Source organism: Mobula birostris, chromosome 5 (assembly GCF_030028105.1).
Source record: "Mobula birostris isolate sMobBir1 chromosome 5, sMobBir1.hap1, whole genome shotgun sequence".
In the NCBI taxonomy this organism is placed as follows: domain Eukaryota; kingdom Metazoa; phylum Chordata; class Chondrichthyes; order Myliobatiformes; family Myliobatidae; genus Mobula; species Mobula birostris.
Genome location: NC_092374.1, coordinates 40,679,144 through 40,805,928, shown reverse-complemented (window position 1 = coordinate 40,805,928; position 126,785 = coordinate 40,679,144). Strand labels below are relative to the sequence as shown.

The following is a 126,785-nucleotide window of genomic DNA, read 5'->3' as shown; positions in this document are numbered from 1 at the left end:
TTGGTAAGAAAACAAAAAAAAAATCCAGTGAGTGGCAGTTCTGTGGGCAAAAGTGCCTTGTTAGTGAGACAGTTCAGAGGAGAATGGCCAGACTGGTTCAAGCTTATAGAAAGGCAACAATAATTCAAATAACCACACATGACAATAGTGGTGTGCAGAAGAGCATCTCAGAATGCACAATATGTCAAACCTTGAGGTGGACGGGCAACAGCAGCAGAAGACCACTCCAAGTTCCACTCCTGTATATCACATGCATCATCTGATTACTTCATTGTCCTTTGGAGCTCAATACTACCCTTATAATTTGGAACCTGCAGCTAACCCTTGCAACTCATGTAGCCAGAATGTTCTTGCTTTTTGTAGATCATGATATTGAGGGAATGGAATGCTGAAAGAGTCTTCATCTCTCTGATGGGATGTTAAATCAAGGCCTATTTAAAAGATGTACAAGATTGAATGGTTCTACCTAAAATAGAGCAGAGCGTACTCTTATCCGAACATTTCTTCTCAACCCATCAAACACTACCGTAATAGTCAGTGGACGATTCGTCATTTATTGTTTGCAGGTTAAATGTTGGTTTATGATGACAATGACTATACTTTCAAGAATATATTCTGGTGTTTGTAAAACATTTTGAGGTTTATTAAGAAAATGAATGCAAGTCTGTTGATTTCCAATGAAGGAAGATGTTCAGTCTTCTGTCTGCAGAAATTAATTCATTCCTGAAGATCTGATTATATTAAGTGATGAAGCAAGTGGGAAGGTCCAAGTAGCCTACTCCTATTCCCTTTTCCCCCCATATGTCTCTACAACCTGCTGCAAATGTTTACATGCTTGCAGGGAGCCTTGGGGTAACTGCCCAAGGTAATTGTGGATTATTTCCCTGAAGTTTCTTTGATTTCCTTGAGAGACACCTTCCTAAATTAATCCAGGATTTTTACATTTAATGAAGAGCAATAGAAAGAATCTATCAGTTAACAAAAGCAAAATAGTACATTAATCTGATGAGATCTATGACTACCTGTGATGACACAAACCCCCACAAGGCAGTTAAATGCAGGCGAGCAAAGATTTAACTAAATGGCAGGGCAAACTCAATTATTATCTCCCTATTCTTATATTCCTAATCTATCATGATCCCAAATACATCACTGATTCCAAAACAAAAGTTAACAGAGGCTGCCTTAGAAAGTATTTCTGTTGATCATTTGCATTTTCCCTGCCACTGTTGAACTTGTATTTACATTTGGAAATCTCAGTTTGCAACTTTAATCATAAAATTAAGATTATAATTTCAATAAGGCCACCATATGTGCCTTCACTAATTATCATTGAAATATTGAAGATGTTTACAAGAACATCAGCAAGGCAGGGCCCCAGAGGATTGATGAATTGCTGATTCTGCTCCTTTATTTAAGAACTGCTGTAGAGTCAAACAGGTAATGATAAGCCAGTAAGCCTTATTCATGAAAGCTAGGAATAGAATCTACAGCATCTGGAAAAACAAAGAATTGTGTGGCTTTGCACAGGTTAAGTCACATCTTACAAACTCAACACATCTTACAACACAAGAAGGCATATGGCTTGCTTGCCTTCATCCACCAGGTCGTTGAGTATGAAAGTCGGGAGGTGTGTAAAATTATAAGCCTTAAATGGTACCTTTTTCCTGACAGTGGAAACGTCACATACTAACAGGCATAGATTTAAGGCAAGGGGAGGGGGGGGAGTGATTTTTTTTAAAGACAAAGTTGTAGGTGCCTGCAACAGGTTGTCAGGGGAGGTGGTCAAAGAATATAAAATAGCAATGTTTAAAAGGCATTAGGCAGGGAATGGAGGGAGACAGACCATGTGCAGCCAAATGGAACTAAATTTCAGAACTTGAGTTCAAAATCTGTATACAGTTATATCATGTATTAATTGCAACTGGATGAAGGCAGATTTCCATACCAGCATCACAATATTTCAGTGGTTCAATAGTTCCATTTAATATCAGAGAAATGTATGCAATATACATCCTGAAATTCTGGTTCTCCACAGACAGCCACGAAAACAGGAGAGTGCCCCAAAGAATGAGTGACAGTTAAAATGTTAGAACCCCAAAGCCCCCCCACTCCCCCTCCCATGCACAAGCAGCAGCAAAACAATGACCCTTCCCCACCCCCACCCACTTCTGCAAAAGAGCACCCCTAGTTAAATGGTATTTGAGAGATTAATAGCACACTGTGAGATTTATTTCCAAAATGCAAAACTTTGGAGGTTTTTTTTTTAATGAGCTACATCATGCCGATTACTAGCAGTGATTCTGGAGTCAATCAGAAGTAAGTGTGCATCTCAGCTTGATTCCTGATGCCCAGACCTAGACATTGCAATGCTGAAGTTGAGCATGAGCTGAAGGACCCAGGCAACCACTGGACTCCAGCACCAAGGATGGATGCAGCCCCCTGGACCCCTGGACCAAGGACGGATCTGCCACTGGACCCCTGGACCAAGGACTGATGCTCCCCTCTGGACCCCAGGAATGTGGCTAGAGGCTGCCACTGGACACCAGGACTGAGGACACATGCTGTCCTTGGATCTGCACTGAACTCAAACATCTTTAGCTAAGGGGCTGGATGCAACCAGAGGGTCAGATCACAGATGATCTGGATAAATGCATTTCTTTCTCTAGCAATTTCCACTCTTTTCAGAAAATATTGACCCCTAACGTCATCCCTGAGGACTACATCTGCAGGAAGAGCACCGGACTGACAAGGTCAAGCAACTGGATGAAGCTGAATGCACTCAGGACCATCCAGGAGGCTGAAATCTTCACAGATGAGTCTTTCACTGAGGTGGTCATACCCAGAGTGCAGTATAAGTAAGGGGAGTAAACAGTCAGTGCAGAGTTCCCCTCTGGCCATTCCCCTCAGCAACAAGTATACCTCCTTGGACAGTGCAAGGTGAGGGGTGGGGAGTGAATGACCTGTCAGGGCACAACAGCAGCAGCCACGCCAGTGGCAGTGTGGCCAGCTCTGAGGATTAGGAGCCGAAGATTAGAGAAGGATAAAGTCAGACAGAGTGGTAGTGATAGGAGATTTGATAGTTAGGAGGATGGACAGGAGATTCTATGGCTGTTAAAGAGAAGCTATGATGGTGTTTTGCCTCCCAGGTGCTAGGGTCCAGATGTCAGAGTGGCTGCAGAAGATTTTCAAGATGGAGGGTCGTGGGCACCAATAACATAGGTAAGAAAGGAGAAAGAGGTCCTAGGCAGTGACTATACGGAGTTAGGAAACAGGTCGAAAAACAGGATCTTCAGGGTAGTGACCTCTGGATTCCCCTAGTGCCACATGCTCAGGAATAGGATGATGGTACAGATGAATGGGCTGGTGGGGAGGGTCTAAACCAAGTTGACAGGAAGATGGGAACTGGAATGATAGGGCTGAGGTTTGAGCAGTTATTATACAAGTCAATGCAGTGTCTAGTGAGATTGTGAGGATGGGCAGGCAAATGACGGGGCAAAATTGCAGTCAGTGGGATAAGGTGAAGTGTAACATGGGACAAAATGAGAACAGGTGATGAGTACAGGACTGCAGGTGTTATATTTTAATGCACATATTATACAGAATAAGGCAGGTAATCTAGTAACACAGTAAGAGATTGGCAGGTATGATGTTGTGGGCATCACTGAGATATAGCTGAAAGGTTATACTTGGGAGCTTAACATCCAAGGATACACATTGTATCAAACAGACAGGTAGGCAGGAAGAGGGGGTGGCTCTGTTGGTAAAAAATTATGTCAAATCCTTAGAAAGAGGTAACACAGTATTGCAAGATGTAGAATCCTTTTGGGTGGAGTTAACCAACTGCAAGGGTAAAAAGACCCTGATAGGAGTTATAAACTGGCGTCTGCACAGTAGCCAAGATGTGGGATATAAATTTCAATGTGAAATAGAAAAGGCATGTAAAAAGCACAATGTTATAATAGTCATGGGGGATTTAAATTTGCAGATGGATTCAGAAAATCAGGTGAATGCCAGAAGAGGCAATTTGTAGAATGCTTATGAGATGGGTTTTTAGAGCAGCTTGAAGTAGAGTGCACTGGGGAAAGATAATTCTGGATTGAGTGTTGTGTAATGAACCAGATTTGATTCAGGTCAAGGAACCTTTGCGACTAGTGATCATAATATGATAGAATTCATCCTGCAGTTTGAGTGGGAGAAGATAAAGTCAGATGTATCAATATTAGAGTGGAGTAAAGTAAAGTGGAGACATGGGAGAGGAGCTGACCAAAGTTGATTGGAAAGGGATGTCGGCAGATGAGCAATGGCACGTATTTCTGAGGACAATTCGGAAGGTACATAGAAACATCCCAAAGATGAAGTATACTGAAGGGAGGATCAGGTAACTATGGGTCACAAGAGAAATCAAAAGGGAGGGCATATAATAGAGCAAAAATTAGTTGAAAGTTAAAAGGATTGGGAAGCTTTTTAAAACCAAAAAAGGCAACTAAAAAAGGAGGAAAGGAAATGTGAAGGTAAGCTAGCCAATGGTATAAAAGAAGATACTAAAAGTTTTTCACATTTATATAGAGTAAAAGAGAGGCAAGAATGGATATTGGACTACTGGAAAATGATGCTGGAGATTTAGTAATGGGAGGACAAAGAAATGGCAAATGAACTTATTACGCATTTTGCATCAATCTTCATAGTATGCCAGAAAGTTTGAGAGTGTCAGGGGGCAGAAGTGAGTGTACTTGCTATTACTAAGGAGAGATGCTTAGGAAGTTAAAACATCTGAAGGTAGGTAAATCACCTGGACCGAATGGACTACACCCGATGGTTCTGAACAAAGTAGCTAAAGAGATCGTAGAGGAATTAGTAATGATCTTCCAAGAATCACTAGATTCTGGAATGGTTCTGGAGGACTGAAAAACTGCAAATGTCACTCCGCCCTTTAAGAAGGGAGGGAGGCGGAAGCAAGGAAATTATAGGCTAGTTTGCCTGACTTCAATAGTTAGGAAGGATGTTGAAGTCCATTATTGAGGATGTTATCAGGGTACTTGGAGACCTTTTGATAAAATAGGCTAAAGTCTACATAGATCCTTAAGGGGAAATATTGCCTGACAAATCTGTTGAAATTCTTTGAGGAAATAACAAGCAGGATAGATAAAGGAGAGTCAGTGAATATTGTATACTTTGACTTGCAGAATGCCTTTGACAAGGTGCCACACATGAGGCTGCTTAACAAGATAAGAGCCTATAGTATTACAGGAAAGATACTAGCAGGGATAGAGGATTGGCTGATTGGCAGGAGGCAGAGTCGTTTGGCTGATGGTGACTAGTGGTTTTCTGAAGGGATTGGGATTGGGACTGCTTCTTTTCATGTTATATGTCAATGATTTGGAAGATGAAATTTGTGGCCAGGTTTGCAGACAACACAAAAATAGTTGGTGGGCAGGTAGTATTGAGGAAGCAGTTAGTCTGCAGAAGGTCTTGGACAGATTAGGAGAATGGGCAAAGAAGTGGCAGATGGAATATAGTGTAGCAAAGTGTCTGGTCATGCATTTTGGTAGAAGGAATAAAAGCATAGACTATTTTCTATTCAGGAAGAAATTTCAAAAATCTGAGGTATAAAGGGACTTGGGAGTCCTTGTGCAGGATTCTCTAAAGGTCAAATTGTAGTCTGAGTTAGTGGTAAGGAAGGCAAATGCAATGTTACTGTTCATTTTGAGAGGATTAAAATACATATGAGCAAGGATGTGATGCTAAGGTTTTATGAGGCATTGTTCAGACTGCACCTGCAGTATTGTGAGCCCCTTACCTAAGAAAAAATGTGCTGGCATTGGAGAGGGTCAAAAGGATGTTCACGAGAATGATTCCATAATTGAAAGAGTTAGCATATGAGGAGCTTTTGATGGCTCTGGGCCTGTACTCACTGCAGTTTAGAAGAATGAGGAGGATCTCATTGAAACTTACCAAATATTGAAAGAGTGGATGTGGAGAAGTGAGCTTAGGAACAGAGGGCACAGTCTCAGAATAGTGGGATGTCCATTTAAACAGAGATGAGAAGGAATTTCTTTCACTGAGGATGGTCAATCTGTGGAACTCATTGCAAAGGACTGCAGTGGAGGTCAAGACATCGAGCATATTTAAAGCAGGTTGATAGGTTCTTGGTTAGTCAGGGCATCAAATGTTATGGGAAGAAGGTAGGAGAATGGGAATGAGAGGGATAATATCAGCCATGATGGAATGGCAGAGCAGATTTGATGGGCCAGATGGCTAAATTCTGCTTATATGTCTTATGGTCTTATGGCACTTATTAAAAGTTCCATTGTTGTGAGAACATTTGCTGATGATACTCTCCGTGTGTTTCGCAAACTCAATATGGGAGAAGCTGGATTTGAGCTTGTTATTCAACTTCTGGAGAAGAGATCAGCAATAATGTAAAGATATCTTGTACATTATTCCATACTCATGTCCTCCTTTTCCAGTTTCAGCTATTTTGTGCAAACATAATCACTCAGGGAAACAAATGTACACTTTGTATTTTTCACTTCTTCTTCCTTTCCTTTGTTTGAAGAAATACAGGAACTCATCTGTAATCTACAGAGAAAAATGGAATTCAAAGTGTTCAGAATGGCCAGACTCCTTGCTTTTGTGCATGCAGCTAAGAGGAAATAGTGAGGAGCACTGATACAGAGCCTCGTGGGATTGAACCTAGCCAATCCCAATTAACAAAGAGACACATCTCCCTCCTCAAATGCTCCAATCGTCCTTTATCTGATTGCAAACTTTACTCTGTCTATTACTTGCTAATGAATCTACTGCTGCTACTTTCCCTTATATTGGTGGTCCTTTTATGTAGGTATGTATGTAGTTATCTATCATTCGATTGATCATTTGATTAAATGACTGACTGATCGATAGAGATACAGTGTGGAATAGGCACTTCCAACCCTTCAAGCCATGCCACCCAGCAATCCCCTGATTTACCTAATCTCAGGACAATTTACCTACTGTTCAATTAACCTGCTAACGGGTACGCCTTTGTGGTACTGTGGGAGGAAACCAAAGCACTTGGAGGAAACCCACGCGGTCATGGCGAGAACATTCAAACACCTTACAAGAAACAACAGGAATTGAACTGCTATAGAAATGAATTTATCAGCATCATTTATGAATAAATATTCCTCTAAAATATTGTAAGGCTTGAAATATAGGGAAGACCCCAAAAATAAAAGATTAATGCTGATGTTGAATATGGTCCTTTATTATTTCTGCTGAAAGGCACACACAGAACATTAGATGTTTTGCTTTTCAAATGAAAACGATTTCTAACAGAGTCTGTAACCCTCAAAGTTTGCACTATTACTTTTTCTACAGATTCCACCTGAAGTACTGGATATTTCCAGCTTTTTCTATTTTTGTATTTACTGTATTTCAGATTCTTATCAAACATCTGTGCTTTTTGAAATCATATTTTTGTATTCAAATCTCTTCCCTTTATTTCAGAATTTAAAAGAGATTTCAATTAGAATAGCAACACACATCAAAGTTGCTGGTGAACGCAGCAGGCCAGGCAGCATCTCTAGGAACAGGTGCAGTCGACGTTTCAGGCCGAGACCCTTCGTCAGGACTAACTGAAGGAAGAGATGCTGCCTGGCCTGCTGCATTCACCAGCAACTTTGATGTGTGTTGCTTGAATTTGCAGCATCTGCAGAATTCCTGTTGTTTGCATTTTTCAATTAGAATAATTTGATTTATACATTTGGCACAACTGAGAAGCAATCGTATTTAATGAGCAGTTGTATTTAATAGGCATTTGCTGATTATTACATGCCTACTCTCTTTAGGGTCTCTTTATGGTCCCACTGTTACTTTCCCACACAAGCTCTCCATTATAGAGTTGTTGTAGATCAAGGGTGGCAGGTCTCTGTATTGCAAAATCTGTGCCAAACCGCAATAGAAATTAATTTATCAGCAGCATTTATGAATAAAATGTCCATGATGGCTAGAGTCAAGCTACGAACAATCACTGTGTGTAGAAATCAATTAAAGCTAATTATCTCTTTCTATCTCAGTGACGTTGGCCCTGACAATTACTGAAAAAGAAGTTCCTAGTCAGAAAGGAATTCTGGTTTGGGATCCATGTTCAGGTGTGTTATATTTGAATTGAATCCAAAGCATTTACCCAGTGTATGTGCTGTGTTTTTTAATAATAATATTCCTGCTGCTGTAGTTTGAGATTGTGAGGAAGATTGGGGAAACATGGTTTAACGAGTCAGTTGGTGATTGTGGAGTTGCGGATGGAGTGCAGGGGGAGAGAGTTGGGAAATCAGTGCCATACTGATGGAGGTGTCAAATGGTAAGGGATAAAATCTGATCACGAGTGCCCTATTAGAAGCAGTGGCAAGGATAGTTGAGGGTCTTTGTCCGTGTGTAGTTTGAGGCAAGTGATCGCACTGAGTTGGGGGTAAGTAGTCGTGATCCTGGAAAGATCACAGTATTTGAAGATGTACAGTATTATTAAATAATTGATTTATTGTCCAATGATGACAGCTTTCGAAACCTGTGTGGGAGTATTTTTAAAACGGAAAAGCCATCACACGGGGGCAGCTTCACTCTCTTGATCTCTGAAGTCTGAGTCCAGTGGTACGAGTAGTCATGACAGCCGGAGTCTGCCTTGGTTACAGTGGATGACTATGACTTTCCCTGTCCGTCGTCATGCCCTTCACTTTGACGAGGCTTTCCTGGCCATTGATCTTATCTGCTCTGTGTGCCAAAGCTGATTTTGAATGACAGAACAGTCATGTCCCTTTCTCACTGGGGTATGAGGCCCACCGGCTACCTGCATCTGCTTTAGCCTACCAGTGTCGGGACCGGGGTGTGGCTGCTGCTGCATGCAGACAGCTGCTCAGGTGAAAGCTGAGTGTCCGGTGGGGACCAAAGGTGAGAGAGCTGCTCCAGAATGGATATGACAAGCTCTTCATCAGAGCTGCTACCCCTCCCTGGACTCCCCATGCGCCCCAGTTTAAATAAATAATTAAGTTCCAACAACAACCCCCACCACCACCCTTGCTTTATATGCAGTCTTGAGAAAGGATATTTTTGAATTGCTTCTCCTCTTCAGACAGCCCCTTGAGATTAAATATAATTCAGTTTTGAGGGGTGTAAGATGCATATGCAAATTATTTTTAAACACATGATAAACCTTAGCTACCAAACGACTTGACAGAAAGTGGTCCTGGTCCAAATGCAAAGTGTCAATGACAACTGGAGGCAAAGCTCTACTGGGCATGGATGTGGACAAGCATGCACACAGACACACAAGCTTTTGTTGAGAGCCTCTTCCTCAGTCCTCTTCTTCACTTAAACCCCCTTGCACAACCCAGAGACTTCAGCAGGAGATGGTGCATTTCTCTGTGCGGCAACCAGAACAGTACAATAATACAGCTAAGAGGGAGACCATTTGACCCATGAGTGTATAGTATGCTCCCTCTCAAAAAAGGTTATCAGTTTGCTTTGCTTTCCTGTACTTCCTCTGTGGTCTTGCACTTGCAAATACTACCTTTGCCATTTTACCTTTTAATCTGATAATTATATAAAGGGAAGAATCTCTGCAAATTCCAGTGCCTTTCAATGATCTTTAAGATTTTAAATGGCAGATCTTGGGCCAGTTTTTACCTGTTCCCTTAGAGCGGGATTCCAGTGAGTATAGGCCATGAGCAATCAAATGCTTCTCATATGTTAACCCTTTCATTCCTGGATTATTCTTTTGAAACTCCACTGGACTCTCTCCAATGCCAGCTCATCCTTTAGATAAGAGGCCCTAAACTGATTACAATACTGTAAGTACTGTCAGACAAATGTCTTATAAAGCTTCAGCATTATATCCATTAAGTGCATTAATAGCATTTAATGTGCTCTTATGTTCCCTTATGTGTTGGCGCATGGCCAAGTGGTTAAGGCGTCGGTCTAGTGATCTGAAGGTCATTAGTTCGAGCCTCAGCTGAGGCAGCGTGTTGTGTCCTTGAGCAAGGCACTTAACCACACATTGCTCTGCGACGACACCAGTGCCAAGCTGTATCGGCCCTAGTGGTCTTCCCTTGGACAACATCGGTGGCGTGGAGAGGGGAGACTTGCAGCATGGGCAACTGCCAGTCTTCCATACAACCTTGCCCAGGCCTGCGCCCTGGAAACCTTCCAAGGCTCAAATCCATGGTCTCATGAGACTAACGGATGCCTATTATTATTATGTTCCTTTAATATTTTGAAATCTTCAACCAGAGCTCTAAGTTTCTAAGTTTAAGAAATACCACTCTCGAACCTCTGATCACTCCCTGTAATTTATCCTTGAAGTACAGGTAAAAGATATCCATTCGGCATTCTCCTCAAAAGAACCTTTGTGACATCTAGTATCCAGAGCTGTAGAATATAGCTAGTTTTCAAAAGAATAGAAATTATTATACAACTATACACATCAGCTAGAAAATACTACGTATCTTCTAGCTGGTGTTGGGTGCAGCTGTAGAATAATATAATTAAAACTACCTTTATTTCTGTTTCATGCTAGATAATCTATTTCCCAGCTAGGCCAATATTAGCCTACAATTATAAAGCAGGGTTTGAAATATTCTTGATTAATCAGGACGTGAAAGTTATGGGGAGAAGGCAGGGAAGAGTGGGGTTGAGAGGGATAATAAATCAGCCACGATGGAACGGTGGAGCAGACTTAATGTGCTGAGTGGCATAATTCAGCCCCCATGTCTTATGGTCTTGTAGGAGCTGGTATTGGAAACTTCACTGGGAGCACAAAGTAAATTATCCATCCCACATGGGCCTCATCAGCCACCCCAGAGCCCATAAAACTTGAGTAAAAGTAATCCAGAAGGACTACCCAATGAGAAAAGCATTATGGTTCCCCATAACTTTCTTTGGATTACTCAACAAAATATAAATTGTTCAGATTTTATAAAACCAGTGCTTAATTACTGTTTCAGCACTTTAGTTGTAACAAGTGAGCACTATTGAAAAGTGGAGTTCCTCATTTAATAGTACTAGTGATGCAGCTGCACTTGTTGAGTCTGTTGGCAGTTGTATTGCACAATCTATATTAAACCCAGATTTCCTCCCACTACTTCTAACCCTCAGCTGAGTGATTGACTCTCTTTCCCCAAAAAGGGTGACAAGAAAGATTTTATTTTCTCTCTGCCAATTTAAGACTGATCAAGTTAAGAGTAAATGGAAATCAAACATACTGCAGATGCTGGGAAATAAATCAGAAAATGCTGGAAATGCTCAGAAGGTGAGGCAGAGAAACAGCGCTTCTGTTTCAGGTTGAAGACTCTGTTGGAACTGAAAAGGAGAAAGCAAGTTAGTATCAATCTGCAGGAAGGGTGTTGGGTGGAAAGATGTGGGGGAGGGACATTGAATAAGACAATGCAAATCTGGTTCGGGCTCGGGTTGCCCTGGAGATAAGCTGTAGAAAAGATCATCTGGTCCATTGGTTAATATGGTAGTTGAGAAGGAAGAGTATGTCCTATTTTCACAAAAACATTGAAATGTAGGCAGAGAATGAGAATGAAGAGCTGTGAAATGCAAAGCTATGGGAACTGCCCAGTTGGTCACAAATACAATATATGGCCTGGCTATTCTAAGCCAAACAGTCAAATTTCAAAGTTAAAAGTAAAATCATTACAGTATGTATATGTTACTATATACTACCTTGAGGTTCATTTTCTTGCAGGCATTTAAAGGAAAAAATACAATAGAATTTTACAAGAAAAAGCAACTATACATAAACAGACAAAGATTAACAAACAACCAATGTGCAAAGGAAGACAAATTATCCAGATAAAAATCATGCTGAGAACATGAGTTGTAAAGAGTCCCTGAAAGTAAGTCTGCAGGTTGTAGAATCAGTTCAGAGTTGAGGTGAGTAAAGTTATCCATGTCAGTTCAAGAGCCTGATGGTTGAGTGGGTAATAACTGTTCCTGAACCTGGTAAGGTGGGATCTAAGGCTTCAGTATCTCCTGCCCAATAGCTGTAATGAGAAGAGGGCATGACCTGGATGGTGAGGGATTGATGCTGCTTTCATATAGCGGCAATCCATGTAAATTACTCAGTGATGGGGAGGGTCTTGCCTGTGATGGGCTGGGCGGTACTCAGCACTTTCTATCACCTGTTCCATTCCTGGACATCGGTGTTTCTATACCAGGTGGTGATGCAAACAGTTACTCTCCACTGTACGTGTAGAGAAGTTTGTCAACGTTTTTGGTGACATGCTGAATCTATGCAAACTTCTAAAAAAGTAGAGGTGCTGTCATGCCTTCTTTGTGATGACACTTAAGTGCTGGTCCCAGGGCAGACCCTCTGATATGTTAACACCAAGGAATCTAAAGATAGTGACCTTCTCCACCTTCTTTCCCCTAATGAAGACTGGCTCATGGTTCTCCAGCTTCTTCCTCCTGCTCTTGATAATCAGCTCTCTGGCTTTGCTGACATTGAGTGAGAGATTGTTGTTGTGACACCACTCAAATATGTTTTCATTCTCCCTGCCATTTGCTGATATGTCACCTCCTTTGATTCAGCCAATAAACAGTGATGCCATCAACAAGCATAAGTATGGCATTGGAGCTGTGCTTAGCCACACATTCATGAGTATTAAGTGAGTAGTACACTAACTAGGCAACAAAAGAAACAAAATAAATATAGTGAGTCACCTGAAAAGTTGACAAATTTAATAATGATTCTAGAAGTTGCAATGTACCTAGAAGGTACAGCTCCTTAAGCTTACATTGGAACTCATTGCATTCCTCCAGGAGGCAATAGACATATATGTCAGAGTAGGAATTAAAGTGGTAGACAACAAACAAGAAGCTCGGGGTCAACCAAGTGGACTGATTCAGGTGCTCTGCAAGGCCATCACGCAACCTGATTTTTCTTTTCTAATGTAGAGGAAACCACACTATGAACATCAGATGGAGTGAATTGGATTAGAAAAACTGCAAGAGAACTCCCTGAATGAAGAGAGAGAGATAAGCATTCATTAGAGTTTAGAAGAAACTTACAAAACAGGAGAGGAGGAATCAGATGCAGAAAGCATTTTCCCTGTGGTTATGGAGTCCAAGACTAAGGATCATAGTCCTAAATAGGACTTTTATAACTGAGAGAAGGAGAAGTTTATTTTCCAGAGCATGGTGTTAGTGGAATTGTCTATCACACATAGTAGTTGAAGACAACTTACTAAATGTACCCAAGAAAGAGTAAGCTGTTGTTTTATGAAGGCCAGAGGAATCAAAGGATATAATTCCAGCATCAGCAGATTCTCTTGTTTGTGATGTAAGGAGAACACTGGAAAATAGTCAGTGACAATAAGTGGTGGAGCTGGTTGAAAGGCTCAAAAGGCCTATTCCTGCTTCTCTTTTTGATGTTTCTGTTTTTGGAATATTGTGGCCAGGATATCTGCAATATCTTCCCTTACTTTCTTCTGTAGTATACTGAGCATGATATCTGTACCAGGTGATTTATGCCTCCTCCTTATCAATTTTAGCCCTTCGAGAATCCTAATGAACTTCCAGCAGAATTTCCTTCTTTGGTAAATACTGATGAAAAATCCTTGTTCAGATCTTCTGCCTTCAGGAGTGGGTATCGGTCTCATCCTCGCCTTTAGGAGTGGGTATTCCAGATGGTCCCATCCTCTCACAGCCTTTATCCATTACCCTGTTCACATGTTCATGCAATGTTTCAATGTTTCCTGTTATATTTGCTGAGTTTTTATTTCTCATGCACTATGTTTTTTTTTATACTTTTATTTCCTTTTTTTGCTTTGAAGTAACAATGGATGATTGATAGGCTCATAATGAAAATGCCTATACGAGGGGTAATTGATAAGTTCATGGCCTAAGGTAGAATGAGTCAATTTTAAAAAACCTAGCACATTTATTTTTCCTACATTTACACACTTAGTCCAGCGGTCATGGAGCATACGGATCGCTTCTTTGTAGAAGTCGGCGTCTTGGACCTCCAGAAGTGGTCCACAGCAGGGGTGATTGATAAGTTCATGGCTTAAGGTGGAAGGAGATGAGTTATTAACTTCAACCTTTCTGCATTTTCACTCAAAGAGTTGACCTGCACTTTTATGTAATGAGAGTGGTATAACTCATCTCTTTCTACCTTAGGCCAGGAACTTATCAATCACCCCTGCTATGGACCTCCTGGAGGTCCAAGAGGCTCTCATTACATGCACGTGCAGGTCAACTCTTTGAGTGGTAATGTAGAAAGTTTGAAGTTAATAATTCATCTCCTTTTATTTTAGGCCACAAACTTATCAATCACCCCTGCTGTGGACCACTTCTATAAAGAAGGGATCCGTATGCTCCACGACCGCTGGACTAAGTGTGTACATGTAGGAGGGGTCTATGTTGAAAAATAAATGTGCTAGATTTTCTAAAACTGACTCCTTCTACCTTAGGCCACAAACTTATCAATCACCCCTCGTAGCATTATTAGAAGAATCCTTTGAATAACAGGCCCTGAAAGTCTTTAATGTAAGAACTAGTGCAGTATTTGATTTATCAGTTAGCTCTGGAATTACTGGTAACTTGTAGACATAGACAGAACCAAAGAAAGGCACTAAGTCAAAACCCAGCTATAGAGCCTTGGAATGCAGCTATGAATGGGCTAATGAGTTAAACTAATTCTTCAATAGGTTTGTCAATTGCCCTCCTGTTCACACCCCTCAGCACACCAGTCCAGGTGCAGAGACACCCAATGCTCCCTCAGCACCAGAGCCTCCCCTCCAGTTCAACATGTGGATGAACAACACAGGCTACCACTATGTATAACCCCTCCTTGCCCTGCACCTATCATTCACACCTCCACATACCAACTGCTATCATCCCAATCTTCACCTCCCACAGCCCCTATCTCCAGTCATCGTTGTCTCATCTTCACTACTGAGCAGGTGAGAAGGGTTCTGGGAAAACTCAGACACGCCAAAGCATTGGTTGTGAATCCCAAGGTCCTGAAGGAGTGTGCTGGGCAGCTGTGTGGACTTCTTCAGTGCATTTTCCATCTGAGTCTCAGCCTGGAAAGAGTTCGGAATGTGTAGAAAACATCATATGTGGTCCTAGTACCCAAGAAGGGCCACTGAAAGTCTTGATTGCTACTGTCCAGTGGCTCTGACCTCACACATCATGAAGACCCTAGAGAGGCTGGTCCTGGCTCATCTCTGGCCCCTGGTCAGATCAGCCCTTGATCTCCTACAGTTTGTCTACCGAGAGCACATTGGAGTCGACGAAACTGTCATCTACCATCTGAACAGAGCCTATTCCTATTTGGATAAGCAGGGCAGCACTGTGAGGATCATGTTTTTTGATTTCTTAAGTACCTTCAATACCACACAGTCCTCATTGCTGGGGGGGAAAGCTCCATTCACTGCATGTTGGCACTTCCATTGTATCCTGGATAATGAACTACCTGACTGGCAGATCTCAGTTTGTATGGCCTCAGAGCTGTGTGTCAGACATGGCTATAAGCAGCACTGGGGTCCCACAGGGGACTGTATTAGCTCTCTTCCTGTTTACCCTGTATACCTCGGACTTAAGGTACAACACTGAGCCATATCATCTGCAGAAATTCTCTGATGACTCAGCAATAGTTGGGTGTATAAAGGAAGGATGAGAGGATGAATACAGGGCCCTGGTGGAAGACTTTGTCAAAAGGAGAAAACTGAATCATCTGCAGCTCAACATCAGTAAGACAAAGGGGATGGTGATGGACTTTAGGAAGACTAAGCCTGCACTGCTCCCTGTTATTATTGGTGATGAGGATGTAGATGAGGACCTACAAGAACCTGAGGCTGCACCTGGATGACAGACTTGAGTGGAGCACCAACACAGAGGCTGTGTACAAGAAGGGCCTGAGAGACCTCTACTTCCTCAGGAGACTGTTGTCCATAAGATCATAAGATATAGGAATAGAATGATCTCAGAATGGCGGTGCAGGCTCGAAGGGCCGAATGGTCTACTTCTGCACCTATTGTCTAGAATTAGGCCATTTGGCCCATCGAGTCTGCTGTGCCATTCAATCATGGCTAATCCATTTTTTTCTCTCCACAGCCCCACTTCCCAGCCTTCTCCCCATAAACTTTGATGCTGTGTCCAGTCAAGAACTGATCAAGCTCTGCCTTAAATACACTGAACAACCTGGCCCCCACCGTTGCCTGTTGTAATAAATTCCACAAATTATCCACCTTCTAACTAAAAATATTCTCTGCATCTTTCTTTTTAAATAGATGCCCCTCTATTCTGATGCTGTGCCCTCTTGTCCTAGACTTCCCTACCATGAGAAACACCCTTTCCGCATCTACTCTGTCTAGGCCTTTCAACGTTTGAAAGGTTTCAGTGAGATCCCCACCCCCATTCTTCTAAATTCCAGTGAGTACAGCCCCCAAGCTCTCAAATGTTTCTTGTATGATAACCCTTTCATTCCCTGAATCATCCTTGTGAACCTCCTTTGAACCCTTTCCAATGCCAACACATCTTTTCTTAGATGAGGAGCCCAGAACTGTTCACAATACTCATGGTGAGCCCTCACCAGTATCTTATAAAGCCTCAGCATCACATCCCTGCTCTTGTATTCTAAACCTCTTGAAGTGAATACTTACATTGCATTTGCCTTCCTCACCACTGAGTCTACCTGCAAGTTAACCTTTAGGGTATTCTGCACAAGGACTCCCAAGTCCCTTTGCATCTCAGATTTCTGGATTTTCTCCCCATTTAGAAAATAGTCTGCACATTGATTTCTTCTACCAAAGTGCATGACCATGAATTGTTCAACATTGCATTTCATTTGCCACTTTCTTGCCCATTCTCCTAACCTGCCTAAATCCTCTGCAGCTTACATGTTTCCTCAACACTACTTGCCCCTCTACCAATCTTCATATCATTTGCAAACGTAGCAACAATTTCTATTCCATCATCTAAATCATTGATATACAGTATAAAAAGAAGCAGTCCCAACACTGACCCCCGCGGAACACCACTAGTCACTGACGGCCAACCGGACAGCACCTGCTGCCTCCTACCGATCTGTCAATGCTTGAACCAGGCAAGTAATTCTCCTGTAATACCATGGGCTCTTAACTTGGTAAGCAACCTCATGTGTGGCAAAGGCCTTCTGAAAGCCCAAATACACAATATCCACTGCAACCCCTTTATCTATCCTACATGTAGTCTCCTCAAAGAATTCCAACAGGTACGTCAGGCAAGATTTTCCCTTAAGGAAACCATGCTGACTTTGTCCTATCTTGTCCTGTGTCACCAAGTACTCCATCACCTTATCCTTAACAATTAATTACAGTATCTTCCCAACCACTGAGGTCAGGTTAACTGATCTATAATCTCTTTTCTGCTGCCTTCCTCCTTTCTTAAAGAGTGGAGTGACATTTGCAATTTTCTGGTCCTCTGGCACCATGCCAAAGTCCAATGATTTTTGAAAAATCATTCCTAATGCTGCCACAATCTCTACTTCTACCTCTTTCAGAAACATAGGGTGCAGTACATCTGATCTGGGCGACTTATGTACCCTTAGGTCTTTCAGCTTTTTGAGCAGCTTCTCCCTCATAATAGTAACTATACTCACTTCTCTTCCCTCACACATTACAACATCTGCCACACTGCTGGTGTCTTCCACAGTGAAGACTGATACAAAATACTCATTTAGTTCATCTGCCATCTCCTTGTCCCCTGATACTATTTCTCTGGCCTCATTTTCTAGTGGTCCTATGTCCACTCTCATCTCTCTTTTATTTTTTTTCTTAAAAAGGTTTTTACTATCCACCTTGATATTATTTGCTAACTTGCTTTCATATTTCATCTTTTCCCTCCTAATGATTCTTTTAGTTGCTCTCTGTATGTTTTAAAAGCTTCCCAATCCTCTGTCTTCACACTAATTTTTGCTTTGTTGTATGCCCTCTTTTTTTGCTTTTCCATTAGCTTTGACTTCCCTTGTCAGCCATGGTTTTACTATTTTGCCATGTGAGTATTTCTTTGTTTTTGGAATACATCTGTCCTGCACCTTCCTTATCTTTCCCAGAAACTCACACCTTTGCTGCTCTGCTGTCATCCCTGCCAGCAGCTGCTTTCAATTTACTTTATCCAGCTCCTCTCTCATACCACTGTAATTTCATTTACTCTACTAAAATACAGCTGCATCAGACTTTACCTTCTCCCTATCAAATATCTAGTTGAACTCAATCACCTTGTGATCACTGCCTCCTAAGGGTTCTTTTATCTTAAGCTCTCTAATCACCTCCGGTTCATTACACAGCACCCAATCCAGTATAGTTCAGTGTGCCCTGCTGACATCCCTTACATCCTTCAGACTCTGGACATACCTTTCCACCAAACCATTCGTAGCTGGATGGTATGGCACAGATGTAATATGTCTTATTCCATTCATTTTCAGGAATGACTGAGGTCATTCGACAACAAACTGAGGTCCATTGTCGCCGACTAAGTGTTCTGTAACACTAGTCCTTGAGAAGAGGCTTCTCAACACATCAACAATGTGTGAGGTTGTGTCAGAGGCTATTCAGAACACTTCAGGCTATTTTGTAGCTGCATCCACTACTACCAAGTAATTTGTGCCCATGAATAGGCTGACAAAATCTACATGGATCCTGTGCCAGGCCAATGCAGGCCATTCCCAGGGATGGAGAGGCATTGCTCTTGGAGTCTTCTGGACATGTTGGCATTCCAAACAGTACTGATCTATCTGAGGCCACTAGCGAAGATGGCTGGCCTATAGCTCCTCCAATACTTTAGCCCACTGCTGGGATGGTACAACAACTCTCAAACCCCACTTAAGGCAACCCCCATCGAGGGCAAGTTCATCCTGGAACTGGGATTTCTGCTGCACATTCCAGCCATTTTGGATGGCCATGTAGACCTGAGACGGCGTAGGGTCTTTTCTAGTTCCCCTTTGGATCATCCCTGCCGTAATAAGGAGACTTTCAATATGCATTATGGAGAATATGTCAAGAGGAGTGAACTTATTTTGTAAATTTTTCCATTATATCCTTTTCCAAGGGTAAATGTGGAAATCTATCAGCATTTCCACGAGTAGTTGTTCTCTTGAATTCACTCTTGTAATTTTGTCCTTCAAGAAACAGAGTTGAACCCTGCATTTGAGCTGCTGCTTTTGGTTGGACACCTTTCTGTGGATTGAAAATGGACACTAGTGATTGATGTTCGGTAATGAGTATAAACTCTCTCCCATACAAATACTGGTCGAAATGTTTTATATCCCAAAAGAAGGCTCAAGGCCTGTCTGTCAATCTGTCCATAACTTTTCTCTGCTGGTAAGGGAATGTGGTGCAAAGGCTGTGGGGCATTCACTCCCATCACTCAGAACATGTGACACTACTGCACCTACTGTATGTCATAAGGCGAGGCATCACAGGCAAGTTTCACTGGATGATGTTGATCATAATGTATGAGTACAGTGTCTGAAGTCACCATTTCCTTTGCCTTTTTGAAAGCTACCTCACACTGCTTTGTCTGTGCCATTTTGCAGTAATTAGTTGAAAAGGTGGACACAGTAGCAATGCTTTGGCAGGAACCTATTTCAGACTGCAACTGTGACATGTCCTCTGGCTTTGGCAAGTCCACCACCGTTTGAATTTTCTCAGCATACTTATGTAAATCTTCTGCGTCAGTGGTGTGACCGCAGTAAGTGATGCTTGGTTTAAAGAATTCACACTTGTGCTGTGCTCTGAGCCGATAATATTCTTATCTTTTTAATACATTCTTGATATTTCATCATCCTTACCAGTAACAATGATGCCATCCAGGTAACACTGAGTGCCTGGAGAGCCTGGCAGCACCTGGCCCATGGCTTTCTGCAAGAGTGTAGGTGCAGATGCTACCCCAAAAATAAGCCTATTGTGGTGGTGAAGCTTTTTTTGTGTGCTTATGGTGAGAAGCACTTTGGAATCTTCTTCTATCTCCATCCGTGGATAGGCCTCAGCTAAGTCCACTTTGCTGAAGTGATTTCCTCCAGGAATATTTGCAAAGATATCCTCCATCCTGGGCAGAGGGTATTGATCTACCTTCAGTACTAGGTTGATGATGACTTTAAAGTCATCACAGAGGATGACAGACCCATTCTGCTTGGCTGCTGGGACCACTGGCATCACCTATGGAGTCCACTCAACCCTGGAATTCTTTCAGCTTCCATGTCATCTAGCTCACTGGCTCACTGGTATAAGAAACCAGTTGGGCTTTGTAAAACCTGGGTGTGGCATTTTCATATAGCACAATTTTTCCCTTGATATTTTTGAGTTTTCCAATGCCAGCTTTGAGCACAGCTGTGGCATCATCCTGTACCAGAGGGATGGTGAGAACAATTGTTGAGTGCTGTCAGCATTTTCTGCTTTATTTCAAATTTCTGTTCCTACAATTTTTAGATTTTCAGCTAACAGCAATAACATCAGTAACAGATACAACGTCAAAGTCAATTTATTATCAAAGTATGTATAAGTTATACAACTTTGAGATTCATCTCCTTACAGGCAGCCACCAAGTAAAACTTTGAACTTTGAGATCAACGTAGGTGCCAGTTCTGAATCAGCACTAAAGTCATTTTGGAGCCAAATGAAGATGAGGCTTAAGATATAAACAGCACGTTTTATCCCATATGAGGAATTAGTGATCTAGATGCTTTCCCCATAGCCATACATTTTAAAAGTAAAAATCTAGATGTATTGAATTTACATTTATATTACCCGGAGGCTACATTAAGGATTTGTATTGATAGCTCTGAATTATTGATCTAATATTGTCCCCATTATACCATATAGGCTGTGTACAAGAAGGGCCAGAGTTGCCTCTTCTTCCTGAGGAGACTGAGGCCCTTTGGAGTATGCAGGCCTCTCCTTCACACGTTCTACCAGTTTGTTGTCACCAGTACAACATGCTATGGTGTGCTGCAGAAATGGCACCAACCTGGGTGATGCCAACAAGCTCAATAAATAGATTAGAAAGGCTGGCTTTGGAAGCCAGCCAAGAAAGGAGTCAAAAGAAAGGAGTCATTAGAAAGGAGCCAAACTGGACACACTGGCGGCTGTGGTAGAACAAAGGACCCTACGGAAAATGCTGGCAAATCTGGACAATGTTTCTCACCTTCTGCAAGCCACCTTGGCTGGGCGGAGGAGCACTTTTGGTAATAGACTAAGACAAGAAGCGCTAAATGAGGTCATCCTTACCTTCGGTCATTAAGCTCACTAATGAGACAACTTCTAGCCGGAGAAGTGATGACCCCTTCCTTTATTTTTTATTCTTTCTTTCTTCTCTTCTAAAATTTGTCTATCTGTGCACTTGGAATGCTACTATGGCACTGTAATTTCCTTTGAGGCCAATAAGGTATCTATCTATCTACCTTAAGCTTAACATTTGGTTTTGGACTACTCTGTATAACTGCACACAGCTCTGCAGATGATAGCCACCCCACAAAATGGTGGAAACTGGTGGAGGTTACCGATAAAACTGCTTGCTCCCAATTAACTTGAGAGCAACCCATCTGAATTCTTGTCTCTGAGATTTATCCACATGGAAACAATACACGCTGTGCTGCATGTTGAGAGTTGAAGGGTGTTTCTTTGGCTTTGTTGATTTATTTGATATCATAGAGTGATTATGCTGAAAGCCCCTTGCACTCATGTTCTAGTTTCATGACACTTACAATCAGTGCACAGCAAGACATTGACAATGTTAACTCAGTCTTCCCACAGAAGCTGCCTGACCTGCGGAGTGTTTCCAGCATCTCCCATTTCTATTTCCAGCATCTGGTAATGTTTTAATTTTTATTTTTCAGTGTTTCTATCTACTCTATCAATTCCTTCCAAGTCCTGGAATCTCAATGAAATTATCAACATCACACATTCAAGAGAATATATTCATGTTGGGAATCTCTCCGTTTTACCCTTAGAACAATTTTCAAGTTAAGTTCCAGATGTTAGTTTGTCAGAATTGCCTCTGAATACTTATGTTGCAGGTTTAATAACATCTTCCTAGAATTAAACCATGTAGCAGACTGCCATTTTGTGCGGTAGTGAGGTTCATATTAGAGGTACTATCCTTTTTAACGGAACCCCAAACAGTCTACTTAAGTGAAATTTTAAGTGAAAATTTCAACATTCATTCTATCTCTTTTCTCATGTGGAACTAGACCCTTGAAAATCTCAGCGCCCTACATAAAAAAATACCAAGCATTTGACCCAGCATTCTCTCCACTTTCGTAAAATTATTTGTCAACAATAAAGGAAAGATTCAATACTCTGGACGTAGAGATTCTAATGTATTTCCTTTATGGAGGTTATCAAGAATAAAATTAGGGCTCCATTTAGGAGTGAAACCAGGAAGTATATTTCCAGTGAAAAGGCAGTAGAAATCTGGAATTCCCCAGTTCAAACTGTACCAATTGTAATTTTTTATAACTAAGATTGATGTGAAGTGAAGGCATTCAAATGGGATCTCGCATGAACTATTAAATGGCAATAAAGTTGAGTCTAACCTTGATTGAATAAAATGGCAGAACATATTTTAGGAACTGACTGACTTTCTTCCCTTCCTGTTCCCCCAAATACTGGAAAAAGAATTTGAAATGGAAGTTATGGAAAATATTCAGTGAATTCTGTACTCATTGCAGAAAATTTATTCAGCAAGATATTCAGAAACATATGATGCATTTTATATATTTTTATTGAGTAAATTATATGGATATTATAAAAGAATATATGTAACAATTAGGAATGTAAATTGCAACTGTATTATTAATCATTTTGAAAACATGCTGGAACTATTAGTCTTGTCACTATTGAAAAGTGAGTGGAATTAACAACCCATACAGGTAAGGTACTATTTTGTGATTCTGATAAATATAGCCACTGCCCACTTGAGAGTATAGTACATACAAAAGTGATGAAGAAAATATATACTTATGTTGTCAGTGAAGATAAATACAAGCAGTTTGATCATTACTACATGTATTTCATATTTGTGCTTTTCTACATTTCCCTTAATTTTTTGAGAAATACTGAAAAACAATCATTTTCAGCACACATATCTGGTACTTTTTAAATATATTTAGGAATATGTGCATGAATAAATGATAAAATATTGTGGCAGCACCTTCTGAACAAATGCTTAAGTTTAAAGGTATATCTCTGTCTGATTTCCTTCCAGTAACTAGCTCATGATTGCCTGCATCCAGCCATTTGCTCTCAGTTTTGTGTTCGCATACACTAACTCCACCACAGTTTTCAACACCAATAGACGTAGACTATAGTAGTGCTTTAGATATGAGAGTATACAGATTTTCTCCATGCCTCCTTGAAATAAATAAACCACATCAGTGTGATGTAGACTGAACATAAGGAAATTACTTTATTTCCTACTTAAATGGCAAACTTCAAGCATGAGCCAGCACCGGAACTTAAATCCACAGCAATCATGTGGGTTTGTCATTCCTGAGCTTCTAAATCAATGATTACTCCTGAATGACCTGAATTATCTAGGAGTTTTTGAAATGAAATCTTCACTAGGACCAAAGAAAAGCAAAGCAATCAAGTCCCTTGTAAAAGAGCATTCTTTCATTTCTTTATCTTACTTAAGATCAGTTACAGATGACAAACATATGAGACTTTACATTTTGTTGAAACTAATAGTTTATTTTATTGTTGCACATTGTCTCCTTATGCTGCTGGTTTGGATTGTTCCGGCATTGCTTCATACTTCAGGGAATATATTTTAAGACCTCAGAACTCTTTCCTTGGATTGGATAAGATAGTTTACTCTGGAGGGCATAATTTAAAGTTGTATTTTAAATCTAGAACATATACCAGAGAAATACAGCAAAATGTGATTGTTTAACATTTGATTAGCAATTATACTGACAGGTACATTTAGACAGATACATCCAAAATAAGCACTCAAAATAACACCTGGAGAAACAGTAATATTAATTTGCACGCTGACCGTTTGACAAACCTGCAGTTACTCTGGACATTCCCTTTCCTATTAACATAGTAAACAATTTCTCTTTCCGTATCATTGTCAGAATACAAACTGGCTACATTTGGTACATGTGCATATAATGAATAGTCAATTTTTATAGCAGTCAGAAAATATACTGAGGGTGACATCTATTTATGGCTGTCTGGTGAACAGTTTAAAAATTTATGAAGCATTAATATTTGGGTAGAATCAATGTTTTTACATGAATTGTCAACGTCAGATCTGCCATTTGACAGTAGTGAAGGTTGTGTGAATGATGGTTAGAGAAATTGCAAACTAATAAATTGCATGATTCAAACAAACATTAAAATGACAAAACTATTGTGTCCCTCATGCCTTTGGTTTTCAACCAGCATCCCACATTCTGTTTATAAAAATCCTTTGTATTTAAGAGTTCTAAATCATTACGGTAATGAGTTTTTATTATCTCTGATATTTTTACACTGGGCTGCACCTGCTGTCAAGACAATAGTCATTGTAATTTTCATTGATATCAAATAGATAATGCATGGAAGCAGGGCTGTGCTTATTAGATTCAGTTCCATGCTGCATAAAATTTTCTGGAGTTATTAAGTCTTCATCTTCCTCATTTATTACCCTTCTTTTGGTTAGCACTTCATTGTCCGAGTCTCTGAAATCTTGGATCAGTCTTCCTGTCTTCTGGGATAAGTCTTCTGGCACATATATTTTGTCCTCTCTGCAAAACTCATCAGGACTGTATTGTTCTATTGTATAGTAGTTGTCTTCTTCCTCTTCTTGACAAGAGCTCCCTTTAGCACTCTCGCCATCAGAGTGGGATACATTATTTACTCTGCTCTTTTGAGAGAGATCAAAGGGTTCTTCCTGCACAAAATTATTCATTAGATTGTTCTGTGCGAATCCCATACGTCCTCTCCTCCTGAAACCTAAAATTAAGGAACATTAACATGATCATCCATCGACAGATTGTATGAGATATTTCATGTTATTTTCAATAAAGGACAGTATCCTTAAATATTTTTAAAAACTATGAGATCTCCTGAACAGAATAAGATTAGACCTAATGGACCAAATTGTGCTGAGACAATGTAATTCCACTCACCATGCTCAATTATTGACAGAAGACATACTAAACTCAAATTTTCGTTTTTTAGTCATCATTTGCTAGTGGAGAAGCACAGCAAAATGGAATGGAAAAATAAACAATACATTTAGTGTGTTTTGACTGAAGGTTATATTTTTAATGCCATTGTTTGAAAAATATTGCTCTCTGAACCTACCCTTTGAGTACTGGATTTGACCGAAACAGCTATTGCAGGGTCACAAGAAGTGAAAATGCACTCATTCACAACTTGGATGAAGCAGAATAAAATGCCATGAATTTTAGAGTGTATGAACTTAAGTGTTTGATGTTATTCGCTCCTCGTCATGACATCACAGGCCTGCTGAAAATAATTCAAACTGACAAAAAATTTCATCCCCTCTGGACTACATGCTGATGGGAAAGCTAATTTATTTATTCATCTGACTTTGGATAGACAGAATAACGCTCTATGACATTTTATTACAGCTGATGTCAATAGAAAAGAACAGACACTTCATTCTGTTGGGGTTCAAATATGCTTTATGTGAAAGCAAAGGGATACTAAGAATTAACATATTCCTAATTTAGAGAATTGATACTGTCATTAACCAGTAAATTTAATAGATTAGGGAAGAAAAAGGTAAAATAATTCACAGACAATATTAATTAATTACCCACTCATGAATTATGTTTAAATATTGTCAGTTTATTAGCTGACGTCACCCCACACCACCCTTCAATAACTGAAACACTTCTGCATCTCTACATCACATCTCTGCCCTTCTCTCTGTCCTTACTCTTTACCTTTCTTGCTTCTGGCTCTCCATTTTGTGTTCCTCCCTATTTGCTTCTTTTTTCAAGCCTGAGAAATGTTAGCTCTGCACTTTAATCAGTCCTGGAGGGATAGTGTGTGTTGATAGAACCAAATAATCACCATTACACAATGGCCTCTGTAGTGAGGATGGCAGGAGGATATAGTCCGTGGAAGGAAGTTGGACAGAATTAAAAACAAAGATTCAGGGGTAAGCTATACAGGATAACCTTTGAGCTTTTGAAAATATTTACACACAAAGTTTCCTCACAGAAATGTGGGAGTGAGCACATCACAAAAAAGACTGTATATAAAGAAAGAAATGAGTTTTTTGATCTGATTCTGATTTCTATGAATTTTATAAAATAACATTCTATACATTTAGACATAACGTATCTAAAATATAACATTCTATAAATGTTGAATAATTTTTTGTCTTGCATCTTATTGTACTGATTGCACTGATGCCTTTTCCACTCTATCCAATTTCATTGCTCTCTTTTCAACCATTTGTCCTTACTTCAGCAAGATCTGCCCCTTATCTATGAAGGTTAACTTTTGGGTGTTTCTGGTCTGCTTTTCATTACTACAGCCAATTTTCGTCTCTGACTGTGTGTTCCTATAACCTGCACATTTTGTTACAATGGGACTGGAAGGCAATGGTGGTGGAAGCAAGAAATCAGTCAAGAGTGAGCAGGAGGACCAGGGACGAGATGAAGTATCAGGCATGTACACATGGCAATAGTCATTTCTACTACCTGAATTTCACTGATATGCACTGTCTCAGACAGCTTTGATCTAATGGGGAGGTCATCACAGAGATGTGTGACCTGCAGGAGTTATCACGTAACTCAGAACCAGGGCATAGGATGGACAGCTGGCAACGTTCGTCATCCACTTGACCTCTTAATTTTTAATCTCTGGGTTCCTTCCAGGCTATAGCATCAGGAGCAGTAAAATGACATCTCCCTGTGGGCATCATTGTCATAGCAAAGAGATCTGTACCTGGAGGGATGTTTACATTACTTGTACATCCCATTCTTCAGGGGAAGAGAAAAGTGGAACCAGGCTTCATCCATATTGACGATTTTCCATGGCATAAACTGTGAATGACTGCACCAATGTTATGTTACAAGATCTTTTCAATATCACAGCAACTTTCTTTAATGGACAAGGGCTCTACCTTCTCAGTGTCCAGCGATAGACAATGTATCTGACAGTCTATACTAAATTTTGTATTTGCAATGGACTCCAATTGCGAACCCAATAACACAACCACAGTGCTACATTCAGTTGCAGTAAACTCAATCCACTCCTGCTTTTGTTAAATTAATTTTCAATGTTTTGCACATAAATCTCTATACATTATTAAAATTTATGCTCTTACTTTGTGAATCAGACCCTCCATCCATGACTCCATGTTTAACCTTCATGTGACGAGTAAGGTTTCCCTTCAGAGTAAATTTGCTGGGGCAATAAAGGCATTTAAATGGTTTGCTGTCAGAGTGCAGGTGCATGTGGCCCATTAAATTGTGCATCCGATTAAACTCCTTCCCACACAGCTGTCATTGAAAATAAAAACACAATGTTAATGGGACTCATTCATTTCTTAGAAAGCAATATTCTGCAGACATATTAAATAACACAAGAACAGACTCAGGACTACAGTGCGACCCAAAAGTAGTTGCTATGGCTTAAATCAGATCTCTGAGATTTTTTTTACAGTTAGTAAAAGTGTTGCTGCTTTTGTGCCTCAGTATTTCACACCATCCCATTGGAAACTGCGAACTTCCAGCAGCAATGCTTCACCCCAGCCTGTAGAGCTCTGTCTTAGGTATAATTCCTGTCAGATGTTCCAAGCTGTACATGTTGGAAATTTAAATCCTTTGTTCTGTACTAGCTCCAGTTCTGTGGCACTATGCTCCAAAACAAAAACATGGAAAGTGAAAAGTATTTCTAAACTGTGCAGTCAAGAATTCAATATGTTGCTGCATTTGTTTCTGATGGGAAAATGACAAAGATTGTACTGAAAATCCATCCAAGTTATGATACACATTATCCCCATATGCTTCTGAATACAGTACTGGTGCAGAAAACTTATCTGAGTCAGTGAATTTTGACTTAGTTTCAAACAATCACATGATCAAACACCTGTATGTTTATCTGCCTTAACCCACTAAGTTCCTCCAGTGGCTTGTTCTTTGCTCTAGACTGGTCTCTAGATATTTATCTATTTGCTAGTCTGTCTATTTATTTGCCTACTAAAAGATCTATATATTTATTGATCTTTATATTATCAACCACTCTATGTCTGTTTATCTATTCTTACTTCTCCAATTGCTTCTCTTCCAGACAGAATTCCAGTAATATAAAGGAAACCTGTTAGTGAAGCTGATTGCAGGAATCCTGTGCCAGCTTCCGGTTTGGAACATTCCTACATCATGGGATGAAACTTAACTGCCCAACTGTTTTCAAAAGTCATTGCTGGAGGAAGAGATTGAGAACAGGCAAACTATTCAACCTCCTTGTTTCCTATAACAGGAAGGAATCTCACTCCAGCTTGAGAGGACATTAAAATGTTTGCTAATGATGTCTTTAGAAGGAATAATCCACGTTGTGGGCATTCTGCCCCTGTTATGTTTTTGGCTGAACATGGCTAAATATTGCAACTGAATGCCAACCATACATCTTTGATTGTGACTTAATTGTCCTTGCTGAAGTGTATGCAAAACATTTAAGTTGACACTTCAGGGAAGTGCTGCATTGTCAATTGTCAGTGATTTGAAAATTACATAAACTTTCCTTTAAGGGGATCTTTTCTACCATGTTCAATAGTGCTCCAAAGGTATGATTTCTCCGGTTAACATTAACAATCCCTGCCCTTTGCCAGAGATTTCATCTAATAAGTCTTGGCTCACGATCACAGTGATTGGGGACAACAAGCAGACACCAGGACCTTCTCAGATCAGAGAAAAACACAACTTGGAAGAAAATTCAACACATTGTTTCCAATATCTTGGGTACTGTAGATAAAACAACTTCGGCAACTGATCAATGCAAAGTCTTAGGTGAGGGGAAAATGTGTCAAGATCTCAGTCTCAGGCAGAACTTCAAGAAAAGGCATGGAGTACACATTACAAAATTTTCTGGAAAGTTGGAGCAAATCAATGGATAGGTCACAACATATTGCATTTGGCCATTTCATCATGGTTGGCGACAGAATAACACTGACTGAGGGTAGCCTAGAGTTTTAATTTTGCTTTTGATGTGGGCACAGCTGACAAAAGCAGCATTTAATGCCCTTGTCTTGACAGGTCAGCCATGTTCTTGAACTACCGCAGTCCCTCTGGTGAAGGTCCTCTCACAGTGCTCTTAAACAAGAATATCCAGGATTTAGGTCAAGTGAAGATGAAGGAACAATTCTATATTTCCAGGTTAGAATGGTGCTCAATTTAGAGTGGCACCTATGGTAGAGTTTTTTGTTTTGGGCTGCTGCCCTTATTATTCTCGGTGGTGAGAACTGTGGGTCTAGATCAGTCCAGGCAAGAAAATGTGGTACAGTCAGTGTGGCCAGCAGGAGTGAGATTGAACATTTAGATACCCTGCCAGTTAAGCAAGCCACTTTGTCCCAGATGGTACTGAATTTATTGAGACTAGCCATCTGGGCAAGTTGAGACTATTCCATCCCTAACTCATGCTTTGCAGATGATCTTAAAGCTTTGGGGTTAGGAGGTAAGTCACTCATTGCAGGACACCCACCAACCTTCTCTCCCAAGTTGAGAAGAAAGTTGCATGTGTCTTATTGAGGAATGATATTACCTTGATGACCAGAACCTTTGACACCAATACACCCCTGACTGTGTTTGTAAAGTCCCGAAATTTTGTAAATAAAAACTCAGTAAGTGTAATTCGCAATTATTCAATAATCATTTCAATAATCTTCAGTCAGTTACAGTTTTAACTTATTCATCTTTATAATTTCATAGTAACAGGTAGCCACCTCACCACTATAAATAGCCCTGAGTCCAAAATTGAAATTCTCTGGGAAGAGGAGATTATGAAACAGTGTTGCTGTGCACATTATGAATTCTTTTGGAGAGGTTTCCGAGTTCTCAAAGAGAGGGAACAAGTCTGTAAAATGTCCAAAAGGACCGTGAGAAAACAGGAAGTTTTAAGGAGTACAAGAGAAAGCGAGATGAAATCTATTTGCAGAAAGTTCCCCAGGGACATGAAACTATTGTTAAGCAGGCAGTCAGTATAGCGATATCCTTCCTTCTGAAGAGGAGCCTCTTGCCAAAAGGCATCTATCTGGTCACTGTTTTAACCCTCTGCTTGCCAACATCAGCCTTTGATGATGAAACAGATTTTTACTTACAATGTCCCAAACAATAAGTTGAATGATCATAGAATGTGTGTATAAGTTTTTCTGAATACATTAACCCTTTATCATTTAGAAAATATGCATTCATTACTATTTTCAATGATCTTTGGATATGTATAATATAAATAGCTGTTGGTCACTAATTCCCAATGTGATTTTGAAGATATTTCAAAAAGTATAGAATCTCTTTTAATTACTGTGTAAATCACAATTAGGCACTACTTTTTTTTAGATTTTTAAAATATTTTGTATTCTGAAATCAGTTGAAAAGAATGGGACTCCCGCTATAATAAGTGGGCGATGGCAATAATTTCTAAACTTGCCCTTAGGTGACTACTTTTGGGAACCATGACTTTTTAAAAATTATGTTGTGAGCTCAATTTTCCTGTAAATGAAGTTTTTTTTGTAGGATTATAATATACTGGAGCGCTTACCAGAAGTTTGAGAATTTAATGTTCATGCTGCCAGGTTAGAGAGTGTCCAGCTGGAATATAAGGTATTGTTCATCTAATTTTCATTAGAGGAGGAGACTATGGACAAACAGTCAGAGTGGGAGCATGAAGTGGAATTGAAATGGCTGGCTACTGGTAGACACTAGCTGGCTTGGGAGGCACTGAATGCAGTTCCCCAATCTGCCCAGTGTACAGAAAGCTGCACCACCAGCACCGGATTGCTATGTGAGATTATCCAGTTTCTTGGCCCAAAATGCTTGGTTTGCTTATTTAATGAACAATTAAATAACTGTCAATCCTTCTCATGTATGTGACGTATTTTCATTATTATGTGCTATGCAGGTAGAATAATGTGAAAACTGTGATGTATTTATATCTGAATATGATTTAGTGTGATTTCATCCCCTCCGTTGATACTGGCCAGCTCTGTGGTTAAAGAAAGGAGTCAGAATTGGCTCTTCCTTATTGAACTCTCACTTTGACCTGTCGGTTCCTTTTTTTTTAACCAAACAACTCCAATTGTTTGCTTGGCCTCATGATTTTTTTTTTGGATTGTAGCTTGCTATTAAATCCTAAGGGTACTTCTGGATTTTCTGCCGGTTTACTGCCTTTTATTCTCTTCTGTTTTAAATAGTTATAATTCAATAGAACACTTTTCAGGTGTATAAAATCTTCATTTGATAGTGAAATTTAGGTCATGATTTCTTTAGTTTTTAATATATTGAAGAAAGAATTGAATTAATGAAGTAACGCTTTGTAGTTGAATCTTGTCTGGTTCCAATTTTGTCCTATGAAAGATTTGAACAAAAATTTTAAAAGTTACTATCTACAGAAAGATACAATCTTTGAAGCACATAGTGAGAGCTGAGACTTCAGATGGCTGGCAAATGAGAGGAGCATCCACTGGACTAATGCTCTGATGAAGCTTTTCCATTTTAAATGCTTCATGTCATCAGCAGGTTGCTAGATAAAATTTACACTCTCCATTTAGAAAATAAATCTACTTTCAGAAACTGTATTTTGAATCTCTTGTGTGTTTAATCACTAAATTGCTCATAATAGACATAAAGTACTATACAAACTCAGCAAGTTAAGCAGCATGAATGGAGGGAATAAACTGTTGATGTTTCAGGCCAAGACCTTGCATCAGGATTGGAAATGAAGGAGAGAGAAGCCAGAATAAGAAGGTTCCTGGAATTACTGAATCATCATAAGATTAATGCTGGTCACTTGAAATGAGAGGTGGCATTATGAGTTGTGCAAATATACAGTATTGTGCAAAAGTCTTAGGCACATACATACACACACACACACACACACACACACACACACACACACACACATATATACATACATATATATATATATAGAGAGAGAGAGAGAGAGAGAGAGACAGAGAGACAGAGAGAGATAGTCTAAGACTTCTGCATAATACTGTAGTAATTTTATGTATTGTACTATACTGCTACTGCAAAAAAATCAAATTTCATAATGTATGTGAGTGATGATAAACCTGATTCTGATATGGGTCTCTATTATGGACTGAGAGTTGGAAGGAGTCAAGGAGAGGGAAATCATGGTTGGGAAAAGGGGAATGGAAAGAAGAGGATATGGAAGCACCAGAGAGACATTCTGTAATGATCATAAAGCATTTGTTTGGAATCAAATGACATTGCTTGTGTCTCATGGCAGGTTGTGTCTGCACCCGCACCATCCCCAACCCTGGCACTCCTTCTCCGCTGCCCATCCCACACCCATCCCATGGCACTCCACCTTCGTCATTCCCAACATTCTTTGTTCCCGCCTGATTTACTAACTTGCTCTCCACTCCACGTTGACAAATACAGTACTGTGGAAAAATCTTAGGCGCCCTAACTATATATATGTGCCTAGGACCTTTGCATGGTACTGTATAAATTTAAGATATTTAAACAGTATTACTATGAAGACACTTAATGTTAAGCAGTGAAGTTTCCCCAAGCAGTAAGACTGATCAACACCTCCACATACCCCTCCACACTCCTTACCACCACTACTTTATCATTTCCTGTCAGTACAGACACCCCTGTGCCTCCTGTCACTTTATGGACATACAATCTATCTATGTGTATAAGCTATCTTACTTTCTTATATTTAATGTGTTTTTTAAACTTATTATTTTATAACTTCACCTAATTGAGTTTTTTTTTGTGCTGCTTTGGATCCAGAGTAACAACTATTTTGTTCTCTTTTACAACTGTATACTGGAAATGACATTAAACAATCTTGAATCTTGACATGAGAATAAGCAGGACAATTCATGCGTTCTGCAAGTTTGCCTGATATTTCACCTCTTATGAATAAAATTCTACCCAACCAGAAGGAATCAAGTTGCGTATAAATCTTCAAACCACCTGGTCCCAACAGTACTGCTTATTCAGACACGATGAGGGCTGCATAGATCTCCCCACTCAATGTGTCATTATCCCTGCTATGACAACTGCCTGCAATCTGGATAGCAGAGCCCACCCAGGAGCTGTTCGCCCACCCACTTTCCTCTCCATTCCAAGTGAGAAGTAGACTGGCAACAGGCCAGTGATTAAGTGGTCACTCTTCCAATTTCTGCAAGCGCAGGTGAGCATTCAAATATTCAAATCATCCCAACACCTCCCCCCATCTACCCATTCCCCCCCACCCCATTCAGCAAATTAATTTGATTTTAACTTGGAGATTGGTGCCCATTTTCATCTCTCTCCCATACCCCTATTCACATTTGACACTTTCCTAAGATAAGGGACCAAAATTAGTGGTGCTGTAGATAAAGAATGAGGTCCATATCACTCCAAGAGTGGACTGAGTAGATGAGTCCATGAGTGGACTGTGTAGATGAGTGGACTTCTCCACATGACTCTTATTCTACCATAATAAAGTTATGATTTCATGAAAAGAAGCGAATGCCCTTGTTAATCCTGATTTGATTCTTTTTACCTTACAGCATAGTTACTTTTACGGCTTCATCTTATGCCCTTCCCTATAGAAGCAAATCACTGTATGACATTTAACTCTATATAATTATAACAATACTTATCATCCTTTAGCTTATATTATAATTTCCTTATAGCATCTATTTATTTGTCCTGATGAAGGACAAATGAACAGGAATAAACAGTCACGACCTATTGTCAACTGTTTATTCCTCTCCGTAGATGCTGCTTGACCAGCTGAGTTCCTTCAGTATTTTGTGTGTAACTATTGATCTGCAATTGCAGTCTATCTATTTAAGACTTTTTGTGTTATTGGATTCTATGCAAAATGTTTGGAAAAGATATTGCCATCAGACAAACTAGTCATGGACTTCTATGTGCAACTTGATAAATGCAAATTGGATTATGAATTTCACTTTGCAGCAACTGGGTAGTTAAACCTAGACATCTTTTAGAGGAAACAATTTATTTGTTCTGCTGCACAATTAATCAATGCACACAGAAAATCCTGGAAAGACTCAGCTGTTCAGGGTCACTGAACTGAAATATTAACTCTGGTTCTCTTTCTACAGAAACTACCTGACCTGCTGGGTGTTCCCAGCATTTTTTTTCTGATTTTCATTAGTCAATACTAGCCTTGCATTTAAAAGGTTTGATGTCAGAGTGGACAATCATATGCGCCTTCAATGTTTGTTTCTGTACAAAGCTCTTGAAGCAAAGATGACACTGATAAGCCCGGATGTTGGTGTGAATAAGGACATGCCTCTTCATGTTTGCCAGCAAAGTAAACTCACGTCCACATATCCCACATTTATGTTCCTTCACGCCCTGAAACAAGAAACAAAAAGAGGAAACATTTTACTATAGGAATTCCCCTGGTGCATTTCATCTTGTGCTTTCATATATGTCAATTTGGTGTACTTTTTAATTACTTTACATCTCAGTTTCAAATCTAGGCCATGGAGATATGATAACTAGATGTAACAAATGCTTCTTTTTTTTTTCTTTGCTTTCCCTTTTCCATTTCAAAATGCATTGACTTATGCCTCAGTTCTGTACCTATATCCTCCCAAATAGTTATTCATCATACTTGAGGCTAGACTACGAGTCCTGATATTCAATTGAGTCCCAGGATATTATCTATAATATGACTGTCAGTGAAGTGGGGAGGGGTTGAAAGGTACAGAATGAAATTCAGTTCTACCTGGGTTAACACCGCGGCTTCTAGATGGGAGCTCCTGAGTGGGAGAAGCGAGGAAGTCAGATCTTCCATCTGAACTTTTATCTCAAGAATGAAATATGTTTCAATTTCTGTTGAAAGCAGATGCACATTCTATATTGGGATTTTCAAAGATACTAAATGCACTGCCAGCCATCCCACCTCTGTCAGAAGGTCCATGTTTACCAAAACTTGACTCCGTAGAGAAGTCAGCTTTCAAGAACACATAATCTTCACAAACTCTGCAGTGCAGTTGAGGAGAACAGTGCTAAGCCCATATCCAGCCTCACACATTATAAACATTAAAATCAACGGAAGAACCTACTTAGTGTCTTAACTGTTATTTACTCATATAGCTAATCCAACCAAAAACAGATCACCTGGCCATAAATAAAACAGAAAATGACAGAAACACTCATGCAGCATCTTCAGAAAGAGAAAGCAAGGTGACTTTTCCGGTCAAAGTATCTTTACTGTTTCACAACCATACTGTGCTAAACTGGCTGTCATGGTGATGATAACACTTCAATGACATTTTCACTGGTTAAAAAAACTTTGGGACATCAATGCCTAAAGTGATCAACTTCATTGTAGAATGACATAATTGCTTTTAAGAATTCATCACTTTTCTGCGGTAAGATCACCCCTAGAAATACTGTCCCTTGTGTTGGAGAGACAAAGATTCAGTTTAATATCCCCAGCCTCTCTTAGGGTCGGCCACAAACTTGCTTATGATTCTGATTCTTCACAGACTACCAGCCAGAAGTCCTACCCCACCTATACTTAGCAGTGGAAGAGGACTCTGAGTTTCCAACTCCTGAACAATCTTCAATGAGTTCTTCTCATTAAAAATGCTTCATTCTTCAGCATCCACCTAAAGCTGATGAAGTTAGCAGAACATTCTCAACGCAAGCTTAATGTTGATCCATGGTGATTTCATCTTCCTAATATTAACATAAAAACCTAAAATATCAAAATGCAATTGGCTTATGTGGCCCATCTCATCATGCAATGTAATCATGTTTTATCCTCCACCTGAAACTTGATAAAATAGAAGCCAAGTAGATTATTCGTCCCTTTGAGACGGCTCTGCCATTCTGTGCAATCATGACTAATCTTCTTTCTCAGTACCAAAATATCCTTCACTCCACATTTCCTAGCATTTTGTGCCAGGAAGTCTATCACTCTCCTTCTTCAATATATTCAGTCCTTTCCGTTGTTGTGAATTCAATAGATTCTACAGCCTCTGAGTGAAGGATTTTTTCATCTCAGTCACAAATATTTTAACTGAAACTGTGATCCTTGGTTCCAGACAACCAGCCCAGGAAATATCCTTTCTTCACTCATACTCTCAAACTCTTTTAGAATTTTTAAAAATAATTCTAATGAATACAGGCCTAGTCTACTCAGTCTCTCCTGCTTCAACAATCCAGTCATCACAGGAAGACAGTAAACAATGCATCCATTATTTCCATAGTTATCTCTTTTTGTACTCTGTGAAGCAGATTATCAGTCTTCAGAGATTTACTGGAGTTTAGTGCCATTAATTTTTCCAGCACATTTTAATAATGTTTTCATCTGTTCCTTCATTTCAATAGACTCTCACTTCATGAGTTTACCTCAAAAGTTATTTGTATAAAGATGTCAAGCCTCCTTTCCCATTAGGTTCTATCATTCCATTGGTAAATCCATTGATCTCAATCTTAAATCTACACAACGGTCCAGAATTTGCAATCAGTGGCAAACTGCCCACCATCACTGCTGACTTACAAAAGGAGGCTTCACTTATCATCCTGCATGCCACCTTGAGAAGTTGCAATGAAGTGCCATCACCAAGCTCTATGCTAAGGCCCTCCATAACAACAAAACCATCCACTAGTACTGTAAATCTCATCATATCCCACCACCAAATTGCCCAAACAAAAGGTTAGATAGTCAGTAAATCCTCTGTGGAGCACCTGCATTCAGTCTGGAGGAGTGATACAGAGCTTGGCATTGTCTACCAGTTTAATTCACCATTACACTCCCACTCTGAACTATTGGTTTGTGGCCCCTTGTGCTATCACAGTGAGGTTAAACACAGGTTTGAGGAACAGCAACCATCCAGTATCTAGAAACATCGCCAAATTCCGGACTTAATTTTGAATTCTATCACTTCAGGTAACTTGATTTTTGTTGAGATCAGTCATCCATCTGTGATATTGGCTTGCTTGTTGTTTGTTTTCCCCTTGTTATCCCTACTTGGAGTTCAGCACGTTCTCAGCCCAATCTGCTAACACATTTCCCTCTCTACATGTTGCAACCTGATGAAGGGTTTTGGCCCGAAACGTTGATCATTTATTAATTTCCATAAATGTTGCCTGACATGCTGAGTTCCTCCAGCATTTTGTCTGTGTTGCTTTGGATTTCCAGCATCTGCAGAGGCTTCTTGTGTTTATGTTGCAACTCCAGTTTATGTTTAACCTCTAGGTTGAGTCGGTGGTGAAGAAGGCGAGAGCAATCTTGGCATTCATTTCTAGAAGTATAGAATATAAGAGCAGGGATCTGATGTTGAGGCTCTATAAGGTACTCGTGAGACCACACTTGGAATGCTGTGTGCAGTTTTGGGCTCCTTATTTTAGAAAGGGTATACTGACATTGGAGAGAGTTCAGAGAAGATTCACGAGAATGATTCCAGGAATGAAAGGGCTACCATTTGAGGAACGTCTGGCAGCTCTTGGGCTCTATTCCCTGGAGATCAGGAGAATGAGGGGGGATCTCATAGAAACATTCCGAATGTTAAAAGGCTTGAACAGATTAGATATAGCAAAGTTATTTCCCATGGTAGGGGAGTCCAGGACAAGAGGGCATGACTTCAGGATTGAAGAATGTTCATTTACAACAGAGATGCAGAGAAATTACTTTAGTCAGAGGGTGGTAAATCTGTGGAATTTGTTGCCACGGGCGGCTGTGGAGGCCAAGTCATTGGGTGCATTTAAGGCAGAGATAGATAGGTTTTTGATTAGCCAGGGCATCAAAGAGTGTGGGGAGAAGGCAGGGGAGTGGGGATGACTGGAAGAATTGGATCAGCCCATGATTGAATAGTGGAGCAGGCTCAATGGGCCGAATGGCCTACTTCTGCTCCTATATCTTATGGTTTTATGGTCTATTGTTTTATGTAGGACTGATGTAAGAAGAAACCGGAGGTCCATGAGCCAGTCCTCATCGGATGACCAGAGGTGAAGAGGGTCAGCAACTTTAAGTTGTTTGGTGTTTTCATCTCAGGGGATCTGTCCTGGGCTCAGTATGTAAGTGCAATTATGAAGAAAGCACAGCAGCACGTCTTCTTCCTTAGAAGTTTGAAAAGATTTGACATGACCTCAAGAACTTTGACAAACTTCTACAGATGTGTAGTGGAGAGTATATTGACTAGCTGCATCACAGTCTGGTATGGAAACATTGAAGCCCTTGGATGGAAGAGTATACAAAAAGTGGTGGCTACGGCCCAGTCCATCACGTAACTTCACTCAGCCTCTCACTGAACCGTTCCCACAATCTACAGACTCACTTTCAAGGACTCTTCATCTCATGTTCTCGATATTTATTGCTTATTTATTATAATTATTATTATATTTCCTTTATATTTGCATAGTTTTTTGTCTTTTGCAAATTGGTTGTTTGTCCATCTGTTGGGTGCAGTCTTTCATTGATTCTATTGTGTTTCTTCTATTTACTGTGTATGCCTGTAAGAAAACAAATCTCTGGGTTGTATGTGGTGACATATACTGTATGTACTTTGATAATAAATTTATTTTCAGGTTTGATCTTTCAACTTTGAAACTTCCTTTTGTTTATGTTCTCACCCACTAGCTGTTCCTATTCAATCATTGACCAAATGATGTTTTTTATAGCTTATCGCCACTGGTCACCCTGGTTTTACTGCATCAGATACATCCCCTCGCCCACGCTCTCTGCAGCTATGTGAGCTTATTCAGACTCATCCCACTTCTGATAAAGGGTTTTCAAACTGTAATGTTAATACAATTTCTTCCCCTACAGATGTAACAACCTCTTGAATGACTTTCTTCTGTTTTTATCTTAGATTTCCAGTGTATGCCATTTTGGTTTTTTTTGGATTTTCATTTGTTTTAGTAAATCCTCACCTTCCGGTTTATCCAGCTGTCAAAACTACAAAAAGCCTATAAATATTTCTGAACGTTTCTGACATTCAGAAACATTCTGAAATGTGTATTTTTTGAATGTAAATGCTGGGGGAATGCCATCACGTCAGAAGTACTTCAGCAGCACAGTCAGGAAATTTATATTGAACTATCGCTTTTTAGTTCAGGACCTCTACACTCACATAGACATTTGAGGATGCTTTCATGTCCCTGCATCACTTACTGAATGACTGCACCTTTTACAATAGGGAATTCCAAAGAATCCCAGACCTCAGTAACCCTAAGAGTCTTTTCCCAAAACTGTACCACCCTCCGGTCTCCCTCGGTTCTAGATTCTTCATTGGGGTAACAGCTTTTCTGTAGCTGCACCATCAATCCTTTCCTGCATCTTATATGACACATAGGGATATAGAAAGTATGAACAGGGTTAGGCCATTCGGCCCTTTGGGTCTGCTTCTCCATTCAGCACGATCAGGGCTGATCATCCACTTTTATACAGGTTCCCCATTTAAAGCCACAGCAGAGTAAACAGGTCCTTCAGCTCAGCTGCTCCAAGCCAACCAAGTTGGCCAACTGAGTGAGCTCTATTTGTGGCATTTGGCCCATATCCCTCCAAACCGTTCCTATCCATCTACCTGTCCAAATGCCTTTTAAGTGTTGTACCTGTACCCGCATCTAGCACTTGCATCGGCAGCTCCTTCTGTATACTCACCACTTGGTCCCTTTAGCATTAAGAAATATATCTATGTCCTTTGTCAATATATTCTTTTATTTTGGTCTACACTGACTTCTGCAGTAGAGAACAGCCTTAGGTTCAACATTTTCCATGTGGGATTCCTCTGGGTGCTCCCACGTTCCAAAGACATCACATGGGTCTAATTGGCCAGTACAGGCTCATTGGGCACAAGGGCCTGTTACAGTGCTATACTTCTAAATAAATAGATAGTTAAGGAAATAAATAAATAGACAGATATACTAATAAATGGGAACCGCCAGATGTGGGTTTACCGTAGCTTTGCAAAGATCCTAAATCTTACACTAATCCCTCCTGCCTAGCTATGAAGATCTATATCCCTTTATTTCCCAAATGTTTGTTCATGAACCAGCACACCAAAACCTCTGTGTAGAGTAGCAGTTACTGTTGTTTTCTCTCTATTCGGCAACATTGCTTGCTTCTAATTGTCCTTTGAAATCACTATTGGAACACAAAAGAAACAACGTGAATAATTCACAGAATCCAGTATTGAAACAAATTAATTCACATGGGGTAGACATAACTAGATAGGGATCATTTATTGCCCAATTTTACAAGCATGAGAAGAAGCTGAAGGTGCTTCATTGTCAGAGTTGGACAAAGATTCTAACAGGAAAATTATTTCACCTCACCTACAAAGCGAGTCTGAAGCTGTCTTTCAGGGCAGGAAACCCACTTTCTGACCTGTTGTAGTTACAGCGACTTAGACAGCTGGTTCAGTTGAATTTTGACCAATGGCAAGACGCTGATGGTGACAAATTTCATAAGCAGAGTGACCTTGAGTGCCACAAACAGATAGCTTGTGCTCTTCTATTGTCCAGCACTTGACTATGAATATTTTTTTACCACTTAAGAACTGAATGGCATGCAGTGCTTTCTTGGTAAATATCAAGAAGAGCAGATAAAGTCAATGGGCTAGAAGTTATCTTGCGTAGTGTTTTTGTACTACATAGAGCTTTACTTGAAAAGACACTAGCAATGCTCTGAGTGCCTGAAATTATTTGGGAAATGATAACTCTGTCTTCTATGTGTCCGTTGTGCTTACACAGAAGAATGCCAGGTGCATTGCAATTATGTGCAACCCATGATTATCACAAGGCAAAAACTGCAGATGTTGGAAATCTGAAATGGAAGCAGAAAACGCTTGAAGTAATCAGTAAGCCAGGTAGTATCTCAGAGGGAAAAATGGAACTAATATTTCATTTTGATTCCCTCAGCTGCCATCACACCCATTTTGCCATTTGTTCTCTGTTGATCTTCATCCTATAATAGATATTCTTGTCACCTCTCTCTCTTCTGTGCAACTGAAAATTGTGTTAATTTTAGCTAATACTGATGAAAGGCCTTTGACCTGAAACAGTAACTCTTCCTCTCTTCACAGATGTTGTCTCACCTGAATGCTTTCAACATCCTTTTGTTAAATCCATGATTCACATCATTATTGCATACTTGCCACACAGGGCAAATGCAAGATGCAGGCCTTGAAAAGTGCATGAACACCTGCCTCCACATTTGATAGAGGAGTTGCCTCAAACTCAGCTGACTGTTAATTCTGACATAACCTGTTGCAAACCTTTAAGTTATCTGTTGCTGCAGTTCCCCTACCTGCAGGATTGTTGCCCCGCGTGGCCATCTCTGATAGCATGGCCCCATCAGCTGTGGCAAGCACATGGTGCCTCTTGCACAACTTACTTTACAATAGATATGTTTGGGTAATTATTGACAGAGGACCTAGGATTCACACTTTATGTATTGTGGCGGTGAGAGCGTACAGCAGGATGGGGCTGACTGTCAATACCACCAAGACAGAAGTGGTTTGCCAATGGAGTACCAGTGTCCCACCCACTCTACCTGCTTTCACTGTTGGTGATGAAAAGCTGTCAGTAGTGCCATCTTTCAATTATCTGGGGAGCATTCTCTCTGGGGATAGCAGCATTGACAATGACATCCAGAGCTTCATTAAACAGGCATAAACTGCCTTTGGGAGACTTCAGCATAGATTCTTTCAGAACTGGAGCCTTTGTCCCTCCACAAAGGTCATCATATAGCAGGCAGTCTGTGTCACCACCCTCCTTTATAGCTGTGAAACTTGGGTAACGTACAGCCATCACATCAAGTCCCTGGAGCACTTCCACATATGCTGTCTCCAGCGCATCCTGGGCATTACCAGGCGTGAGCGGGTGCCTCACACTGAAATACTTGTTAAGACCATCTGCAGGAGTATTGAGGCCATGATCACCCAGCGTCAGCTGCAGTGGCTGAGGCACGTGATAAGCATGCCCCCATGTCGGCTACCCCACAGAGTGTTAAATGGCCAGCTACATCATGGTCGACGCTCAGATGGAAGGCCGAGAAAGCGCTATAAGGATCAGATGAAGAATGCTTTAAGGAAGTGCAAGATCAGACCCGAGGACCTGGAGGAGGTTGCTGCTGATCGTACTGCTTGGTGACAGCTGTGTAGGGATGGGGTTCTTATTCTGGAGATGGAAAGAACAACCAGAAGACAGCAGAAGAGAGTCAGGAGAAATGCAACCATGGTTGCCACCATTACTACATATACATGTCCCACCTGCAATAGAGCTTGTGGGTCCAGGATAGGACTGTATAGTCATCAAAGATCTCACCGTTGAAGGAGTGGACGTCATCATCGGATTTCAATGGACAACCGAAGAAGAATTAAAATTATATTACTCTCCTGTAATATCATACAAAACTGCGCTAGCCCCATGAAGCCTGATTTTAATGAGCACTCATTGCATGAAATAGATTCCCCCTATGATGTCCGAGCAACATTTCTCTAGTGTTTCAGTACGCCTTCTATCCAAAATAGCAGTTATCATTGAAAACTAATTTTATGCAGAATTACACCAGAAGTTGAAGTATCACATCTAATGATGGGAAAAAGAGCCACTGAATAATTTGTTCTGAATAGCAAAAAGCAAAACAACTTTAAGACATCTCAGCACCAGCTGCTTTCCTCTTCCTGCTGTGTATGTATCAGGAGTGGCATGGTCTTTCTATCTATCATGTTTGCAGCCTTGCTTATATCCTGTCCTCTTTCAAGCAACTTCCTCAACTTTTCTTTTGTCTGTTGCTGGTAGCTCTAATCCTCTGGAGGGAAAGCTGCTGCAGTCTCAAGAGGTTAACTACAAGAGGCGGCGTCCCTTCCTGTTGTGTTCGAGTATGTTTAGTTGTGAGTTTAATTAAAAACAAACCAGAGGAATTCTTTAAACGGCACTGCCTTGCCTTCTAAACCAAGGGGGAAATGATTAATGTAGCTAAATATCTGTCAGGGAAAGGTGCCTGAAGAGGAACAATTTTTATAAAAATAATTGCTTAATATGGTTAGAATTTGAGATAACTTAAAGGTTTGTATCCATTGCACTGGCTAAACACAAGTGAGTATGGTTATGAAAATCAGGATTTGGATGCTGTATTAAATGGGGAAAAGACTATAGAAAAGGAATTATTTGATGTAGTGTAAGAGATCAGTAAGTTACGTGAGAGAATGTAATCAAAAAGTACAATCAAGTACTCATTTTGTGGATCTCATGGGATGGCAGATTTGTTGCAGGTCCTTCATGGTGCTTATAAATGTTGGTGTCAAGCAGTGCTCGAGGCAGGGATGAATGCGATTTGCTTAAAATTCCTTTATGCCTGCTTGGCCAGCTTCCACAAGAAGTGTAATCCTGCATCTGTGCCACTTTAAAGGGGACTGACTATGGGGTTTGAAGCCAGGTTCTCCAACATAGTGCCTTTTTAAGATTTTACCGTGTGTTTTGGACAATCCATCCTGTATTACAGGTCTTCATTAGGTCCTTCACAACCAAATCCCAGCCCAGTTGCGTGCTTGACCTATACCACATGCTGCCAAACATGGCTCAACACACTCACCTCCTCTAAGCAATCACAATCCACACAACTAAACTCCAGTGACCATTTGAATTAGAATCAGGATCAAGTTTACTATGTCTGACATATGTCATGAAATGTTGTTTTGTGGCAGCAGCACAGTGCAATATATAAAAAATTACTATGTTACAATAAGAAGTATATTTTTAAAAATTCAAAAAAATAGAGCCTGACTTTCCTTCACACCTCTTTCCATTGCAATCCTTTCCATATCAGTGAACAACTAGGCAAGCCAATCCTATTGCATGTGAATTCAATCCAGACAAGTGTGAGGTAATGCACTTTAGGACATCAAATACTGCAGGACATGGTCAGTAAATGGCAAGAACCTCAGGAGTGTTGATGAACAGATAGTAGCTTCCTGAAAATGGCAATACCGGTGAATACATTTATTATGCTCCGCTTTATAGGTCGAGGAATTGAGTATAAGAGTTGGAATGTCATGTTGCAGCTGCACAAGTCATCGGGCAGGTCACACTTGGAGAACTGTGTACAGTTCTGATCACCACAAGATGGGAAGGATCTGGTAGCATTTGGCAGAGTGAAGAAGAAATTCACCAAAGTGTTACCTGAAATGAGGTGCCTTACATACAAGGAAAGATTGGATAGACAGGGTTTATTCTCACTGAAAGGTAGGAGGCAGAATGGTGACTTTATAGAGGTTAATAAAATACATCATTATCTGCAGATATTTTGTTTGATTTTCATTTCTTTTGTCTGTTCCACTCATCCTCAATCTTTCACGCAGCTTAAAACTGGCTTGCTCTCTCTCTTTCCCAGTGCCAACAAAGGTCTTTGACCTGAAGTGTTATCTCAATTTTTTCACAGATACTGCCTGACTTCTGAGTGTTTCCAGTATTATCTTTTTTTATTTCTGTTTTCTAGCATTTGCATTTTTATTTATTTTTACTTGTACTGAGTCAGATTTTACAATAATATTTAGATGAAATTGCTCCCAAAGGTTAAATGACATTTTTTCTCATTCTAATGCTCTTATAATCCCTTTACCTTCACAACACTTCCATTTGAAAAGCTATTCACATTTTGATTGACACTTCTTGAAAACTCACTCCTAATTCATGTTTGGTTCTGAGAACATCAAATAATTATCCCCATAGATACTCAGTCCCAATCTGTGGTAGATTCAGATCCCTATAATCTGGAGTCAAATGAGGGTCGATGTGCTGCATTGGATTTGGTGAATGTCCTGCAGGAAAGGAGGCTTAGAAAGAACTAGCCTGGGGTAGCTCTGAGAATTAACCCCAGACTAAAGTGTCAGTCATTAAAGCATACGAAAAATGTAAAGAATTCCCAGCATTCTCCTTCATTTTTTATTTCCAGCAATTGTTTTGTTCCATTTTTGATCGCTCCAGTGTGGATATTAATTTTCTTCTCTCTTAATCGCCCTTTCTATTTATACCTTCTCCCAGCAGATTGGCAGCATTAATACACTGTCATCACCTCTCTGTTGAGACCTTGGTGTTAAAATAGGCAAGCTTTGAGTTGCAGAGTGGGGGAGAGAGAACAAAGAGAATGACTATGAAAAGTTGCACAAAATAGATGACAAATCACTGACATTTCCTTTGTTCTCTCACACACACACACCGCTCCCCTTGCTTTACAAAGCTTGCCTATCTTCTAAATGCTACTAGATCTGATTTAAGGACTTTCACATAAATGCCACAGATGCTGCCTAATTTGCTGAGTGGTTCCAGCCTTTTCTGTTTGCATTTCAGTTATGGTATCTGCAGTGTTTTCTTCTGCTTTTTGGATAGGTTCATAATGTCTTTAGGGCAGGACACAGCAGTGAAAGGAGATGCCACTAGCACAGAGTTCTCTGCCTGTTTTTTTAACAAGGACAAGTTTAAAATGAATTTTGATTTAGGATAAATTCTGGAGGGAACCTTGAGCAGGCAAAGTTTTCCTACAAACCAAATATGGCCGAACATACTCTAATTTTATCTTCATTACAGTTGATTTCTGATAATTAGCTCTTTGTAATCAAGTCTTCCTACAAAACGCTAATATGATAAATCACTCCAATCACAGGCACTTCAAAATCTTAGATGAGGAAGTCCATACCTCTCTGAAAAGTCTCTCAGGGATTGGAAGGTGTATAAGGTCTATATATAGATAGGCTTCTTGTCACTTTACTGAATAAGCTCATAAAGGGTTCAATGTGAACACATGTATTTTTTTAAAAAAGGTACTACTTAATTGTAAACAGGAACAAGAAGACAACAAAACTTGCACTTATTTTACCTTTTTCAGCACAATTTCAAGGCACACTTCTCAAAGGTCTGTAAACAAAATTTAACACCAAAACACAGCAGGAGATATTAGGAATGAGTATCAAAAGGTGGATTTCAAAATTAGTGTGAGGAAGTTTATGGAGGAAATGCCAGAGCTGAAAGACTTCAGAAGCAGAATCATGTTTATCACTGACATAAGTCATGCAATGTGTTGCTTTGTGACAGCAATACAATGCAGGTATTAACAGATTACTATAAAACTTCGGAGTAAAGATATGACTGCTAATACAATCAAAACCATGGCCAAACAAGAAGCCAATTCTGGAGAGGTAGAGAAATCTCAAAGCAAAGTGGGAGATTCTGGAAGTGCATACATCTGAAAAGGGGATTTAACTTTGAGTTACTACTTGGCTGGGTCAAAATGCTGACTGAAAACATCAGGCTCATAGGTGAATGGATATTGGCAGGAGTTCACAAAGGCGGCAGAATTTTGGATAACGTTAAGTACACAGCTACATAAGAAGCAGGAGGAGGCCAAAGAACATTTTGAGCTCTCTTCAACTTTGAATAAGATTATGACTAATCCTGTCATCTTGGCCTCGACACCACTTTTTCACTCTCGCCCCATGCCCTTTAATTCTCTTGTGGTTCCAATACCTGTCAGTCTCCACCTTGTATATTGAAGGTAGAGAATTCCAGAGCTTCATGTTCTTCTGGGAGAAGAATTTTTTTTATGTTTTGTAACTCCAAAAATATAAAACCAATCAAAAGGAAATCACGAAGCCAGGAATAATGTGGTTGTTACTTCGGTGAGATGTGCACATATGATGTGGTAGCATCGTGACATATGCTATTCACGTACTTTTACATATAACATCACGAATTATAGCCGGCTGGTGACATAGTGGCATCAGTGCCGGACTTCGGAGCGAATGCTCCCGAGTTCGAATCAAGCCGGCTCCCTTGCACGCTTTTCATCCATGAGTGTCGAGCTAGCAACTTGACCTCATAAAAATAAGAAAGTCTGCTAAAAAAACGCCGTCATGACTGTGTCCCGATGACTCCACTCGGAGTTAAGGGCTTTCTTCTTTCTCCTTAATGAATTATGTAAGCAAAGAAAGGATGCTTCACAAATAATTTATTTACTATATTTCTCAAATATTACTGAAATATTAAATGCTGCAGCACTCCTCCCTGCTTAGATGTAAATGCTAAATCAAAATAGAAACCCTCTCAAATCAAATACTTAACATGTTGCTCTCTGGTCATATATATGTATATGAATATGTGTGTGTGTGTGTGTGTGTGTGTATGTGTGTGTGTATAGATGGATAGATAGATAGATAGATACAGATATGCTTGTGGGATAACGCCTTTCTACTCAATTGATCGATGTGTCTTCTCCAAATGACATCAGACACACAATCTCCACTGTGTAGGAGAGCAGTCCAGTTCTGTCCTTAATCTTTCTGAGTACCCACTTTTAGTCAGCTCTGTAGTTCCTTGCCAGGACTGCTTGTCCAGGAGTGAAACATCGAATCTCCTTGTTTGAAGATCCCTCAATTTTATCTCTGCTGTTTGTCCTGCATACTCCTTCTAATCTTTTGAACACTAAGTTTGGAGATGTTCCTTGTCATCCTCACCAGTAACAATGATATCATCCAGGTAACACTGAGTGCCTGGGCAACCTCGCAGCACCTGGTCCATAGGTCTCTGCCAATGTGCAGATACTACTACAAAAGTAAGCCTATTATAGTGATAAAGCCCTTAGTGAGCATTTATGGTGAAAAACACTTTGGACTTTTCTTCCATTTCCATTTGTAGACAGGCATCTGATAAGCCCACTTTGCTGAATGGTTTGCAAAGATATCCTTTATCCTGGGCAGAGGGTATTGATCTACTTTCAGTACTGGGTTGATGGTGACCCTAAGATCACCACAGATCCTGACAGACCCATTCTTCTTGGCTACTGGAACTACTGGTGTTGCACATGGGCTCCACTCAACCTTGGAAAGAATTCCTTCAGCCTCCATGCAATCTACTCACTGGCTACTTTATCATGGATGGTACAAGGAACCCAGCAGACTTTGTAAAACTTAGGTGTGGCATTTTCATTTAACTCTATTTTACCCTTGATATTATGAGTTTTCCAATGCCATGCTGTAGCATCATCCAGTGCCTTTCTTAATTCACTTTCAGTTGACTCTATCGCGGGCAGTGTGGCATGCAAATGGTGGATGGATCTCCGATCAAGTCATAGTTGTCTCAGCCTCTCATGGCCACTCAATGCTGGTCCTCTTGTTTTTTTTTTACCACATGCAAGCCCAGTGTGGCTTGTTAGTTCTTGAATCTCACTGTTACAAATGTCATTCCCACAGGAGTTATCTTTTCTCTAGTGTAAGTTTTTAGTTGGATATCTGCAGTCATCAATTCAGTATCTTTGAAATGCCATTCAAACTCATTTTGTGGAATGACTGAAACAGCTGGCTAGTGTTGAACTGCATTTTAATTAATTTGCTTTTCACTTCTGGTGTAAACCGTATTGCTGGTTTATGGTTGGTTTTCATATTGTAAATCTCAAGATTATCCGGCCCTATGTCATTCTTGTCATTACCCGATTTTTCATCAAGAGTATGCAACTTAGTGCCCTTTTTGAAACGAAACTTGACCGTTTCTTTTTCTCTTCACTGTGCAGTCCATTTATTTTAGTCTGCCCAACATGCTCTATGTATGTTTCCTACTTCGTGGTACTTTCTGCAAGCTTCACCTTTAAACCGGCACTGGTCTGGTGTATGTGAACCCCTGCCACAACTATAACACTATTTGCTTGATCAAGCAGGTTTCTGTTTGATGTTGCAATTTTGTTTATGCTCACTTTCATTCCTGGCTGCAACTCAATTGCATCTCTGCTGCTGTTTCCATTGATACAACAATTTCAGCTGCTCTTTTAAGTGAGTTGTGCTTCAGTTGGGAACCATTTTTGAATGCTTTCTGGTAAGATTCCACAAACTAAACCATCCCTTAATACATCATTAAGCCCATCACTGAACTGACTATGCTTGAACAATCTCTTCAATTCAGCGACATAAGTGGTAATGGACTTCCCTTTCTTTTGATTCCACTTATGAAACCTAAAGCCTTCTGCAGTAAACAATGGTTTTGGTTCTAGGTGTTCCTGCATTATATCATGATATCAGCAATGCTCATTTCAGCTGGTTTGGGTGGAGCAGTCAAACTTCTAAGCAAACTGCATACTTTTCAAGCTATTACACCGAGTTACACTGGCACACACTTTTCATTGGCTATTTTATTTGCTTTAAAATACTGCTCAATTCATTCAGTATATACAAGCGTATAATCCGAGTACCTGTTGTGCAATCGAATCCGTCTAATTTTCTGATGTAGCCAGCCATTTCTGCTTTTTTTAAAATTTATTATTATCAACCAGTACTCACTGTTTATGAACCCAAGAATTTTCTCCATTTTCTGCCTTTTTTTAAAACTTGGCCATCTTTTGTCTCTCTGACGAAAAAAACATGCTGTGTTTTTTTTTAATTCGAACATCTCACTGCACCTCAACAGGTAAGTAATCATCTTTGTTTCATTTTAAAAATTATACATCACCACTGTTATGTTCTGGAACTCCAAAAACATAAAATTAATGGAAAGTAAAACACAGAGCCAGGGATAATGTGTCTACTTTTTCTTACTGTAGTGAGGCATGCACCTATGACATGGTGGCATCATGACGTATGCCATTCACGTACTTTTACATATAACTGATAATTGTGTAATCAAATAATATATTTACAATATTATTCAAACATTACTGAAACATTAAATACACAACAATTTCCTCATCTCCACATTAAGAGGGTTTTAATTGAGTCTGGCACTGTTTTATGAAATTCTAGAGACTCCCATTAGGGAGCTCATCCTCCTGATATCCACCATTATTACTTCCTCTCAGACATTTCATCAGCCATTTTTTACTTTGATATCATTTTATTATCTACCTAATTACATGTTGTATTTGCATCTAGATGCTTGGTGTTTCATACTTCCTTCCAAAAACTTCCCACCTGAGATTCCATCTGCCAATTTCTTGCCCTATCCTTTGTGCCCTTCTCACAACTTGCTCACCTACCTTTCTTTGAACTATCAGAAAATTTAGTTAGACCATAAGAGATAGGAACAGAATTAGGCCATTCAGCCCATCAAGTCTGCTCTGCCATTCCATCATGGCTGATCCATTTTCCCTCTCAACTCTGCTCTCCTGCCTTCTCCCCATAACCTTTCACACCCTGACTAATGTAGAACCTATCAATCTCCGTCTTAAATACACCCAATGACCTGGCCTCCACAAACACCAGTGGCAATAAATTTCACAGATTCACCACCCTCTGTCTAAAGATAATCCTCCTCACCTCCATTCTAAGCGGAGGGCTTTGTGTATAAGAACAGGTTCAATAGGGAATGTTTTCCCCGGATTAAAGCTGACTGAGTGGCTTGGTAAAGGTATATAAAACTATGGGCGGATTGATAGTAAGAATTATTTTCCTTTGGTAAGGGGTATCAAAAAACATTGTCGCCTGCTGTAGATAATTATTTTCTCTGTTTACATCTTTGAGAAGGATTTAAAGTAACATTCTTTTCTATTTCTCCGGAAATTCCTACCTTGTGAGTCAGGGAATGTTGTTTGAGGTGATGAGATTGAATGAATTCCATTCCACATTCAGTGCAGATATATGGACGAATATCTTTATGTTTCATTGTGTGATTTTGCAATTGACTTGGATATTGAAAAGTTTTGTCACATTCATCACAACGATACAGGGTTGGTCCTCGATGGGATGTAAGATGCCTCTTTAATTGGGCTAGAGTGGGGAAGTCAAGTCCACATTCAACACAGATGTTATCACGGCCATTTGTGTGTTTGGTTTCATGGGCTTTAAGCTCACTTGGATAAGCAAAGCCCCTCCCACAAATGCCGCAGTTATATGGTTTTACGTCACTGTGCTGCATCATGTGTCGCTTGAGGTGGCTGGTCTGAGTAAAAGCTTTGTGGCAAACATGACATTTGTGAGGCCTGGTGCCCTGGTGCGTGAGCATATGAGTGTGCAGATGGCTCAACTGCTTGAAGAGCTTTCCACATTGAGAACAAGCATGCGGCTTGATGCCACTGTGTCCCAAAATGTGTGTCACGAGATTGTACTTGGACGTGTATGACTTCTCACACATTCGGCACTGCCAACGTTTCTGATTGCCACCTACATCAATATAATAACTGTCATCAATCTGAATGTTAACATCGACTCGCTCAACTGCACTCTTCTTTTCTTCTGGGATAGTGGTAGCGGCATTAAGATTGCTCAGAGGAGTATTTTGGAAAAGGGGATATCTTAGATGCAGGCTTGATGGTGCCATAACAAAAGGAAGCATGAATTCTGGAGGAACATTGGCGAAGTACGGCTGAGAAGGATGCATCATCAGAGGACTGGTAGGCCACATTACGTTATGTTTAATGGGATCGTGCTTCAAGCACATAGTGTCTTGGTGATCAAAATTTCTGAACAGCTGAAATCCTATATTGCTCAGGTCTATCATTTGGCTAATGGGTTTTGGTGATGGCAATTCAACTTTGATGTCTTCTTCCACATTTTTTGGCAAGTCTTCTGAATGAACAGCATGAATTACTTTTGTGGGAGTACTTTTCCTTTTACGAGATCCTCCTTCAGAGCTTGATGAGAATCCTTCCATGCCTCCATTAGGTATGTCATTTCCAGAATAGGGAATTGCTGGTTCATCATCTTCAAAGGCTACAAATTTGTTAGTTTTTATGGTTAGTGGAAGAGGTTGCATGGGTAAGTGTGGAGAAGTACGTATTTCTTTCACATCTCTAGAAATATGAATGTCTTTGTTCTCTTCATTTGTACACTTGTCCTCCATTGATGGTGGCCCAACTTCCTTTCTTAAAATAGAGGAAACAACACAAAAATTAAAATCAGTGGTGAATATGATCATCAGAAGTAGTAAAACAGATGACAGAAAATTCATAATTCAATGTAAATGTAATCTTCCATGGTTTTTATCTCATTTTTCCAAAATTTCTTATTTCCACTCTTACCCAATGGAAACCAAAGGTGACATTAGCGAAGTTTTAAAAGATGACTCATTCCCATTATCTGTAAGGAAATTGGGGATGGGGATAAAATGCTGGTCTATTCAGAAAGCCACTCACAAAAAAACCCCCAAAAAATGTTTAGAAATTGTGCATGAGCTCTTTAGGATGGGTTTTGATTAATGAATAAATATTTATAACATGCTATGTCAAAAGAGATCATGATAGAAATAATTCAAAAATAACTATAAAATGAGAAACATCATATACATATTCTGTTTGGCACAATTACACCCAAAATTCATTTGAAATTGTGCTAAATAGGAATTAGAATCTGCAATTATCAAGGGGTGCCAGGGTAGTGTAGCGGTTAGCATGGCACTTTGGTAGATCAGGTGTCAGAGATCGGAGTTCAATTCCAATGCTGTCTTTAAGGAGTTTCTAAATGAGAGCAGCCTAAATTCAGACTTTGCCATCTGATAGACTATATCATTGTCTGAGCATGAGACTGAGTGGTCCATAGGGCCCACATGACCAAGGATAAGCTATCTCATTTTTATTCAGATATATCTCCCTTTTGTGATAGATGTAATAATGGAGAAGCTTCACTAATTCATATGTTTTGGACATGTCCGAATCTTGGGAAATACTGGGAGGAAGTATTTCAAACTTTCTCTGTACTTTTCAACGTAAATTTTCAGCCTAACCCTTTGAGTGCTTTATTCAGTGTTGTTGGAGAGAAAGATATTATTCTGGAGACATCTAATTTGCACATTTTGGCTTTTATTTCTCTTATAGCTAGGAGGACGCTCTTGCTTAAACGGAAGGATACTGTTCCGCCTACTCACGCTCAATGGTTACGTGATGTTATGTCATGTTTAAATTTAGATAAGATCCGTTGTTCAATTTCTGAATCTAGCCAAGACTTTCACACATTGTGGGGACCATTTTTGAACTATTTTCAAAATCTTTGATTTCTTGTTAAAGTACAGATGTTGACTAATAACATATTTCACTATATGATAAGGATTTTGTTTCCTTCTTTCTTTCTTTACCAAGCAGCTTCAATCTTGGTAGTGGGTTTAGATTTTTTTTCTGTATAATAATAAAATTATCATATTTCAATATTATGATTTAATTTAATTTACATGAATATAGAGTAATGAAGTTGCAAGTGTGATTCAAATAAGTATTGGTATTATTCTGTCTTTTTTTGACTTATAATATATATTTCTTGTACTCTGTATTCTTTATGTAGAAATTAATAATAAAAATATTGAAAAAGAAAAGCATGAGACTGAAAGATCCTGTACCATCAAAACTGTAACAGGAGCCAATGTCCACTAGACTAGCCACTATCCAGTCTGCTCCTTCACCTCCATCACCATAGGCACATTCTTTGTTAGGAAACTTCATCGCAATTCAAGGGCAAAGAAGGAGGCATTGAGGCTAAACAACAACAAAAATCTTCAGATCTAAAAAACATTTGGTGAGTAGAAACAAGACGGAGTGCCAAACTACTGACTGATAATCATGCAAACACGAGGATATCTGCAGATGCTGGAAATTCAAGCAACACACACTAAAAAATGCTGGTGAACGCAGCAGGCCAGGCAGCATCTATAGGAAGAGGTACAGTCGACATTAGGGTCATTTTTTAGTGTGTATTGCTTGGACTGATAATCATGACGTGTCAATTCTTCTGTGCTGTTAGAACAACTCTGGCCCAAACACAAATGACCCATGATATAAAATGTTAAGAATGGAGGAGAGCTCATCAGTAACGGTGAGGTCAGTGATGTCAGCAACCACTGGGAGGAGAACTGTGGAAGTTACTTAGGGAATTATGAGGGGTATAAATAGGGTAAATGCAAGGAGGCTTTTTCCACTGAGGTTAGGTGGGACTAGAATTAGAGGAAATAGGTTAAGGGTGAAAGGTGGAATTTAAGGGGAGCTTCTTCACGCAAAGGGCTGTTTGTGTGTGGAATGAGCTGCCAGCGGAAGTGGCGAATACAGGTTCAATTTCAAAATTTAAGAGAAATTTGGATAGGTACATGGATGGTAAGGATATGGAGGGCTGTGGTCTGGGGGCAGGTTGACTTGGCAGAATAACAGTTTGGAATGGACTTAAACAGCCTGAAGGGCCTGTTTCTGTGCTGTGGTGTTCTATGACTCTATTAAGCACAGTATGGTTGAGTTGGTCCAACATTCCATGCCAGTATTTTATCTCCACTTGAACTTCTTCTTGTCTCTGTCCTGCTAAACTTATAGGCATACCAAAAATGTTAGGTTGTTTAGAAGGATGAATTTAAATTCTTAAACTACTGCAGTGGGATTTGAAGTCATTATTGGATTGTTACTCAAGGACCACTGAATAACTAATCCTGTGACTGAACAACTGGACAATTGTTCCTTCTTCTTCTCAAGTGTCCTTGACTCCAAGCCACATTATAAAGTTGACACCAGTTCAGAAAGATGCTGAAAAGACCTGCTAAAGTACGTACGGTGCAACTTCATCTATCTCCTGGAAAAAGAAGGGTATTTAAATGACAATTCTCTTGAATGAAGACTGTGGTAATAACAGAGGTTTCTTCCTGTTCTTTGCTGCAGGGAATGCCATAGCAGGGCTTTTTGTCTACCACTGATCCCCAGGGTATAGGCAACAATTTTTACTTCATAAAAGCCTACAAACTACTGACTGGGTGGGAAAAAGGAGGATCCTTCTCAAATTAAGCTGCCTTCAAAGATTTGTTACTGTTTTTCATCTGTTCCACAATTTCATGCAAGCTGAGATGGTCATGAATGGGCGTGTGCCAAACCCAATCCCAGTGCTTACTGAGATCAGGCAAGGTTGTGTCATTGGTTGCCTGAGGAAATGAACATTCCAAGACTAGGACTCAAAATTGACATAAAGCTTATGGTCTACCGTGTAGCAGGATCCCAATCTTCTTGTCATTGACAATTCGTGGCTGCCATTTCAAACAGCTACAGAGGTACCAACAATGCTGCCTAATCAAATTCATCCAAGTCTGTTAGCATGAGGAGTGAACCAACTCTAATCCTCTCCTATGCCAATATTCTCAGTAATGAGGTTCTGATCACACTCAACCAGCTTTGGACAGGTTACACTGCCTGCAATCGACTCCTTGCATTGGCACTTTATTCTGAGTTCCATGCAAACAGATGATTCCCAGTAAAATAAAAATCTTCAAGGACCGGCAAGATCTCCTTGAAAAAAAATGCAACATCCTCTCTTAATTCTTGGAAGTCTTTGGCCCAAGACTGCTCAAAATGATGAAGAAGCATCTCGAAAGATATCAGACACTTAAAGTCTCTCTGACAGATATATAACTATAAACATATAACAATTACAGCACAGAAACAGGCCATCTCGGCCCTTCTAGTCCATGCTGAACCCTTACTCTCACCTAGTCCCACCGACCTGCACTCAGCCCATAACCCTCCATTCCTTTCCTGTCCATATATCTATCCAATTTAACTTTAAACAACAACATCGAACCTGCCTCAACCACTTCTGCTGGAAGCTTGTTCCACACAGCTACCACTTTCTGAGTAGAGAAGTTCCCCCTCATGTTACCCCTAAACTTATGCCCTTTAACTCTCAACTCAAGTCCTCTTGTTTGAATCTCCCCCATTCTCAATGGAAAAAGCCTATCCACGTCAACTCTATCAATCCCCCTCATAATTTTAAATACCTCTATCAAGTCCCCCTTCAACCTTCTACACTCCAAAGAATAAAGACCTAACTTGTTCAACCTTTCTCTGTAACTTAGGAGATGAAACCCAGGCAACATTTTAGTAAATCTCTTCTGTACTCTCTCAATTTTATTGACATCTTATTGACATATATGTGGGGGTCAAATGTAAACAGTGAAATTAAAGCAAAACAGCGCAGACAACCACCACCTTCCTGTCAGATTTCAACTGTTGCACCTCTGGTAAATTCTGCAGAGGACACACCAGTCACTTCAGAACCCACTGTTGTTGTTCTCAAACCCAAAGGGATTCTTATGATAAAGAAGAAATAGCCACTGAGTACATGGTTGTCCAATGTTATACCAGAATTCTCTCATTCAAGGTTTTACAGATCTTAGGAATTTTCTATCCCAATGTGACATGAATACTTAGTCATTAGGAATACTGAAGGCAAAGGTCAATGGAATTTGATTTTCAGCTTTAAGAGAATCATGAGATGAGGGCAGTAGGTAGGAGAAGGAAATTGAGCTGAAAGATTAATGCTAATCTAGTGAGAATAAGAATTAGAAGTAAGAGCACACCACTTGGCCACCCAGCTTCCCTGTCGCTCAATGTGGTGTTTATAATGAAGAGCAGTGTTTTAGGGTACAGAATGATTTTCATGAGTTGGCAGATGGACTTAATCCAGCTGGGTGTGAGGAGATGCATTTTGGGAGGACTAATAAAATTAGGAAATATATGGTGGGGCTTAGGGGATATTGAGAAATAGAAGGACCCCTAATTCTAGAAGGGGGAAGATGCCAGAATAAAAAGGTTGGGGCAGGAGAAAGAGGCTAGTTGGAAGGTGTATAGGTGAAGCTAGGTGGATTGGAAAGGTCAAGGGCTGGAGGAGATGGAAGCCACATCGCGAGCACTGAACAGATCAGGCTGGGGAGATCAGTTTCAAGTAACCCACAGCCCCTCAAAAAGTCAGTGGAAAATCATGGGCTGATAAGTGGAAAGATGCAGTCTTATTGTTACTAGTCAAATGATGGCCTGCACTATGCTAGTATTAAACATTTCCTTGAAAACTACAAATGCTCAATTTCCTACTTGTATATAATTGAAGCTATTTAAACAGAGTCGAGCTCTTTGAGTTTTATTCATATTAAGCTCTGAAATGAGTATGGCCTTTTCCATTCTTTACAAAGACTGTTTGAAACAGGGTCAGTATCCATTAAAATTGCCTCTAAAATTTCTAGATGCCGTCCCAAAGGCTGACAGGAGTGCTGTGTTGAATCTATGAGTTGCTCTAAGAAGACTATGCTGTGATTTGATACTACTGTGAAGTGTGGGTTTCACAAATCATTACTAACAGTTATAACAAGAGTCCGATGAAGGAAGTGAGATGAAAGCTAATGCTTCCCATGGGCTCCCATTGCAAACTACAGCTTGCAAAATGTTTGCGTAACATTATTGTTCTTAATTATTTAAATTATAATAATTTATTTTTTATCTCAATTAGCATGAAGCTTGTCAGAATTTCAGACTGTACCTACCTCTTTAGTGATCAACGATATAATGTGTTTTATTGCAATTAAGAAAGTAAAAGAATGATGATGTTTTTATTTAAAATTAGAAAGATATGTAAGAACAAATTACCTTCAATGGTTGGAAATGAGAGGACAAATACACAATTAATCACAAGTGGGGAAAACTTAAGGGAAAATTTTGCAACCTGAGGTAAATAAAACTATTTGAAATCTTTAGACCCAGGATGTATGCCACAGGATGCAGCTTGTGTCAGCAGAATATGACATAAATTTCTTGAAATTTTGGAAATTTTTGTTGTCTGAAAAGAAGAACATGTGGATTTGAAGTGGGTCAGCATACCAGTAGGGACATTTGTGAGATCTAACACTCAGTTGGCAGAAGGATGGCATGGGAGACCTTCAAAGAAGTAGCATGAATCATCAGTTCTCAGCAATCCATGCATTTCTGAAGGGACGAGAGTAAGTCATTATGAGATTTCAAGGTCATTAGAGCTATATCAAACATTAATTCCATCCAGTTCTGGGTACCATGCCCTAGGTAAGATGTAAAGGCACAGAACTGTTCATTATTGTTTCCCAGCGATAATGATTTACAAATATATGGATTGATAGAAGCAGAGAAGACTGGCAGGAGATTTGATAAGCAACCTACACAAAATGCTGGAGGAACTCAGCAGGCCAGGCAGCATCTGCGGAAAAGAGTAAACAGTCAACGTTTCAGGACAAGACCTTCATTAGGATTTAATAAGGTGATTGAAATCATAGAGCACACAAGAGGGAAAACTGAGGTAGAAATCAGTCACTCTTCTAACATGTGGAACCTGCAATATTGTGATGCATTGAATTTTGCTTCCAAAGCCAATTCCATTGAATATGTTACCATGTAGGACCATGGATATGTTTCTATTTCGTGAATTTTAATGAATGAAGGAACAACAACTAAAGGACTCTAATTCAAGGTGATCGGCAAAAGAGCTGACAATGATTAAACGCTATATCTTGCATAATAAGTTATTCGGATTGGATTGCAGAGATTGAGAGGGTATTGGATACAGCTTCATTATTAGTCCACAAAAATAATTAAATACATAATTAAAGAAAATAAACTGTGAGTATGACAGAAAAGAACAACAGAGGAGGTTAATCATTGAATGAACTGTGCAGAGTCAAAATTTTGAGTGAGATCTCTCTGTAATGTATTTTCTTTGATTCATTAAATCTGATATGTAAAAATTTGGACCCCTTTAATTAAATAGTAAGACAATGTATGTAGTTAGTAACTGGGGAAACAAATAGATTATGTTGGCAGACGCTGACTCAGTTCTTTGGGAAATGATGGATTTAGTGGTTAAATTGGTGGGAAAATTATGTTATGTGGTGCATGTTGTCTTTCAAAAAGTCTTTGATTTCATATTCAAAGCAGACCATCAAAGAAGAGTGGTTATGCAAATTGAATAAAAGACTGGTTAGAAGGGAAGAAATAAAGAGGGCGTTTACTCAGGTGATTGGAAGTTGTCAGTAATTTTCCATGGAGATCAGTTCAATTCTGTTCATTGTGAAGAGGATACAGAACTATAATAAATGCTGTTCAAAATCTGCAGGCAACACTAAACCAGATGGCAGAATAAATGGTTTTGTTTTCAGTCCAGAGCCACGGTTTCTTTGGGAGGATAGAGGAAGATGGAAAAAGAAAATAACATGATCTTCATTTCTACTAGTTCTTCCTGCTAACATCCGGTGCGGGATCACTGACAGCAAAATTGCCATTTTCTGGTGTTGTACTGTTGCTGATAGGGCCTCCCTAGCTAAGAATCAGATGCTCTGGCATGCTTTACTGACCAACACTTTAAAGTATCACAATGTTATTCTGATTTCCACCACGATCTATCAGCAGACAAGGCTGCTTAAAGATACTGCGAACTGAAATGTTAACTAGAAACCTAGATTTAGATAATCCTTTCATTATGTCTGTAGGAGTATGCATGACCACAAGACAACTGGATCAGTGGAATAAAATAAATCATCTGATTTGAAAGCAATTTCAAAACTTGTTTTCTAACTTAGTTCTACTAACGAATTCATTATGCAAGTTTGTTCCATCACTTACTGTGCCTTTTAAAATTAATTGGTGTAGTTCAGGATGAAAGCATTGGCAAAGATAGAAAATCCTCATCTGGGAAAGCCATTGCAGATTGCACATATCTGCCGCAGAACTCAATAGGATAGCAATCCACGTTTTTTGTCTGCTTTTGCTTGGGCCTTTGACACAATTTATTTGTTAACAAAACAACTGAAAACATGACGAAATCTCAGTTTCATAGGAAGAAATTAAACTTTATTGCTACTTTGATCTACAGCACACCATTCAGTGCTAGGAATTGGTGCTGTACATTTCGTATGAATTCTGCTTGGATTTTTGCATTAACAATCCAAGTGAGAATGTCAATGTAAATGATAACATTGCACTTTGATTTACATCGGGAGGGTAGCTTGATTGGGCACAACATTATGGGGATTCCTATCTAAAAACAAAACTGGTACAGTGTTCTAAACCACATCATGTCATGATGCCACAATATCAAGATGATTCTTCCTGAAACTTGTCTGATTATTTAATTATGTTAATCTGTCTCTGACTATGCTGCTATACCTGTTCTGATACATAGGTCTAGGTGTGTGTATGTCATTTAGGCATCTGGAAAAGAAAACGTGCATGATTTAGTTTTGTACAAATCTTGGAATTCTGGAATAAGAGACAGCAGAATGTGGAGCATTGCGGTGAAAATGAGGCAGCATTGGCTAATGTGCCTTGCTTGCACAAATACAACAGCCAATACAATAATGGGAGAGGTACGTGCACAACTCCCTCACATAATCTTCCATCTACGTGATTTCCTAACTAGAGTGGATGTGGAGAGGATGTTTCCTATAGTGGGAGAGAGTAGGACCAGAGGGCACAGACTCAGAATAGGGGGGCATGCCTTTAGAACAGAGATGGCGATTAATTTTTTTAGCCAGAGTTGCAAATCTGTGGAATGTGTTACCACAGGTGGCTGTGGAGGTCAAGACGTTAGGTATATTTAAAGAAGAACTTGATAGGTTCTTGATTAGTAACAGCATGAAAAGTTATGGAGAGAAGGCAGGAGAATGGGGTCGAGTGGGATAAAAAAAACCAGCCATGATGGAATAGCGGAGCAGATTCAACGGAATGAATGGCCTAATTCTACTTCTCTGTCTTAGGGCCTTATTTTGTTCAAAAGCCTCTCAAGTAAAATGTAATTTTTGTTAATGAATTTGAATTAAGTTAATTAATTTTGTATTTGACCATTACTGACTTTCATCATGCCAATAGTTCTCATGACTTCTTCCTAAGCCTGCAACAAAATTAATTAGTTTGTATCTTTCTCTATCCTTTCATTCTATTTCAACTCTGTTACACTTTACCTTTTCTTTTTTTTAAGTCTTTTTTTTCAATCCATGAAAACCCAAAAAGGATTAAAAGATGAGTCATCTGTTCATTTGCGTTTGATTCATTCCACATACAAACCATAGCTACTCTGCGTTGTTGATCATGATGGAAAATCTTCTTGTTGCTTTCCAATACTGATTCTTATATCTTCAGGAAATCTTGAGATCTTCTTGCTCTGTTTTATTGATTTGAGACATGCTTTTGTGGACAAGGCCCACAGAAATGATGTTTTCCAATGAAACCAACAAATCAAAACTCCTATCTTCTGATCTATCAACCTTTCCATCCATCTCAAATCTGGGTAACCAAATGTTTTACTAACAAGCTGATGAAAACGTCAGGAGACACAAATCCGACATTTCTTTTCTTTGTGGCAGGCAACTAAACAGCAATGTCAGTTAAATAGTCCACTAACAAATCCAACTCCAATTCACCCTTGAATTGATTTTTAAGCCTTTCATTAATTAATAAATATGCAAACATACAGTATATTTGCATATGAAGTACATATATATATATATGCAGAACAATTGTATCTTACGTTCTCCACTTCCATTTCTTTTCCTGTTGAACATTTCTGTATTTATCTGTCCTTTATTTATCTTAAATTCTCTCTTTTCTACACATTAACATCTTTCAATTTTTCAATCTTTTTGTATTCTATCTCCTTCACTGTTAACCCTCTCCCACTCACTCTACCTGTCCTTGCCCCTTTTCTCCTTCTGCTCCCCCTCCCCTTTCCCTACCACTCTCCCTCTTCCTACCTCTCCCCTTCCCTCCCCCTCCTCTCCTCCCTCCTCCCTATCCCACTCTCTTTCCCCTCTCTCTCCCTCCCTCCCTTCACGCTCTCCCTTTCTCTTCCACTCTCACTCTCTCCTTTTCACTCCTTCTCTCCCTCTCCCGCATTTCTGCTCCTCACATTCCTCCCTTTCTCTCTGCCTCCCCTCTTCCTCCTCCCACTCTCTCACTATGGCTCCCCTGCTTAGAGTCAAAGAGTGAGATAGCATGGAAACAGGCCCTTTGGGCCAGCTGGTCCATCCTGACATGGTTCCCATCTAAGCTGGTCCATCCTGACATGGTACCCATCTAAGCTGGTCCATCCTGACATGGTTCCCATCTAAGCTGGTCCACCCTGACATGGTTCCCATCTAAGCTGGTCCACCCTGACATGGTTCCCATCTAAGCAGGTCCCATTTCCAATGTAATATTTCCTGCAATTGCTTTACATTTGACTTTCCCATTCTCTCTTATTCAGAGGCTGATACTTCTGAGGAGCATTCCACATGATTTCTCACATGAGAACATAGGTTGGTTTAAACTTATCGTGTCAAAGTGGTGCACCAATAAACTGATGCTTCCCTTTAAAACTGGTTAATGCTCTTATATATTCTTTATGAGTTAAAGTTGAGCTCTGTGGTCCATTGGAATTGATATATTGTCAAAACAAAACAAGCCTATTCAATTACAAGGAATGCTTTCAGTCATGTGCCAAAAATACAAGAGTCTGAAACTTAAGGAAATCAACATTTCAGTTGACTGAGTTTACAGATATAACTCTGCCTAATCATTATCCTCTTAGCTTTGTCTCCCAAAACTCATAGCGCTTTCTTGCTAAGCAGTGATTATGTATAGAAGCAAGGAGTATTATTTGCTTCAGCACTTCATCTCTTACAGAGCCTCTCTAATGTGTTAATAAAACCTGTCTTCTCCAAAATTACTGTTTCATGACAGGATTCTTTCCTCATCCAGGGCAGTAAGTTATTTTTATTGTGTTTCATTAGGATTTCTTTTTATTCTCCAAATTTATAGTGACTCCAAACAACTGTTTTGATGAGGACAGCTTTTCAGCCAGTGGTTTAAAGCTCCAACAAACAATGCACAGTTTCAATAACGCTTTCTGCTCTCCAGTAAAAAATAACAGATTTTGTGCTGAATAAAAAACATTTTCTCTGCATCTACTTAAATGTTTGTTTGAGGCCCCACTTAAGCACTTTTTAAAGTTCAAAGATCAAAGTATGTTTATAATCAAAATACACATATGTCACCATATACAACCCTAAGATTCATTTTCTTGTGGGCATACTCAGTAAATCTATAGAATAGTAACCATAAGTGAATCAGTGAAAGACTGCCCAACTTGGGTGTTCTACCAGAGTATAAAGACAACAAACTGTGCAAATACAAAAAGAAAGAAAGAAAAATAATAAATAAATAAGCAATATATATTAAGAACATGAGATGAAGAGTCCTTGAAAGTGAATGCATTGGTTGTGGGAGCATTTCAATGAATGGACAAGTGAAGTTGAGTGAAGTTATCCCCTTTGGGTTAAGAACCTGATGGTTGAGTGGTAATAACTGTTCCTGAAGCTGGCGATGTGAGGCCTGGTGCTCCTGTACCTTCTTTGAGAAAAGAGCATGTCTTGGGTGGTGGGGGTCCCTGATGATGGATGCTACTTTCCTGTGACAGTGTTTCATGTAGGTATGCTCAATGGTTGGGATATTAGTTATCTTACTGTATTTTTTCTGCTAAACTAATAGACCCTGAAATTTCATATACCTCTGCACTCTCAGCCTGTGACCATTGACCACCTAAATTGCATTAAGGAGTTACAAAAGACCACAAAGTTTTACAGATCAATTAAGTGATTAGTCTGGAATATATGATCATATGGAGCAATATATGAGAAAGCTAAAAGGTTCCCACTTTACTCAAGGAGAATGCCGAGGAAACTGAAAGTCTAAAACATGTTAATAAAATGTGGAACTCTGATATGAAGGTTACAAAAAATTAACATGCATTAACAATAAGCATCTGTGGAAGCAATTGATACATTGGCTTTTACTGAGGTTTCAGAGTAAGAAGGTCCTGCTCTCTTTCTACAGAGCCTTAGTTGCACTATAGCTCAAGTGAAATCAAGCAACAAAGGTGCCAACAAGGATTCAGTCCCAGATGAGCTCAATGGCTTTTATGCTCACTTTAACTGCCAAAACATAGAGGCACTTCCACGAAATCTCACAGTCCATGAATACCCTGTGATTTCAGCCTCTGAAGCTGACTTGAGAGCGTCCTTCAGGAGGGGAAGTCACAGAAAGCGTCCAGCCCAGACGGGGTACCTGGCCAAGAACTAAAGACTTGTGCTGATCAACTGATTGGGATCTTCACTGATATAGTTAACCTCTCGCTTTGGCAGTCTGAGGTATCCAGCAGCTTCAAGCAGGCTTCAGTTATACTGGTACTTAAGAAGAATGTGGTAACCTGCCTTAATAACAATCATCCAGTAGAACTTACATCTACTGTACTGAAGTGCTTTGAGAGGATAGCGATGAAACATATCAACTACTGCCGGAGAAGAGACTTGGATCCATTCCAGTTTGCCTACCGTCACAACAGGTCCACATCGGATGCCGGTTCGATGGCTCTTCACTCAACCCTGGAAAACTGGATAGTGAAGATGCATATATCAGGATGTTTTTCATTGATTACACCTCGGCATTCAATTCTATGATCCCCTCTAAACTAATCTATAAGCTTCAAGTCCTAGGCTTCAATATCTCTGTGCAACTGGATCCTCGATTCCTCTCAGTTGCAGACCCCTGTCAGTTCGGACTGGCAACAGCATCTCCTCCACAATCACCATCAGCACAGGTGCACCACAAAGCTCCTTGCTCTACTCGTTTTATACTTATGACTGTGAGGCTAAGTACAGCTCCATTGTCATATTTAAGATTGTAGATGACACAACTGTCATTGGCCGAATAAAAGGTGTGATAAATCAGAATATAGCAGGGAGATTGGAAATCTGGCTGAGTGGTGCCACAACAACACTCACTCACTCAATGCCAGCAAGACCAAAGAGCTTATTATTGACTTCAGGAGGAGGAAACTGAAGGTCCATGAACCCGTCCTCATCGGGGGACCAGAGGTGGGGAGGATCAGCAACTTTAAATTCCTCGATGTTATCATTTCAAAGGATCTGTCCTGGGTCCAGCACGTAAGTGCAATTATGAAGAAGTAATGGCAGTGCTTCTACTTCCTTAGAAGATTGCAAAGATTTGGCATGATATCTAAAACTTGGACAAACTTCTGTAGATGTGCAGTAGAGAGTATATTGACTGGTTGTATCACAGCCTGGTATAGAAACACCAATGTTCTTGAACAGAAAATCCTACAAAATGTGGTGGATACGGCCCAGTCTATCACGAGTAAAGCCTTCCCCACCATTGAGTGTGTCTACACACAGCACTGTTGCTAGAAAGGAGCGTCCATCATCAAGGATCCCCACCACCCAGGTCATGCTCTCTCATAACTGCTACCATCAAGAAGAAGGTACAGGAGCCTTAGGACCCACACCAACAAGTTCAGGAACAGTTATAACCCCTCAACCATGAGGCTTTTAAACCAATGAGAAGAATTTCACTCAACATCGCTCACCCCATCACTGAACTGTCCCCACAACATATGGACTTAATTTCAAGGACTCTTCATCTCATGTTCTTGAAATTTATTGCTTATTTATTTATTATTTTCTTATTTATTGAGGGCTCAAGCTGGTAAAACCTGAGGCACATGCAGAGCAAAACACACTCATTTCTCAATTGCTAGGAAATTTCAGACTATTCTAGTGATGTTTAGTATTGTGGCTTTCTTGAGATTTACAAATATTACTGCCTAGGAAAATTATTTAATGCTACTGTGTAATAACTTTAGGATAATAGCAGTTGTAGATATTATTACTGAGACAATATATGCCCTGTTCATGTTCCATGGTCTTTCAATTTCTTCTTTTAATTCAGCATCTTTCTAGTATTTCTCATTTATCGATTTCTGTAAGTTATGTGGTTTTGGAATGGCAATGTTTTTAAGTAAGTTGTTCTTGCTTGTTTATCCTGTGCGAGTATATCTGGACGGCTATTATGGATTGTCCTATCAATAATAATGGATCGGTCATGATATAATTTGTGTGACTCTGACTCTAAAACTGGGTCAGGCTTGTATTTATAGTAAGGTATGGTGTCTTTCATGAGTTTGTATTTTAAAGCAAGATTTTGGTGAATTGCAGCACAGCTCCAACACCATATTCAGATTTGCTGATGACACCACAGTCGTAGTTTGAATCAAAGGTGGTGACAAATCAGCATATAGGATGAAGAATGAAAATCTGGCTGAACACCCTCATACTCAATGCCAGCAAGACCAAGGAACTGATTATTGATTTCAGGAGGAGGAAACCAGAAGTCCATCAGCCAGTCTTCACCGGGGGATCAGAGGTGGAGAGGGTCAGCAACTTTAAATTCCCCTGTGTTATTATTTTGGAAGACCTGTCCAGGACCCAGCACGTAAGTGCAATTATGAAGAAAGCATGGCAGTGCCTCTAATTCACTGGGAGTTTGCGAAGATTCAGCATGATATCTAAAACTTTGACAAACTTCTACAGATGTGTCATGGAGAGTATATTAACTAAATGCATCACAGCCTGGTATGGAAACATCAATGGCCTTAAACTCTTCTTGGACTTCCAGCGGGGTACAGGTATCAATTTTAACTGATATTTTGATGACAAACTCTGCTACCTTCTCCCTGATGAAATTAAATTGCCCCTCAATCATCAGGCTCTTGGGCCAAAGGGGATAACTTCTCTCAACTTCACGTCCCATCACTGAAATGTTCCCACAATCTATGTACTTATTTTAAAGGGCTCATCGTCTCATGTTCTTCATATTTATTTATTTGTTTGTTTGTTTATTATTTCTTTCATTTTGTATTTGCACAGTTTGTTGTCTTTTGCACACCAGTTAAACACCCTAGTTGGTGTAGTTTTGTTGAGGATGTATCTCCTGGTAGAACAATTGAGAATTAAGGGTTATACAATAAGGATAATAAGTCACCTATTTGGATTAAGGTAACAAGACATTTCTTTACCCAGAGGTAAGTAATTCTTTTTAAATCTGTGAATGTGGGTGGCTCATTCAGAGATATATAAAAAGCGGAGATCAATCAAAAGAGAATCTGAGAAAGAGTGGCAAAATGGAGCTGATATAGCACTGTAGCTGTGATCTCATGGTAGAGTGGGCTCTTTTTGCTCATACTGAGCTGAAGGCTATCAGTGCAAATGAACAAAGACCAATACCATGTTTTACAAAGTAACCTAGTGTCGAAGTGCCTATGGCTTTCCCTTTTCTCAAAGAGTCCACAAATCAAATACTGGAAAGAAATACTTTTTCTACATACAATCTCTTTTGCAACTACTAAACATCACCAATATTTCACAGTTAACAAGACTGTAGCTATACAGATGTTTAGAGAATATAAAGGAACATGGATGCATAGTGCCATAGTTACTGGAAGAGTAACCAGAGTTTTATGACTATCGATAAGCACATGTTGAATCCCTCCATAGCAGTATGACAAATACTTAAGGTTTAGAAGCAGAGGTAGACCATTCAGGCAATCACGTTTGCTCCTCCTTTCAATAAGATAGCCATTGGTTGTTCATCAGTTTCCTGCTCTGTCTTCATTTTCCTTGAACCCCTTAAATTCTAAGAAAGTAATCATTAATATACTTGGTGAATGGATTTACACTGAATTTGTTTGGGTAGAGAATTCCAAATGTTTAAGGAACTCTGAGTCAAGAAATGTCTTCTCATCTCTACTCTGAATGGTCAGTTTCTTATTGTGAGACTGTGATCCTGGTTCTAGACTTCACAGGCAGGGAAAACAAAATCCCTATGTTCATCCTGACAAGTTCCATCAGAATTACATTTCAATGAGGTCCCCCAACTTTAGAGTATATTCTCAGTCTGCTTAATCTCTCATGAGCAGAAACCAGCCATTTTAGAAATCCATCTGGGGAACCTTCATTGGTTTCCTCTCACTAAAATTTGCATTTATAAAGCTATTCTCAATAATGGTAACTATCATACTACACATCTGGTTCACTGATGTCCATCAGGGAAGGAAATCTGCCATCCCAACACTGTCTGGTTTAATGGAGGGTGTGGGCCCACCAATGTAATCAATTTACTTCACCCCTTTGTTTAGGGGCAAATAAGAATGGACAACAGATGGATGCCAGCGACATCCACATTTTGTAAAAGAAAAGCAACTTGTGCAACACAGAAAGATGTCAATGACCGCCGATTTGCTCAAAATTTGGTAATTACCTGTTCACAATAACTTCGCTTTCCCTCTCCACAGAAGCTGCCTGACCCGTGGAATATTTTTGAGCATGTTCTTTCTTTTTGTCTGTTTGAACTATCTGTTGAAGCTGGGAAGTGGTGCTGTGGGAGAGGGGAGGTCGGTGCAGGAAACCAATTGCTCCTCATAGCCGGATTGTGGGGGGAGTCATTTTCATCAGATTAATATAGTACCTCCACCAGAGCAACGCTGGATCATGTACATGTCTATAAGGTGGGAGATATATACTCACTGTTCCAAACTAAAAGGTAATGTTACCACAGAGACAATGTAGCACGTAGATAACATATGACAAAGAGACATTGTAGAGACTTAAATAAAACATAGGTTCTAGGAAGATAAATACAGACTTTGAAAATAAGAATGCCAGATGTAGTTTATAGATTTTCATCATATTTTCATTTTTGCCTGTTTTATGTGTCATTATTTAATCAATGTGACATTTTCATTTCTTATTTGTGTTATTTATTTGAATATATTTTCCAATACTTGCTGAACATCATGGTTGAGAGAATCTAAAAACTCATTTAAAATAAACAAGTAAATAATTACTCAAAAATATTTCAATGCATCTATTACCAACACAGTTTAATATCTATGCATTGTATTTGCTTATAATCATTTCTTCAGAACAGGTTCCTCACTGGCAAGGCTAGTGTTTATTCTACACCTCTAAGATAAAAGTAAATCACTTTCCTTAAACAATGCAGTGAAAGTTCTCCTACAAGATTATGGGGTGGGGGGGGGGTGTGGAGACAATTCCAGGACTTGGATCCAGCACCTTTGAAAAGAGAGCAACATACTTCCATGTCAGCATGGCGAGCCATGTGCCTACTTCCCATGTACCCCTCGGTGTAGGAGTCAAGGGTCAGAATGACAAATACTTATGGTGGTGGAATGGGGTGTCAGTGACCAAATAGTCATGTCCTGGGAGAGTGAATCTGCTTGTATACAGAAATATTACAGAAGTGAGAATCTGTTTTTCCTTATTACATTAATATTGTTGTCATAAATAGTTACCAGAGCAGAACTTCTAAAAAAAGTAATAAATGTCAATTAATGTACGAGAAAATCTGCAGATGCTGGAAATCCAAAGCAACACACACGAAATGCAGAGAAACTCAGTCCTGAAGAAATGTCTCGGCCCGAAACATCAACTGTTTACTCTTTGCCATAGATGTTGCCTGACCTGCTGAGTTCCTCTAGCTTTTAGTGTGTATCGCTTCAATTTATGTAGTTCCTGATCATGTCTCGGATTAATTCCAAAGTGGATCATATGGAATGAAATACGTTGTTCGATTGCAGATATTTTAACATTGTATGTCAATGTGCTTATCCACTTAGAAAATAATATCTTTATAAGACAGACATTTTATTCTATTTGAAGTTCTTGTGAAACAGTGCATTAATAGGCAATTGCAAAAGTTCTTCCAATACTGGCTGTGCAGGATCTGCTGTGGAAATTTATGGACTAACATCTCAGTATATTAAAATATTGACAGTCAATTTATCAGTGGAAAATCTGTGATGTGTTTTGAAAAAGATTTACTGAAATAGAGAAGTGAAATTGAGAAGGCTTCTCTGCTGGTTTGAATGTGATACTCTCCACAGCAGAGACAAGACTTCTGCTGCTGCTCTGGGAATGTACCTTTATTTGCTGATAAATGGATTAACACTTCCTGCTTTTAAGTCTTTTAGTTTCAATTTGCTCTTCTGCATTTGAAGCAAAACTGCAAATATATGCCACTGAATAATTATTTCTATTATGTACATTATTGGGAATCTTTTGTAAGTGTGTGTGTGTGTGTGTGTGTGTGTGTGTGTGTGTGTGTGCGCGCGCGAGAGAGAGAATGCATGCGTGTATGTGCAGTCTTTACCCAAATTATTTTACGATTATTTTAAAATATAAATTAGAAAAATATTCCAAATTATTTAAGTTTTATTATAAGTAATATGTCTTCAGAAAAGAAAAGATTGTTTAAACAGTTTAGATACATTGTGCTTAAGCATTAATATTAATTAAAATTATTTCTACCCACTTCATGAATTTTTGAAATGGAATGTGCACATTTCAACAAGATTTCATGAATGAATGCATTAGATAATGTAAGTTTTGTGTGGCTCTCTGCATTAATGTTACACAAAATCAGGTAATTTCAAAACCTTTGAGACCATTTATCAAAATGAATATTAATCCATCACAATACACCAATTGCCTACAAATGATGCAATTATTATTACTTTGCTGGTTTATTTAAACTGGCAAAAATAAGTAAGACATCTGTAAATTTAAAAATTTCAAATGCTACAATTATTTTCAGGACCATCCTAAATCATGGGCTCAGTTTTGTTTCTAACCATGAAAATGTAGTTTTGAAGACCTGACTTAAATCATTGTGACTGAATGATGCAAGAAGTACTTGCTGAAGAGCCGGTCTTTCATGCAGATTGATCTAAATTTTTTTGAGAAGGATGTAAGATATGCAATATCAGTTTTTAAAGAAAAAAACAGAATATCTACTGCACTTCACCCAGAACTTACTGACAATTCTCTGTTATTTCTTTTCTAAAAACATATTATCCTTATGAACTATTATTTTCCAAATGACGAAAGTCTCACCAAACCATCAAGCTATATGGCAATATGTGCATTTCGATAGGTTTTAGATGTTTCTAATTAGCCGCATTCATTAGACAAGTATACCTTGCCAGACTAAAAATCACAAGGATATTACCTTTCAATTAACTTATAAATTAAATCTGAATTTTTCTGTGAAACAAATTAAATCTGAAACTTACTGTGAAACAAATTAAATCTGAATTTTTCTGTGAAACTTACCAGTGAGCCTATAAAGAGGGTGTCTGGCTACCTGCTTCTCACAGTCTCCACACATAGATTTGATTAAAAGAAGGTACTAATCGCGTCAGAGTTTGAAACTACCCAAGAAAGAGAACAGGAACAGAATTACTTCGTTCTCTTTTTTTTCAGATGAGTACCTTCGGAAAAAAAGGAAGGAAGGGAGGGGAGAGGAAGCCAACAGCCCTTTGACTTCCTGCAAAAAAATAAGGAAACTCCAGATAGTCATCTTTCTCTCAGAAAAAAAAGAGATTCATATGGAAACAACAAAAACGGAAATTAGATAGAAGTTTGAACCTTCATTCCCAGCCCAGATTGGGGCACTGCTTGCTTACAGCAGTTTGTTATTTTTATAGAGAGTTGAGAGTTTAAGCATAATCTAGTGAACAAAAAGCATTTTAAAATCTCTTGTACCCATGTTATTAATAGTAAGCATTCATTTCAATCTCAGTTTTACATCAAAAGCTGAAGATCCTCATTTCAAATGATCAACATAATTTAATTCAATAATGTACACAGAATATTATGGCATCAACAGGATCACTATCATTGTATAAAAGGAACATGATTAATGTTTATAATTGCATTTATTGTGGGTTTTTTTATTGTTAATGAACAGTGATTTATGCTTATAGTAAGCTGCTCTTGCATTCACAAGTTACAGCAGATGTAAAGGGATATGGCAAATTTTACAACGTTTAACTAATTACAACCTGGTTTAGTAAATATTATACCTCCAAATCAACATAAAAACACAAGATAAATTAAAGACTTATTCAAAAATAAATTACATGGACATGGACAACACAAGTGATTTAGCATGTGCAATATCTACAAGTTTGCCGTGTTTGGACCCCATGCCTATTTATTTCTAAAATCATGCACAAAAATTAATTAATATTCAACAGGCTTGCAGATTTCTAGATTTTAGTTCGTTACATATGTGTCCCAGTAAATCACAGTTCAGTAAAACCATGCAATTTAGATATTAAAATGATCAATACACTTATTTACTTCTACTGTAAGAAAGTGCGCACGTTCCTTAAGCAGTTTCCATATAACCAAATAACCATATAACAATTACAGCACGGAAACAGGCCATCTCGGCCCTTCTAGTCCGTGCCGAACACTTACTCTCAGCTAGCTATCCAATTTTACTTTAAATGACAATATTGAACCTGCCTCTACCACTTCTGCTGGAAACTCGTTCCACACAGCTCCACTCTCTGAGTAAAGAAGTTCCCCCTCATGTTACCCCCAAACTTTTCCCCCCAACTCTCAACTCATGTCCTCTTGTTTGAACTTCCCCTACTCTCAATGGAAAAAGCCTATCCATGTCAACTCTATCTATTCCCCTCATAATTTTAAATACCTCTATTAAGTTCCCCCTCAACCTTTTACGCTCCAAAGAATAAAGACCCAACTTGTTCAACCTTTCTCTGTAATTTAGGTGCTGAAACCCAGGTAACATTCTAGTAAATCTTCTCTGTACTCTCTCTATTTTGTTGACATCTTTCCTATAATTTGGAGACCAGAACTGTACACAATACTCCAAATTTGGCCTTACCAATGCCTTGTACAATTTTAACATTACATGCCAACTCCTATACTCAATGCTCTGATTTATGAAGGCCAGCATACCAAAAGCTTTCTTCACCACCCTATCCACATGAGATTCCACCTTCAGGGAACTATGCACCATTATTCCTAGATCCCTCTGTTGTACTGCATTCTTCAATGCCCTACCATTTACCATGTATGTCCTATTTCGATTAGTCCTACCAAAATGTAGCACCTCACATTTATCAGCATTAAACTCCATCTGCCATCTTTCAGCCAAATCTTCTAACTGGCCTAAATCTCTCTGAAAGCTTTGAAAACCTACTTCATTATCCACAACACCGCCTATCTTAATATCATCTGCATACTTACTAATCCAATTTACCACCCCATCATCCAGATCATTAATGTATATGACAAACAACATTGGACCCAGTTCAGATCCCTGAGGCACACTACTAGTCACCGCCCTCCAATCTGACAAACAGTTATCCACCACTACTCTCTGGCATCTCCCATCCAGCCACTGCTGAATCCATTTTACTACTTCAATATTGATACCTAACGATTGAACCTTCCTAACTAACCTTTCGTGTGGAACCTTGTCAAAGGCCTTTCTGAAGTCCATATAGACAACATCCACTGCTTTACCCTCGTCAACTTTCCTAGTAACCTCTTCAAAAAATTCAATAAGATTTGTCAAACATGACCTTCCACGCACAAATCCATGTTGACTGTTCCTAATCAGACCCTGTCTATCCAGATAATTATACATACCATCTCTAAGAATGCTTTCCATCAATTTACCCACCACTGACATCAAACTCACAGGCCAATAATTGCTAGGTTTACTCTTAGAACCCTTTTTAAACGATGGAACAACATGAGCATTACGCCAATCCTTTGGCACCATCCCCGTTTCTAATGACATTTGAAATATTTCAGTCAGAGCCCCTGCCATTTCTACACTAACTTCCCTCAAGGTCCTAGGGAATATCCTGTCAGGACCCAGAGACTTATCCACTTTTATATTCCTTAAAAGCGCCAGTACTTCCTCTTCTTTAATCATGATAGTTTCCATAATTTCCCGACCTGTTTCCCTTACCTTACACAATTCAATCTCTGTCTCCTTAGTGAATACCGAAGTAAAGGAATTGTTCAAAATCTCCCCATCTCTTTTGGTTCCACACATAGCTGTCCATTCTGATTCTCTAAGGGACCAATTTTATCCTTCACTATCCTTTTGCTATTAATATAACTGTAGAAACCCTTTGGATTAATTTTCACCTTACTTGTCAAAGCAACCTTGTATCTTCTTTTAGCTTTTCTAATTTCTTTCTTAAGATTCTTTTTACATTCTTTATATCCTTGAGCACCTCATTTACTCCATGCTGCATATATTTATTGTAGATATCTCTCTTTTTATGAACCAAGTTTCCAATATCCCTTGAAAACTATGGCTCTCTCAAACTTTTAACCTTTCCTTTCAACCTAACAGGAACATAAAGATTCTGTACCCTCAAAATTTCATTTTAAATGACCTCCATTTCTCTATTACATCCTTCCCATAAAACAAATTGTTCCAATCCACTCCTTCTAAATCCTTTCGTATCTCCTCACAGTTAGCCTTTCTCCAATCAAAATTCTCAATCCTGGGTTCAGACCTATCCTTCTCCATAATTATATTGAAACTAATGGCATTGTGCTCACTGGACCCGAAGTGCTCCCCAACACATACCTCCGTCACCTAACCTATCTCATTCCCTAACAGGAGATCCAACACTGCCTCTTCTCTAGTTGGTACCTCCATGTATTGCTGCAAAAAACTATCCTGCACACATTTTACAAACTTCAAACCATCCAGTCCTTTTACAGTATGGGCTTCCCAATCTATGTGTGGAAAATTAAAATCTCCCACAACCACAACCTTGTGCTTACTACAAATATCTGCTATCTCCTTACACATTTGCTCCTCCAATTCTCGCTCCCTATTAGGTGGTCTATAATACACCCCTATAAGTGTTACTACACCTTTCCCATTCCTCAATTCCACCCAAATAGCCTCCCTAGAGGAGCCCTCTAATCTATCCTGGCAGAGCACCGCCGTAATATTTTCTCTGACAAGCAATGCAACACCTCCCCCTCTTGTCCCTCCGATTTTATCACACCTGAAACAATGAAATCCAGGAATATATAGTTGCCAATCACACCCCTCCTGCAACCATGTTTCACTAATAGCTACCACATCATACTTCCAGTTATCAATCCATGCTCTAAGCTCATCCACCTTTCTTATAATGCTCCTAGCATTTTCGTTGTTTCATTGTTTCGTTGATGACAGTTATGAATGAATCAAAAAACAATTATCATTGTTCACATGAGAGATTCTGCAGATTCTGGAAATCCAGGGCAACATTTACAGTATGTTGCAGGATCTCAGCAGGTCCAGCAGCATCTATGGAGAGGAATAAACAGTCGACGATTCAGGCCGAGACCCTTCATCAGGATATTTCAATGCCTTAAGGAAAGTGAAATGAAGATCTTAAACACAGTAAGGAAGGCAGGTTTTGAAAGAAGGCCATAATGGGTGCAACAGTACTTAATTGGACGATGTAAGGAATTGTTAGTTGATCGTAGTACAGTAGTTATGTTACTACACTAAGTAATTTTAACATCTAGACTAACAGTCCGAGATCTGACCACGTATCTCTCAATGGCAGTTCTGTAATTTGGAACAATAGCTAGTCTTAGTAAAAATGACAATAAAAGTTGAATTGTTGTACTAATGCCCCACATGGGAAGAGATCTGGCACTTTTACCTAATTGGAGCTGTTACGTACCCCGTAACTGGGTTGCCAAACCAGCAGAAATGGATCACTCAGTTGGAGTCTGGATTACTAGAACTAAGAAAGTTTTATTAAAGAAACAAGCAACACAGTACTCTAATCAAAAAGGATAATAAATTCAACAGTTCAGCAATGATAAACACACATGTACACAGAATTAAGATAACAAGATTAATCAAGCTCTATCGTTGTCTAGGGGTAAATGACCAGTTTCAAAGTGACACAAAGTCCAGTTCAATTTAGTTGAGTTCGCAGTAATCGTTGCCATGGCGATGGACAGTGGGGGGGGAGGAGGAGAGAGAGCAAAACGAATGAATATTCAACACAGCTTCCACACAGACCTTCGCAGTCAGCTTTCGGGCGAGCCCTTTGTGATGTCATCTGAGGTCACCGACCGTGACCCCTCCATTTCCAGATATGACCGTTTCTCTGCGCTGAACCTGGCACCCAGGCAAGGGTGGACACACACCGCCGGTCGTGCCTTTCCACCCTGTGCGCTTATGGCTTGATCCCGCGATCAGCCGTCCAAAAGCTTCCCACTGACTTGTGAGAGACGCACCGCTTCCAGGGTCTCGTTACCTCGGGTGTCGTGTGTGTCCTGCCTTAGCGCACCTGTCCCTTTTTATCCCCCTGCTGGGGTATCGCCTGTCCATCACTTCAAACAGTTCGGGGTTCAAAGGGGGAGCCGCTCTAGACAGCTCTCTCTCCCGTCCCTTCATTACACATCTCCAAATGCTGTTCCATTGTCTTCCTTATCTCTCTCTCTCCTGAAGACAGGTGGCAGACCAACTGCTGATCACACAGGACAGCTAACATCTATGTGTATTCTTGTCACAGAGCTATATGTGACTCCAGACCCACCAATGCAATTGACTCCTAAATGACCTAGTAGACTGCTAAGTTTCACCATAACTATTATGTTTAGTTAGAGCAATAAGACCATAAGACATGGGTGCAGAATTAGGCCATTTGCTCCATTGAGTCTGTTCACCATGGCTGATCCTTCTCAATCCCAATCTCCTGCCTTCCTCCCGTAACCTTTCAAACCTTTACTAATCATGAACCTATCAACATTTGCTTTAAATATATGCAATGATTTACCTCCACAGCTGTCTGTGGCAATGAATTCCACAGATTCACCATCCTCTGGCTAAATTAATTTTTCCTCATCTCTGTTCTAAATGGACATCCTTCTATTCTGAGGCTGTGCCATCTGGTCCTAGGCTCTCCCACTACAGGAAATATCCTTTCCACATCCAGTCTACCTAGTCCTTTCAATATTTGATAGGTTTCAATGATATCTCTCCCCCTGACCCCCATTCTTCTAAACTCCAGCAAGTACAGGCCCTGAGCCATCAAAAGCTCCTCATATGTTAACTCTTTCGTTCCTGAACCCATGAACACTATCTCACTTTTTGCTCTCTTTTTACACCACATAGAATATAGAACAGTACAGCACAGAAACAGGCCTTTCGGCCCACAACCTTGTGCTGAATCAGCAAATCAAAAACACCTCAATACTAATCCCTCTGACCTACACAATGTCCATATTCCTCCACCTTCCTTACATCCATGTGCCTATCCAAATGTCTCTTAAAGGCCTCTAACATATTTGCTTCTACCTCCATACCAGGCAGTGCAAACCAGGCATTCATGGCACTGAGTGAAACCTTACCCCTCAAATCCCCCTTGAACCTACCCCCTCTCACCTTCAATGCATGCCCTTTGGTATTAGACATTTCAACTCTGGGAAGCAAATACTCCCTGTCTACTCCATCAATGTCTCTCATAATCTTATGAACTTCTATCAGATCTCCCCTTAGCGTCTGGTGCTCCAGACAAAACAACTTAAGTTTATTCAGCTTCTCATGATAGCACATGCCCTCTAAACCAGGCAGCATCCTAGTAAATCTGTTCTGTTCCCTCTCCTAAGCTTCAACATTCTTCCTACAGTGCGGCCACCAGAACTGTATGCAATGCTCCAGATGGGCCGGACCAGAGGTGTATAAAGTTGCAACATAATCTCTTGACTTTTGAACTCAATGCCGTGACTAATTAAAGCAAGCATTCCGCAAGCCTTCTTGACCACCCTATGGACCTTTGTAGCCACTTTCAATGAGCTATGAACTTGGATCCCAAGATATCTCACAACAACACCGTTAAGGATCTAGCCCTTAGCAGTGTACAGTCTCCTTAAATTTATCCTACCAAGATCACATTTATCACATTTATCTGGGTTAAACTCCATCTGCCATTTCTCTGTCCCTATCTGTAACATATCTATATCGTGCTGTATTCTTTGCCAGTCTTCTACACTATCCACAACTCCACCAATCTCGATATCATCCACAAATTTATAAGCCCACCCATCTACATTTTAATCTAAGTCATTTATATACATCACAAACAGCAGAGGTCCCAGTACAGATCCCTGTGGAACACCACCAATTACAGACCTCCAACTCAGGTAAGTCCCTTCGACCACTACCCTCTGCCTTCCCTATGCAAGCCAGTTCTGAATCCAAACAGTCAACTTGCCGCAGGCCCCATGCATCTTAATCTTCTGGATTAGCTTCCCTTGAGGGACTTCATCAAACACCTTACCAAAATCCACGCGGACAACAACCACATTGCTACCGTCATCAATCTCTCTCGTCAACTTGTCAAAAAACTCAATCAAGTTAGTAAGACACAATCTGACCCACGCAAAAACAATGTTGGCTCTCCCTAATTAGGCAATAGGTTTCCAAATGCTTATGTATCCTATCCCAAAGAATTTATATATCCCTACTTACTGCATTTCCAGCACACAGCAACTGCAATGTGTTTCATCTGAAATATAGACTGAGTTGTTCACCCAGTCTACTCCTCCCCAAGCCTGAGATTTACTGAAGAAGGACAAAGGCAACAGCAAGGAACAGCACCATTTGGCAGGTTCCCCTCCCAGCTGTCCACCATCTTAATATAGAAGTATTTTTCTGTCTCTTCATTGTTCCTGGATCTAAATTCCAGAACTCGTCACTCAGTAAGCACTCTGGGAGTACATTCACCAGGACAAATGCAAAGATTCAAGAAGATAGCTCACCACCATCATCTCAGGAGCAATTACTGTTGATTAGCACATACTGGCATTGCCAGCAAGACCAATATCCCAAAAACTGAATACAAAACAATAAAAGCCTGCATCCAATTGCACAGAGCTCTGTGTCACTAGTACATAAGAAGGACATTTCTTTGAATTGACCCGGTGCTTATTTAAAAGATGGATTCTTAAATTCAAAGTTCAAAAAAATTTATTATCAAAGTAACTGTATGGTACCATAGACTACCCTGAGATTCATTACCTTCCTGGCAATCACAGTGGAACAAGGAAATACAATAGAATCAATGAAAAACGACACACAAAGGCTGGCAAACAGCCAATGTGCATAAGAAGACAAACTGTGACAAAGGAAGAAAAATTAGTAAACACTGGGAAGTTTCTCCTGAATGGTGCTTGTGATACGAAGGCGTGACCTCTGCTTTTGGATTTCATTCAGCAGTCCCAACATTTACCAAACAGTATACTAATCCCACTTTTTAAAGCTCTCCACTTTACTGCTTCTCAGTTGACAGAATGACCACAGCTTTCCTTGGACAAACTTCAGGGTTATTCCTAGTGAAGGTTATATTCCTTTCACACTATTGGAATGGTGAGGGTTGGCAGAGCTGAGTGATTCAGATGTTCACATGAGACACAGCAGGCTGGTATGCAAGCACTGAAATTAATTAGCAAACTTAGCAGTATTTTGTAAGACAGAAGGAGGAAGCTCACGAGCATTTGGAACCCTTATCTCCAAGAGGCAGTGAAAGCAGTTTATTGAATATTTTTAAGGCAGGACTATATGGATATGTGATAAGCAGAGGGATTAAGGACTAATCCACAAATTGGGATTGGTTTATTATCATCCCATACACCAAGATAGAGTGAAAAGGTTTGCAGATCATTCATGCAGATCATGCCATACATTAGTACATCAAGGTAGAGGAAAGGAAACAGAATGCAGAATATCATGTTACAGAGAACGGGAAAGTGCAGGGGCTACACTGAGGCAGATTGGGAGATCAGAAGTTTATGAGTCCATCATTTAACAAATGAAGTTCAAGAGTAGATGGGAAGATAGAGTGATGTTACATGCAAAATCAGCCACAATCTTATAAAATAGTAAATCAGGTTCATGGGTAGAGAGGCCTGTTCCTGCTTCTGGCTTATATATTCACCTTCACGTTTGTATGAAACACTGAACAAATGGAATTTTTGGAGCATTGCTTGGGAAATCCAAGTGTTCAAATGCAACATGGTATAAATTGGAGCATTTCTTATACTCAGAGAATATTAGTTTAAAACATGTCTGGACTATTTCAAGTTTGATCATTTTTGGATAACAACATCTCAATATTAGGTTACATGGGTGAAAGGTATTCTTCTTGGTTACTTTCCCTCTCCCCTGTTATTCTTGCTCTTTTAATCTTTCCTTTCATACTGTACTTCCTCAATTGTCCTCGTCCTTTCTATTTCCTCTTTCTATTCCTCTCTTTCCCCCTTTGATCATGATGTTCTCCACCATTCTGTGTCCTTCCTCTGTTGCTATCCTTCTCCTCTTTCTGTTGTGGTTCCTCTTTGATGGTCTCCCTCACTCTTCCCCTTGACTGCATTTTCTCTTATTTTACTTCTTCTTTCTTTATCTTAATGTTTTCTCTTCATTTCCATCCTTTCTTCCTGGGGCAGAAATTCTGTTTCCAAAAATGGTTGAAGTTACATCAGAAAACAGCAATGTTACATTAGAAACACAGAGACGTAGAAAACCTACAGCGCAATACAGGCCCTTCAGACCACAAAGCTGTGCCGAACATGTACTTTAGAAATTACCTAGGGTTACTCATAGCCCTCTATTTTTCTAAGCTCCATGTACTTATCTAAGAGTCTCTTAAAAGACCCTATCATATCCACCTCCACCACTGTCACCGGCAGTCCATTCCACGCACCTGACATCTCCTCTGTACCTACCCCTGACATCTCCTCTGTACCTACTTCCAATCACCTTAAAACTGTGCCCTCTCATGTTAGCCATTTCAGCCCTGGGAAAAAGATTCTGATTATCCACATGATCAATGCCCCTCATCATCTTACACAGCTCTATCAGGTCACCTCTCATCCTCTGTTGCTCCAAGGAGAAAAGGTCAAGTTCACTCAACCTATTCTCATAGGGCATGCTCCCAATCCAGGCAACATCCTTGTAAACCTCCTCTGCACCCTTTCTATAGTTTTCACATCCTTCCTGTAGTAAGGTGACCAGAATTGAGTACAGTACTACAAGTGGGGTCTGACCAGGGTCCTGTAAAGCTATAACATTACCTCTCAGCTCTTCAACTCAATCCCATGGTTGACGAAGGCCAATGCACCATATGCCTTCTTAACCACAGAGTCAACCTGCATAGCAGCTTTGAGGGTCCAATGGACTCAGACCCCAAGATCCCTCAGATCCTCCACACTGCCAAGAATCTTACTATTAATATTATATTCTGCCATCATAGTTGACCTACCAAAATGAACCACCTCACACTTATCTGGGTTGAAGTCCATCTGCCACTTCTCAGCCCAGTTTTTCATCCTATCAATGCCCCGCTGTAATCTCTGACGGCCCTCCACACTACCCACTACACCCCCAACCTTTGTGTCATCAGCAAGTTTACTAACCCATCCCTGCACTTCCTCATCCAGGTCATTTATAAAAATCACGAAGAGAAGGGGTCCCGGAACAGGTTCCTGAGGCACACAACTGGTTACTGACGTCCACGCAGAATATGACCCATCTACAACCACTCTTTGCCTTCCGTGGGCAAGCCAATTCTGGATCCACAAAGCAAGGTCCCCTTAGATCCTATATCTCCTTACTTTCTCCTTACTTTCTCAATAAGCCTTGCATGAGGTGCCTCATCAAATGCCTTGCTGAAATGCATATACACCACATCTACTGTTCTACCTGAGTTTCAATTGCTACTTCCACTTTGTAATGATTTCTAAATCTCCTCCTCTTCCTTTTATTGATTACAGTGAATTGATCCCCAAGTTTGTAGATTCATGCGGATAAATTTTGCATGACTTCATGAAGTCTCCAGCGTTTCAGATTTGGGAATAGGATACGGGCATGGCTTCACCAATATGGTGGTCAATATTCTCAATCACTAGTGCTTTTGGTTTCTTTTTTTCTTTTGATTCCTTTCTTAACCCTGGCCTCACTTCCTGAAATCAATGACCAGCTCTTCAATTGCTAGCGTTGAGGGAGAGGTTGTTGTTTTGACACCATGTCCATATGCTTCCTAAACCCCTTCCTCGGATTTGTCTTGTCTGAAATCCAGCACAGTCCAGTAATGTAATCTGTAAACTTGTAATGAAGTTAAGGCAGAATCTGGGGACACATTTGTGAGTATATAGGGGGTAAAGTAAGGGCATGAGAATGTATCCTTACAGAGCACCTGTTTTGAGGATAATCATAGCTTCAGAAAGTAGGGTGGAGTACACACCACTGTCTCTATCAGTGGTGCTGAGAGCTTCAAGTCCCTAGGTGTAAATATTACAACAATTTGGTCTGCTCCAGCCAAAAAGTTCAAAGTTCAAAGTAAATTTGTTATCAAAGTACATATATGTCACCATACACAACCCTGAGATTCATTTTCTTGCAGGCATTCACAGTAAATACAAGAAACTCAACAGAGTCAATGAAAGACTGCACCCAGACAACACCAATGCGCAAATACAAAAAGAAAGAGAAATGAAGAAGTAGTAATAATAATAACAATAATAATAATTAATAAGAAATAAAAATGGAGAACGTGAGATGCAGAGGTCTTGAAAATGAGTCCATAGGATGTGCGAACGGTTCAGTGATGGGGTGAGTGAAGTTGGATGAAGTTATCCCCTTTGGTTCAACAGTCTGATGGTTGAGGAGTAATAACTGTTCCTGGGCCTGCTGGTGTGGGTCCTAAGGCTCCTATACATTCTTCCTGATGGCAGCAGCGAGAACAGAGGATGGCCTGGATGATGGAGGTCCTTGATGATGGATGCTGCTTTCCTGTGACAGGGCTCTGTGCAGATGTGCTTAATGTTGGGGAGGGCTTTACCCAAGATGGACAGGGTAGTATCCGCAACTTTTTGAAAGCGTTTCTGTATAAGGGCATTGGTGTTTCCATGATGCAACCAGTCAGGTTAGTCTCCACCACACTCTGTAAAAGTTTGTCAAAGTTTCGGACAACATGCTGAAACTTTGCAAACTGCTAAGAAAGTAGAGGTGCTGCATTGCTGTTTTTTTGTAATGGTGCTTATGTGCTGGACCCAGGGCAGATCCTCTGAAATGATAACACTGAGGAATTAATGCTGCTGATCCTCTGCGCTGTTGTGTATTTAATATTTCAGTGATATTTGAGGAATATTGTTAATATATTGTTTGATCAAGCATTCTTTGTTGCTTACATAATGGGTTGTCTGTAAAAGTACGTAAATGGTATACATCATCACAACGCTACATAATACGTGCCACCTTGTTTGAAGTAAAGACGAACAGAGACACGCATTCCCAGCTCTTGTTTTCCTTTCAATTAGTTTTACGTTTTGGAGTTAGAAAACGTAACAGTGGCGACAGGGTACTTGTAAAATTAATCTGAAACGACTACCTTACCCGTTGAAGTGCAGTGAGGTGTTCGAGTTTTTAAAAAAAGTTTTTTTTCTTCAGAACAGCATGCTTTCTTTGCAAAAAGAAAGGTGATTGAGTAACAAAAAGTCAGAAAATGCAAGTGTTCACAGGTTCATAAACAATGCGTACTGAGTGATAATAATCATAAAAAAGCAGCAGAAGTGACTGGCTACGTTGGAAAGATTGATGTGTTTGATTGCATAAAAGATAACTGGAATGTACAGTATTTTAAAGCAAATAAAATAGCCAATCAGAAAAGAGTATTAGTTTCGCTGAGTGCATTGGGTTTAATGGCATACTACTTGCTTCAAAGTTTTAAATGCTTCAAGTAAACCAGCTGAAATGAGCTTTGTTAAAATCATGAAAATATTGCGGAAACAATTGGAAACAAAGCCATTGTTGATAGTAGACTTCTTTAGTTTGCATAAGGAGAATCAAAAGGAAGGGGAGTTCATTTCAGCATACATAGCTGAAAAGGAGCCCTTGTCTGAGCATTGTCAGTTCAAAACTGGGCTTAATGATCACTGAAAGATTATTTAGCTTGAGGAATCCGAGAAGAAAGCATTCAAAAATAGCTCATAACTGAAATGCAACTTACATTTAAAAGAGCAGTTCAAATAGCTATATCGATGGAAACAGCAAACAGGGACATAAACGAGTTGCAATGAGGAATGAAAGTGAATGTGAACAAAATTGTAATGTCTAAAGAGAAACTAACTTGGCTGTACAAGTTGTGTTAGCATTGTGGCAGGGGCTCACATAATAATGAGAGTGACACAGGACTGAGTAGTCTTAAGATTTGCAGCGTGAAAACTAATAATCGACAAGCATTTGGCTTACACCAGAAGTAAACGGCAAATTAATTAAAATGGAATTGGACACTGGCTCGACTGTTTCACAGCAGTGTGAAGTAGCTTTCAAAAAGGTAAAGGAAATGGTGACATCAGACACTGTACTCATACATTATGATCAACATCGTCCAGTGAAGCTTGCCTGTGATGTCTCACCCTATGACATAAGTGCAGTAGTGTCACATGTTATGAGTGATGGAAGTGAATGCCCCATAGCCTTTGGACTACATTCCCTTACCAGCAAAGAAAAATTATGCACAGTTTGACAGACAGGCCTTGTGTCTTCTTTTGGGATATAAAATGTTTCAGCCTGAATTTGTATGGGAGAGCGTTTACCCTTGTTACTGATCACCAACCACTAGTGTCCATCTTCAATCCACAGAAAGGTGTTCCTTAACAGAAGCAGCACGAATGCAGGGATGGGCTCTGTCTTGGAGAATTCAATTACAAGATTGAATTCAAGAGGATGATTAATCATGGAAATGCTGTTAGGTTGTCACATTTACCCTTCGAAAAGGAAATACTGGAGAAATTTACAAAAAAGTCACTCCTCTTGACGTATTCTCCATATTGAAAGTCTCCTTATTATGACAGAGTTGGTCCAAAGGGAAACTAGAAAAGACTCCATGTTGTATCAGGTCTAAATGGCCATCCCAAATGGCTAGAATGTACAGCAGAAATCCTAATCCTCCATTTTTATCAGCACCAGGATGAATTTGACCTTGATGGGGGTTGCCTATGTGGGGATTGAGAGTTGCTGTACCATTCCACCCGAGGGCTAAAGTGTTGGAGGAGCTACATGCCGATCATCTAGGCAAGTGTTGGCTCAAAGTTTTGTCTGGTGGTCTGGGATAGATCAGCAGGTCGAGCAGCTTGCCATGCATTGTTTGGGAGGCCAACACATCAAGAAGTTGCCAAGAGCAGTGCCTTTCCATCCCTGGGAATGGCCTGTGTTGCCCTGGCACAGAATTCATGTAGATTTTTCTAGATCATTCATGGGCACAAATTTCTTCGTAGCAGTGGATGCAGCTACGAAGTGACTGTAGGTGTTCTCAATAGCCTCTGACAACCTCACACACTGCCGATGTGTTGAGAAGCCTCTTCTCAAGGACTGGTGTTCCAGGACACTCAGTCAGTGACAATGGATCACAATTTGTTGTGGAGCAGCCTCAGTCATTCCTGAAAATGAATGGAATAAGACATATTGCATCTGCACCGTACCACCCAGCTACAAATGGTTTGGTGGCAAGGTTTGTCCAGAGTCTAAAGAATGCACTGTGAACAATGTCAGCAGAGCGCACTACACTGACACTGAATCAGAAGGTTTCCAATTTCATCCTTGCATTTTTCAGTGAAGCACATTCCACAACCAACAACTCACCACCTAAGCTGCTCCTGGGTTGTCCCTCGTGTTCACACTTGGATCTCCTCAAACCCAATCTCAGAAGGAGTATGCGGGACAAACAGCTGAGACAAATTCAATGCATTTTAAACAAGGAGGTTCGATGTTTCACTCTTGGACAAGCAGTCCTGGTGAGAGACTGCAGAGGTGATCAACAGTGGGTACTCGCAAGGATTAGGGACAGAACTGGACCACTTTCCTACACAGTGGAGATTGTGTCTGATGTCATCTAGAGACAACACATTGATCAGTTGAGGAGAGCAGAGTTAGTTGTTGGAGAAGAAAGGTGTCCAGAGCTGTCAGAATCACTTCCAGCAGTCCCAGAGTCAACTCCTACAACCACCATGGAGAAGGCCCCTGAACCTGAGATTCATAGCCACAAGTCTCTCTTGCCAAGCAGGGTGGTACCCCTTGTCAGAAAAGACATTATCCCACAAGAGTAAGAAAGCATCCACAGCATAAAAAAACAAATTGTGGTTCATATTCCTGGCTCTCCTGTTTTCCTTTAAAATTAATTTTATGTTTTGGAGTGTCAAAACATAACATTCACCTCTGGTCCCCTGATGAGCATTGGCTGATGGACCTCTGGTTTCCTCCTCCTGAAGTCAATAGTCACCTCCTTGGTCTTGCTACCATTGAGCTAGATGTTGTTATGGCACCACTCAGCCAGATTTTCCATTTCCCTCCTGTTTGGTGATTTATCACCACCTTTGACTGAGCCCAAGACAATGGTGTCATCAGCAAACTTAAATATGCCATTGGAGCTTACAGTCAAAAGTCTAACGTGAGTAGAGCAGGCAGCTAAGTGCACAGCTTTGTGGTTTATCTGTGCCAGGAGAGACTGTGGAGAAGATGTTATTGCCACATGGACACTCTGGCTAAGAAGGCAAATAAATGCTTCTACTTCCTCAAAAGGTAAGGAACTTGGCATGTCCCCAGTGATCCTTACCAAGTTTTACAGATTGTCCATAGAGAGCATTACAATTACATTACAATTTGCTGTGGCATCTGCTCTACCCAAGAACTCAAGAATTACAGAGCTACAGTATTTCCTCCTGCCTCGAGACAACAGCCATCATAAACATGTCACTCGGTCAGTTTATGTTCTCTGCTCTCATTGGATAGAAGATACAGGAGCTTGACAGCATGGTACAAAAGACACAAGAGCAGCTTATGTTGCATTATTATTGGTCTCTTGAATGGACATCACATACACCAGCAGATGAACTCTTGATCTCCCAATCTACTACGACATGGCGTTGCATTTCATTTATCAACTTGCATTACGCTTCATCTGTAACTGCAACACTATCTCTGCTTTCTCGATTTGCTTTTGCTTCTTTGATATACAACACTTACGTACAGCATAGTTTGTCTCGATGGATACAAACACTTTTCACTGTTTCTTGAGATGTGTGAAAATAATAATAAATTAAACTCTTACCCAATTACTTTGAACCTATTTCCTCTGATTTATAATGTCTCTGTGAAGGATTTTTTTAGACAATCTACCATGCCTATGCTCCTCCTAATTTTGTATTCCTTGATCAGGTCCTCCCCTTAACTTCCTCCACTCCAAGCAAAGCAAACTCAGCCTCTACAGTCTCATCTCAAAACTGAAACACTCCCAGGTTACATTCTGGAGAATATCCTCTACTTATAGTGTTTCAATCAGACTACATCTGGTTTGAAGAGGCTAGACATATCAACTAGATTTTAGAAGGGTGAGAGATGATTTGCTTCAAACATAGAAGATTCTGAGGTACAGTATTTTGACAGGGAGGATGTGGAGAGGATGCTCTGTCTTTTAATCTAAAACTTGGGGGGGGAGTTGTGGTCACTGTTTAAAAGAAGGGTTTTAAAATAAAGCTGTGGCCTAACCAATGTTTTCCTGTTGACTAGTTGACTGTGCATGAAGGCAGCATGGACCAGCTAGGTTGAAGGATCTGTTTCTATGCTGTATAACTCTATGACTTGTCATTTGTCATATGACTCTAGATTTATGAAAGAAGTAAATCACAAATGTTAACAATGTAAGGAAGTCACAAACTATATCACCATCATTGATGCTTTCTTTAAATTGACCCTTGGAAACTAAGGTCAAGTTTCATCTCATGCAATCATCAGATGATATTATAGAGGAAGCCATTCATCCCATTGAGTCTGCCTTGGGTCTGTAGAAGAGCTATGTGCACTCTCAAGCTCTCTCCCACAGTTGGCTGATCTTTGTTCTCCGAGAGCACTTATATCTTTTTTATAAAGGGAATCAGTTGATAAATGTCCCATAGAACTATAGAACACTACAGCACAGAAAACAGGCCATTCGGCCATTCTGGTCTGTGCCGAAACTTTATTCCGCTAGTCCCATTGACCTGCATCCAGTCCATAACCCTCCAAACCTCTCCCATCCATGTATCTATCCAATTTATTCTTAAGACTTAAGAGTGAGCCCGTATTTACCACATCAGATGGCAGCTCGTTCCACACTCCCACGGCTCCCTGAGTGAAGTTCCCCCTCATGTTCCCCCTAAACCTTTCCCCTTTCACCCTAAAGCCATGTCCTCTCATATTTATCTCTCATAATCTAAGTGGAAAGAGCCTACTCGCATTTATTCTGTCTATACCCCTCACAATTTTGTAAACCTCTATTAAATCCCCCCTCATTCTTCTACGCTCCAAGGAATAAAGTTCTGACCTGTTCAATCTTTCCCTGTAACTCAACTCAACTCCTGAAGACCCAGCCCAATTTTGCAAAGTTCAGTGAATAGCTAGACTTGAGCTCTAATGGAGAGATAAGAGACTGCTAGAACACAGAGCAACAAACTAACTGCAGGAATAGGAACATACAAAAAGCTGGAGGAACCCAACCTGTCAGGTAGCATCCAGGGAGGGAATTGGAAAGTCAGTGTTTTAGATTGAGTCCCTTCATCTGGATTGGATGATTTGCTGATGGGACACCTACCATTTCAACATCTCTACCCTCTTCACCCACTCCAACTTCACCTCCTCCACGCTCTCTGTATCAATCCCAACCTTTTTATAATTCCTCAGGCTTTTTGTCTGTTGCTCCAGTTTCCAGCATTTGCACTCTTGCACCTCCAGTCTGCATCTGCGGGGGAAAGGACTTTTTGATATTTTAGGTCAAAACCGTACATTGGAACTGGTGTTGGGTTTCAACCCAAAATGTCAACACTTCTTTTCCTCCACAGATGCTGCTGAACTTGCTGAGTTTCTCCAGCTGCTTTCTTGCTTCTCTAACTTTAATGAACTGGTAGCTGAAAATTAGTCATAGTTCAATTGCTTCCCCTTCCCCGATGGATGAAACATTTCCATCAGAGTCTTTTCAGCTTTCGGTTAATCTGATCCTCAAGCACAGTTTCCTTTCTTACTGAGAAATGAGCCAAGTTTGAGTTATTAGTGGACAAATTGTTGTGCATGTGTAGAAAGATGTTACAAGTGAGATTCATGTAAAATTGAGGCTCAAAGAGAGCCAAATATTTTTATCAATCCACCATGCTGTGAAATATCTAGGAATCCATAAACAAACAAAAATAGTCTTAATGATCCAGATTTACATATGTTCTGTATACCTCCAACCAGTAAAGGGGAGATAAATTAAGTTGAACTTATTTTAATGATCACAAATCTCAGTTCTATAAAAGTTTCCCCACATCTACTGAAGATGTGATCGCACTCAGTTAAAGTTTTCAACAGCTAAATGAATATTTTTGAAGGAATTTTCGTTGATATTGGACAGTCAGGAAGGAATTTCCCAATTAGAGGGAGTGCCTATTAAACAATAGAGCTGAACTGGCTTGCCTTGGAAATAAAAATAGTCTCAAAACTATTTACCTTATTATTAACATTGACTTGAAAGCCCATGGGAAACTCATTGTGTTTCTTCATAAACCAAAATGCTGATTTTAAAGAGGAGCAAAATGATTGCATTCCTGTCACAGGGTGTCCTTCTAAATGGCCATCTTTCAAGAAAGCAAGCAATCTTATGATGCCACTGAGGAAAGATAGATACTGCAGCTGAGGTTAGGTTTTCAGTTGTCTATTACTTTAACTCAGCATCCCATTCTACTTGACTTTTCTATCTGTTGCCTCCTTCACTGTTGCAATGAAGTGCAACATAAGTCCAGTGAACAACATCTCATCTTCCCTCTGGGCATGTTGTCGCCTTTCAGACTCAGTGTTGAATTCTCTAACTTCAGATATCTCACTCTCTCTTTTGTTCTGTATCAATACTGACCATTTCTGCCTGACTTCATTTTGGGTCAGTTTTACTTATTTTATTTTCATATTCTAGTTTAGAGTCATAGAGTCATAAAAAAAATACAGCAGAGAAACAGGCCCTTTGGCCCATCTAGTCTGTTCTGAACCATTTAAACTGCCTACTTGCATCAATCTGCACCAGGACCATAGCCATCCCATCTCCTGTACTCAGTACTTTGATTTACAAAGTCCAATGTGCCAAAAGCTTTATTTACCACGTTATCCATCTGTGACACCACTTTCAGTGAATTATGGACCTGTATTCCCCGATCCCTTTGTTCTGCAGCACTCCTCAGTGCCCTACCATTCACTGTGTAAGATCTACCCTGGTTGGTCCTACCAAAGTGCAACATCTTGCACTTGTCTGCGTTAAGTTCCAACTACCATTTTTCTAGCTGCTCCAGATCCCACTGCAAGCCATGATAGTCTTCCTTGCGTCCACTACATCCCTGGTCTTGGTGTCATCTGCAAATTTGCTAATCCAGTTTACCACATTATCATCCAGATCATTGATACAGATGACAAACAGCAATGGACCCTTCAGCACTCCACTAGTCACAGGCCTCCATTCAGAGAGACAACCCTTTACCACGACTCTCTGCCTTCTCCCATAAAGCCAATGTCTAATCCAATTTGCTGGGCATGTTCCCAAAACTTGCCATTTGCAACACATTGCAGATTTAACGTAAACTGAGCCTTTATTCCGTTTGGGACCACCCTACCATAGGTAGTGCATTCCTTCCCCATCTTCTCTCCTTCGGAAAACTGACTTGTTTTTCCCTTTTCATCATTCATGACAAGGAGTCCTGTACATGAAATATTGATTCAGTGCCTTTGCGTTCTTGCCCAACCTGCTGAGCAATTCTGCGTTAACTTCTGCAGTTTAAAAAAAAATTATTTACAGGAAATGTCGATACTTGCTTGTGATTAATGGATTATTGATTATAAATTAGAAACAACCGCTAGGGCAATTTATGCCAGCTTTAACTGAGATTGGAGTGCTGCTTAGTTGCATGGACAATATATGTGGAAGCATCACTTAGTGCTACAGTCACACCCACTTATTCCATGCAGCTGAAGATCCGGTTATATTCTATTTTCAGGGCAGTGTCATTACCCTCCTCCCCTGCAGTTTTTCTGATTGTCTTTTTGTTTTATCCCAGTAAAAATTGCAGACAGGAAAGCTCCTTCTCTGGTAATCTGATTGGGAAATGTGTCAGAATGACCTGTGCTTCAGCTTCCATTCCCTCCTGCTCTTGCAGGAAATACTTGTTCTCTGCTTGGCAATGTTCTTGATCCCTTGCCAAAATCTAGAACTTATGTTGGGAAACAAGCCCAAAAATCTTGAGTTGTACAGTTCCAGTGTATTGGTTTGATAAGTGAACCTGTCATATCACCGGGTGAGATGTCTATGATCAAAACAGCTAGTGACAATGCAAATATTGTTTTTAAAATGTCATATTCTCCAGTGTGGCATCAACTATTCCCTATCATAAATGTGATTCTATGATGGCTATAAAGTGCATGATTCTAGGAATTGCACTGTATGTATGGTTCCCACCCTCTGCCTACTTAGACCATCAGATATCAGAGCAGAATTAGACCATTTAGCACATCGAGTCTGAAACATCATTCCATCATGGCAGATCTACTATCCCTCTCAACTCCATTTTCCTGGCTTGTCCCCATTTCCTTTGAAACCTTACCAATCAAGAACCTATCAATCTCCATTTTAAATATACCCAATGACTTGGCCTCCGCAGCCATCTGTGCAATGAATTCCGCAGATTCACTACCCTTTGGCTAAAGAAATTTCTCCTCATCTCTGTTCTACAGGGTCATTCTTGTATTCTAAGGCTGTGGTCCCAGACACCCCCCACCCCCAGAGGAAACATCCACTCCACATCCACTCAGTTTATTACTTCATTTAATAACTTTGCTTCAAACAGATTCTCTCCTATCTCAAAATGACTCACAAGCCAATTCTCATCAGGTTTCTACAGTAAAACATGGTACTGACAAAGCAGTAACAGATCATTGCATAGAAAAGCATCTCTTGTTAAACTTGATGCAAATTTAATTCAAATGTTGCACTTCCACACCATTCTGCAGATACAGCTCTCATGGGGACCAAGATCAAATGGGTAACTAGCATCTGGGAGTTAGAAAGCATTCCTCCTGTAACAAGTACTGTCCACTATGTGTGTATCACGTAATATCGGCACTCAATCCTTGCACACTGAGAGGTGCTCTACAAACAACACTCAGATTTTGGATTTAATGGACCAAGTATTGGGAATATGCACCTGTTACAAAATCTGTCCAAAATCTCATAGCTCTATCATTTTCAATTCACATGAGGCATTTTCTGATGGAACAGAATTCAGGAAAGTATCACTGATATGAATGGTAACTTCAATGTAATCAACAACCCTATTTATATATTTGTGTGTGTGTGTGTACACACACGTGTGCATGCTAACAAGCACACACTAACCACATTCATGTATTTTTTGTATAGTCTTAATATGCATAATGATTACGAGTGGATGGAGTCTACCCTAGTTGTCACCCAACCCAACATTATGTACCTGTTAGAACTTAGTGAACTTAGTTCTGTAAATATTGCTAAGTGATATAAGTGATATAATGCAAGTGTATATGATGACATATATGCATTTTGATAATAAATTTACTTTGAGCTTTGATGGGTGAAATGGCTGGGAAGTAACTACTTCTGGTCATCGAACACTACTCCACATTAACACAATCAACAGAGGATAAGATGATATCCTGTCCTTTCAGTTGCCTGTAGGATTATACCGCTGAGACTTGTCATTTCTTATCGCTTTTGTTACTGACTTAACTTTGAACATAGAACATAGAATAGTACAGCACAGTACAGGCCCTTCAGCCCACATTGTTTTGATGACCCTCAAACCCTGCCTCCCATATAACCCCCCACCTTAACTTCCTCCATATACCTGTCTAGTAGTCTCTTAAACTTCACTAGTGTATCTGCCTCCACCACTGACTCAGGCAGTGCATTCCATGCACCAACCACTCTCTGAGTAAAAAACCTTCCTCTAATATCCCCCTTAAACTTCCCACCCCTTACCTTAAAGCCATGTCCTCTTGTATTGAGCAGTGGTGCCCTGGGGAAGAGGCACTGGCTATCCACTCTATCTATTCCTCTTAATATCTTGTATACCCCTATCATGTCTCCTCTCATCCTCCTTCTCTCCAAGGAGTAAAGCCCTAGCTCCCTTAATCTCTGATCATAATGCATACTTTCTAAACCAGGCAGCATCCTGGTAAATTTCCTGTGTACCCTTTCCTATGCTTCCACATCCTTCCTAGAGTGAAGCGACCAGAACTGGACACAATACTCCAAGTGTGGCCTAACCAGAGTTTTATAGAAGCTGCATCATTACATCGCGACTCTTAAACTCTATCCCTCGACTTATGAAAGCTAACACCCCATAAGCTTTCTTAACCACCCTATCTACTTGTGAGGCAACTTTCAAGGATCTGTGGACATGTACCCCCAGATCCCTCTGCTCCTCCACACTACCAAGTATCCTGCCATTTACTTTGTACTCTGCCTTAGAGTTTGTCCTTCCAGAGTGTACCACCTCACACTTCTCCGGGTTGAACTCCATCTGCCACTTCTCAGCCCATTTCTGCAACCTATCAATGTCTCTCTGCAATCTTCAACAATCCTCTACACTATCTACAACACCACCAACCTTTGTGTCGTCTGCAAACTTGCCAGTCCACCCTTCTACCCCCACATCCAGGTCATTAATAAAAATCACAAAAAGTAGAGGTCCCAGAACAGATCCTTGTGGGACCACTAGTCACAATCCTCCAACTGGAATGTACTCCCTCCACCACCACCCTCTGCCTTCTGCAGGCAAGCCAATTCTGAATCCACCTGGCCAAACTTCCCTGGATCCCATGCCTTCTGACTTTCTGAATAAGCCTACCGTGTGGAACCTTGTCAAATGCCTCAGCAAAAAGCTTGAATTTTAAGCCTTTTATTAGTTCAGAATTAATGATTATATGATCATGCACGGCTTGCCCAAATCTGCACTTGTGGTTTGATCGTACAAATAACTGACACAGGAAACTACAGTTTTTTTGAATATTTTACTGCTCTGATATCAGGTCTTAACCAATTAGTAACAACTTATATTAGTGGATAATTTGCCTTTCTGTCTTGATAAACCAGCACCAATCGTGATGGTTTCACTGAAGGGTTTCCGGCTCGAAACGTCGACTGCAGTTTTTTCCGTAGGTGCTACCTGGCCTGCTGAGTTCCTCCAGCATTTTCTGCGTGTTGCTCGGATTTCCAGCATCTGCAGATTTTCTCTTGTTTGTCAATAGTGATGGTGCTAAGTGCATTTCTTAATAGCACTTATGTCAGAAGCATCATATTGTCAAATGTGGATGTTACTTTTGAATTAAAATAAGAATTGGACGAGATTTGATTATGAATAATATTTATCTGTAAGTGAAACTTATTCATCTAACAACACAAGTATTTTAATAGAACATTCCATTTATCAGGTTGTTTAAAAAGACAAGTGGCCCTGGTTATTATGTAGTTTATGAACTACCTTTCCCATTCCTGTCTGATGACCACCCTGATACTGATACAGTGCTTTTGTTGCCATACTTTCAAAGGCTTTGCACTTGGGAATTGGTGTGCATGAACTCCTGGCAGGATGGTTCCAGACACTGTCCCATCCATACATCATAACATTAACCAATCCTTACCAAGACGGAGAAAGCTATCCTTCACTAACGGAGTGGTGTGATGTTTTGCCACTACTGCTTCACAGTGGGTTCTCTGTTAGTGTTCATTCAAAAGACATCTTTGTTGAATCAGTTACAAAGTCTATCAGTAGGCGGATTTCCTTTTTGTACTGCATTAATTTTATTCTCTCCAGAGCTCCAGCACTAAGAAGATATGAAGTAGGTACGCCAGCGAATCCTCAAGTTGCTCTGACATTCATTATGATCATGACTGATGCCCTCTTGGTCTCAATGTCTCTTTCCTGTTCCCTCTCCGTACTCTAGATTCCCCTGTGCAGCCCCTCACCGGGCTTGTATGGAAACTTGGCTCATGAACCTGTCCCGCTAACAGCCACAGCACTCAGCAGTGAGAAGGCCACCTTTCATAAACAATAGGTGGCTAGGGTCAGTATGATTTGAGGTTCAACCAAACAGGAATGTTGTGATGTTCTGATTGAAGTAACCTTGATTTGAGCAATTGCTGTGTAAATACTGCCCATACACAATTGTCGGTTGGCAAGAAATAACAAATCGTACACCACATAAAGGAAGTATATTCACAAATTTTAACTTTATCGAACAGTTGGTAGGAAAAAAGCAAAGGGCAAAAATGAAAGGGCCCATTACAGTTACCCTGTCTAAATGTGCACATTGTCGGAGCTCATCATGAAGTTGTCTTTTCACTCACATGCTGGACCCACGGTCTGCACAAAAGCACACACCATATTCTAAACTTTGCTCGACATCCACCTCAAACAAACTGGCTCTCTCTCAGGAGTACTGGCCATTCTTCTTTGAAGCCGTTTATCTGCACAAAGCACCTTGTTCAACAGGGACTCTCCTTCCCATGGCATCCTCAGCCATCTTCCCTCCTGTCCTCTCCGCAGCTCGCAATAAGACCACGAATACCACCAGCGTCCACCACATATCTCTTTCTTCACCCAGCTTTCTCTAGAACCTTCCCCCAATTCCTCCATCCAGATTGGCTGACACAACATTCCTTTATCTTTATCTTTAGCCAAAATCCAAACATGCTATCAGCAGGACACACTGCTTCTACAGAAATCTACTAAATGAAGTATCCTACAGCATTAGCAGTAACAATTTTAACCAGGGCGTGCCCCCCCAACCAAAAATAGTCATGTCCTTATGACTTTGAAATTTATCAAACATTATTAATAGCACAATATTCAAATGAATGTTGTGATTTTAAGACCCCCATCCATTTGTAAATGGAAGTAGCATATCTCACCATGGGAATGGACATAACACTTCCTTTCCCAGATGCATCTTCTGCCAGCCTCGCTCGGGGTTTCCTGAACCTCTGAGACCTCCTTATCTCACCTTCAGCTACATCCACTCCTTGTAACCGTTCCTGTCTACAAGAGGGTGCCTACCCCTGTCCATCACTCATATCTTCCAGCGACTTAGGTCCATAACTGAACCTAGCTTCCTTCAGTTTAAGCAGGTGCTGCAGAACATCTTCAACTTCCACTGGTGCTAACCAGCAAGACCTCTCTTGGAAAGGGGGTTTCTTGGTCGCTCTAATAGTGTGGCAAGTACTCTTGGAGCAACCAATATCAGACTTGTCAGTAGAAAAGACACCTTTCCATTCCAACATCTTCTCAGTTAATCTCCTTTTCCATTCCTTGGCCGTCAGTGAGTCATCAAATTTGCATGACTTCGATGTCAAATTCTTTGCTCAAAGAGACTGTTTCTCTTCCATTTCCCCAGGAAAAATATTGTACTCAGTGTCCTGACTGATGGTAGCCAGTGTGCTAAATGCTTTTTTCACCTCCTAGTGATGCCACTTTCAACAAACTATGCCCTCGTACTCCTAGGTCCCTCTACTCTATTATAGTGCCCTCTGTCCCATTATAGTGCCCTATCCTAGTTTAAGTGCTCTGCTGGTTTGACTTCCCAAAGTGCATCACCTCACACTTATTTGTTTTGAAATCCATTTGCCACTCCTGACCCACCCCTCTAATCTGTGATAACCTTTTTCAACATTAGCAACACTTCCTGACTTTCTGTCATCCAACCGGCTTTTTCATCAAGCTTTGTGCATTCAAGTCCAAATCATTTATAAAAATAATAAATAACAAAGATCCTAACATTGACCACTCTGACATATCACTAACCACCTAACTCCATTCTGAGAAACAATCTCCAACAACCACCCGCTGCTTCCGACCTCCCAGCCAATTTTGAATCAACCCTCGCCAGCTCTCCCTGGCTTCCATGTATCTAACCTTCCAGCCCAGCCTACCATGTGGCACCTTGTCAAAGGCCTTTCTAATGTCTATTAGACAATATCTACAAACCTACCTTCATCTACCTTTTTGGTTAACTCTTCAAAAAATGAATTTTCACCAAAACATCTCCACTTTTTTCATTGATCTCTTGATCAGCCATGATTCTCTCTTCAGTAAATACTGAAGAGGAATATTAGTTAAAAACTCCACCCACCTCCAGCAGCTCAAGACATAGGCAGCCCTCCTGATCTCTAAGGGGACCTACTCTCTCTCTAGCCAATCATTTACTCTTAATATTTCTATAGAACCTCCTGGGATCTTCCTTAGCCTTACTTGCCAGGTGCAGCTCATATCCCTTCTTTGCCTTCCTGATTTGCCTCTTGAGTGTATCCATAATCTTTTTATAATCAACAAGGGATTCACTCATTCCTGACCTCCAAAATCTAGAGTCTCAATATTACTCATCAGCCCCGGTTAAGCGAGGTGCCAGATTTGCCCTTTCACCCTAACAGGAACATGCTGCCCCTGCATTCTTAATACCACACGTATTAATACCAAAGCTTCCCACTTGTCTCTTTCCTTTTCCTTCAAACAGGCCTACCCCAATCAGCCTCTGTCATACTCTTCAAAGCTTCCTACTGCCACTCGTTTTTTATGTTTCAATAATATCACCTCTCATTTTTTTAAACCCCATTCTCCAGTATATTCCTAACCTGGTCAGCCTTTCTTAATGTTCATCTCAAGGATTAACTTCATGGACTTTCTCCACACCTCTCTCAATGCAACATATCACACCATGCAGACACTAAAGCTGTCAGCAGGTGTTCCAAGTATGGTCTCACCAGCACCCTGTAAAGCTGTATCAAAACCTCCTTCCCAAGCTCTTTGCAATAGAGGCCAACATAACTACAGCCCTCCTAATCAGTGGCTGTACCTGCATGCTTCATGTACTTGGATTTTAACATTCCTTTGTAGCTTAACCCCCTTACCGATTAAGAACCTATGAATCTCTGCCTTAACTATATATAATGACTTGGCCTCTGCAGTTCTTCATGAAAATGAATCCCACAGTTTCACCACACTCTGGCTGAAGAAATTTCTCCTCTGTGCAGTCCTGTTTTTGGAAACATCCCCTCCACTCTAACCAGGCCCTTCTTGCCACTTACTGAATCCATTACTGAATCTATTACTATCCCATTACAGACTCTTTGTGTTCTCCTTGCAATTTACTACCTTTCTTGGTCTCATAAGCAAATTTAGCCATAGTATACCTGGCACTTTTATCCTAGTCATCAACATAGATTGAGATCTCAAACATGGACTCCAGAGGCACCCTACTAGTTACTGATTGTCAATATGAAAATGACTCCAGTTTGGTCAAGATGGCGCCAAGCTGTGGTCTCCATTGTGGTTGTGGCTCAGACCTGGTTGTTCTCTAGATTTGTAAGTTTGGTTTTGGGAACAGAGAGGGGAGTTAGATGGCCAGTTATAGCTTAGGGACACGGATGAGGGGGAATTAGAGGTCAGGCCAGAGTCGGGAACCCTGCCCTACTTGTTCAAAGGCCAGCGATATGGATGTGTAACAAAGGACATCCGAAGTTAGATGTTGGCCTGGCAGACCAGTGAAGGTGAGGGCTAGAGACCTTCCACAAGCCTGTGAGAGGTCAGCGGGTTTAGCGTTCGAATTTCCCAGCAGACAGGAGGCATGATGGCCGGTGACCGACTAGGTACGCAAGTTGGCAGAATCGGAGTTCGAATCCTAGTGTTCTGGATCCATTCATTGGCAAGCCCGGAGTTCAAAGTTTGGAGTTCTGGGTCCTCATTCATCATCAACAGTGAGTTCTGGGGTCAATACCAAAGATCGAAGCTTGAAGGTTGATTGCAAGTCCAGAAGTTGAGGTCTGTTTGCCAAAGCCCTGAATCTGTGATTCAATAGTGTAAGATGAAGGGTCCAACTTACACTATTGAAAAACCTGTGGGTCTGCGAGTCTAGGGAGTCCTGAGGAATGCCTGTCCTGGAGTTAGAGAAATGTCTGTATGTGTGTGTGAGTGGATGGGTGGGTGAGAGACAGGGAGGTAAGGAGCTTATTTTGCTGCTGCTGTTGTTATTGCTTGTGTGTTCTGCTGGCATAGTGGGCATGCTATCTGTACTGGTGCTGGAGTGTATGGCAAAACACGCAGGCTGCCACCAGCACATCTTCAGGTTGTTGGCTGTTAATGCAAATGACTTATTTCACTGTATATTTTGATGTACGTGTGATAAAAAAATGAATGTGACCCTTAATCTGAATCTGACTCACTTATTTTCCATCCCTCTGTTCTCTCTTGGTGAGCAAGTATATATCCCAATATATAACCACCGCGAGTGCAGGGGTGATGGCAAAGTTGGACACTTTCACTTCCACCTGTATACTTTACACTCTGGTCCTCACCTTGGATTTTAGTTCGTGTCAACCCTCTGCCTTCAAAATACTGTCAGTGAATTAATGAGCTCCAGCTGTAAGTGGGAACAAAATAACCAACAATACAAATTTGTGATAAACCGATAGAAGTAATGATCAGCTTGCCACACAGATACATCCACCCTGCTGTTGATACAACTCAGGTGAAGTGATTATGAATGGATAATCTGACTCTGTCACCTGCACTAGGACAGCTGGACCAAGGTTAAGGAATCGAGAAACATCTGTTTTCAGCTGCTCCTATTGAGACAGCTGCTGGCAATTCCAATAATTCCCCTGATACTTACAGAAATATATACTGTATGTTCCCTCTTTCCAGAGTGTCAGGTAATTCAAACCAACACTCAATTTACAGAAAGTCTAGGCATGAAGCATGGCCAAAGCCTGAAACATTGCCATATTCACCAGATGTCAAGGCCAAAAGTCCAAGCCAGACGCATTAACTAATCTGAATGTGGACAATCCAACCATATGGAAACATTCATCTTCTCTTTGTGTGCTTCAAGTCAGGCTAAGTTGATACTGTGTGTAATCATGTGGAACCCTACTGTGATCCAAGCTGCAATGAAGGTTATGTTACTCATAGTGGAAGCAAAACATTTGGTGATTGAAGCAAATTGTTTAGTTCCATTTCTACATTTGGATGGGTTCCCATTTGTGTCATTCTAAGGCCTCTGCAAATCTTTCAATTGCACAAGGTGAAAAATCATTTTTTAAAAGTTCCCACTGGAGCTCTGAGAACCTTCACAATTGAGGGAAGCATATGTAGGATGATTATGATGAAATCCACAGTTAGGGGAAACAGAATCATGCAAGGATATTTTTTAAAGTGACAGACAGAATTATTCATGTCAATGCCAGTGATTTGAAAGATTAATGGGAGAATTGAAGCATTATATAGGTATAAAAAAACACCTGTCATAATGTTGGACCAAGAATTTATAGACCAGAAGGTCAGCTACGCATGAAACATCAGAAGGCATCCTTAAAGAAAGAACAATAGAACATCTAAATGGATAGGAAAGGTCAAGGGTTAACATGGCATCCATCCATGAAAAGAGGCTCACAGCACAGAAGGATGCCATTCAGCACACTATATCTCTGCGTTTCTTTGCTTGACCAATTCCTAAACACTTTCACTTCACCATGATTTCACTTGGTATTTCTGTTGATTTTAACAAATGTTTTATATTCAAGTGATTCATTGAAAAGAGAGAAAAGCAACAAACATGTAAAAGGCTTGGAATCAGGTGTAAATCTATCAAGCAAGAGATGGTTTTGAGGAGATCTACCCTGTGATGACAGGATGCTCCAAATATTGCAGAAATCATTGCTGGGTCATTGCATTTTCTCTGTGCTGGAAAATGAAGTTTGGGGACAGGGCAATTGTCTATTTATTTATATGTGGTCAAAGTGGGATGGAGAGGAATGTTTCAGACAAAGTGGAAAAAGAAATCCAAAAACAAGTGGAAGGGCTGTATAGTCGGGGATAAAGTAGATACACCCAGGTCAAAGTGACTAGCGAATATAATAATCAGTCAGGATGTAGAATGAGTAGTTTTATAATTTAGGATGCACTGCAAGAAAAGAACTATCTAAGTAACAATATTTCTTCAAGGAACTTAATTCTGATGTGAGGAAATAATTTTAACCCAATGTAGATTATTGTTAAAACTGTGTTCCGGATTTAGTCTGCAGCTTTGGCACTCTAGACAACACTGATGCACAAATGATGCTAAAAGGAAAATGAATCAATTCAAAAATTATTGCAAGGCTTATACAATTAAGTTCTAAAGCAGAACATTCTGAGGTAAAATTACCTGCACTGAAATCAAAGATTAAACACACTTCAGAAATCTGAAATGCTGAGGGTATACATAATATAAATTTTAAGTTACATGCAGAAGTGCAACATTGATAGTAAGAACAGCAAAGGTTGCACGTAACATAGCCTAGTAAGCAGTGTAATAAATCAATAAGTAAAACAAAAGGACAGGATGAATGGAGTTATCTGGTTTATATTAAAGAAATTTCAGACTAAAAGAGGTAGTGATTTGCACCTAGGAGCAAGGGAGACCCCTGGTGTTCACTACTGCTTTTGTAATTGGACTGCAAGTTCATTTCTCTTCTGAAAGATAAATAGTAATATTTCATATAGCATAGTTACTGTTGATAAACATAGCAGTCAGAGTGCACAGAGCAAGATCCCACAACCAGCAGTGAGATAAATGAATCAAATAATCTTCTCCTGCAGTGGTTTTGAGCAATGTTAACCAGAGCATCAGGGACCTCTGCTTTCTTCCAGAATAATCAGGACCTCCAGATTATGTTCTTAAACATTACACACCTTTGGAATATGGGTAGAATCCAGAGGAAACCCATACAGTCACAGAGAACATGCAGACTCCACATGGAAAACACAGGACTTTACTAAACCTCAGACACTGGAGACATCAGGCAGCAACGACCAGCTGCACGCTGTACCACTGTCTTTCCTCCATTTGTACCTTTGAGGATGGAAACACAAAAATTTTGGATAGTGGTTCTTGATCTGTCCTGGTTTGGAAATCAGAAGGGATGAGAGAAAACCTGCTTGCTGCAGGTGGGTGTTATTCTTTGGTGATTCAGCTAGTTTTTCATGTTTCATGTTCAAGGTCAACTTATTCTCTCTATAGTCCACTCACTTGCAATCTCCCTCCATATAGATAATAGTCTGCCTTTTGATTCCTCTTACCAAAATACATGAGCTCCCACATTTTTACTTTAAATTCCAATTGCCAATTATTTTTGCATAGTCGCTCAACGTATCTCTATCCTGTGGCAGAGTCCAAGTATCCTTCCAGGACAGAGTCAGCAGGCAACCCACTGACTCCTGGATCTGCACCAAGGAACTGCTGAATGAGGGAACAGTACAATAAAATTTCACATGCTTGTGGTTAAGACAGGGTGGAATGAGAGATCCCTCATCACTGCTTTGCAGGGCAGTCTGGATGACCTGATAAATTAACAACCAGGCAACAGAGTGGTGCAGTGAAAGAATGCCCCGAGCTCCCTATTCTTCAGATCACCATCTGCCTTCACCCTCTCCCTCATCACCCAATACGCAGTTTACAGATGATTCTATGCAGATGGGGTGCATTTTTCTATCTCAGGAGGAATGAAATAGACACTGGGGAACAGGTTTCTTCCTCTACTGTGGCAATCCAGGACACTTCCAGGCATCATGTTGCAAGCACCAAATGAAAGAAGATACCTGTCAGCAGGAACGGAAATTCTGATGGGTCGACTCTCCCTGCAAGCATCTTCCCCTAATCACAGAATTCTCCGAGCTTCTTTGTAGTGGGGGTCCCAGACCCATGAGCTTCAGGCATTTAGTGATTCCGGGCAGATGGGAACTTCAGGGATATCTCTCTGGCTCAAAGATGGAGAATTCTGACTCAGCAATTGAGAGAGAATATTGATGTTTAGTGATCCTCTGGGCACTGGCGTGATCTACCTTTCCACAGAACTCTTCCAACTTATACTAAAAGGCAACCACAGGGAGCAGCTCTCCTATCTTGATTCGTTTGATCTGCCGCAGGTACTTGGAATTTCTTTAGTCAGAGAGTGGTGAATCTGTGGAATTGTTTGCCACAGGCAGCTGTGGCAGCCAAGTCTTTACATATATTTAAGGCAGAGGTTAATAGATTCTTGATTGGTACGGGCATGAAGGGATATGGGGAAAACACCAGAGACTGGGGCTGAGAGGAAAATTGAATCAGTCATAATGAAATGGCGGAGTAGACTCAATGGGCCAAATAGTCTAATTCTACTCCTATAACTTAAGGTCTTATGGTCAAATGCTGACCATTTTGAGGACTTCATTGAGAAGATGGCCATCTTCCTTCCTCCACACCAGCCATACAACTGCACCATTGACTTTTTACCTGGTACTAGTTCTCCCTGGCACCGGCTCTTTTCCCTCTCTCATCCAGAAATGCTGGCCATTGACGAATACTTGGCCTATGGATTTATCTATTCATCAACCTCACCAGCAGGGGGCGGGCTTCTTTTCTTGTGAGCAAGAAGGATGACAAGCTCTATCCCTATATTGATTATTATTGAAAATCACTGTTTTTCTTAATAATATTTTTATAAGATTTGTACTTTTTAAGAAACCCATGTATTTTTCACAGTATGTAGTGGTTCATGACCACTCACTGGCAGAAAGCAGTATCACAGTTAACAGTTTATCAACTTTTTCATTTTTCATTGGCTAAGTACTAGCACATTATCCACATGTTGTAATTGTTTTAATTATATAGCCCATTAACTAGTTTATTATCTATCTAAGGAAATTTTCCTTATCTTACTTATAAAAGTGATGGATTTTTCAGCAGAGCCATCTTTATTCCTTTGCCCTCGCATCCATGCATTCTCAGCATCATTTCTCAGCTTTTTATTTAATTTGCTTAGCATTTGTATGTTTGCTTGTACTCTAAAATAAACTGAAATCTTGGAATTAAGACTGCTCATCATTCTTGACTCTTGGAAGAACCCTAAGGATCATAAAATAAACAGATTCAACATTATCAACCTTTCAACAGCATCACAATGAAGAACCACTACTACCTTTCCCTGCTTGCCCCTGGTTTTGAAAATCTCCAAGGAATAACTGTATCCTTCAAGTTAGATCAGCACAATGCTTACAATCTGGTTCATGTCCAAGAAGGAGACAAGTAGAAAACAGCGTTCAACACTGCACTGGCCACGATGAGTACCCTGTGATGCCATTTAGTCCCAAGATGTCCATGACTTCATCTTTGCCCATGCCACTTGTGCCCAGAACAAGACATCACACCAGTGCACTTTGGGTCTGCTATGTCCACTGACTGTGCCTCATCGCCCCTAGTCCCACCTCTTGATGGATTTCCTCACTGGTCTGCCTCATCTAACGGCAACACTACCATTCTGCTGGTTGTGGTCTTATTCTCCAAGGTTGCCCACTTCATTGTTTTCCCCAAGCTCCTGGCAGCCTGTGAGATTGCCACCATTATAGTCACTATAGGTTCAAACTGCATGGCTTACCTCAGGATATAGTAAGTGATTGAGGACCACAAGTCATATCCATTTTTGGAAAGCTTTCTGGTCTCTTGTGGGAGTCACAGCCAGCCTTTCATCTGTTTTCCACCAAATCTAATGGCCAGATTGAGGGAGTGAATCAGGAACTGGAGTCAGCCCTGTTCTGCCTTGTCTCTTCCTACCCCACATCCTGGATCTCCCAACTGGTTTGGGTAGAGATTGCCCACAATAACTTAAAGTTGTCCTCCACTGGCAAATCCCTCTTCAAATGCCAGAAGGGATTCCAGCCAAGAGATTGGCATGGGCATTCCTGCTGCTGAACAGTTCATCCAAAGCTACAAGCTCATGTGGAGATGGGCCAGGGCTTCTCTGCTGCACACTTAGAAACAACATGATAAGCTCTGCCGACAGGTGAGACCTCTCAAGTCAGAATAGAAAGTCTGGCTGGCACCTCAGGATGTTCCCTTGAAAGTTGAGAGCCACAAGTTGGTCCCAGGCTACATGGGCCCATTCATAATGGAGAAGGCTATCAACAAAGTCTCATATAGATTGCGCCGATCATCATCAATGTCACCACTGCCCCCGCTTGCTCCAGTCCCCCTCCTCCCCGCCTGGTAGGTGGATGTCTAGTCTATTCTGTGCAGTGCCTCCTGGCATCTTGCTGAGTGCAGGCAAGGTCCAGTCTTAGACTGGGGAGGGTGTGACCCTGAGGAAATTTCTTTGGTTCCATCTCATGGCACCTTGGACAAGTCTCTCTTCTGGGACTTCTTTCAGGCACAGGTCTCTGGCGCGACAGGAGCAGTGCCCAGGAAGGGGGGAGAGTGTAGGACCATACCACAGGGTCTTCATGCCCTCACAGGCAGTCTGCAGCAATCACGCCCCTGAGTATGCATGTTCTAGCCAACTAGTGTTTCATTGTGGTGGTATTTAACTTCCTTCCTCTCCTTCCATTCTTGCTGAGACGTAACCAAAAGCACATCAACATCTACACTCTCTACTGACCCTTGTCCTTTTCGGAGAAAGAAGACTATCATTTAGATCGACACTATTCATTTACTAATAAGTTACTGCTTCCTGGCCACAGTGTTGGTGTTAGCTTTCAGTTTGAGAGTTTTAGTTAACACCTCTGTTGGCCAGGTATTTATTGTTTTTCCTTTAATTCTGCACAGTTCTTAGTAAAAGTCAGTCAACTGTTCATCTGCTTCTGCACTTGGGCCATAACCATACACTTGTGTTGCACACTGCTGTTAATACAGTCATTTCACTGCCAAAGCTTGTGGCTGTAGGTACTAGATTTCAGTGAAGGCATGCTTATTGAAATACAAACAAATAGACACAGGATTCATACAAGGAAATTGACACCTGAAAGAATATGGACTTCTTTTGAAAGCTCTTCTCTAAGTACACTTCTTGTTCCACCAGGTTACCTTCCTAAGTGTGGCCTCAGGCTGTGGCCTGCCAATTTCATTCTGGGCTGTATTGCACTCATGCTTCGGAGAAAGCTTTTGATCGTTCAGATCCCATAAAGTGTGTGAAAGTTTCTAACCCCTGTCACACCCTCACTTCTTTTGGATTTTTGAAACATGAAGCAAGTTCAGGAAGCCACGAACCTTAAAGGACCTTCAACTGTCAAACAGGAACAAATCTGTACATGGTGGATAATCCTTTTAAATAGAACCAATAGGAATGAATGTGTGTTGATCCTGACAAGGTCAAGTGTGGAAAATGGCTGGAATGCTGAGGTTCAAAATAGCAACACCAGCACCAGCTCTAGTGTATGCTATGTGCTTATTGATGTCATGAGTGGAATATCTCCAGAGGACCTACATGATGTGAATATTAACCACTTCAACATATGCTACCAAACATTATTTGCTCTGTAGTGGTATGCATACTCTGCATATGCCCTGTTAGAGCTGCCAGGTGCTTGCAGTGAAAAAAGGAATGCTGATAATTTTGATTTCATAATCTGTTCTTCACAATGACATTGTTATAGCATTTTGATTGACCTTCGGATTGAATTATAGCCTACGCAGCACAATGGAATCTGTTTGGTTGAAATAACAGCAAACTATGATTCTGTAATTACTATCCAGGCTAGAACATTTGTATGTTGAATCTACAAATTAAAAATATTTTCATTACTTTTAAAACCTGCTGTTTTGAGACAAATTATATACATATTTTTATTCATAAAGGATAACATGCTTGAGGCACGTACAATAACTTTCAAAGGTGCCATTCTTTAATGGGTGGATTGAATTTATTTAATTTTCTATGTGTTTCCTTGAAGTAGTTACTGCCAATAACGCCACTGGCATTTAGGGCAGCAATGAAGGTCCTCCTGCTCTGTCCATCCTTGCCAACCTTCTCTATTGTGCCCCAGGTGTGGTTCAGGGTCCTAATTTCTACCTCTACAGTACGGTGCCAAGTTGTCTTTGGTCCCCCATGTTTCCTCCATCCTTCAAGGGTCCAATGAAGTGCTGTCTTGATGATGGAGTTGGCCTCTCTTCTCATCAGGTACCCAAATCATCTCCGATGTTTCTTCATGATGAATGTGGCCAAGTCCTCATGGTGACACTGAAGGAGTAGGACATGGTCGGAGATCTTTCTTGGCCAGAAAATATGTAGGATCTTCTGGAGGCTCATGGTATGGAATGACAACAGCTCGGCGAGGTCATCCTCTGTCATGTACCAGCATTCTGATCCGTACAAGAGGATGGACTGAACACAGCTCTGGTACAGCTTCACATTGGTGTGGACATTGTACTTGGTTGATCCACATATGTTGCTCATTGAGCTGAAGACGTTTCTAGCTTTTCTGAGTCTGCAATGGATGTTGTCCTTGGTCCCACTATCCTCCTGAATGATGCTGCCCAAGTTGGTGAATCTGCCAGTGCTGGGTAAGTCGATGCCATGTGCTGTGACAGGAGAAGGAGATTCTACATTGAGGGTCATGGTCTCAGTCTTTGTCTGGTTAACCCTGAGTCCAATCTGTCCACCACAGATATTCTGGTGTTGAGTTTTTTCTTGTATGTGCTGGTATGTATGTGATAGCAATGCGAGGTCATCAACAAGGTCAAGGTCTTCCAAAGTAGAGAATAGAGTCCACCGAATGCCTCTCTGCTTATCGTTCATTGTTTGCCTCATATCCCAGACTATCACCAGGTGAAATAATGCTGCTGATATCACTCAGCCTTGCCTGACTCCTGTCTTGACTTCAAAGCCCAAATTGTAGTCCCCATCCGTGCAGGTGAAGTTAAAATAGAAACTCTGGATAAGCTGGACAATTATGAAAGGGATCCCATATGATCTGAGAATTTGCCAGAGGCTCTCCCTCTGGATGCTATCAAAAGCCTTTACAAAGTGAACAAAATTCACATATAGTGGTCTCTGCCATTCTGTTCACTGTTGTGTGATGTTACGCAGTGTGAAGATCTGGTCAACACAGCCTCTGTTTCTCTTGAAGCCAACTTGCTCTTTCCTCAAGCACACAGCAACAGCATTTGTAATGTGTTGGACAATGACTTTGAAGGAGTCTTGCTGGGCACTGACAAAGGTGTGATGTCATGTCAGTTGCCGTAATCATTTAGTGCTCCTTTCTTGGGATCCTAACAATAACTCCCTTTGTCTAGTTCTTGGGTATTTATCCCAATTTCAATATTATAGTTCTCAGTGATTGCAGAATGCCTGCTGCAACTTTTGGTTCTGTTTTGAAGAGTTTGCTGTTCAGATTGTCATGTCCTGGGGCTTTGCTGATCTTTGGTGATTTAATTGCAGCAACAATCTCTTCATTCTTGGGTGGATCTGAGTTGATGTCACAAGATCACAAGATAAAGGAGCAGAAGTAGGCCTTCAGCCCATCGAGTCTGCTCCATCGCTCCACCATGAACTGAAGGAAACAGGAAACAGTTGAGGCCAGTTCATTGGCTATATTTAAGAGGGAGTTAGATATGGCCCTTGTGGCTAAAGGGAAGGCTGGTACAGGGTTCTGAGTTGGATGATCAGCCATGATCATACTGAATGGCGGTGCAGGCTCAAAGGGCCGAATGGCCTACTCCTGCACCTATTTTCTATGTTTCTATGTTTCTAAAGTATTCTCCCATCTAGTTCCAATTTCCAGCTTGATACCCTGACTAATTAGATACCTGTCAATCTCCTCCCTAAACACCCTCAATGATCGTACCTCCATAGCTGTATGTGGCAACAAATTCCATAAATCCACGACCCTCTGGCTAAAAAAATTTCTCCTCATCTCTGTGTTAAATGGGTACCCTCTAATTCTAAGACTGTGGCCTCTTGTCGTGGACTCACCCACCAAGGGAAACAGCCTTTCCACATCTACTCTGCCCAACCCTTTCAACATTCGAAATGTTTCTATGAGATCCCCTGTCATTCTTCTATACTCTGATGAATACAGTCCTAGAACCGACAAATGTTCCTCATATGTTAGCCCCTGCATTCCAGGAATCATCCTCATAAATCTTCTCTGAACTCTCTCCAACATCAGAACATCCCTTCTAAGATAGGGGGCCCAAAACTGCACACTGTATTCCAAATGAGGTCTCACCAGTGCCCCATAGAGTCTCATCAACACCTCCTTACTCTTATGCACTATTCCTCTTGAAATGAATGCCAACATAGCATTCGCTTTCCTTACCACCAATCCAACTTGGTGGTCAACCTTTAGGGTATCCTGCATGAGGACCCCCAAGTCCCTTTGCACTTCCAATTTTTGAATTTTCTCCCCATCTAAATAATAATCTGCCCAATTATTTATTCTTCCAAAATATACAACCGTACATTTGTCAACATTGTATCTCATCTGCCATTTCTTTGCCCACTCTCCCAAACTGACCAAGTCACTCTGTAACCTTTCCATTTCTTCAACACTTCCTGCTCCTCCACCTATCTTGGTGTCATCCGCAAACTTAGCCACAAAACCACTTAATCCATAACCTAAATCATCGATATACATTGTTAAAAAAAGCAGCCCCAACACCAACCCCTGCGGAACACCACTAGTAACCGGCAACCAATCAGAATAGGATCCCTTTATTCCCACCCTTTGCTTTCTGCCTATCAGCCAATGCTCCATCCATGCCAATATCTTTCCTATAATTCCATGGGCTCTCATCTTATTAAGCAGCACGGCACCTTATCGAAGGCCTTTTGAAAATCCAAATAGACAACATCCACAGCCTCTCCCTTGTCAACCTTACTTGTGATTACCTCAAAAAATTCCAATAGGTTGGTGAGGCAGGATCTTGCCTTCATGAAACCATGCTGGCTTGGGCCTATCTTGTCATGCACCTCGAGGTATTTCATAACCTCATTCTTGAGAATCAACTCCAATAACTTACCAACTACCGATGTTAGACTAATAGGTCTGTAATTTTCTTTTTGTTGCCTCCCTCCTTTGTTAAACAGTGGGACTACATTTGCGACCTTCCAGTCCTCTGGAACCATGCCAGAGTCTATTGATTCCTGGAAGATCATTTCCAATGCCTCCACAATCTCCAAAGCCACCTCCTTCAGAGACCGTATGTGCACCTCATCTGGTCCAGGAGACTTATCTATTCTTAGTCCATTTAGCTTCCCAAGCAGTTTCCCTCTCAAGTGACAGCAACACATGTCGAGGTCCTCTGTGGCCTCTTGTACGTTAGGTTCTTCATTTGGTGGTGGTCTATTCAGTATTTCTATGAAATACTCCATCCATCATGCTTCTTCTTTCTTAGTTGTCAAAAGCAGACCTTTCTTATCTTTCACAGAACTACTGGATCTGGCCTAAAACTTTCCCCATACCAATTCTGAAATCTTATATTTCCCTGATCACCTCAATAGGCTACTGCTTCAGCCTCCTCTGCAAGGTCTTCCATGTAAACTCTCTTATCCTTTCTTATGAGTCTATTTACTTTCTTCTTAGCTTCAGCATATGCTAGTTAAAGTTTCTCCTTAATTTTCATGTTGATGTTGCATCTAACACTTCCTTCTTAAATTTCCATCTTTTTTCTAAGGCTGTCCATGTTTGCTGCTGTAGCTATTCTTTATTCATCTTTCCAACTCCGTATCCTAGACAAGCCTTGCTGGTCTCCTCAAAGATTGAGTCAATCCTTTTCCATATTGTGGCAATCCTGTCTACTGACACATCCTCGTCAAGGCCTGGAATCTGTTCTTAAGCTGAATGGTGAAGGTGAGTTTTTCAACATCAAAATGTCTTTGTACATATGTTCTGGTCCCAGTGCTTCTCAGTCTGAATTTCATCACTGCTACAACAAGCTGGTGATCATTTCCCGTACCTGCTCCTCTCTAAGCTGTTACCTCCTGCAAGAATCATCTCCACGTACTATTGACTATTAAATGGTCACGTCCATTGGTTGAACACCATGTCAGTTTGTGGATTTCATGGTGTGGAAAGAGGGTCCCTCCTATGACCAGAGTGTTCATAGCGCAGAATTCCACCAGTCTTTCACCATTGTTATTCATCATTCCACATCCATGTGTGACCATGACCCTAGTGAAGTGTGAGTTGTTATGTCTCACTTTGACGTTTTAGATCTTCCATGACAATGATGATGTCATAGCCTGGTGTTAACTCTACCTCTGATTGCAGCTGTTCATAGAAAATTGCAGCTGTTCATAGAAAACATCCTTTTCTTCAATGTCACTATTGTTAGTTGGAGCATAGCACTGAATCACGGTCATGTTCACTTGCTTCCCTTTCACCTGACTCTCATCAGCCTACTTTTGACTGGTTTCCACTCCAGCAAACTCTTCTCAATGCCTTTCTTCAAAGTGACAACTACACCATCATGATGCTGACCATCTTCCCTTCCTGAGTAAAAATCTTTCACCAGTTGCTGCCTTTAGTCACCAGACCCTGTCCATCTGCTTTCACAGATGCCCAGTACATGAAGGTTGTAATAATACATTTCTGCAGTTATTTATTGTAGCTTGCTAGTGTTGTATATGGTTCGTACATTCCAAAAGACAAATTTGGTCTTGGTCTTGGCTGATTTCAGGGCTTCCTTCATCATGCCAGCAGCTTCCTCTTGGTTTTCACTACTGTCAGTCATGTAAAATTCTGGGAGGAGGCTCAGGAGTACCTTTGCACCCAGCTGTAGGATTCTTCATTGCTGTTTCTGTAACAATTCCTTTGACCAGTCAGGGTTGTTAGCCCTGAGCTAAACCCCTAAACCTGGAGGACCAGTGGACCATTCTTTGTCTGGCCTCTACCCTTTGACTTGTTTGACATGGGTGACATAAAATAATCTGCAGATGCTGGGGTCAAAGCAACACTCACAATACACTGGAGGAACTCAGCAGGTGGGGCAGCATCCGTGGAAAAGGGCAGTCGACGTTTCGGGCTGGAACCCTTCGTCAGGACCACCAGTCATTGACGAAGGATTCCGGCCCGAAACGTCAACCAATCTTTTCCACGGATACTGTCCGACCTGCTGAGTTCCTCCAGCGTGTTGTGAGTGACATGGGTGACCCTACCAAGAGTCAAAGCACAAGGCCCTGACTCCAGCCAACATAGCTCTCTGGAAAATTGAGGCACACACATCTCCATACTATGCATCATAGTTGTGGTCCTCTTGGAGATTCCTTGAATATCTTAATTTACATTGAAAATAATAATAGGTAACTCATCCACACTTGTAGTGAAACCTAGGTAAAGAATTAAAAAGCTACATTTCATATCAATTACCATTTAATAGCTAATTTCAGGCTATTAAATATCTTAAGATTCAGATCTTTGAGGAGCTTGCCTGACAAGCTTGCACCTGAGGGTGAATGGTATTTTTGGGGGGCATTTTGATCTAAAAATGGTGCAAAATGATGTTGGTAGCTTGAATTAACTGAAATTTCTTTAAGCATTCAACAGTATACATGGGGGATAACAGACAAGTTCTTATTTCACATGGAAACCCTTCGTTATTCTACCTTCCCTGCTGGGATGTGTAGATTGAGAACTATTGCTTGCATATAATGCACAAGCAAGTGATGAAATAATATCAGAAGCCTTTATCTAAGTATGGGGAAATGTCCTTCAGATAATTGTTTTTGTATTAGTTCCAATTTAATGCCATTTTAGCTTTAGTGTTAACTACACAAGTCCTATGTCCGATTGGACTGTTACAGATAAAAGTCCAGTTCAGTCAGCTGTTCAGCTTGATAAAGAGGTGGTTAAATAAGTGACATTTTACTGAAATAAGAATGAGAAAATAATTGCCTTGATTAACAACCTCAGAAGTACTGTACACGCATTCAGATTTCCTCCAATTATTAGCTCTAATGATATAATTATTTTCATTTTCTTTATCTTGACTTTCACAGTGGTCAAGTCAAATCAAGTCAAGTTTATTGTCATTTAACTATACGCATGTACACCCTCGAACAAGACAACGTTTTTCCAGACCAGGGTGTAAAACACTGGAGTACACATAGCACACAATAATTTACAAAAGTAAGAATCAAATCTGCAGATGAATTATGTGTAAATAAAGTGCATAAATTAAATATTGTCAGATACAGATGGATATTGTCAGGTACAGAACAGATTAACCAGTGACACTTTGAATGGGATGTGGCAGGGAGTTCAAAAGCCTAAAGGCCTGAGGGAAGAGATTGTTTCCAATCCTGTCCGTTCTTGTCTTTATGCATCGGAGTCTCCTGTCTGATGGTAGAACGTCAAAGAGGATGCTGGTTGGATGGGTGGGTACTCTGTTTCACTGTGTATGGGACTGTCCAAGATTTTGAAAAAATACTGGAAAACAGTTGTTCAGACTATATCTGAGATTGAAAGTGAAGGTGCCTCACCAAGCAAAAATGTGTGTACTGTACTAGGTATATATCCAAAGAACTTTACTGTTAGTTCGAAACAGTCAATTTTAATTGACTTTGGATTCCTGCAGGCCAGAAGGATGATTGCTTTATCTTGGAGAAAAATGGATATACATTTGATACATGTATGGGTGAAGGAGATGGCATCTTGTATTGTATTGGAGAGACTGACTTACATAACCAGAGGAAGGGCAGGAGAATTTGAAAATGTGTGGAGACCTTTATTGGAGTTTCTTGGGCATCAAGGTGCACGGTCATTTTGAAATAGCTGTGTGTTGTTGAGTGCTTCTACTGCTTTTTTTCCTGATGTGTTTTTATTTTATTTCTTTGTTAAATATGTGAAGGATGTGAAATGTTATATTTCTTCTCCTTTGATGACTGTGAAAAACATGACATGTTTCACTATTTAGTTTAATTATTGTTTATTTGTATATGTGAAATATATGTAAAATTCAATAAAAATATTGTTTTAAAAAATAATAATAATACTAAAGGCCCTGTGTACACAGCTCTTCTGATAAATATCCTCAGTGGATGGTACGGAGATCCCTATGATCTTTTCAGCCTTTCTCAGTCTTTTGTGGGATTTCCAGTCAGACGCTCTGCTGCTTCCATACCAGATGGAGAGGCAGCTCTCTGCACCCTGAGTCATCATCATTGCTGACGAGGCCAGCCACTGCTGTGTCATCTGCAGACCTGAAGACACGGTTTGAGCTGAATGCTGTGACACAGTCACGCATCAGCAGTGTGAACAGCAGCAGCCTGAGCACACAGCCTTGTGGAGTGCCGTGCTCAGCGTAATGGCACTAAAGATGTTGCTGCCCAGACAGACTGATGGTTACAGAGGGAGGTCTGAGACCCAGTGACAACAGTTTCCCCACCAGGTTCTGGGCTGTGATGGTGTTAAATGCCAAACTGAAGTCTATAAAGAGCAGCCTGGCTTATGCTACCCCATGATCCAGGTAGGACAAGACAGAGCAGAGGGCAGAGGCTATGGCATCTTTAATGGATCAACATAGAATAGTACAGCACAGTACAGGCCCTTCGGCCCACAATGTTGTGCTGACCCTCAAACCCTGCCTCCCATATAAACCCCCACCTTAAATTCCTCCATATACCTATCTAGTAATCTCTTAAACTTCACAAGTGTATCTGCCTCCACCACTGACTCAGGCAGTGCATTCCACGCACCAACCACTGAGTGAAAAACCTTCCTCTAATATCCCCCTTGAATTTCCCACCCCTTACCTTAAAACCATGTCCTCTTGTATTGAGCAGTGGTGCCCTGGGAAAGAGACACTGGCTATCCACTATCTATTCCTCTTATTATCTTGTACACCTCTAAAATGTCTCCTCTCATCCTCCTCTCCAAAGAATAAAGCCCTAGCTTCCTTAATCTCTGATCAATCGAGCAATAAGCAAACTGGAAAGAGCCCAATGTAGCTGGGAGAAAGGCTGTATTACACTATTGGCAACCACTAGAAGCATTTCATAACAGTTGATGTTAATGTCACCAAATAATACTTATTTGGACAGTTCACTCTCACCTTCTTTGGAGCTGGATTGCCACCTTGAAAACCAAGGGGTGAAACCTGCTCCTGAGAGATGTGAATATATCCATCAGCACCTCACATCTTTTTATACAAGGAGTGATTGATAAGTTCATGGCCTAAGGCAGAAGGAGTCAATTTTAGAAATGTCACGTACCCAGTGACAGGTTAAAGAACCAGCAGAAATGGAAAACACTTTGGAGTCCAGTATTGCTATTAACTAATGGTATTTATTAGTAACTACACAATACAGTAATATAAATGCAGATAAATCAAACAGATTAGCAATGATTATATATAAGTAAGTATATCAGTAAGTGTGGAAATATATGAAAACCTAGCTTCTTCAGGTCTAGGGGTAAATAGATAGTCTTGCGATGATGAGTAAAGTTCAGTTCAGTTCATAGTATTGAGTTGAGTAGTGATGGACAGAAAAAGAGAGATTTGAGTCTTCAGGTGAGCTGACGCCGTTGATCTTCCCGTTGTCCTCCAAAATCCCTCAAAAGTCACCGACTGTGACCACAAAGGGGACCATTCTTCTGTGGTGGAGCCATCAACCCAGATGAGGGTTGGACACAAATAATTCCCCACTGGTCACGCCCTGTTCACACTGCAAGAGCCATTGATCGATCCGCCTGATCGATCCTCCAAAAACCCACTCTTTCTGTGGGCACAACAAAGCTCATTGTGTCCAAAATCATGTGTCTCAGATCTATCATCTGACCTTCTGTTTATCTCCCCGTACTGAGTACCAACTGTTATTCAAACAGCTCCTCCCTTCCCTGTCTGTAAGAACGTACAAGCAGGCAATGTCCGTGTAGAAAGTATAAACAAACTGAGCAGTCTCCGTCTCTCTCTCTTAAAAACAAGATGTTGGTGTTAAATACCTCTTTTTAACAAGGTGTTTGTGATGGGCACCTCTCCCTTTTCAAAAGCACAGTTCATAGGGGTAATTCAGGACCCTGTCACAGAAAACCTAGCACATTTATTTTTCCTACATTTACACACTTAGTCCAGCAGTCGTGGAGTATACGGATCCCTTCTTTGTAGAAGTCGGCACCTTGGACCTCCAGAAGTGGTCCACAGCAGAAGTGATTGAAAAGTTCATGGCCTAAGGTAGAAGGAGATGAGTTATTAACTTCAAACTTTCTGCATTTTCACTCAATGAGTTGATCTGCACGTGCATGTAACAAGAGCTGTATAACTCATCTCCTTCTACCTATAGCCATGAACTTATCAATCACCCCTGCTGTGAACCACCTGGAAGTCCAAGATGCTCTTGTTACATGTATGTGCAGTTCAACTCTTCGAGTGTTAACACAAAGTTTGAAGTTAATAACTCATCTCCTTCTACTTTAGGCCACGAACTTATCAATCACCCCTGCTGTGGACCACTTCTATAAAGAAGGGATCCGTATGCTCTACGACCACTGGACTAAGTGTGTAAATGTAGGAGGGGACTATGTTGAAAAATAAATGGGCTCGGTTTTCTAAAATTGACTCCTTCTACCTTAGGCCACAAACTTATGAATCACTCCTCACGTTACATTAAAGAATTTTAAGATTAAAATATGAAAGTCTAACAAAATTATCAGATCTCTTTGAAAGTGATTGTAAATGACTGAACCATGTCACTCTCAATCATAAAATCCAACCATGTGTACAAAGTCACAAGTGACTACAGATGGAGGAATCTGGAGTGAAAACAAAGTGCTGGAAGAACTCAGAGGGTCAGGCAGCATCTGTGGATGCAAATGGCTGGTCGATGATTTGGATGGAGACCCTGAGAGTGGGGAGGGAAGATAACCAGTGTATGGAGGTGACAGGGAAGGCTGAGAAAGAGCCTGAAATGTGATAGGTGAAAACAAATGATGAGCAGATGGGACCTTGTGGGAGGGGAAGTATTGAGACTGAAGAGTGCTGGAAACATTGAAATCTGCATCCCTTCCTCTCCCTCATTATCTGGACTTTACACTCCCTGAGCTGGTTCTATCAGCCACATACATATCTGTCTGAGTTGCTTCTCCCTTGATTCATCTGTCCTACCCTCTCCCATCAATCTCTATCAGCTAATCATCCTTCCCTTATCTGCATCCACCTATCCTACTAGCCCCTTTCTCTCGCATTCTCTCACTTCTATATACTGGCTGCCTTAATCCCGATTACAGGTTCTCTCTGCCTCCATACAGATTCAATGCAAAAAGCTGACAAAAATAAACAATATGCAAAAGGAGGCATTCCAAGCACAAACAAAACTAGTAAACCATAGGAGCTGCTCCAGCTCTTTGTTTCCTGCTCCAACCTTGTGTATACTGTGTGTACACAGATCTGACATTCCTTGACACTTCCTTCTGTAGAAAATATACTGTATATGTCAGGAAGAAGCTACAGGAACACTACCGCATTGTTCTGTTTTTCTATACTATTTATTTTGTAACTTACAGTAATTTTATGTCTTGCACTGTTGCCACAATAGATCAACAGCAGACACAATCTCAATAGCTCTTCACATGGCCTTAGACCACCTGGACAATACAAGCACATCTATCAGGATGCGTTCATCGATTATAGCTCAGCATTTGACACTATCATTCCCACAATCCTGATTGATAAGTTACAGAACATGGGTGATAACATATCCTCCTCACTGACTATCAACATTGGTGCACCTCAGGGGGCGTGTGCTTAGCCCACTGCTCTACTATCTCTATACCCATGACTGTGTGGCTGGGCATAGCTCAAATACCATCTATAAATTTGTTGTTGATAGAACCATTGTTGGTAGAATCTCAGATGGAGATGAGAGGCATACAGGGGTGAGATACAGCAACTAGTGGAGTGGTGTCTCAGCAACAACCTGGCACTCAATGTCAGTAAGACAAAAGAGCTGATAGTGGACTTCAGGAAGGGTAAGACAAAAAAACACATACCAATCCTCAGAGAGATCAGAAGTGGAGAGAGTGAGCAGTTTCAAGTTCCCAGGTGACTTAACCTGGCCCCATCATATCGATGCAGCTATAAAGAAGGCAAGTCAGTGACTATACTTCATTAGGAGTTTGAAGAGATTTGGTATGTCAACAAATACACTCAAAAACTTCTATAGATGTATCATGGAGAGTGTTCTGACAGGCTGCATCACTGTCTGATATGGGGGGTGGCTATTGCACAGGACCAAAAGAAGATGCAGAGGAACATAAATTACTGGCCTACAAAGTACCCAGGACATCTTCAAGGAGTGGTGTCTCAGAAAGGCAGAGTCCTTTATTAAAGACTCCCAGCACCCAGGGCATGCCCTTTTCTCATTGTTACCATCAGGGAGGAGGTACAGAAGCCTGATGGTATGCACTCAGCAATTCAGGAACAGCTTCTTCCCCTCTGCCATCCGATTCCTAAATGGTATCTCACTTTTTAAATATATATCTGTTTTTGCATGATTTTTAATCTCCAATATACAGATACTATAACTGACTGATTTTTTTTCCCCCTTTGTTATGTATTGCACATGCCAGTGATAATAAACCTGATTCTGAACTGGTACCACAAACATGCCACACAATGAGACAGTAATATTAAACCCAATTCTGAGTCTAAAGGACTAGCAGTATTAAAAACAGCAGAGTGAATTTGTTAGAATGATGTTTCGCTTGGAGAGAAAGCTGAGTGAAATAGGATCCCTATCTACCTTTTGTCCTTACCCTTCTTCAAGGTTAGGTAAATGTTACTGGATTAGTGTTGATAGGTAAATGCTGTATTTTGTAGAAGGTACACACTGTCACAGTTGGTTATTTGTAACATGAATGGTTTTAGCTAAACTCCTACTGTACACTGGTATTTTTTAAAATTTTACTTAGATTGTCTTCTTTTGCAGGTTGGTTGGTTGTTAGTCAGCCTTTGTGCGCAGTCTTTCATTGATTCTATTGTATTTCTTTGTTCTACTGTGGATGCTTGCAAGAAAATGAATCTCAGGGTAGTATATGGTGACATGTACATACTTTGATATTAAATTTACTTTGAACTTGTACATCTTGGACCTCCTGACCTTGAATCTTGTCAATCTGTTGCTAGATTTACCTAAACATCATATTGAATTTGAAGGAGTGTATGTGTGATACAAGTCTTTGTAGGTCTGTTTAAAGACTAAATAATGCTGGTGGATTACCAATTTGCTGAAAACCTGGGGAAAAAACTGCAACAAACACATGGATTCTTAATTTTAAAAAATACATATACTATCGAAGATTACTTGAGAATGCACTTTAATATTACTAGGAGATCTCAAGGCACAGCCTGCCTGTGCTTCATTTGCTAATCATTTCAGTTTGTCTGTGTGCTGATTCCATTTATCAATCTCACAACTCTATTGCTTCCCTTGCTTTACTTAGGTGAAGAACAATATTCAAAAGGTTTCCGTATCAAAAGGATTTGACATTATAGTTAATACTATTGTATAAGCTACAAGATTGTCTCAACCAATGAGGGCAAGTGTGGTAATCATGAGAATTGGGATGTAGCTTGAGGAGCCAGATGAAAATGTATGTTTCTCAGTAATATATTCAAATGCTACTTAATCTTCTGACATTCCAGTGGGAAACCAATACTAAAATAGAAATTGAAGCATTAATAGCTAACATATAATTATGGTAAGATCATGTTCCTATGCAACATATGCTCTGTTGTCAAAAAAAATAGGGTAGTATGGCCCCTTGAGAGTTTTTTCAAAAAAAAAATGCCAAGATGGCAAATGGTACCACTGCAGTGGGCTAAATCTCAAATAAGATGATTTGGAGTACAGGAAGGAGATAAACAGCCTAGTGACTTGGTGTCTTGACAATTTGTCTCTCAATGTCAGCAAAATGAAAGAGCTGGTTAATGACTTCAGGAAGAGGGTGGTGCACGCGTTCCTGTCTACATCAAAAGTGTTGATATTGTGAAGGCTGAGAACGTCATTTTCGGAGAAATGAACATCACCTCATTTAAGCTGCCAGCATACCCAAAGACCCACTCTAGATATTCACTCTTCTCCCTTTCCCATCAGGCAGAAGATACAAAAGACCTGGCTTAAGGGCAGTTTCTATCCCACTGTAGTAAGACTACGGGATGCTTCCCTCGTACAATAAGATAGACTTATGACCTCACAATTTACCACCATATTGTCTACCTGCACTACTTATTCTCTGTAGCTATAACACTTCATTCTGTATCCTGTTATGGTTTTCCCTTGTACTGTTTCAATGCACTGGTGTATTGGACTTATTGTATGGATGGCATGCAAAACAATATTTTAAACAGTATTTCAGTATATGTGACAATAATAAACCAATTTAGCAAATTACCTTTCACCTACTCCAACCCACCTCACTATCACCAATTCTGGAGCTCCAGTTCCCGTTGTTCAAATACATTGTGTTCCTGTAATTACAGAGGAAACTATTTAGTTACTTCAATTGTATGCATATGTCAGTCTTTTATGTAGAAATTCCCAACTTTACTAAAGCTTTATTATGCTTGGGTTGGAGTTCACAGGCAGACAGTGGAAGGAACCATGAAAAATGGCAATAATTGAAAATCTTTTCTCATTTTGGACTGTATCCACTTAATCCTGAATTCTAGAAACTAAACCTTTAACAACCCACAGGCCATATTTCATAAAACTACTGTGATAAACTATAATAACAAATAGTACCTCAAAAAGATCTGGTTTTAAAAATGAAAGAGTTTTAAGTATAATGCACAGTGGTGAAAGGAATAAGTAATTAATTAACTACAATGAGAGAATTTCAATAAAACTAATTTATGCCACCAATCATTGGGTTATTTACATTAGACTCTGAATGTCACAAGGGGTGCTGGGAACAGACCCAAAATGCAAGACACAGACACTGAAGTACAAGGAACAGGACTTGACTAGAGTAAGGACGTGACAGGATTCAGGCAAGGAGCAGGGACAAAAGCGCAGACTTGGGCTAGGGAAAGCGGGACCAGGACTAAGAACCATGGATTAGGAGACAAGGCTTGGACTGCGAGCCCGAGACTGGACAAGGACCCAGAACCTGGGTCTTGCCTCGGGCTCGGACCCCAGAAACATGCAAGGACATGACTTGGCTGCCAGCTGGGGTCTTGGTTCTAGAGCTTGGCTGCAGGATCCTCGAGGCTTAGGGCTCTTGGAGTTCGGCTACAGGGTCTTCATCTTGAAATGCGGAGGCTGATAACTCAGAGGGTGGAGCTGAAAGACCGACTGGGAACTGAACATCAATATAGAGCTGGGATTTGTCCTTCAAAAAGCCAGGACTCATCATTAACACGACACCAACATGAGACAGGACAGTGCATAGACATAAAGCCGGGACTTATCCTACAACAAGTAGTGACTCAACTTCATCTCCACACCAAGGTGGGACAGGTCCACCTGTTGGGTAACAGCAGGACAGCCAGACTTACCCAACAGAGGCAAAGACAAGACATGTTCCCCCAGCAGGGCAACAGCAAGATGACCTGACTTACCTTACAGAGGCAAGTACAAGACAAGACATGACCCCCTGCAGGGCAACAGCAAAACAGCCTGACTTATCCCACAGAGGCAAGGACAAGACTAGACAGGACATGAGCCCCCCACAGGACAACAGCCAAACAGCCTGACTTATCCCACAGAGGAGAGGACAAGAAGAGACAAACACCAAAGAACAAACAGTTCCATCTCTGCTCCAGGGTAGCTCCAAGTCACAGTTCAGCCAGCAACCTCAGCTGGCTGCAGAAACAGCTGGATCCCCACCTAGCTCAGAGTGGCTGGCAGCCACTCAGCTGGCTCAGGAAACAGCCACATCCATACCACAAAGACAGTTCCAACAAGTGGCAACAAGGATCCATGAAGCAGTGGCCCTCCAACCAGGCCTAGAGATCACAAATGGTTTCACGGGCAGGGCAGGGCAGGGCAGGGCAGGGCAGGGCAGGGCAGGGGAGGGCAGGGGAGGGCAGGGGAGGGCAGGGGAGGGGAGGGGAGGGGAGGGGAGGGGAGGGGAGGGGAGGGGAGGGGAGGGCTGACAAGACAAACCAGCAGCCCACACTCAACCCCAAGGCTTCTTATATTGTAAGCCCAAAGATGGGAATCAGGTGCCTATGATTAACTCAAACAAGGGTCAGCTGGAAGACCTGGAGTCCTGAGTCCACGGACTGGACTGTGAACCAGAACGGAGACTTCATGGACCGGACCATGACAGTGAAAGCAATTGCAGTTTCAAAAACTTAAAAACAGTTACTTTCCCCAAGCAGTAAGGCTGATCAATACCTCCATCCAGTAATCTACCCCACCACCACTACTTTATCATTTCCTGTCAGACACCATATGTACAGACACTCCTGTACCTGGCATCACTTTATGGACATACAATCAATCTGTGTATATAAGCTATCTTATGTTTTTATATTTATTGTGTTCTTTAACTTATTGTGTGTTTTTTAATGCTGTTAACACTGTCACAGTTCACTTCTATATTATATTTTTCAATTGCTGTGGGTAGTGAATCAACAGAGGCATTTATAGTAGGCACATAATGCTTGAAACTGACTTTTGAACACCACGGGTCTGGCCTTGCGAATACATATTACCATAGGGTACATCCCTCAGCACCATCACTGAATAATTCAGCCCCACTGTAGCACCAGCAAGAAAAAATCTCAGGCGCCGTCACTGTGTGTACTGGAAATAACATTAAACAATCTTGAATTTTGAATCTCGAATCTTGTAATGCTATGAACAATACCTCTCTACATTTTTTATTGTTTTTTTTGTACATACTTATTTGAACTTAAATATTTAATAGACATGTATATACTTAATGTAACTCAGTTTCTTCTCTTTATTTATTTGTCAAGTATTTCATACCACTGCCGTAAAGTTAACAAAGTTCACAACATATGCCAGTGATATTAAACACGATTTGGAATTTTTTTCATATTTAGCTTAGCCATAACTAGCTGAAGTACGGTATTTCTTACCTATGTGTAAAATAAAACAACTTCCAAATGCCACATCTAGTTATAGTGAAGCTTTCATTAATTACAATGTTAATATCCCTAATACTACATGTTTGCTGATTATTAACAGTGTATATGCATGCAGCACATCAAAAATAAGTAAAAATATGGTAGATTTTCTGAAATACAAGGTGGTATTAAAGGAAAATTTTGCAAGGATCTGTGAAATGGCATTTCAGAAACAGAAAACACTTTGTATTTATTTATTTTTTCAGGGTATGTCAATAGCACAGTCAGAGCCGGCATTTATTGGCTATCTCAAATTGTCCCCGATCTAAGAAGGTGGCAATGGGCCAACCACATTGATGAGTCTGGAGTCATGCAGAGGCCAGACTGGACACGGACTGCAGTGTTTTCTTCCCTGAAGAATCTGAAGCTCTGTTTTCTATCCTGAAGTATCAGAACCAGTATTTTGGTGACACTCCAATTACCATAATTGCCACCATGTATACTCACTGGGTCAGTCAACGACAACAATGTACTTAACAAAAAAGAAAGATATTTCTTAGAAAAAGGAAAACAAAAATAGACTCAACGGGAGTGTGAAGGAAGTAATCTCAAGGAAGCTAATATTTTTTAATACCTTTGGAAGTTCTTCACTGTCAAAATTCTTCGGGTTATACAATACACTGTGAAATGATTTGATCTGCATGAATAGCATGCAAGACAGGCATACTATTGTTTTTTTATGTTGTATCTTGGTACATATGACAACTACAAACCAGTAACAATAACCATTCAGGAGAAAGCATCAAAACTACTGTAAAAAAAAGCTAAAGCTCTGCCAGGACGTGTCTATGGCACTGCACTGCTCATCCAGCAGCACATCTTAGGCTAGGAGGGATGGAGTATGGATGCACCTGAATGACACTGGGGCTTAGGGCAGTATTCACCTTCCTTGCATACCCTTGAGTTTGATAGATACTGGGGTGATCTGTGCAAAGTATTTAATACATTGGAAGGATTTTCTTGGACTTGAAGGCAACAATTTGGTCTGCTTCCCAGGAAGACAATGTAAAGTCGACAGTAACTCTGTGCTTCTCAGCCATATCTCTTGAAGTGAGTATTTGCTTCAAATCATTATTGGCAGATTAATGCTAAAAAAAAACACATAAGATGCCATTTCCAGTGTGTATTTTGTCACTTCTAATATATTGCAGCTGCATACACCAGACACAAATGTTCAAACGTATTTCTTTATTTTGATGCCCTTACAGTTGAGATTACATCAGAGCCGTGCAAACATCATGACATCTCAGGTCACTGAGCCAGAGCTGAGTTGTTTTCCTTACGAAATGTTACTCTCAGCAAAATGAGGAGCAGATCTCGTGTCAGGACTGGTGCATTACTGAAGTCACAAAGAACACTCAGACAAGCTTAATGCCAGTATCAACAGCAGTTCCTTATATGGCCTGATGCCCATCAGGTGAAATAAAAAATAAGCTGTGGGTGATGGACTGCAGTGTTCCAGACTTTACTGGAGTGGCAGCCCGTTCTTTGCAAAGCACAAGGAGGTTGCAATGCTAAACACGATCAAATTCCAAGACTCTCAATTAATGAGATCAACAACTACCGCACCAGTGAAATGAAGGGCTGCAGAAGAACCTCTCTGGACTGCTCAGACAGGGATTATCACCTGCACCCATGAAGAAACAGGAGGTTTGAAAATAATTGCTAATAAGATTGTCAATTACAAGAAGGAATGGAGTGTGCAGCTGATTTAGTCATAGAGCATTTAAGCACAGGAACAGACTGCTCTGCCCTTCTAGGCCGTGCCAAATGATTATTCTGCCTGCACCTGGACCATATCCCTCCATACCCCTCCTTGTGTCTGTCCAAACCTCTCACCCACCACTTCCGCTGGCAGCTTGTTCCACACTCTCACCAGCCTCTGAGTGAAAACATTGCCCCTCCTGTTCCTCTTAAACATTTCACCTTTCAGCCTTAACCCAAGACCTCTAATTTTGGTCTCATGGAGCATCAGTGGAAAAAGCCTGCTTGCATGTACCCTATCTATACCCCTCACCATTTTGTATACCTCTGTCAAATCTCCCCTCATTCTCTTATGCTCCAGGGAATAAAGGCTTACCTATTCAACCTTCCCCTATAATTTTGGTAATGCTTCAAAGGATATCTATGAGAAACCAAGACCAAAAGATATCTATGAGAAAATCTTCTAATTTAGCTACTCACTTTAGATTTCATTGCATATTAAGATAAATTTTTAAATTAGTGAGTATTTTAAATTGTAGAAGCAAAATCTAAATAATGGATTCCCTTTCCGTTTTATTACATATTGAATCCCTTTAATAATTTATTACTGATTTCTACTTAAATTTAGGCAATAGAGACAGAAAAAAACATTGAGGAATAAGGAAAACATAAACATAGAAAGACATTGAATATAAAAGCACAGAAAAATTATTACAAAACAGGTCAGTTTGAGATGAGCTTGATTTGCAACTTCTAGACCTCGTAATCATCACACAGCCACTCTCCTGAAGAGGTCACTGAAGAGCAATTAGGAGGTATAAATTTCAATAAGGATTTTCTCCTGGAGTTGAGCAAATGTAGAAGGGTCAATTACTCAGCCCTGACATAGATTATATAAAAGATTTCCTCCAACGTTGTGTGTGTGTGTTGCATTGATTATATAATTGACCTTTCTGATGTTTACAACTCAGAACATTTGAATGAAGCATCTTTTCCCCACTGAACCACAGAACTTTCATTAAGAGCTTCTTTAAGTCATAAGAAAGCAAATAAGAACTAACATCTGGAGAAACTTTATGGATGGAGCAGCATCTGTGAGAGGAAAGGAATTGGGTTTTCTCATTTGTCCCCCAACAACTCTTCTCTCTCCACAGATGATTCTTGACCCACTGACTTCCTCTAGCAGTTTGTCACTAGTTTTTTGGTGCCAGTTTCCAGCATCTACAATGTCTTAACAAAATAAACTTTATTCATAATAAAAAGTTATTTGCAAGAATAAATCTTGCAATGCCTTTTCATTCTTTGTATTCAAACTCAATGCTTTCAGTACTTTTCTATTAAGCTCCTACACATCAATCAATAGCACCGCTGCCATTTATGTGCCCCCCCTCCCCGGGGTGGTATACTACAACAATGTTGTATAATACTACAACAGTGCTGAGCGGCCAGTGAGTGAGTGGGCCAGTGAAGGAGTGGAGCTTTGAGGCTTCGGCTTGAGAGGTTTTGGCAGTTGGATTGTGCAATCAAGTCAATCAAGATTTGAATAGCTCAGACTCAGCAGAAAGCAGTTGATTGGGCAATCAAGATTTCAATAGATCAGACTCAGCAGAAAGCAGCTGATTGGGCAATCGAGGAAAAGGGAACTATGGCTGACAAAACACGTGAGGCAACTCGTCAAGAGGAAGAGGGAAGCATATGTTAGATATAAGAAGCAGGAAGCAGGAGGGGCTCATGAGAAATATAGGGTAACCAGGAAGGAGCTTAAGAAAGGACTTAGGAGAGCTCGAAGGGGGCATGAGAAGGCCTTGGAAGGACAAACCAGAAGGCTGACTACAGGGTTAATGGTCGGTACTTAAGAGTGTGGATGAACAGAGGGACCTTGGGGTTCAAATCCATACGTCCCTCAAATTTTCTACACAGGTTGGTAGGATAGTTAATAAGGCCTATGGGATGCTAGGTTTCATTAATAGGGGGATTGAGTTCAAGAGTAGAGAGGTCATGTTGCAACTCTGTAAATCTGTGGTGAGACCACACTTAGAGTATTGTGTTCAGTTCTGATCACCTCATTATAGGAAGGATGTGGAAGCTATGGAGAGGGTGCAGAGGAGATTTACCATGATGTTGCCGGGATTGGAAAACAAGTCTTATGAGGCAAGGTTAGCAGAGCTGGGACTTTTCTCTTTGGAGCATAGAAGGATGAGAGGGGACTTGATAGAGGTCTACAAGATTATGAGAGGTATAGATAGGGTGGATAGCCAGTACCTGTTTCCCAGGGCACGAACAGCAAACACCAGAAGGCATATGTACAAAGTTAAGGGAGGGAAGTTTAAGGGAGACATCAGGGGTAAGTTTTTTACACAGAGGGTTGTGGGTGCCTGGAATGACTTGCCAGGGATGGTGGTGGAGGCTAAAACATTAGGGGTATTTAAGAGCCTCTTGGACAGGCACATGGATGAAAGAAAACTAGAGGGTGATGGGGTA

The 126,785-nt window shown here is 40.4% G+C and overlaps 1 protein-coding gene across 4 annotated transcripts; it reads right to left on the bottom strand.

The window, feature by feature from the left end:
- Positions 1–22,737: 22,737 nt before the first annotated feature.
- Positions 22,738–71,031, bottom strand: znf366 (zinc finger protein 366). 4 transcript variants are annotated; one of them, XM_072257940.1, is made up of 6 exons: positions 70,901–71,031; positions 64,247–64,305; positions 50,705–51,998; positions 34,367–34,558; positions 27,322–27,496; positions 22,738–24,965 (listed from the first exon to the last, which is right to left on the bottom strand). In XM_072257940.1, the coding sequence occupies exons 3-6, from the start codon at positions 51,974–51,976 to the stop codon at positions 24,499–24,501; spliced, it is 2,106 nt and encodes a 701-aa protein (XP_072114041.1). In that variant the 5' UTR covers positions 51,977–51,998; positions 64,247–64,305; positions 70,901–71,031; the 3' UTR covers positions 22,738–24,498. The 4 variants fall into 4 exon arrangements, with proteins under 4 accessions (XP_072114041.1, XP_072114040.1, XP_072114044.1 ...); XM_072257939.1 differs by lacking the exon at positions 64,247–64,305; XM_072257943.1 differs by lacking the exons at positions 64,247–64,305; positions 70,901–71,031 and adding an exon at positions 68,028–68,140.
- Between the last annotated feature and the right edge of the window lie 55,754 nt (positions 71,032–126,785).

What these genes read in the sequence shown, in the direction of transcription:
- znf366 (XM_072257940.1), bottom strand. Translation starts at nt 51,976, where the DNA reads ATGGAGGACAAGTGTACAAATGAAGAGAACAAAGACATTCATATTTCT. An exon ending in AACATTCCCTGACTCACAAG is followed by an intron (nt 34,559 to 50,704) that starts GTAGGAATTTCC and finishes TTCTTGTTTCAG; the next exon opens with GGCGTGAAGGAACATAAATG. An exon ending in TGGAGGGTCTGATTCACAAA is followed by an intron (nt 24,966 to 27,321) that starts GTAAGAGCATAA and finishes CCTTAATTTTAG; the next exon opens with GTTTCAGGAGGAGAGGACGT.